Source organism: Anomaloglossus baeobatrachus, chromosome 1 (assembly GCF_048569485.1).
Source record: "Anomaloglossus baeobatrachus isolate aAnoBae1 chromosome 1, aAnoBae1.hap1, whole genome shotgun sequence".
Classification (NCBI taxonomy): domain Eukaryota; kingdom Metazoa; phylum Chordata; class Amphibia; order Anura; family Aromobatidae; genus Anomaloglossus; species Anomaloglossus baeobatrachus.
The window spans coordinates 354,388,914-354,533,092 of NC_134353.1; the positions used below are offsets into that span (position 1 = coordinate 354,388,914).

At 45.5% G+C, this 144,179-nt stretch overlaps 2 protein-coding genes across 3 annotated transcripts in view; one reads left to right on the plus strand and one right to left on the minus strand.

The window, feature by feature from the left end:
- Positions 1-45,404: 45,404 nt before the first annotated feature.
- Positions 45,405-108,100, plus strand: PAQR3 (progestin and adipoQ receptor family member 3). Of its 2 annotated transcripts, none has more exons than XM_075352425.1 (8): positions 45,405-45,498; positions 62,655-62,863; positions 73,931-74,093; positions 90,613-90,768; positions 96,871-97,068; positions 97,163-97,253; positions 101,688-101,831; positions 106,823-108,100. In XM_075352425.1, the coding sequence occupies exons 2-7, from the start codon at positions 62,679-62,681 to the stop codon at positions 101,828-101,830; spliced, it is 936 nt and encodes a 311-aa protein (XP_075208540.1). In that variant the 5' UTR covers positions 45,405-45,498; positions 62,655-62,678; the 3' UTR covers position 101,831; positions 106,823-108,100. The 2 variants fall into 2 exon arrangements, with proteins under 2 accessions (XP_075208540.1, XP_075208541.1); XM_075352426.1 differs by having other exon boundaries at positions 96,934-97,068.
- A 29,793-nt stretch (positions 108,101-137,893) lies between these two features.
- BMP2K (BMP2 inducible kinase) overlaps positions 137,894-144,179 on the minus strand; it is a 276,469-nt gene continuing 270,183 nt past the window's right edge. Inside the window, 1 exon segment of the mRNA XM_075352427.1 lies at positions 137,894-142,939. Within this exon segment, the coding sequence (XP_075208542.1) occupies positions 141,549-142,939 (1,391 nt within the window). The 3' untranslated portion in view covers positions 137,894-141,548.

Here is a 144,179-nt window from a genome sequence, read left to right on the forward strand (position 1 = left end):
TCACAAAATACTAATAAAATACATATAAGTTTGTGGGTGTAAAGTGAAAAATGTGAAAAGGTTTATGGAGTAAGAAATCATTTTCAAGGCACTGTATATTTTGTACAGATAAAATAACAAATCCAGCTCACCATAATCTTTAAATCTTTATCCAGGATACTCGGAGCACGGAGTAGTCTTTACTGAGATGTAAAAATCCAGAGGTAGGAAAATTTGATCAAGCTTCAGAAGTAAAATTTCCTTTGTTGTAGATACATTTTAAAAGTCCAGGAAGGATAACACATGTAAAATCAATTATTGTCCATGGTACTCTCATATTTTGTACAGACATGAATGTTTAACCCCTTAAGGACGAAGCCAATTTTGTACTTAATGCCCAGGCCATTTTTTGCAATTCTGACCTGTGTCACAAGTTATAACTCTGGAACGCGTCAGCGGATCTCAGTGATTCTGAGGGTTTTTTTGGTGACATATTGTAGTTCAGGATAGTTATAAATTTCGAACGATATTTTTTGCATTTATTTGTGGAAAAGTTGAAATTGTTTGAAAATTTGTGGAAATTTGAGGAAAAGTTTGCCATTTTCAAACATTTAATTTTTATGCCCTTAAACCAGAGAGTTATGTCACATAAAATAGTTAATAAGTTACATTTCCCACATGTCTATTTTATAGCAGCACAATTTTTGAAACAAAATTTTTTAGGGGTTAGGAAGTTAGAAGGGTTCAAAGTTCATCAGCAATTTCCCATTCTTTCAACAAAATTTACAAAACTATTTTTTTAGGGTCCACATCACATTTCAAGTGACTTTGAGAGGCCTAGGTGACAGAAAATACCCAAAAGTAACCCCATTCTAAAAATTGTACCCTCCAGGTGCCTCACAGGATTTAAAGCAATGTGGAATGAAAAAAAAAAATAAAATTCATTTTACCTAAAAATGTTGCTCTAGCACCAATTTATTCACTTTTAGAAGAAGTAAAACAACAAAATGGAACCCAAAATTTGTTCCCCAGTTTCTCCTGAGTGCACTGATACCCCACATGTGGTCAAAAACCTCTGTTTGGATAAATGGGAGGGCTCGGAACAGAAGGAGCAATATTTGAATTTCGGAACACAAATTTGGCTGAAATAGATTGCGAGCACCATGTTCCATTGCAGGGCACCTAAGGTACCTAAACAGCAGAAGCCTCCCACAAGTGACCCCATTTTGGAAACTAGACACCTCAAGGATTTTATCTATGGGTATAGTGAGCATTTTGACTTCACAGATACTTTTCAGAATTTGATACCATTAAGCCGTCAAATTGAAAATTTTCATTTTTTCACAGAAATGTTGCTTCAGCACCAAATGTCTCACTTTTACAAGAGGTAACGCTAAAAAGTGGACCCTCCAGTTTGTTATCTATTTTCTTATGAGCGCGGTGATACAACACAAGTAGTCAGAAACCTCTGTTTGTACAAATGGGCGGGCTTGGAAAGGAAGGAGCAATATTTGAATTTTTTTAAAGCAAATTTGGCTAAAAAAGATTGCACCATGTTGAATTTATAGGGCCCCTAAGGTACCTAGACAGCAGAAACCCCCTACAATTGACTCCATTTTGGAAACTAGACCCCTCAAAGAATTTATTTAGATGTTTGCGGAGCACCCTGAACCCCTGGGTGCTTCACAGAATTTTATAACATTGAGCCGGGAAAATAAAAAAAATAATTTTTACCACAAAATTGTTGCTTCAACCACGTAGCTTTTTTTCACAAGGGTATCAGGAAAACATGCACCATAAAATGTATTGGGCAATCTCTTCTGAGTTTGTTGATACCTCTTATGTGCTGGAAATCAATTGTTTGGGTGCACAACAGGGCTCGGAAGGGAAGGAGCGCCATTTGACTGCAAAATTGACTGGAATCATTAGCGAACACCATGTCACATTTGGAGAGCTCCTGAAGTGCCTAAACAGTGGAGCTCCCCCACAAAGGACCCCATTCTGGAAACTAGACCTTTCAAATATTTTATCCAGTGGTATAGTGAGCATTTTGAACCCACAGGTACGTCTCAGAATTTGATAACCTTAGGTCTTCATATTGAAAATTTTCATTTTCTTCACAAAAATGTTGCTTTAACACCAAATTTCACAATTTTTCAAGAGGAAACACCAAAAAGTGGACCCCACAGTTTGTTATCCAAATTTATATTAGCACAAGGATACCCCATATTTGGTCAGAAACCTCTGTTTGGATAAATGGGAGGGCTTGGAATGGAAGGATCACCATTTGAATTTTGGAAAAGCTGAAATAGATTGCGGGTGCCATGTCACATTTGCAGGGCCCCTAGGGTACCTATACAATAGAAACCCCCCCAAAAGTGACCCAATTTGGAAACTAAACCTCTCAAGGATTTTATTCAGGAGTATAGTGAGCCCTTTGAACCTCCAGGGGCATCACAAAAATGTTGCTCTAGCAGCACATTTTCAACTTTTAGGCAATGTGCTCACAATCCAGTGACACTGAGTCTGTGGAGATGTGAGTGTTGTCCACATGAGAATGCAGCTGCCCATGACCACGATCCAGGTTTGGGCCGCTGCTGACTTTAGCTCTATTCTCCCTGCGGAGAACACTCATCTCCGTAGCATAAATTGACATTCTGCAGCGCTGGATGTCAGTTTATGCTGCAGAGAAAATAAGCACAGTGGGCAGGAGATTTCTAAAAATCCTTCCACTGAGTTTCTACTGTACAACACAGCGTTTTGTATGCAGTGGAAACACAGTGTCCAAAACGCTTGAAACCCTAATCGTGGGCACGCAGCCTAAAAAGCTAGGAAGGATGGATGGATAGATAGATAGACAGATGTCAAACACATACAGTATATAATGTCCCACCCCCCTACATATTCTAAGCTATGGTCTGGTATTCTCAGGGTCAAAGATTGATAGTTATTGGCCCTTCCCAGCCTAAAAATAGCAGGCCGCAGCCGCCTCAGATGTGGCGCATCTATTAGATGCACCATTCCTAGCGCTTCGCCCCGGCTCCTCCTGTTGCCCTGGCGTGGTGGCAAACGGGGTAATAAATGGGGTTGATACTAGCTGTAAGGTCACCTGACATCAAGCCCAGCAGTTTGTGATGTCCTGGCGTCTATCAGATACTGACATCACCAACCCAGTCAGTAATAAAATAAAAAAATAGACGACAAACACATTTTTATTTGAATGGTGTTTCTTGCAGCAAAAAAATCAGAGAAAGACCATTTCTTTCCTTTGTAGGTGACTCGCTTTATGTAGTTTTAATAAAGAAGCCTGGAAATTTTGTTTAAATAATTTCCCGTGACTACCTCAAACATTGTTGAGTGAGCTATGATCTCTACACAGTTTAGATTCTTTACGTTACAAGCTCTCTCCACTCTTGTTCCACTATAATCATAAATAGGCTAAAAAGCATATAATACACATGGGTCATTCAGTGGTCGCCTACCAGATTTAAAAATGGCAACCAGAGACAAGAAGCTTAATGCAAAACACTCCATTTACTATACTGTATTTATGGGGTTGCTTTAGATTTCTTCCTTTAACTCCTGTATACTAGCTGCCCACCGATATTGCAAGTTGGCAGGAATCATCAGAAAGTCAGGTGAGGACCCTAAAAGCAGTCAAGGTACGAAATTAGAATATAGAATAGTCAAGTAATAGTTCATGGTCTTGGAGCAAGAAAAAAAAAGCTGTAATCAAGGGGTATGAACCAGGCAAGTAAAACTATATCTGTCATCCCACAATAGTAAGGCTAGTTTCACACATCCGGCATTTCGCTGGTTTGCCGGATCCGGCACACTCCAGTACAGTGTTAATACTGTACAATGGCATTGCGGCAACCTTTGGTAACATACTCCGAATACATGACAGCATGTGCCCGGAGGTTGCCGCAATGCCATTGTACTGTATTACACTGTACTGGAGTGTGCCAGATCCAGCAATCCGGTGAAATGCCAGATGTGTGAAACTAGCCTAAGCTGGGAGTTTTAGTAGGGTGTGGTGCAGTCCTGTTAGCCAAGAAAAGGCGCTGATTATTCCAGCTGGACAGCACACACACCCATACTGCCAGACTGTACGGCACTACAGGTTTCAGCCATCTTAAGCCCCCTTTACACGCTGCAATATATTTTACAATGTGTCGGCGGGGTCACATCGTAAGGGACGCACATCCGGCATTGTAAGTTACATTGCAGTGTGTGACAGGTACGTGCGATTGCGATTGAACGTTAAAACGTTCATCGCACGCACATCGTTCATTTCTCTAGAATTGAACGTCAGATTGTTCAACATTCCCGGGGTAGCACACATCGCAGTGTGTGACACCCCGGGAACGATGAACAGATCTTACCTGCGTCCTGCGGCTACCGGCCCACAATGCGGAAGGAAGGAGGTGGGCAGGATGTTTACGTCCCACTCAGCTCCGCCCCTCTGCTTCTATTGGCCGGCTGCCGCGTGACGTCGGTGTGACGCCGAACGTCCCTCCCACTCCAGGAAGTGGACGTTCGCCGCCCACATCGAGGTCGTATGGAAGGTAAGTATGTGTGACGGGGGTTAATCATTTGTTTGGCACATTCAACAAATTGAACGTTCTGCACATACGATGGGGGCGTTGCAAATCGCATACGATATCGTATGCGAAATTGCAACGTGTAAAGCAGGCTTTAGTCTCATTGGCTGGAAACTCCCTGTGCCATCCAAAGCTTCTGGTCCCAACATCTCCCCCATCCCAAGTGCCACTAGCACAATAAATATGACAGCACCTAGTCACAGGCATAAATAGTGAAAAGTTCACCGAATCTCTGTTTAGAGATCAAAAAATGACAAACATTTTTAACTATCTATATACATTTATTATGTATGAATATTTTTAAAGTGGTTTTATAGAATTGAGACATGTTGGGTAAGGAATGTCTGATGAGAAATGCTTTGTCACCACCAACCACTGGAACCCCCAGTAATCACAAGAATGGAGGGGTGGTCGAGCTTGCGCAATGCTGCTTCAATAGTCTATGGGACTGCTAATAATAGCAAGGGCAATTGACCTTCTGATCATCAATGACAGGTCCCAACATTGAGGCCCATAACAATTAGACACATGAGATATCCTGTAAATTGGAAATAAGGGTTGATTCTATTAAAACCTCCTTAATAAATTCATTTTTCATTGCACAAAAAAGAAAAAAATATACATTTTGGGTTGCCTGAAATAAAATTTAAAGAAAATAATAATCCAGATTTTTTTTTTTTATTTAAAGTAAATTCTTTTTTTAATGCAGAAACGCTTAAGATCCCTTTTCCAAGGAACGTTCATTTACATAAACAGACAATCCAAGATAAAAATTTCCATTAGACAGAGGTGAAATGGATCAATTTTCTCTGCCAAGACAAATCTTAAATCTTGAGCAGATATGGTCATTATTGCAGTAGCCCCATTTCGGAAATAATGTATTAAAAAATCAGCAGATAGCAGCCATTTCCAGATTTCCAATTATCTTTAAGAAAAGCTTATTCTGTGGACAATAAAGCACATTATTGCACAATATGATACAGTCCATAAAGATCACAATGTTTTATGAAAGGTTAAAGAAAGCTCAGCACATTTAGGAGAATGTCATAACCCACAAAGTCTTTGAAGACTTAGCTGTGTGCATAGTCTGCCAGAAAAAACAATCTGCTTTACGGAAGGTAATATTCATGTTAATTGATTCCGTTTTTATTTTAGAAGAAGTTGATGAATGTAAAATAAAACTGTAAATATACCATAAAACATGGCACACTGATCAAACAGTAATGTGAAACGATAAAAGCACCTCGCCGAGAACCTCCAAACTATATCCCTTTACGAGACTGTTCCAGTTTATCTGAGAGTATAAATGGTCCAGAAAAATATTCAAGATGTTGATATACAGACTGATATTTAATATACAGGAAGGGTAGTTCCAGTGGATAAATATTTCCCAGTGTCATTCACTATTAAATGGAGCATTTATAGGTGGTGTTTGTAAAGGGTTTACAAAACAAAACTAATGCAACGGTAGGACCATTTATCTTTTCCATCGTCATCAGACATTGGCTTACAATTATGACCAGTGCACATAACAACATTGCCTATTTGTATTACGTTGGTCATAAGCTAAGGGAGCAGAAAAATTTGCCTACATCCATTGAATTGCCTGTGGGTAACTTAAGAAAGGTAGAATTAGAAAAAAAAGCTTGTTTCTTCCAAAAACACCATGGGCCCAGTTCATGAAGACTGAGAGAGCGCACACTCATGCTATGCCAGTCCTGATAGATACTTGTCCACTACTAAGACAACCCCTTCTGATTCCACTTGTTTCCACCAGGTAAAATAAAATACCCTGTACTCACTTCCCATTCACAAGCAAGGACCCGTAGAAGCGCATTTGCGTGGAACAGCCGTCGTCCTTTTGGGTTCTAGTGCCTGCCCCGGAACTCCATGACTTTTATGCACCATTTACAATAAAGTCTAGATGTTATTTTACGGTGGGTGCGGCTTTTTTCCTCTCTTCACCTTTGGATCTGCCTGTTCACACCAGCGAGCACCGCTGAAACCCCAGCAACAGTCAAGAGTTTGCATTTATTCCCCAGTCATCTGCAGCATCAGACCAGGTAATCAAGTGGTGCTTGCCCGCATCTATTCTTTTGTTGTTCACTTCCCATTCACACACCTCTTGAAGGGGTTGTCTACTACTAAGAGAACCCCTTCTGATTCCACTTGTTTCCCCCAGGTAAAATTAAAGACTCTGCACTTACCTCTCATTCTGTCACTAACTGCAGTTCGGGCTCACATGACATTATGACATCACACGAGCCCCATGTCCAATCACTTCAGGCTTTATTCTCCCCGCCTTCAAATCAAATAACTTAATCAACCGGAAGTAACACTGCAGCAGCCACTCCCTTCCTGTTTATTGCTCATTTGCTCTTAAGGTGGAGAGAGAGAAGCTGGTGGTGATTTAACAAGAAGCTCCCATGATGTCACACGACCTCCACGTCCAATCACTACCGGCTTCTCTCTCCTCGTTTTTGAATCAAATAAGTTACTCAACCGGAAGTGACGCTGCAACTGCCACTCACTTCCTGTTTATTACCCATTTCCTGCTAAGGTGGGGAGAGTGAAGCCGGCAATGATTGAATGCGGGGCTCTCATAATGTCACGTAAGCCTCGAACCGAGGTTACTGACAGTGATGTAATGGTGCCAGAACGGGAGCTGAGCACAGGGTCTTTTATTTTAACTGGGGCAAACAAGTGGAATCAGAAGGAATTGTCCTAATAGTGGACAACCCCTTTAATGAATTCAGCTCATCTTCAAAGTGGTGTGCACCTCTGTGTGCCCCACAAGAAATGCTACTCCAGTCAGGGATAGGAGTAGCATTTCTGGCAGAGAAAAGACCATCACTTTTCAATTAATTTGATGGGCTGGCTCCTCCACAGCCATTCCCATTTTGGAGTATGTGTTTCAAACTTATGTAAAAATGCAAAAAGGCTCAAAATATTTGTGAAACTTTAAAATTGCATAAAAATGTGGTGATTTTTTTTAAAAACTTGTACTTCACTTTTCTGGCATAAGTGCTTTGATGAATTGGCCTCCATATTTATCTATCTGATTTTTTATTTTTTTTTAGCTCACAGTAATTGTATTCTTACATGGTTGTGCTACTAAAAACCAGCCTTGAAACAAAGAACCCTATTCCATACTTTTAATGGGGGGAAAAAAGTGATCCTTATAAAATTAGTCAAAGGTTTTATTGATTTTAAGTTTAAACTTTAAACTTAGAGAATGGTTCCAAGTAATTGCCAAGAAGCTGATTTCCTGCTGACTTGTTGATTGATGATTGATAGTAGTTATGTGGTTTATCCAGACACTGCATGGTCATCATCAATTAACAATCAGTGTTCGTAGGTATTTTGAAAACTGTAAGGACTTGCACATCCATTTTTACCCCCCCATACATCGTAGACGCTAACTTGGACCGCACCATGAAACTTTGAAGTTAATGTTCCGCCAGTCTCAACAGCAAACCAGAACGTCATATGTCAAATATGTTTCTAGATCTAATAACTTGTAGTAAGAGTTTTTCTTCTCTTTTTGAAGTATAGTTTTAATAGATGCAGTTTTATTCTCTGTATACCAAGTCATCTAATGATTTAGATTGTTGTCTTGTAAAAAAAAAAAAAAGAAAGAAAAACTCACAGCTGGGTTGCTACATGGCTTAAGGCAAAAGCCAATTTGAAAAAAAAATCCTGTGCTTTGGGAGGTGAATGTTTATTAAAATGTTGCAGCTATTAAAAATATATGAATCATCATTGGCCATTCTATGTGATCCGGTACCAACACCTTTCAGGCATCTAGCATGTGACAATAGCTAAAACATAGCAATTATGACTGTCAACTCTGCTGCTCAGCTTCGCGATAAATCAAAAAGTTGTAGTTTACTTTCAGATCAGAGAAGTTCTCATTTATTTAGGATGAGTCTTTCTTAACTGCACCCTGAAGTATGTATAAGTCATATATTATCATGGATATTATGCAATAAACAGGACAGTTTTTTAATATTTTGTATCTTCATTACATGTCCTGCAAAACAGTTGGAGGCTCGATCCTGAAGACCCCCACTGATAGCTCGAAAAAATGTTCTCAACAGGCAAAAGCTCCGAATGCCTGCATGAAACCCTGCTCACCGAGCAATATATAGGCTCAATAAATGGTCTATAAACTAAGAAACTACGGCAACACTTTTTGTTCATCTTGTATTCCATTGAACTGAAGAGTTCAAAAAGTTGTATGTAGCCCAAAATGGCATCAATGAAAAAAAATGGTCAGTTGAATAAAAAATAAATATCCATCCAACTATTAATTTTTTAATCCACGTTTTCGTATTTAGTACTAGAAAACATGAATAATATAGTAGTAATTCCATGCTGGTGTCATTAAAAATTTCCCAAACAAAAAAAAACTATATAGTCTATGATATTATTAAAAAAACAACATTTATCTCTGAACATCAATACTTCCTGGCCCTGAAAGTGTGCCATCTCATCCTAGGAAACCTTTCACAAAGTATATACCGGATTTTTTTGGTTTATAAGACGCTCCGGATTATAAGATGCACCAAAAATTTAGATGGAAAAAAAGGTAAAAAAAAATGAGGACCATCCTAAAAATCCGGTGGTCTCTAACCGGGGGGTAGATGGCAGCAATGGTGGAGCGGGGTCACAGGAGGCAGGGACGGTGCTGGAGCAGGTCAATGCTGCAGATGGTGCGGGCAGTGTGGCCAGTGGCTTTCCCAGATGCTGTGAGGTAGACAACTTCCAGAAACTGTCGGTCTTGCGGGCTTCAAAGAAATGGCGCCCCGAGTCGGTGAGTGCGCAGATTCAGCTATCGGCTCAATGACCAGCCAAAATCTTATCTTCGCATGCGCCACTTCTGAGCACCATTGTCCTTAAGTTTGCTGCTTGGAGATCAATGGACTGGAGGCGGTGCATGCGCAGATGAGATCTTAAGTCAAGAGCTCCATCTGCGCACATGCCACCTCTGGGTGCCATTATTTGTGCCCGCACCATTGACACTTTCAGGACGCCCCTGCTTCACTGCTCACATCACAGCAGCCCACAGCACAGCAGCATAGCGCCCCGCAGGCACCAACACAGTGTCCTTCAGGCCCCAGCACAGCAACCCACAAGCCCCAGTACAGTGTCCTGCAGGCCCCAGCACAGCACCCCGCATGCCCCAGCACAGCGCACCTGTAATGCCTGGCTGGATCCACAGACTCAGATGGGCTGTAATGGGGAGGCTAGAGGGAAGCCACTCACCAAGCAGGACCCCCCAGAACCTGAAACCCTTTAACCCCTCTACAGGGATTTGGAATTACACAGGAAACTAGAGATCACTACCTGTGGAAGGCTGCAGTCCGATGAGAGTAGTAGTCAGGCAGGGTCAAACCAGGAATTGCGGAACAGGGACAGAATCGGCAGGCAATGATGTAGTCAGCAAACGTAGCAGAGGTCAAATCCGGATCAGGCAGCGAGGTACAGAAACAGTAGGCAGGAGGGTAGTCAGAAAACGCGCAGAAGTCAACACACAGGAATCACCAAACAGAATAGGCCGTAACAGGAGCCAGGAAAATCAGAACTATCTCTGGCAGTGGTCATGTGACAGGAGGGGGAATAAGAAGGGTGTGGTGTCTTCCCATTGGCTGCAGCTGAACGCTGGCAACTTCAGCTGGAAGACACATGCCACCCACAGTCAGCCAGCGGTACTGCAGATCCCAAGCTAACCCAGCCCAGTGGATGATCGGAGCCTGCGCCCACCGCTGGCATCGACTCCTCTCCCATCACCAGTACCATCCACGGCAGGAACACGGCGTCGCCTGGCGATCGGAGCAGAAGTCGCTGGAGCAGACTCCGGCGGTGATGTAACAGCACCACAGGCCCCAGCACAGTGCCTGCCTTCTGCGACCCCTCTCTACCACCTCCCAGTAACGTGCATTCAGATTAAAAGACGCACCCCTCATTTTTCTCCCAAATATTTGTGAGGAAAAGTGCGTCTTATAATCTGAAAAATATGGTATACTCTATATCTATCTATGTATATATGTATAAATATACAGTGGGTACTGTATTCAGACCCCTTTAAATTTTTCACTCAGTTTCATTGCAGCCATTTGTTAAATTCAAAAAGTTCATTTTTTCTCATTAATGTACACTCTGCACCCCATCTTGACAGAAAAAAAACAGAAATGTAGACATTTCTGCAAATGTATTAAACAAGAAAAACTGAAATATCAAATGGTCATAAGTATTCAGACCCTTTCCTCAGTATTGAGTAGAAGCACCCTTTTGAGCTAGTACAGCCATGAGACTTCTTGGGAATGATGAAAAAATTCTTTCACACCTGTATTTGGGGGATCCTCTGCCATTCTTCCTTGCAGATCCTCTCCAGTTCCATCAGGTTGGATGATGAACATTGGTGGACAGCCATTTTCAGGTCTCTCCAGAGATGCTCATTTGGGTTTAGGTCAGGGCTCTGGCTGGGTCAGTCAAGAATGGTCACAGAGTTGTTCTGAAGCCACTCCTTTTTTATTTTAGCTGTGTGCTTAGGGTCATTGTCTTGTTGGAAGGTGAACCTTCAGCAAAGTCTGAGGTCCAGAGCAATCTGGAAGAGGTTTTCTTCCAGGATATCTCTGTGCTTGGCTACATTCATCTTTCCTTCAATTGCAACCAGTCCTCTTGTCCTTGCAGCTGAAAAACACCCTCATAACATGATGCTGCCACCACCATGTTTCACTGTTGGGATTGTATTGGGCAGGTGATGAGCAGTGCCTGGTTTTCTCCACACATACTGCTTAGAATTATCACCGAAAAGTTCTATCTTCATCTCATCAGACCAGTCAATTGTATTTCTCATAGACTGGCAGTCCTTCATGTGTTTTTTGCAAACTCTATGCAGCGTTTCATATGTCTTCCATTGAGGAGAGGCTTCCGTCGGGCTACTCTGCCATAAAGACCCGGCTGGTGGAGGGCTGCAGTGATAGTTGACTTTGTGGAACTTTCTCCCATCTCCATACTGCATCTCTGGATCTCAGCCACAGTGATCTTGGGGTTCTTCTTTACTTCTCTCACCAAGGCTCTTCTCCCACAATTTCTCAGTTTGGCTGGATGGCCAGGTCTAGGAAGAGTTCTGGTGGTCTCAAACTTCTTCCATTTGAGGATAATGGATGTCACTGTGCTCTTAAGAACCTTGAGTACTGCAGAAATTATTTTGTAACCTTGGCCAGGTCTGTGCCTTGCCACAATTCTGTCTCTGAGCTCCTTAGGTGGTTCCTTTGACTTCATAATTCTCATTTGGGTCTGACATGCAATGTGAGCTCTGAGGTCTTATATAGACAGGTGTGTGCCTTCCAAATCAAGTCCTATCAGTTTAATTAAATACAGCTAGGCTCCAATGAAGGAGTAGGACCATCTTAAGGAGGACAACAAGGAAATGGAAAGCATGTGACTTAAATATGAGTGTCTGAGCAAGGGTCTGAATACTTATGACCATTTGATATTTCAGTTTTTCTTGTTTAATAAATTTGCAACACTTTCTACATTTCTGGGTTTTTTTTTCTGGCAAGATGGGGTGCAGAGTATACATTAATGAGAAAAAAAATGAACTTTTTTGAATTTACCAAATGGGTACATTAAAGGGGTCTGAATCCTTTCCGTACCCACTGTATATATTATCGGGTTGGCTGCTGAATAAAATAACAATATTTAGATGTGTTTAAAATATTTTACGATTAGAGATGGGAGAATCAATTCACATGACTCCAGTCCATCGGTCAGGTCAGTAGCCATTGGAAGATATGTGAGATCCTTACCGTTCCTCATTCCTGACTCTTTAGGGTTCTTGTCCTGTTACAGAATAACTTTGGAGCCAAGCAGGCATCTCCCTGTGTATTGCAGACACAAAGAAATAGACAAAAATTGGGGCGAGTAGATGCATTGGCAAGCCAAAGAAACTTGTGCATCAGATGAAAGAGACGTCATACTTATGTCTTACTTTTCTTCAAAATCAGATTATGCTAAGCAGTGCCATCAACACAGACCTGACAGTAATCAGTGGGACCCAGCTATAACCAGCTACTGTTTGGAGAAGTCTGGCCAGATGGGGTCTTCTTAGAAAAATTGTAGCCAAAAACAATATCTTTCATGCAAAAACAAGGTGAAGAGACTCAGTTATACACAAAAACAAGAATTGGGGTGCAGAAGAATGGCAGCAGATGCTCTGGACTGATAAGTCCACATGATTTTGTAATGGTTGAATCACTACTAAAATTTAAGAGATGCCTGGATGCCTTTCTTGAAAAATATAATATTACTAGATTCTGTGTTGGGCACGTTGATCCAGGGAACAAGTCTGATTGTTGTATATGGAATTGGGAGGGAGTCTTTCCCCTAATATGGAGCTTACAGTCTGTCACATGGGGTTTTTTGCCTTCTTCCGGATCAACATGTTAGGTTATAGGTTGAACTTGGTAGACCTGTGTTTACCTTCAACCTTAAACATTATGACACTATGAAGCTGCTGCAGATCCATGTGTGTACACTTGGTCCGGGCAATAGAAGAAAGGGGAAAAAAAATGGCTTTCTTCAGCACTGCTGTTGAAGACTTCAGGATGAAAGAGTGCAGGAAACATCAATAGATCAATTGCGATTTATTCTACGCATTTCAAAGCTATCTAGGATCTTGAGGAAGAAGTTTCGAAACACATAGACTAAATCATAGTTAATCAACTGATATTTCCTGTACTCTTCTACAATAAGGCAATGTTTTACTAGGGTAGAATCTATCTCCTACACGACTCATTTGAATATGGCGATATCATGTTTCCATGTATTGGGCAGTCTTGAGCACTGGGGTCCTGGGTTCAAATCCCACAAAAGACAACATCTGCTAGGAGTTTGTATGTTCTCCCCGTGTTTGTGTAGGTTTCCTCACAAAGACTTACAGATGAGGAGTTTAGATTGTGAGCCCCAATTGGGACAGTGTTTCTTATGTAGGTAGAGTGCTGCAGAATATGTTGGCACTACATGGCTTATTATTATGTATTTCTTGCTTACAATCTATGAGGAAACATTGCATGATACTTAACAGAATAGGACAATGTTTTAGCTGTTATGGAATATGAACAGTGATTAAGTATATCAATAGAACAAAAAAAACGTATAAAATAGAATTTGCTGGCTAAAATAGTAATATTAAAGGGAACTAATCATGTGCATAATTCCTGTAGGGTTAATCTGCAGGTAAATACGGTAACAGTATGCTGTCCCTGCTAGCCCTTGCTGCTGTCTTTATGTGTGCTCCCTTGCTGGCTCTAAAGAGTAGTGACACACCGGCAGAGGAGCGCTTTCTTGCCGGCAAGTCTCTGACAGGGCACTTTCTCTACGGTTTTAAAGAGAAGTGATAAGCCGACATACAATGCATGTGTCTGTACTGACAAGCAGCAATTAGTATGGCAGAGACTAGCCCAGCCCCTGAAAGGGTAGTCCCTGATAACTATCCGCAGCCCCGGCCCCTGAGAATGTTGTCTTATTTGAGTATCCCAAGTGCATGCTGGATATTCAAAGGAAACGTCATCAGACTTGAAAAAAATGCCCAGAAGGAAGTTAGAGTAGAAAGAAGTGGATATAAAAATTGTAATTATTATTTTTTGTCCATTAAATAGATAAAGGATCATTCTAAATTGAATTGCGGACAACCCCTTTAAGTACACAGCAAAAGCTGAGTGCTGATAAAGAAGACGACATGCTACACATATGTGACAAGATTTAATTCTCATGCCATAACCACGCTTAGGGCCTCCTTTGAACTGATGTATACTGTAGTACAATGTTATACAGTGATTTTCTTTATATGGATCTCACATAAAACGTACGTTTTCATGGATGATGCTTAAGAGTGTGCATTGATACCATAAGACACGTCATTCCCATGAGAACGCAGCCATTTGATATTTAGTACAATAGTCTAAGGTACATATTCCAGAAATGTAAGGGAACCCCTATAATAGCGAAACAGCAGTAAGAGGCAGTTTTCCTACATTATTTTGGCCACAGTCTTTTCTACCATTCCAAGACTGATAATCATTTTTGATAAACTTTCTCAATCCTTTTTTTAAGAAGATGAAAAGTTTTGACCTGTACATAAAGCGTAATAATTAGTGAATTATCAGCATTTATACAATTATGTATATGTTGATGATTTCTTTATCCTCATTACCAGTAAAAATGGACAGAAGCCTTAACATTAAATCACTCAGAAAAGTAGTTTAACACTGCCACCTAGAGGAATCACCTTGTTTAGGCAATGAGAATCTGATTTCAGAGGTAAGCCACCCAAAGCACGATTAAAATGAAGGTGAAGACATTTTCATGTTTTGCTGTAGTTATTTTGTCCACACATGACACAACCTAAGAATATGCCAGGACCATAGTCATACACCTGATCTGCTGTGTTTTTGGTGCCAGCTGTCCATATCAGAAATTAAGTAAACAGGCAAAAGGGTAGAAAGTATCATAGTTTTAGGATACGTAACCACAATAAGTATTAACACCATTTTGGATGCAGTATGTTTTCACAGCATTCAAAACGCTGTGTAGTACAGTACAAGTAAAGAGGATAGGATTAAAAGAAATCCCGTGCCCACTGTCCTTCTTTTTAACTCTGCAAAAACTAACTTTCAGCGCAGGTTTCAAAGCCGCAGCATGTTAATTTATGGTTGCGTAGAGTGGACGCTGTGACAGTAATTCTGATCGTATGCATGGACAGTGTGTTCTCCCACACAGGACGATAGCGTCTCTGGAAGAGCAATTACTCTGCAGCCAGAAAGCGAGGACGCCTGATTGTGGGGCATACCCTTGAGGTTTAAAGACATAAGTTCATCAAGTTTAACCTATAACTAGTGATGAGCAAGCAGTACCATGCTTGTGTGCTCGATATGTGGTGCCCCTGAGGCTTCAGTCGCCACAGAGTACTGCACCCCATTTAAGATGTAGTGCTTAACCCGGATCCAGAGGAGGTCAGTACGGTTTCACCACTTACACAACTCAAACACACAACCAGGTTGCCCTCCCCAATGGGGACCGGGCTACAGTAGGGTCTTAAGGCAGTCTCCAAACATAGGAGACAGCCACTCACTAGCGACAGGGACCTGTGGGAAGAGCAGCCACCAGGGGGTGTCAGGAGCCAACACAGCAGTTAGGGAGTTCTCCAGCAGGAGAGGAAAGGAGCGGATGTGTCTTACCAGTGCTCTGGTGGGACAGGGGAGTTCATGAGGTTGCCAAGGGGAGAGCTTCATTGCTCCCTCAGAACCGGCGCCACACGGGGTGCAGGACCCTAGGGAAGATCATTCTCCAAGTTAGTTTTCCAGAATCTACCAGGATGGGGAGATTGCAAGCTTCCCTGGACACACAGAGCCCAAAAGCACAGTGCCAGATAGGATCTAGGGCCTTGGACACAGCCAGGTCCCATTGCGGAGCTGCGGCACCTGAAAATAGGGACAAGAATTCTACTAGAGACGGACTGGGGTCCCTAAGTAGCTTTAAGCCACGGGGATCCAACACACAAGGTGCTAGGAGGAAGGGGCCCACCGAGCATCACACAGGACTGACCTCCAAAGGAATACGGGTTCAATGGGGCCATCACAGTGGGTGACAGGTACTACACAGGCGAGCGGCGCAAAGAGTGAGTAAAGACACCTGGAACCGCAGCATCTGACTCGGACTCTTATTACTGGCACCGCCGCCCCCGTGCCTCAGCGCCAAAAGCCATCGCCAGCAGTACTCCCCTCATAATCATCCCCGGGGCCCGCTCCACCTGTGGGGAGCGATACCATCTTTGCTGCTATTACCATCACCCCAGAGGACAGCGACAGCAGCAGTGGCTAATCCATGGCCACATACCACAGGTGGCATCACAACAATATTTCTATTACAACCCCCATCATCCTCCCTCCTTATTGACATACATCTCAAGGCACGAAGCCAGGCAGGCCACCGTGACATCCCAGATCAACACTCCGGCTAGGTGACGAGTAACTCAGGTACAAGACCCCGTGCCTGAATCCTCCTGCCCCCTGGGTGCTACAGATACTGAAAACGAGCAGGTAGGACTCTCGACTCATGTACTAAGTATGATGGATGTCAAAGGGGAAACTGAGCATTTTTGCAGAACATCTTCCAAAAAATGCTCTAGTTTCTCATTGATTTTCATTATACTCGGTACATGAGTCCAGCCCAGCCAAGCTGCTTGTGTCAAGTGCCATGCACCCAAAAAAGGTAGAGCTCTATCATCAGTACTTATAGCCTAAAATGTTGATTCAGAACAAAAACCCCATGAGACAGATGCTAATTGTCCCATATTAAAGGGAACCTGTCATCAGAAATTTAGCTTGAAACCTAAACGTTTCTCCCTCTGCAGCTCCTGGGCTGCATTCTAGCAATGTTCCTGTTGTTTATGTGCCCGGGGGCGAGCTCTCTGGTGGCCGTTAGTCTGCCTCCTGTCGCTTTAGGCCGTCCCCCATCGCTCCATTCCATCCTTCAGGATGCCGCCCACTGCGCCCGAGGTGCCGAGCACGCGAGGACCGCTGGTCACGTGTGACACAGGCACGAGATTATGGGTGGCGCTGTGATTGCATCGCAAGTGCCCGCCCATCATCTCGTGCCCGCCCTTTCCCCTCTGCCTCCAACGTTCTGCGCAAGCGCTGGCCAGATGACTCGACGTCACCTCTCGTAACCGGTGGTGTCCTGCTCCGCTCCTCCCATCTATTTCCTGCTGCAGGGTAAGATGGGAAAGAGGTAACGTCGGGTCATCTGGCCAGCGCTTGCGCAGAACGCTGGAGGCAGAGGGGAAAGGGCGGGCACGAGATGATGGGCGGTCACTTGCGATGCAATCACAGCGCCACCCATAATCTCGTGCCTGCGTCACACGTGACCAGCGGTCCTCGCGTGCGCGGCACCTCGGGCGCAGTGGGCGGCATCCTGAAGTATGGAATGGAGCGATGGGGGATGGCCTAAAGCGACAGGAGGCAGACTAACGGCCACCAGAGAGCTCGCCCCCGTGTACCATTATCAAGATTTCAATACAAAAGGTACCACTTTATAAAGTCTTTATTTTGGTCAGAAAGGGGGCACATAAACAACAGGAACATTGCTAGAATGCAGCCCAGGAGCTGAGGAGGGGGAAACGTTTAGGTTTCAAGCTAAATTTCTGATGACAGGTTCCCTTTAAGGGGAAAATTAATTCCTGACTCCACATATGTCGATAAGACTAGTTTCCTGGATCAAGGTCCCATCTTATAAATATAGTATTTATAAAATACCTAATGCCTAAAACATTTGAATATTCCACATTACAACAGAATTTTAAGGTGCAGGTAATATAGGCTTGTTTTTTGCTGGAGAAGTTATTATTATTATTATTTATTATTATAGCGCCATCAATTCCATGGCGCTTTACATGTGATGTTGTACTTATTAATGACAACATTCATTTTATCATGTGATGGAAAGCAGGAAAGAAACTCCAAGTGCGTTGAAATGGCAAAAAAGTGCAAGTGCACAGTTTTTTAGTTTTTTATTTAGTATGTTCACTATATGGTAAAACTGACCTGAGAATATGATTCTCCGCGTCAGTACAAGTACCCAGATACCAAACATATTGCCACAGGTGTGTCACATGTAACAGAAAGTCCTTTGGTGTCTGGCTATAGAAGGTCACAGCATTTGGCTGCACAAACTGCTCCCTAACTTCTATTCTAGATGCTTGGTTTTTATCCAGTTCCCTTTAGGACCCTGGGGTGTTGTTCAACCTGTGAGCTGCTGTTCATCAGTACTTTCCTTGTCTATATATACCTTCCTATTACTCGGTGCTGGACATATTTGATAAATGTTTATCAAGTCCTCAGTGCAAGCAGGCAGCTTGCATGCATCAGTAGAATCTTGGTGGTTGTTGCAGCTTTTCTCCCTGAGACAACTAGAGATAAGTTGTTTGTGGTTTTTCCATGTTTGTTATCCCTGTGTAAGAACAAAAAGGACCTAGCGTCACCTTCACAGGTGCTCAGGAAAAAATTATTTGTAGAGTTAAAGTAGCCCTGGCACACCGTTTATTTCCCAATTGTAATAACGAAGGAAATGAAAGTCTCTTTTGTATTTTTATTGAAGAAGATGATACAGATGCAGAAAGTCCGCCTTAGACAACGTTTCGGCCTTTATTTCGGCCTTCATCTGGTCGGACAGACTGACTGGACAAGTGATGATTCCCTGAAGGGCGAAGAAAAATTACAGTACTGGTAAGGATGGTAAGTAATGAGAATACGTGAATCGTCTATTTGTGGATAGACTTGTAAAATTATAGGATAATCGCGGAGTCCCGTCAATATTTCAGTTTATACTTATGGACATACTCTGTGATGCAGAAGAATACTTCGCTCTATGCGAGCGTCTGACCAATATGTGTGGCCGGATGTGTACACAATCTTTAGACAGGGCTGCTGTGTTGCAGATGGCTATCCAAGGAGATATTAGTATCAAAGAACTTGGTTTTAGTTCTTAGTTCATTTCTACGTAGTAGAGACGAAAGGTAGTGGTGCCACAAGTTACATATTGCATGAGATCCGGGGTACTATGTCTAAGACAGTGTGTGTGAAGACCGCTTGCGTGCCCTGTGCGTCCGGTGAGGTGGGCTTATCCCTGTGTGTCCTTTAGTGCCTAGTGGGGTTGATGAAGAGCTCCTGCCATCTACTCCTTATCTAGGGCCTAGATCAGGGTCAGCCGGGGGTCGACGTATAGGTGCGGAACCTATCTAGGTTGGTGAGAGAATCCAGGGCCCAGCGGTAGGATTGGTCAGGCGTCACCATCTCCCCCTTCCCTAGACATAGGTGTCAGTTTATGCTGATGACACAAAACTATGTAGAATAATAAAAACTGAGCTTGATAGTATAATATTACAAAACAATCTAAATAAAATATCTGCATAGACAAACACATGGCAGATGTTGATAAATGTAAAATAATGTACATAAGATGGAGTAGTCATATTGCTGCATATACACTAAAATGGAAATATACTTGTGATTACAGAACAGGAGAAGGACTTTGATACTCTGGTTACAAGATGAGCAGCAGTGCTTAATGTCAGGCAACAGCTACAAAAGCTGGCAGCCTGTGGACAGGACTGATGGCTGAGTGTGAGTGTGCTGGCTTCCTTTTCTACATTTTTTTTGCAGGTGGTTAGCCTCCACCAAGCAGTGCACCCTATCTTGGTCGTTCTATCTGTCTGATTTTGGCAAGTGGTAACTGTTCACACTCAGCCATCAATCCTGTCCACAGGCTATTTAATTCAAACAGCACTTGCCTGGGCCTGTCCCGCCCACAGCCATGACTCAGTCATGGGATAGAAAAGCATCAGGTAAGTGCTGTTTCTAACAGATAAAGAGTTCTGCTTTTAAATGTGTGAGGCCGCCTGGCACCCTTTAAATAAAATAAAATAAATATTTCAGAGTAGGACTGCCCCATAGAGATTTGCCGTGACGTGGCTCAAAAGATTACAATTTTTTGCCAAAAATCTCCATTTATTAATAAGTACAGTTTAGAAATTGTGCTGGCTTCCTTTTCTAGATTCCCTTTAATACCTGTAACAGCCACAATGAGAAATGGGTAATGCCATTCAGGCTCAGTAGTCTTCCAAGAATTTGTCAACAATGTCTTCTGAGATCTGCTCTACTGATGTGTGGTGGTGTACCTGGACAACAGATTGAAAATGGATATGAATAAGTTGTCGGCAGTTCTGAAGTGGCCTCGTCCTGACAGAGTGAAGGCGATTCAGCGGTTTCTTGGCTTCGCTAATTATAACAGCCAATTCATCTGTGTCGCCCCAAGGCCCCATTACCTTCAGGTTGTCTCAGGGTCTTCAGGGACTGCACATCCTGGATCCTTCTGGTCATAGGTAGGTTGACTTCTATGCGATTCGTGACGCCACTCTTGGTATTGCGGTCAGGGCGACCGCCACTGCAGATTAGGGGAAGCCTGGGGCTGATGTTGGATGCAGCTAGATGTAGTGGCCTCCCGAGAGTGAGGCTGGCCCAGGGCCCAGTGTGGGAGTGTAGTACCACAGGTCGCAGAAAAACTCACACGCACAGCAAGAATGTCTTTCAGGGTTTTTACTCACTTCAGGTGGCAGTGGTGAGTTAACCCGGGCGATGCTTCGGTAGACAGGGAAGAACCAAGTATCCCTTTGGCTGTTATAGGGGTGACTGCTGACTTGCCTTCCTAGCCCCTCTTGTTTTGGGGTGACACTGACCTAATGTTCTGCTGGGATCACCCAGGGAAGTCACCTTCGCCGTTCTCCCCTTTTGGGCCCGTTTGCGGGCAGCGTGGACCAGGTGATTCTTGCTGCTTGCCGTCAGTCACCTATGGGCCCCTCGTTGCTGCTGTAGCTGCGGATTCTGTGTGTGGTTGGTGGAGAGCATGCAGTGCATTCACCGACAGGTGTAGCAGGCCAACTGAATGGGCCCCTGCTCTGGGTACCTGTACCCCGTGCGGGCAGGGTCTACTGGCAGTCCCCGTACTCAGCAACCTCCTTGCACTCCAGCCTCAGGTGGTTTTCGGGCGGCACTACCAGGTAGCCCTTTCTCCCCTGCCAGCGGCCACGAATGGTGCAGTGTCTGAAACGGCCCTGCTTTAAAAAAGGAGAAAAGACATTGCATATAACGCACAGCCCATAATACAGTGTGAAAACAACCTTTATTAGCAGTGCACTAAATACAGTTTAAAAACAATTAAAACATATAATGTAGACAAGATCCTGTACCCACAAGTTTATAATAATCATAATAATAATTCAACAATTATAACAATACACCCCCGCCACAAGGGGAGAATAGATAGCAGCCTGATAAGACACCTGTAGAGGCAAAAAGTCCAGGGAAAACACATGCAAGGAATGCATAAACAATAATGAATACCTGGAGGTAAATAACCAAGTGCCAAACCGGTTAATGGTTCTTATATGAGACTAAACAAGGCCGTAGCACCCCAGATCACGCAGTGTGGATCCCTATATATTCCTAAGGGCATCATAGCCCCACTGAACAAGGACACACCATCCACTAGGTCCCTGGCAATCCAGGAAAGTAGCCAATTCCCAGGTGAGGAAGGAGGGCTCACCTGATTCAAGCAAGGGGAATCGGTAGTGAAACAGCCTGTGCAAGCCCCAGGGAGGCAGCAAGGAGTATGGAGGGAAAGGGGGATGGTACACTGCAAGGTCCGATGGAAAGCGTATCCACAATGTGGCAGGGGAACACACCAGGGGTACAAGGATCACCCCACGCGTATCGCCGCCGCTGCGGCTTCGTCAGGGAAAGTGAAGTGCACTGCAGCACAGGTGTATATATAAGAAGAAAAGTGAGGGTTACTCACGATCAGCTGTGTTTGTTGCCAGCGCGCGGTCCGGACCATGTGTGTGAGAGAGGACGCAGGCATGTACGCAGGCGCAGTGTGTCAAAACTGGAAGTGGGAGTCATAGCAACATCCAAAACATCAAAGACGCAGGCACCAGAGCAAGTACGGGAGGGCGGAGAGCTCAAAATAATCAAGCATTACAGGGGCGATGTCAGAGCACAGAGCCACCTGCACAAACGGCGATATAAACATATAAATGTATAAACATATAAGTAGTGGCAGTGATTGGAGCCAGAAGATAACAGGACTCCAGCTGTAATTAGAAGCAACTGAAAAAATAGTGAAGCATTGCAGGGGCGATATCAGAGCAACCTGCACAAGCAGCGATATAAACCTATAAACATATAAGTAGTGGCAGTGATTAAAGCTAGAAGATAACAAAACTCCAGCTGTAATTAGAGACAACTGCAAAGCTTGTGTAAGAAATGGAGGGTAAGGAAAGAAGGGCAAAGCAATAAAAAAGCCCAACATAAAGAAAAAATGAAGTACAAAGCACAGAAATATAATGCATGAATTTTAATATTACATATTTGATGCGAACATGGAATATCAAGGGCCACCTGTTCACATCTCTGAAATGTATAGCCCCATATATACCATAAAGTGCATACAGGCTAAACACTGGCGTGGGGGGGGGAGGGCGGAGGTGGGGGGTTGGGGGGAGACGTAGGGGAAGGCGGGGGTGAACAATGGAAAATCACATGTGTATAACAACCGCATGTCATGTATATAAATAATTATGTATATACATAAACATGCCCACCATTGCGGGGACCCAACTGAATAAGGGCCCATAGAGAACGATGATTGTAGGCTAGCATATATATATACATGTGTGGGGGGGGGGAGAAGGGAGGGAGGGGGAGGGGGTGGGGTGGAAGGAGGCATGATACCAGAGCCCATGGGGGGGTATCATGTGTATGGCCATAGGGGACCACATAAAGCTATCCCAAAGCTCTGTCAGAGCCGAGGGGTCACAGTGACTGAAGAACATATATGGAAAAATAGCCCAAGACCGGAAACTCAGCCATTTGGAGCCGTATTGAATATCATGTGCTGATGACAATAATACGCTCATAGAGGATATCCCAGAGACTGAGGGATGCTCGAAGAACAATCCCTACAATCACAAATGGGTAAATAATCCTAGAAGCATCCTGGAGGCACAGAATTCCAACAAGAGTAGATCCAGCAGGTTAGAAACAAAAAAAAAAAAAAAGGGACGAACCATATATTTGGTCAAAGCATAATCCTGAAGTCAATTGGAACCAAGGAGTTACTATAGATCGGAAGCATACATACATAAAAAGAGGCTCAAAGTCAAGGATCCTAACCTGTTGAAAAGGTGTTACATATCCTAATACAATGTAACCATAATAGAAGCTCAGGAACGTCCCAAGCATCAAAAGATGTTAAAGTACAAAGCTTAGAGGACCCACAATGGACCAATTAATCAAGAGAACATGTATCATAATAGAGAAGTATATAAAAATCCATCTATGCAGTCCAATGGCCTACACCGAGGCAGCACAACTCAAGTTGGACCTAACGGAGGTCATCTCAGAGTCCAGAAAAAGCACATGACTACGAATGAAGCGGGTCAAGAGTCCAGAGAAATAAGTATGTAAAAACAGGCGACGATCGAAAGAAATATGGCGCCAAAAGTGTCCAGCAATAATAGAGTCCACTCGTCCAAAATTATCCGAAGAAATGGTCCAGCAGAAACCACCGTCATCCGAGGAATCCGGTGAACAGGAGCTCCTCATTAAGGCCGGAGGGTGAAACACTATTCAAGTTGAAAATCCATTTGGACTCCTGCTGCAAAAGCCATTTGGAACAAGTACCACCTCTGCCATGACCAACGAATTTCTGTAAGCCCACAACACGTGTATTGGTTGTCTGTCCACGATGATGCCTCAAATAGTGGGTGGCGACAGGGGTGATGGGTTTTCCCTTTTTGAGGTCTGCGGAAGCAAGGTTAACAGTTGAGAAGTGCTTTTGGACTCTTTTACGAAGTTCCTGTGTTGTTTGTCCCACATACACAAGATCACAGGGACATATCAAACAATAAACCACATTTTTAGTTTTGCAGTTTATGTAATTAAAAAGAGAGTAGTTCTTAGCATCCTGCGGATTGGTAAAATAGTTGGCTACAGGGTGCATATAGCTGCAAACGTTACACTCGCCGCAGGGAAATGAACCCCTCAAGAGTGTACCTCTGTTAAGCCTAGTTGTGGGCCTTACAAAGTGGCTCCTAGTAATAAGGTCCCTCAAATTAGGGGCCCGTCGTGCTGTGATTTGCGGAGTTGGGTTAACTATATCCATAGTTTGCAAATCCAAGGTTAACGTTGACCAGCGGTTCTGCAGTATGTCCCTGATCCTTCCCCACTGATCATTAAAAGTGGTAATAAATCTCACCTTACTATCAGTCCGTTTGGGAGTTGGTACAATCAGAGAAGCTTGTGATTCAGATCGCGCTCTCTGGTAGGCCCTCGACAGAACCCTCCCAGGATAACCACGGGCTCGGAACCTGTTGGTAAGTAATTTAGCCTGTTGCTGGAAATCATGGTCATCCGAACAATTTCGCCTAATCCGGAGAAACTGACCTGTAGGTACTCCATTCTTTATATGTTGTGGATGAAAGCTCTGATATTCCAAAAGGCTGTTGGTAGCCGTATGTTTCCGGAATAATGTCGTCGTCAGATGGTCCCCCTGAATAGAAACGGAAAGATCCAAGAAGGGCAGAGCAGTGGATGAGATGTTATGGGTCAAGAAGATATTAAGAGAATTCCTATTGAGAGATGCAATAAACTCATCACATTCATCTTTAGTTCCTGCCCATATGAAAAAGACGTCATCAATGTAGCGATACCAATGACGAACCCTATCTTTGAAGATGATTAAGGGGAAAACCTGGGTGGCCTCCCACCAACCTAAAAATAGATTGGCGAAGGCCGGCGCACAACGTGCACCCATGGCGACGCCTGAAATCTGCTTATAAAATTTCCTGTCAAACAGGAAATAATTATGCCGGAGCAAAAAATCCAAAAGGTCTATAAGGAAGGAATCGTGCATCCGATCAGACCTTCCCTGCTTGTCCAAAAAGTACTCAACAGCATGCATACCGTCCTCGTGCCTGATATTGGAGTACAAAGACTCCACATCGCAGGAAACCAAAAGTGCCCGCGATGGGAGCTTGACACTTCTGCAAATATGGATAAAATTTGAAGTATCCTGCACAAAGGAGGGTAATCTGGTGACCCTAGGCTGCAAGAAAGGGCCCTGCTCACTGCTCTGTCCTCCAGACGCGACTCCTCCACTTCCTTCTCCTTTGGCTGCCTCTGCACAACTCCCCTGTTCCCAGTGACACCACCCACCACTAGCTGGGAGGCGAGGGCCACGCCCCCTCCCTGAGTCTGCTCAGGGGTCCCCTCTAGCTGTGTGTGTGCTCCTGGTTACTAGTGTTCCATGTGTCCACACCCTATTCAGCCTCTGGGATTACCTGTGTTGTACTGACCCAGCATGGGTGCAGTACTCAGTGGTGCCTGACCAGGTCAGGGGCGCCACACATCCATCAATTTTCGTTCCGGATTCACACTATCATGACCCTGACTTGCAAGCGGGCGAATGATGGGGAGAATGATGGGCTAAGATGTGGACTTCTGAAGTGGAAAGTGCGTTTATTGCCCTCAATCAGGTCTTCTCGTCAGCTCCGGAAATGCATAAACTGGAGATTAACATACAGTTCTTCCTGGAAGTGTATGCTTCGCTCTTTGGGGTCAGGGTTGTCCTCATAGAGAAGTCTGCTTTCAGTAAGATAATAACCTGCGGTATCTTTTCTGGGGCCTTCTCTGCTCCTTAGCGCAACTACTCAATTGGCAACTGAGAACTGTTGGCGATCAAGATGTCTCTGGAGGAGTGGTGATACCTACTGAAAGGGGTGGCGCATCCAGTTGTCATCTACATGGACAACAAAAACTTGGCCTACCTTAGAGACCAGGCAATAGCTCCAAAATTGATATATCTGTGCCACTGCGCTGTGTGATGAAACTGCACATTTTAGTATTGTCTTTTACTGTGGCCAGCCAAAGGCACACCTATGCAATAATCATGCAGTCTAATGAGCATCTTGATATGCAAGAAATATGAGGTGGATGGATTTTCCAGCAAATGAGAGATGCTGACTAACACAGATTTAGACACATTTTTTGACAATATTTGAAAGAAAATATCCTTTTGGGTACACAGAAAAAGTCTAAAGGCCGCTTTACACGCTGCAACATCGCTAGCGATGTTGCTAGCGATCGCACCCGCCCCCGTCGTGCTTGCGTCACAGGCAAATTGCTTGGCGAACAATATCGCTAGTACGCGTCACACACACATACCTTCCTAACGACGTCGTGTGGCGTCACAGTGACGTTACACAGCAGGCCACCAAAAAAGCGGAGAGGCGGAGAGCAGCCGCATTAACGTCACTCCCACCTAGTTGCCGGAGGACGAAGGAACGCTGTTGTTCGTCATTCCTGTGGTGTCACAAGTAGCGATGTGTGCTGCCTCAGGAACGACGAACAACCTGTGTCCCAAATGATAAACGATATTTGGGAAAGGAACAACGCGTCAACAATCAACGATTTTTGCCGTTCTTCAGATTGTTAGCGGTCGCTCGTAGGTGTCACACACAACAACGTCGCTAACGACGCAGGATGTGCGTCACGAATTCCGTAACCCCAGCGATATCTTGTTAGCAATGTCGTTGCGTGTAACGGGGCCTTTAGATCTTTGAGTTTAGTTCATGAAAAATGGAAGCAAAACTGAAAGTGTTGCATTTATATTTTTGTTCAGTATAGGTAGACACAACTGCTGGTAGTTCTGCAGCAGGGGGACCTGTCAGGTTCCCTATAACCAGTTTTTTACCCATGTGCATATAGTTTCATTAGCCTCTGCTTCTGAAGCTTCAGTATTTGGTACAGTATCAAGTGCCTTTGCAAAGTCCAGATATATCACATCAGCCTCATGACCAACATCCAGATTTGTACTTCGCTCCACATAGAAAACCAGCACGATGGTTAGAAATGATTTATCTTTCACTAATCCATACTGGTTGTCACTTATAATAAAATATAAGTAGAGGAGGGAGGTTGCACAAGCCAAATATATATTGTAAGGGTGCTGCATCAGAATAACATTTAAAAGCCAAGAAAAGGAGAAGAAAGCAATACAATATTGATGTATACACCTGTGTATAATCTAAGAAAAAAATGTAATCAAAGCAAAAAAATCTATACTCCAAAACAAAAATCAAAAAAATGTTCCACAACACTGACATTCCAGCATATATATCCATGCCCAAAATACACAGGAAAAAATTTAAAGAAAATCCCATACACAGATATGGGTGACAATATACAGTAGTGTGAAAAACTACAGTCATATGAAAAAGTTTGGGCACCCCTATTAATGTTAACCTTTTTTCTTTATAACAATTTGGGTTTTTGCAACAGCTATTTCAGTTTCATATATCTAATAACTGATGGACGCAGTAATATTTCTGGATTGAAATGAGGTTTATTGTACTAACAGAAAATGTGCAATCTGCATTTAAACTAAATTTGACCGGTGCAAAAGTATGGGCACCTCAACATAAAAGTGACATTAATATTTTGTAGATCCTCCTTTTGCAAAAATAACAGCCTCTAGTCGCTTCCTGTAGCTTTTAATGAGTTCCTGGACCCTGGATGAAGGTATATTTGACCATTCCTGTTTACAAAACAATTCCAGTTCAGTTAAGTTTGATGGTCGCCGAGCATGGACAGCATGCTTCAAATCATCCCACAGATTTTCAATGATATTCAGGTCTGGGGACTGGGATGGCCATTCCAGAACATTGTAATTGTTCCTCTGCATGAATGTCTGAGTAGATTTGGAGCAGTGTTTTGGATCATTGTCTTGCTGAAATATCCATCCCCTGCGTAACTTCAACTTCGTCACTGATTCTTGCACATTATTGTCAAGAATCTGCTGATACTGAGTTGAATCCATGCGACCCTCAACTTTAACAAGATTCCCGGTGCCGGCATTGGCCACACAGCCCCAAAGCATGATGGAACCTCCACCAAATTTTACTGTCAGTAGGAAGTGCTTTTCTTGGAATGCCGTGTTTTTTTGCCTCCATGCATAACACCTTTTTGTATGACCAAACAACTCAATCTTTGTTTCATCAGTCCACAGGACCTTCTTCCAAAATGTAACTGGCTTGTCCAAATGTGCTTTTGCATACCTCAGGTGACTCTGTTTGTGGCGTGCTTGCAGAAACGGCTTCTTTCGCATCACTCTCCCATACAGCTTCTCCTTGTGCAACGTGCGCTTTATTGTTGACCGATGCACATTGACACCATCTGCAGCAAGATGATGCTGCAGGTCTTTGGAGGTGGTCTGTGGATTGTCCTTGACTGTTCTCACCATTCTTGTTCTCTGCCTTTCTGATATTTTTATTAGCCTGCCACTTCTGGGCTTAAAAAGAACTGTACCTGTGTTCTTCCATTTCCTTACTATGTTCCTCACAGTGGAAATTGACAGTTTAAATCTCTGAGACAACTTTTTGTATCCTTCCCCTGAACAACTATGTTGAATGATCTTTGTTTTCAGATCATTTGAGAGTTGTTTTGAGGAGCCCATGATGCCACTCTTCATAGGAGATTCAAATAGGAGAACAACTTGCAAGTGGCCACCTTAAATACCTTTTCTCATGATTGAATACACCTGCCTATGAAGTTCAAAGCTCAATGAGGTTACAAAACCAATTTAGTGCTTTAGTAAGTCAGTAAAAAGTAGTTAGGAGTGTTCAAATCAAGAAATTGATATGGGTGCCCATACTTTTGCACCAGTCAAATTTTGTTTAAATGCGGATTGCACATTTTCTGTTAGTACAATAAACTTCATTTCAATCCAGAAATATTACTCAGTCCATCAGTTATTAGATATATTAAACTGAAACAGGTGTTGCAAAAACCAAAATCGTTATAAAGAAAAAAGATTAACATTAATAGGGGTGCCCAAACTTTTTCATATGACTGTATTTACTCTCTTCCTGATTTCTTATTCTTTTGCATGTTTGTCACACTTAAATGTTTCAGATCACCAAACAAATGTAAATACTAGACAAAGATAACACAAGGAAACACAAAATGCAGTTTACAAATGAATTTCTGTATTATTAAAGGGAAAAAGAAATCCAAACCTACAGGGCACTGTGTTAAAAAGTGATTGTCCCTCCCCAAACCATACACTAACTGTGGTTTATCAATATCACATCTTTGGGAAGCTGAGTTCAAATTCCATACCCAAATCCAGAACTGATTACTGCCACATCTGTTCTGAATCAAAATATCACTTAAATGGGACCTGTCTGACAAAGTGAATTAGACCAAAAGATCTCCAAATGCTAGACATCATGCCATGATCCAAAGAAATTCAGGAACAAATGAGAAACAAAGTAATTGATATCTATCAGTCCTGATAAAATTTATAAAGCTATTTCTAAAGCTTTGGGACTGCAGTGAACCACAGTGAGAGCCATTATTCACAAATGGCGAAAATATGAAACAGTGCTGAAGCTTCACACATGAGTGGCCGGCTGACCAAACTTACCCCAAGAGAACAGTGATGGCTCATCAAAGAGGTCACAAAAGACTCCAAAACAACATCCAAAGAACTGCAGGCCTCACTTGCCTCAGTTAAGGTCAGTGTTGATGACTACACCATAAGAAAGAGACTGGGCAAAACTGGCCTGCATGGAAGAATTCCAAGACAAAAACCACTGCAGAGCAATAAGAACACAAAGGCTCATCTCAGTTTTGCCAGAAAATATCTTGATGATCTCCAAGACTATTGGGAGAATACTCTGTGGTCTGACAAGACAAAAGTTGAGCTTTTTGGAACCCATTACATTTAGGGTAGAAATAACACAGTATTTCAGAAAAGACAGTATTTCAGAAAAGGAACATCATACGAACAGTAAAATATAGTCTGGGGCTGCTTTGCTGCTTCAGTACTTGGAAGCAGGATCGGACAGGGCCACCGGGATGCCAGGGGATCCCCCGGTAGGCCCGGGTCCTTAGTGGCCCAAACCGTGCTTCATATAGGGCCACAAACTGGTAACCGTGGGCTGGGCTAAGGCATGGGGCCCCTGGCAGCTGTGCCGCTTGTTTCTATGTTAGCCGGGCTGCACTGCACCTTCCATTGTTCGTTTGCCATGTTTGCTAACTGTGACGTCAGGTAGAGCGCCTGCACTTCTGCTTCCTGCCAGAGAGGATCATCAATGGAGCCTGCGGGCCGGACTGGAGACAGACCAGGGGAAGGTATGAACTCCTCTAATATTTGTGTGTATATATCTGTTTATATGACTTTATTTTGTATAAATGAGTATAATCTGTGTACATGTGTGTGTATGAATGTCTGTACATTAGAGCATCTGCTTGTCTGTGTTTTTATGCTTGTATGTGCATGCATATGCCTGTGTGTCTATGTATTAGTGCTTGTCTGTGTGTGGGCCTGACTGGATTCTGTGTGCATGTATGTGTCTACGTGTGTGTGCATGCTTGTGCCTGTATGTCTGTGCTTGTGTTTATTCTTGTGCATGTCTGTATGTCTATATATGTGTGTCTGTGTGCGTGCAGGTGCCTGGTTGCATTGTTCTGCATGTCTGCATGTGTCCGTGTGTCTGCCTGTCTGTGTTTTTATATACAGTATGTATGCATGTCTGCATTCATGTGCATGTCTGTATGAACATGTGTATGTGTCTGTCTACATGAACCTTTCTGCATATGTGTACGTTTTTCTGTGTGTCCAGTTCATGTCTATGTCTACGTGTGCAGTATGTCTGTGTGTGTCAGTATGTCTGTGTGTGTCAGCATGTCTGTGTGTGTACATTTGTCTTTGTGTCTATGTATGTAAGCGTGCATGTGCGTATGTGCACAATTCTGTGTCTAAATATGTGTGCCTGTCTTCATGTCTGTGTGCATGTCTTCATGTTCATGTCTGTGTGTTTATGTATGTATGTGTGTCCTTATATGCATGTGTGTGCATTTCTGTGTGCATTTTTCTGCATATGTCTGTATCTGCATGCATTTATCTGCATTTGTTGCATTTGTCTGCATATGTCTGTGTGCCTGTCTACATGCATTTGTCTGAGTGTCTGCGTATGTCTGTGTGTCTATGTATGTAAGTGTGTGATTGCGTGTGTGTGCATGTACGTGTGTCTACATACATGTGTATGTCAGTGCATCTGCGTATGTGTGCATGTGTCAGTGTGTGTGCATGTCTGTGTGTGTGCATATATGACATCTTTTTACATGACTGCTATGCGCCACGCTCGGACGTCTGTGCATGGCCTTGGATGGGTGAGGTGGACATTTGACCGCACCGGATATGAAACCACAAGAGGACACCGTGGAAGCGCAGGAAGGTGGGAACAATCTTTTTGTTCCTCCCTCTGTGAATGGACAGGGTAGTGGATAAAGGAGCCCAGTATGGGGCAATTTAGGGGCCTGGGACGGTTGAACATAGGGTCCCAAGATGGTGGAACATAAGGGTCTGGGGCAGGAAACATTATTAAATAAAGGGGGCCATGAAGGGAGACATTATTACAGTAAATAAAGGGGACCAGGATGAGAGACATTATTAAATAAAGGTGGCCAGGATGGTGGAGATAATTGCTATATGGGGCTAAAACGAGGAACATTAATTATTGGTTTATGGTGGCTAATGGTGGACATAATTACTGTAGTGGCAAATTAGGGACATTATTACTGCTGTTATATAATTTAATTATGAGGATACTGTCTACTATGCAGGAACAAAGATGTGACATAGTGTAGAAACTGGGGAAAACATGTGGAATGTGCTATGGAAGTAATCAGCTATAGGTGACTGTGTTATTTCTGCAGAGTCGAGTCATGGCAGGAAGAAGTGATGGCGGTGAGCACCAGAGTAACAGGAAAAGCAAAGATGAATAATTTCAAGAGATGTCACTGCTAAGTCAGTATATTACATGTACACACACACACACACACACTATACACTGTATACCGAGCTCCTGTGTATAATGTCACTGGTGATCACTGTATTGCCTATACACTATATACAGAGCTCCTCTGTATAATGTCACTGGTTATCACTGTATTACCTGTACAATGGCACTATATACAAAGCTCCTGTGTATAATGGCACTGATGGTAATATTAGTGTTATTAGTATTGTGGTTTTTATTCATGATTATTATTGTAGTATTTGGTTACTACGTGGTGATGGGGTGTTGTTATTTGACCCTTGTATGTGGTTTTATTTGATCACCATGTGGTGGTAATATGTGATCTGGTCACAGTAAGGGGGTATTTCTCTGTTGTATGTGATATTATTTGGTCACTGTGATCTGATCACAGTGTGGCAGTATTTCTCCCTTGTATGTGGTTGTATTTGGTTACTGTGTAGTGGTAATATGTTGTCTGGTCACGGTGTAGCGGCATTTCTCCCTTGCATGTGGTTGGTTGCATTTGGTCACTGTGTGGTGGTAATATGTGGTCGGGTCATAGTGACTCTTCTTTTGCAAACTGCTCCGGGTCTCTCATATTTGAAGAGTGCTTTCTCCCAACAGCATCTTTAAGATCTTTCCACAAGTGTTCAATGGGATTTAGATCTGGAATCATTGGCCACTTCAGAACTCTCCAGTGCTTTGTTTACATCCATTTCTGGGTGCTCTTGAAGTATGTATGGGGCCATTGTCTTGCTAGAAGACCCATCATCTTGGATGCAAACCCAGCTTTCTGACACTTGCCACTACATTGCGACCCAAAATCCTTTCATAATCTTCAGATTTTTTTGATACCTTGTGCACAGTCAAGGCAACCAATGCCAGAGGCAGCATAACAACCTGAAAACATAATTGAACCTCCACCATATAGGTACTGTGTTCTTTTCCTTGTAGGTTTCATTCCAGTTTAATGATGTGCTTTACCATAAATCTCTAGCTTGGTCTCATCTGTTTACAAGATGCTTTCCCAGATGGATTTTGGATTACTGACATACATTTTAGAAAACTGCAGTCTAGCTATTTTATGTCACTATGTCAGCAGTGGGGTCCTCCTAGGTCTCCTGCCATAGCGTTTCATTTCATTCAAATGTTGATGGATAGTTTGTGCTGATATTGATCATCTCTGAGCCTGCAGGACAGCTGGAATTTCTTTGGAACTTGATTTGGGTTGCTTATCCACCATCTGGACTATCCTGCGTTGCAACCTTTAATCAATTTTTCCCTGCTGTCCATGTCCAAGGAGTTTAGCTACAGTGCCATGGGTTGCATGGCTTGTAAACATCTTGTTTAAGTTGCATACCGTGGACAAAAGAACATCCAAGATTTCTGGAGATGGACTTGTATCCTTGAGATTGTTGATATTTTTCACCAATTTTGGTTCTCAAGTCCTCAGACAATTCTTCCCTCCTCTATTTTCTGTGATTAGTGTGGCTCACACAAACACACAGTGCAGGAGTCAACTTCTCCCTTTTTTTATCTGGTTTCAGGTGTGATTTTCATATTGCTCACACCTGTTACTTTCCACAGGTGAGTTTGAACGATCATAACATGCTTGAAACAAAGTTGTTACCCTCAATTTTGGAAAAGTGCCAACAATTCTGTATGGCCCATTTTTGAAGTTTTGTGTGAAGTTATGTCTAATTTTCATTTCTTTCAGTTTTTTTGTGTTCTTCCAATACACACAAATTAGATAAAAATGTGTAGAACAAAATGTGTAATTGTGTAGATGGTTATGGTACTTTAATTGCTCTGTTTTTTTATACAGTGAAAATACGTAGTGTCAAAAACTCGCCAAAAACTTGTGAACGTAACCTAATTTTATTTAGTAAATTCACCAATCTGCGTTTGCCCACTGTTTTCTAAAATAAAAAGGGCAGCCCCATAAAGGTGATAGGTATTCTTATGTACTGGTAGGATTTGTAAACGGATGAATAAAGCATGCTTTTAGCTATAAGGGCAGTACATTTTGAAGAATCCTGATTAGCTGGATTAGTAGGAATAGTGATGATGAACTAGGCAGAAGGCCAATGATGGACAGGTTTTACTACAGTGATTGCACATTAATTTCAAGGGCAGAGTGTAGGTGGCAGATTTATTGAAGGAGAATTCTCTTTTTTATTTCATAAATGATCATTTGATGAACAATCATTAAACATACATCCACATTATGATATGCCATTAACTTTTTACAAGTCTGAGACTGTGAAAGAAGAAAGGTGGAAGTATCCGGTAAAAGTGACAATATCAAAAATGCACTCAGAGGTCGAAATATAACAGTACGAGACAACTGGGAACCACGCAATAAATCCTGCTTCACATACAGGGCAATTCCACTTTTAATTTGCAGACACATTACGAGATCTTTCAGAGCTGAAAAATATTTTTAATGGAAAGAGAAATTGATCTATGGCCAAATGTGAGTTGGAAAAGCATTGTTAGAAAACTATACAAGGTAAGACGATATCCATTTTTATTCATCGAGGTTTTTGAGAGTTCAGTGTTGTAGTAAATGAAGAACCATGTAAGACACTCCAAGAAAAATATATTAGGGGTATGTTCCCAAGATGGGACAGCGTAGCGAGTGTTTGACACAATTTTTAAAAAATCACAGTAAAATTGCTACATTTTTGCTGATATTTTTTAAAATTGCAGCAAAAAAACTCAAGAATGTATCATGTTAACATAGCCATAAACATCACAATAAAAAGCCCCAAGTCAATTAAACTTCAGGGATATCAATCTATCCAGTCAGGAAGTGTAAGCGAATGTGAATCAACTTTACCTACTTTGGAGCAAATGTAAGTTAAAGCGAAACAAAAGGGAAAAGCAAAACAGCCTCCAAAAGAAGGGAATGGTTTTGCCAACATTGGCTACAACTATTCTCCCCCTTATCCTACATCTTTTCCATTTTGCTAGTGTCCTTGTCAATGTTGGTAGCATGACAGCCATTCAAGATGCACAGGTAGTCCAGCTCGTCCAGGATGGCTTGATTGGCAATCGCCAGAGAACACTAGAATCTGTAGTTCTACCTTTAAGGCCCCCTTCACACGTCCGTGATACACGTGCGTGTTTGGTCCGTTTCCGTATATACCGGAGACACGGCCAAACGTGCACCAATGTTAATCTATGATTGTGGTCACACGTGCGTTATTTCATTATGTCCGTGTGTGCGTGTCCGTGATCCGTATGTGTTTGCGTTTTGCATGGATGCATGTCCGTTATCTGCACGGAGCACGCACACGTGGACACAATGAAAGTCTATGGGTATGTGCACACACGTTAGTAAACACGTATGCATCTACCTATAGTCCATGTCCGTTTGGTGTTTTTATTTCTAGTGATGTCGGCTATTCTTTCTATTTTTGTGTATGTCGGTCAATCTCCCTGAGTCCGTCGGTCGGTCTCTCTGTCGGTCTCTCTGTCTGTCTGTCCCTCTCTCACAGTCTGTCGGTCAGTTTCCCCCTCTCTCTCATACTTACCGTTCCCCGATCTCCGGCGCAGCGCTGCACGGCACTCACAATGCTGCGGCGGCTTTTACTATTTTGAAAAAGCCGGCCGCTCATTAAACAATCTCCTATTCCCTGCTTTCCACGCCCACCGGCGCCTATGATTGGTTGCAGTGAGACACGCCCCCACACTGAGTGACAGGTGCCTCACTGCACCCAATCACAGCAGCCGGTGGGCGTGTCTATACTGTGCAGTAAAATGAATAAATAAATTAAAAAAAAACGGCGTGCGGTCCCCCCCAATTTCAATACCAGCCAGATAAAGCCATACGGCTGAAAGCTGGTATTCTCAGGATGGGGAGCTCCACGTTATGGGGAGCCCCCCAGCCTAACAATATCAGTCAGCAGCCGCCCAGAATTGTCGCATACATTATATGCGACAGTTCTGGGGCTGTACCCGGCTCTTCCCGATTTGCCCTGGTGCTTTGGCAAATCGGGGTAATAAGGAGTTATTGGCAGCCCATAGCTGCCAATAAGTCCTAGATTAATCATGTCAGGCGTCTATGAGACACCCTCCATGATTAATCTGTAAATTACAGTAAATAAACACACACCCAGAAAAAATCCTTTATTAGAAATAAAAAAGACACACATATACCCTGGTTCAACAATTTAATCAGCCCGAAAAAGCCCTACATGTCCGGCGTCATCCAGGATGGTCCAGCGTCGCATCCAGCTCTGCTGCATGAAGGTGACAGGAGCAGCAGAAGACACCGCCGCTCCGGTCACCTCCACGCAGCTAATGAAGATAGCCGTGCGATCAGCTGAGCTGTCACTGAGGTTACCCGCTGTCACTGGATCCAGTGACAGCGGGTAACCTCAGTGACACCTCAGCTGATCGCGCTACTCACCTCATTAGCTGCGTGGAAGTGACCGGAGTGGCGGTGTATTCTGCAGCTCCTGTCACGTCCATGCAGCAGAGCTGGATGCGACGCTGGACCATCCTGGATGACGCCGGACATGGAGGGCTTTTTCGGGCTGATTAAATTGTTGAACCAGGGTATATGTGTGTGTTTTTTATTTCTAATAAAGGATTTTTTCTGGGTGTGTGTGTGTTTATTTACTGTAATTTACAGATTAATCATGGAGGGTGTCTCATAGACGCCTGACATGATTAATCTAGGACTTATTGGCAGCTATGGGCTGCCAATAACTCCTTATTACCCCGATTTGCCAAAGCACCAGGGCAAATCGGGAAGAGCCGGGTACAGCCCCAGAACTGTCGCATATAATGTATGCGACAATTCTGGGCGGCTGCTGACTGATATTGTTAGGCTGGGGGGCTCCCCATAACGTGGAGCTCCCCATCCTGAGAATACCAGCCTTCAGCCGTATGGCTTTATCTGGCTGGTATTGAAATTGGGGGGGACCGCACGCCGTTTTTTTTTAATTATTTATTTATTTATTTTACTGCACAGTATAGACACACCCACCGGCTGCTGTGATTGGGTGCAGCGAGGCACCTGTCACTCAGTGTGGGGGCGTGTCTCACTGCAACCAATCATAGGCGCCGGTGGGCGGGGAAAGCAGGGAATAGGAGATTGTTTAATGAGCGGCCGGCTTTTTCAAAATAGTAAAAGCCGCCGCAGCAGTGAGAAAGCCGTGCAGCGCCGCGCCGGGGATCGAGGAACGGTAAGTATGAGAGAGGGGGGGAAACTTTAGTCACTCGGGGGATTAGCGGTCACCGGTGAATCCTTCACAGGTGACCGCTAATCAGTACTCGACACAGACAGAGCCGCGGTATGAGGATGAAGTCGGGTGAAGTTCACCCGAGTTCATTCTCATCGCGCAACTCTGTCTGCTGTCAGCCGACATTTATAAACGACATTGTGCATCACACACACGGACATTACACACGGACATTACACGTACACATACACGTTAATTCCACACGCACACACGGACGTTCTGCACACAAACACGGCTAGCATACGCAATTCACACAGGTGCCACACGGACCATAAAAACGGACACAAAAACGGGACACGGACCCGAAAAACGGCCCGTAACACACGTGCGTGTTTTTCACGGACGTGTGAAGGGGGCCTAAGGTGGTGTCACACATAGCAACAACGCTGCTGTGTGTGACATCCAGCAATGACCTGGCCCCTGCTGTGAGGTCGCTGGTCGTTGCTGAATGTCCTGCTTCATTTTTTGGACGTTGCTCTCCCGCTGTGAAGCACACATCGCTGTGTGTGACAGCGAGAGAGCGATGAACTGAAGCGAGCAGGGAGCCGGCTTCTGGCAGCCTGCGGTAAGCTATAACCACGGTAAACATCGGGTAACCAAGGGAAGCCCTTTCCTTGGTTACCCGATATTTACCTTAGTTACTAGCATCCGCTGCTCTCACGTTGCCAGTGCCGGCTCCCTGCATACGTAGCTGGAGTACACATCAGGTAATTAACCCATTGTGTACTCTGGCTAGGAGTGCAGGGATCCAGCGCTAAGCGGTGTGCTCTCACGCTGTCAGTGCCGGCTCCCTGCTCCCTGCACACGTAGTTGGAGTACACATCGGGTAATTAACCCGATGTGTACACTGGCTAGGAGTGCAGGGAACAGGGAGCCGGCACTGGCAGCGTGAGAGCGGCAGACGCTAGTAACTAAGGTAAATATCGGGTAACCAAGAGAAGTGATTTCCTTGGTTACCTGATATTTACCTTAGTTACGCTTCCACGCGTCGCTGCTGGGGGCTGGTCACTGGTCGCTGGTGAGATCTGCCTGTTTGACAGCTCACCAGCGACCATGTAACGACGCAGCAGCGATCCTGATAAGGTCAGATCGCTGGTCGTGATCGCTGCTGCGTCGCTATGTGTGACTCCACCCTTTGCCAATCTCTTCCAAAATGAGGACAGGTTCTGGTGAGGGACATGATAGAGTCTAGTGGTGCCACAGTGAATGTTATGCTGCCTGCAGCATCATCCAGCATGACCAGTTTGGTGGATAGTTAGTAATGGTCTGGGAAATCATAGTCTAATCTACATCCACGTGATAGCCAATGGAATCTTGACTGCCGATACCAGGATTGAAACCTCAGTGTTATTGCCAGACTTTCTGATAGTGCAGCGGGCTTTGAGTTCTTTCTGGTGAAGAACAATGTAAAGTTACGAAACTGAAAAAAGTTTCTTAAAAAGTTTCTACCCTTTCTCTGGTGCAGTGTGTCTATAAGTACTTTAGTTAGCAGAGTGCTTTGCTCAAATATTGCAAATTGGACTGAGCTTCAGCTGAGATTTGAAAGCTCTCTCTACTTTTCCCTGCCCCATTCTCTCATTGGTATTGGATAACAGACTAGTTAAGTTTGTAAAATGTAAACGTAATTAGCTTTGTGGGCTCTTCCATATTATAAACGCGTCATGGAGCCGCTGATGGTGGCAATGAATATCATGCTCCCCGCCATAGCGCACTGAATCTCGCTGTCAGAGATTGACAGTGGGATTTAACTAACAGGCGTGGGTGTTAGCTGCACATATCAGCTGATCAGATCAGCCGCACATGTGTGGGGAAACATGAGCGTGAGCCCGCATTAAAGGGACAGACACGGCCTTGGACATACCGGTACATTCAAAGTCGTGAAATGGTTAATATCAGCACTAGTGATGAGTGGGCCAGTAAAGTCGACAAGTGCTCTTCACTGAAGTCGAGCAGGTCAGACGCTTAGACGGGCTCAACTCAAGTAAAGAGTATAATGGAGGTTAATGATTGGGCTTTTTGGATCTCTGCCCACATATAACCAGCCATAAAGAGAGTATTTCCAGGAGAGGGTGGGCTGGGGTTTGTTTGGTTTAAAAACAGCACCCAAAAACTTTTTTTTTTTTTTTTTTTTTTTATCTCCAGTGACAGCAATTCAGAGATGGCAAGCGGCTCACACTGGTGTGTGGTCTCCCATCATTCACTGAAGGGGGCTGGCTCTTTGTGTCGGATTGTTCACAAATGACACATCCGATCACCACCAACACTGGGCTGAGCACCAAGCGTTCTCTATCGAGTATCGAGCACACTCACAAATCATTAATCAGCAGCATTCACTGGGATTGACAAACGTCTTAATGCCATGGTCTCATGAAGGAGTATTTCACTAATGATATGGTAGGAAACTTGGTGACTTTTGCTATAAATTAAAGTGTAGATTTTTAATTTCGCATTGCAGTGGATGAAATATGAGCCCAGATCTGCAGCAAAATTCTACGACAGATAGCACTTGTTGCAATGCTAAAAATAATTCCTTATCAATTTTTCTTGTGTCATCTGTTTGTAGATGTTTTTTCTTATTCTTCTGTAAAAGCTGAAGCATGTAAAGTCTGAACACTTTTTTTTAGTTCCATTGAGTCTTAACAATGCATCATTTCAAAATGGATGTGTAGCGCCCCTGAAGCCATCAGGGTGCTACAAAGTTCTGCATCCCCACCAGGATGCAGGGCCTATCCCTTAGGGACCCAGAACCCCAGTGCCGGAACAACCAAAAACCCAGGTAATCCCAATTTTCCCCAACAATCCCCCATATAAAGGTGCTTACCTAGGGTGCGACCATAAATGGCCACCTAGAGGTGGAGCCACTCCAGTCCACTAGTTGGCCAGGTGGGAGGGGCAGACTGTGGAGAGAAGTCAGTAGTCAGAACAGTAGTGACTGCAGAGGTGTAAAGAAGGAAGTAAAGCGACTCCCTGACTCGGTTTAACGGTGACCTGGTACCCAGGGGAGGTGGTTGCCGGTGGAGTACAGTGGAGTACTCCCGGAATTACGCACCGACAGGGTACAGGAACCTAGGACAGGAAAGAGCTTCAAGCCGACCTGTTAACACCTGCACAGCAAAGGGGACCATCAAGGACCTTGCTTACCCTAAAGAATCCGAAGACTCAGTAGCAAAGGGAGAGCCGGGGACAGGACCAGAGACTCCAACCCCACAGGGTTCACGCTCCCGTAAGGCAGACATAGGTGGACAAACCACAAATCAGGGACCCCCAGTGTTCCATACCACGGGGACCCCTTTACCAGAGACAGGTGCAGGGGAAGGAGGTACCAGAGAACCAGACTGAAGGGGACCTGGAGGCGAAACCAGCTTGCCTTGGGCAACCAGTTAACACCTTAAGACTAGAACTACTGAGGTAGTCATTTTGACTACTTTGCACCATGTATTTCTATATAGGTGTCACGAGTCCAGTAGTTCTAGTGTTAAGAACAGTGAGTAAACCACATCCACAGCACCATACACCCGCTGGGGCAATACCCTACTTGCAGAGGGACTACCATACTAGCTGCCATACCATCAGCCCCAGGAGAGACACTGCAGCGGTGGTTCCCTACACTTAGCCACAACACCGCAAGTGACGTCATGAGTAACTTATTCAAAAATAACCTGTAAATAATCCCCATTACAAATAAAGGCCCAGCGCATGGAACCAGGTGACAGCCACCATCGTGACATTACCAATAGAGACTCTGCCCGGAACAGATTACCCCATATCCCTGGGAGCTACAGAAGAAATTTGGATAAAATGATGAAGTACAAAGAATCTATTCCATGTTTTATCCATTTTATATGGATCCAAATAGACCTTAATGGTCAAGTCTGATCTGTAAACATATGAGAATAGGATATACTCAGGCTTACAGACCGGAGAAATGGATTTGGTTTTAAAATAAACTTATTTATTGATCAAAGAAGCTCTAGAAATTCGAGAAAATAAATTTGTACAATGGATGTGTGACTGCAGTCTAGTCATGTGCACACAATGCGTTTTCTTTTGGCGCAGATTTGTCACAAATCTGCATGCCTATCCTTATGCCAAAGTCAATGAGAATTCTAAAGTGTTTTGCACATGTTGCTTATTTTTTCATTGCAGATTTGTTGCAGAAAATAATCTGCAGCATGTCAATGTGCAATGTACACAAAAAGCTACTAATCAGAGGTGTGGGCAGGGTTAACTTTCTTAGTTCCACTACAGCTACAGCAGAAAAAATATTATTGCATTCAGTAAACTAGGTGGCACCATTGGAATAAGGGTCTCTGTTCCTACATCATGCGGCTGTCAGATTACATAGCAAAAACCTGCTGACAGATTCCCTTTAATTCTTTCTAGAATTCTTTAAGTGATTTTTTAATGCAAAATCCACCTGAGAAAGACGTCGGGTGTACTTAGCCTTAGGACATTTTCACAATTCCGTTAAACACAGATCATGGTCTTATTACAATACCGGGCCCAATCACCAGGTCTCCTGACTGGGTGAGCTGCCTCATATATGCATATAAAGAAGTTTGCACTGGTCTGGAGGCCTGGATATAGCCAGTATGCTCAGCCAGATGTGTTACAAACAAATTAAAAGACTTTCATGCCAAAGCTTTCAATTACTAAAAATTTTAAATGTTTTTCACATCAAAACGGACATTTTCCTACCTGCCCAGTAGCCACGTCATGGCAATCTCATTTTACTGGGTCCTACTCTATCTAGCTGCCTCTCTCTGGGTTTTAAAACCTAGATACAGGGGTTGGACAAAAAATGGAAACACCTGGAAACATCAACAAAAGTTAGTTTAATATGGTGTAGGTCCACCTTTTGTGGCGATTACAGCCTCAATTCTCCGAGGTATGGATTCATGCAAGGTGTGAATTGTTTCCAAAGGAATTTTAGCCCATTCTGCAATTAAAACACCCTCCAGTTCTTTGACCAACGATGGTGGTGGTGTTGAGGAAAGCCATAAGATGAAATACTTAATTAACCTCTGGACATAGAGCTTAAGAGTTCACCCTAACAGCGGAAATCGATGTCTAACTTGAATCTCTAAAATCGACCATAAATGCTCAATAATGTTGAGGTCTGGGGATTGTGGGGGCCAGATGAGATTCTCAACTTCATTAGAATGTTCCTCGTGCCATGCTTTAACGATTCTAGCTGTATGAATTGGTGCATTATCATCCTGAAAGGTGGCGTTCCCCTCTGGGAACAGTGCTTGAACCATGGGATGCACTTGGTCATCCAAAATGCCTAAATAATCTCGGCTGTTAATTCTTCCATGAAGGGATATCATTGGCTCGGCGGATCTCCACAAAATAGCACCCCATATCATCACAGAACCTCCGCCATGTTTTACGGTTGGGAGAAGGCAGGCTGGAAGGAATGTTTCTTTCGGCTGTCTCCAAACGTACTCTCGGCCGGAGGTCAGAAAAAGGGTAAATGATGATTCGTCTGAGAATATCACGTTTTCACTGCTCGAGGGACCAATTCTGGAGGTTTCTACACCACTCTAAACGCTTGGACACATTTGTCATTTTCTAATTGCTGCTCTTCCGTGGAATCCAGATTTGTGCAGCTCCCGATGAACAGTTTTCGTGGAAACTGGGTTCTGTAGGTGTTCATTGAGCTCAGCAGTAGTTTTCGGAGCCGTGGCCTTGCAATGCTCTCCCACAATTCGCTTTAGTGTCTGACGGTCTCTCAGTCAACTTCAACTTTCGACTGGTCCTGTGCTTTGCTGCAGACGTTTTTCCTTCTCTTTCAAACACAGTCATTACTTTGGAGACAGTACCTCTTGACACTCCAAGCATTCGGGCACTTTCTGTTACACTAGCGCCTGCCATACGAGCACCAACAATTTGTCCCCTTTGAAAATCTGAGAGGTCTGCCATTGGTATCAGGTTCTCATCAATGTTCTTACAATTCTGCAAAAGAAACCGTTAATTTACATACACATATCACAAATAATCAACTACAAAACATTAACATATGTCACGGTTTGCATGTTTATAACATGTTCGAAGATTATGATGCCAAAACGTTAGGTGTTTCCATTATTTTGTCCAACCCCTGTATATGGGGTAAAGAGCTATTAACACTAGAACTACTGGACTCGTGACACCTATATAGAAATACAAAATGACTACCTCAGTAGTTCTAGTGTTAAAGGATAAAAACAGTTTTGCCCATATATGTAGGTTTTAAAACCCACAGAGGCAGCTAGATAGTGTAGAACCCAGTACATTGAGACTGCCATGACGTGGCTACTGGGCAGGTATGAAAATGGCCATTTTGATATGCAAAACATCTAAAATAAATTTTTAACATTTTTTTAGTAGGTGAAGCCAGATGTGTGCAGCGACCTTACCAGTTACATATACAAGGAAGGAGGCAATGTTTAAGATTTGGAATTTGGCCCAAGAATAATGGCCCCGATTCACCATTACATTTCTTCTGTTTTCCGGAGTAATTTGCTCCTTTTTGGTGTCTATAGTATTCGCACCTTATTCTCTTTATGTTTTGTGCCACTTTTAAAATCTTTTGTTTTTTTTCTTTTTAAGTCTATTTTTCATTTTTATCGACAACATTCTTACCCAGATGTTTTAGACACATTCGTGAAATACGACTTTAACTAAATTTTGTATTTTTTAGCGGATTTCACTGTAATCCCTACCTAAGGTGAAGTTTCACTCGGGTTTTTTAATATGGTGCATTTTGATATAACCAATGACTTTAAAAAAAAAAAAATGTAAAAAAAATCCATTAATAATCAAAAATTAAAAGGCTGGTACATCAAATACCCCAATTCATCAAGATCGGAGTTTTTCACAAAATACTGGTCTTAATAAAATGCCTGTCTTAAAAGGACCCTGACAGTTAATACATGCTACCGGATCCACAGTCCAACATGCCTTAATAGCCGCCGGGGGCCTAGTCACACAGGAGACTTGATGGACAGGCGGGTACCCAGCGGCTTCTCCCTACCTGCTGCCCTGGAGTGACAGGCCTCCCTATACATGACTGCAGACAAAGGTCACTCCTGAACAGCGGGCAAAGCCGCCAGAACATGTCCAGCTAAGATCATACAGCCCGTGCCTGATACACGGCGCCCGTGGACTGGGCAGTACATATCAGCTGCCAGGTTCCCTTTAATGCGAGGCGAGCAACAACAAGATGCGCCAAATTTGATATAGGAAGCATGCTACTTAAAGAATTCAGAGCATCTTGGCCAGAAAAGTTTCTCCAGTCTAGGATTGGGTGAACATTTCTGGCATAAGACTCATTTCTTGCCTTGAAGAATGTGATGGCTGGAAATACCCAGGCCACGTCCACACCACGCCACGTCTGCCCAATGTCGCATCCGCCCCATGCCACATCTGCCCAACGCTGTGGCCGCCCCACACCACGTCAGCCCCACTCTGCGTCTGCCCAACGCCGCATCCGCCCCACGCCACGTCTGTCCCACTCTGCGTCTGCCCAACGCCATGTCTGCCCCACTCTACATAAGATCCGCCCCACGCCAGGTCACGTCCACCACATGCCACATCCGCCCCACGCCACGTCTGCCCCATGCCAGGTCACATCCACCCCATGCCATGTCTGCTCCACGCCTCCACCCCACATCCGCCCCACGCCACGTGCACCCAAGCTACAGCCATTTTGTCACAGCTGCTCGAGTTGGCATCAAAACGCCTAAAGGCGATCAGTTTTAGTGACTTTATGATAGCTTTCGGGGGAAATATTTTTGGTTTTGAAGAACTTGAGAGGTAAAAACGCCAGCAAATACCATAACACAAAAAAGAAGAGAAATTGCAGACAGTGAATAGTGCCCCAAAGGTTTCCCCCATGTTGTTATGTGTTGCGTCAGCCTTGGGGTCCGCACTCCAGTCACAGCAGAGTGCAGCCTCCATTCCTCCCCTGGCCGGCAGTAGCAGCAGCCGCCACTTTCCTCCTCTGGAGCTGCTCCGCTTCCCCCATATCGTTGCAGTGCCGCTTTAACAGCTGGAGAAAACAGCGTGGCGTGATGACGTCACGGCTGCAGCTGACTGTAGTGTCCACGTACGAGGCAACCGGGAGCAAGAGGCTGCAACGGGTCTATGAGGGGAAAGCACGGAGCAGAGGCGCGGGAGAGACGTGAGGGTGAGTGGGAGCGGACTGCACCGGAGCTGCCGGTTACTCCCTGGCATGGCTGCCGCTGCAGAGCCCGCACAGCTCCATTGTCTGCCGCGGTCCTCACATGTCGCTCGCCTTGAACTTTGCTCCTGGCTACCTGTGTATAACTGTTATTGCTGTCCTGTGCTCAGACTCTGTCAGCACGTTATAGAGGAGGCGGCTAGTGGTCTCCGGTACAGTCTGGGCTAGATAAACCACAAGGGGCCTCCATTCTGGAAGCTGTCCCCTGTCTGTGAAGTGGGGGATGACTCCACCATGTATGTCTGTGAGGTGGGGGATGACTCCACCATGTATGTCTGTGAGGTGGGGGATGACTCCACCATGTATGTCTGTGAGGTGGGGGATGACTCCACCATGTATGTCTGTGAGGTGGGGGATGACTCCACCATGTATGTCTGTGAGGTGGGGGATGACTCCACCATGTATGTCTGTGAGGTGGGGGATGACTCCACCATGTATGTCTGTGAGGTGGGGGATGACTCCACGATCTGGAAGTTGTCCCCTGTCTGTGAGGTGGGGGATGACTCCACGATCTGGAAGTTGTCCCCTGTCTATGAGGTGGGGGATGACTCCACGATGTTTGTCTGTGAGGTGGGGGATGACTCCACCATGTATGTCTGTGAGGTGGGGGATGACTCCACCATGTATGTCTGTGAGGTGGGGGATGACTCCACCATGTATGTCTGTGAGGTGGGGGATGACTCCACCATGTATGTCTGTGAGGTGGGGGATGACTCCACCATGTATGTCTGTGAGGTGGGGGATGACTCCACCATGTATGTCTGTGAGGTGGGGGATGACTCCACGATCTATGTCTGTGAGGTGGGGGATGACTCCACGATCTATGTCTGTGAGGTGGGAGATGACTCCACGATCTATGTCTGTGAGGTGGGAGATGACTCCACGATCTATGTCTGTGAGGTGGGGGATGACTCCACGATCTATGTCTGTGAGGTGGGGGATGACTCCACGATCTATGTCTGTGAGGTGGGGGATGACTCCACGATCTGGAAGCTGTCCCCTGTCTGTGAGGTGGGGGATGACTCCACGATCTGGAAGCTGTCCCCTGTCTGTGAGGTGGGGGATGACTCCACGATCTGGAAGCTGTCCCCTGTCTGTGAGGTGGGGGATGACTCCCACGATCTGGAAGCTGTCCCCTGTCTGTGAGGTGGGGGATGACTCCAATGATCAGGAAGATGTCCCCTGTCTGTGAGGTGGGGGATGACTCCACGATGTATGTCTGTGAGGTGGGGGATGACTCCACGATCTGGAAGTTGTCTCCTGTCTATGAGATGGGGGATGACTCCACGATCTGGAAGTTGTCTCCTGTTTGAGATGGGGGATGACTCCACGATCTGGAAGTTGTCTCCTGTCTATGAGGTGGGGATGACTCCAATGATCAGGAAGATGTCCCCTGTCTGTGAGGTGGGGGATGACTCCCACGATCAGGAAGTTGTCCCCTGTCTGTGAGGTGGGGGATGACTCCACGATGTATGTCTGTGAGGTGGGGGATGACTCCACGATCTGGAAGTTGTCTCCTGTCTATGAGGCGGGGGATGACTCCCACGATCAGGACGTTGTCCCCTGTCTGTGAGGCGGGGGATGACTCCACGATCTGGAAGTTGTCCCCTGTCTGTGAGGCGGTGGATGACTCCACGATCTGGAAGTTGTCCCCTGTCTGTGAGGCGGGGATGACTCCATGATCTGGAAGTTGTCCCCTGTCTGTGAGGTGGGGGATGACTCCCATGATCAGGAAGATGTCCCATGTCTGTGAGGTGGGGGATGACTCCCACGATCTGGAAGCTGTCCCCTGTCTGTGAGGTGGGGGATGACTCCACGATCTATGTCTGTGAGGTGGGGGATGACTCCACGATCTATGTCTGTGAGGTGGGGGATGACTCCACGATCTATGTCTGTGAGGTGGGGGATGACTCCACGATCTATGTCTGTGAGGTGGGGGATGACTCCACGATCTATGTCTGTGAGGTGGGGGATGACTCCATGATCTATGTCTGTGAGGTGGGGGATGACTCCACGATCTGGAAGTTGTCTCCTGTCTATGAGGCGGTGGATGACTCCCACAATCAGGAAGTTGTCCCCTGTCTGTGAGGTGGGGGATGACTCCCACGATCTGGAAGCTGTCTCCTGTCTGTGATGTGGGGGATAACTCCATGATCAGGAAGTTGTCCACTGTCTGTGAGGTGGGGGATGACTCCCACGATCTGGAAGCTGTCCCATGTCTGTGAGGTGGGGGATGACTCCCACGATCTGAAAGCTGTCCCATGTCTGTGAGGTGGGGGATGACTCCCACGATCTGGAAGCTGTCCCCTGTCTGTGAGGTGGGGGATGGCTCCCACGATCTGGAAGATGTCTCCTGTCTGTGAGGTGGGGGATGACTCCCACGATCTGGAAGTTGTCCCCTGTCTGTGAGGTGGGGGATGACTCCACGATCTGGAAGTTGTCCCCTGTCTATGAGGTGGGGGATGACTCCACGATGTTTGTCTGTGAGGTGGGGGATGACTCCACCATGTATGTCTGTGAGGTGGGGGATGACTCCACCATGTATGTCTGTGAGGTGGGGGATGACTCCACCATGTATGTCTGTGAGGTGGGGGATGACTCCACCATGTATGTCTGTGAGGTGGGGGATGACTCCACCATGTATGTCTGTGAGGTGGGGGATGACTCCACCATGTATGTCTGTGAGGTGGGGGATGACTCCACCATGTATGTCTGTGAGGTGGGGGATGACTCCACCATGTATGTCTGTGAGGTGGGGGATGACTCCACCATGTATGTCTGTGAGGTGGGGGATGACTCCACCATGTATGTCTGTGAGGTGGGGGATGACTCCACGATCTGGAAGTTGTCCCCTGTCTGTGAGGTGGGGGATGACTCCACGATCTGGAAGTTGTCCCCTGTCTATGAGGTGGGGGATGACTCCACGATGTTTGTCTGTGAGGTGGGGGATGACTCCACCATGTATGTCTGTGAGGTGGGGGATGACTCCACCATGTATGTCTGTGAGGTGGGGGATGACTCCACCATGTATGTCTGTGAGGTGGGGGATGACTCCACCATGTATGTCTGTGAGGTGGGGGATGACTCCACCATGTATGTCTGTGAGGTGGGGGATGACTCCACCATGTATGTCTGTGAGGTGGGGGATGACTCCACCATGTATGTCTGTGAGGTGGGGGATGACTCCACGATCTGGAAGTTGTCCCCTGTCTGTGAGGTGGGGGATGACTCCACGATCTGGAAGTTGTCCCCTGTCTATGAGGTGGGGGATGACTCCACGATGTTTGTCTGTGAGGTGGGGGATGACTCCACCATGTATGTCTGTGAGGTGGGGGATGACTCCACCATGTATGTCTGTGAGGTGGGGGATGACTCCACCATGTATGTCTGTGAGGTGGGGGATGACTCCACCATGTATGTCTGTGAGGTGGGGGATGACTCCACGATCTGGAAGTTGTCCCCTGTCTGTGAGGTGGGGGATGACTCCACGATCTGGAAGTTGTCCCCTGTCTATGAGGTGGGGGATAACTCCACGATGTTTGTCTGTGAGGTGGGGGATGACTCCACCATGTATGTCTGTGAGGTGGGGGATGACTCCACGATCTATGTCTGTGAGGTGGGGGATGACTCCATGATCTATGTCTGTGAGGTGGGGGATGACTCCACGATCTGGAAGTTGTCTCCTGTCTATGAGGCGGTGGATGACTCCCACAATCAGGAAGTTGTCCCCTGTCTGTGAGGTGGGGGATGACTCCCACGATCTGGAAGCTGTCTCCTGTCTGTGATGTGGGGGATAACTCCATGATCAGGAAGTTGTCCACTGTCTGTGAGGTGGGGGATGACTCCCACGATCTGGAAGCTGTCCCATGTCTGTGAGGTGGGGGATGACTCCCACGATCTGAAAGCTGTCCCATGTCTGTGAGGTGGGGGATGACTCCCACGATCTGGAAGCTGTCCCCTGTCTGTGAGGTGGGGGATGGCTCCCACGATCTGGAAGATGTCTCCTGTCTGTGAGGTGGGGGATGACTCCCACGATCTGGAAGTTGTCCCCTGTCTGTGAGGTGGGGGATGACTCCACGATCTGGAAGTTGTCCCCTGTCTATGAGGTGGGGGATGACTCCACGATGTTTGTCTGTGAGGTGGGGGATGACTCCACCATGTATGTCTGTGAGGTGGGGGATGACTCCACCATGTATGTCTGTGAGGTGGGGGATGACTCCACCATGTATGTCTGTGAGGTGGGGGATGACTCCACCATGTATGTCTGTGAGGTGGGGGATGACTCCACCATGTATGTCTGTGAGGTGGGGGATGACTCCACCATGTATGTCTGTGAGGTGGGGGATGACTCCACCATGTATGTCTGTGAGGTGGGGGATGACTCCACCATGTATGTCTGTGAGGTGGGGGATGACTCCACCATGTATGTCTGTGAGGTGGGGGATGACTCCACCATGTATGTCTGTGAGGTGGGGGATGACTCCACGATCTGGAAGTTGTCCCCTGTCTGTGAGGTGGGGGATGACTCCACGATCTGGAAGTTGTCCCCTGTCTATGAGGTGGGGGATGACTCCACGATGTTTGTCTGTGAGGTGGGGGATGACTCCACCATGTATGTCTGTGAGGTGGGGGATGACTCCACCATGTATGTCTGTGAGGTGGGGGATGACTCCACCATGTATGTCTGTGAGGTGGGGGATGACTCCACCATGTATGTCTGTGAGGTGGGGGATGACTCCACCATGTATGTCTGTGAGGTGGGGGATGACTCCACCATGTATGTCTGTGAGGTGGGGGATGACTCCACCATGTATGTCTGTGAGGTGGGGGATGACTCCACCATGTATGTCTGTGAGGTGGGGGATGACTCCACCATGTATGTCTGTGAGGTGGGGGATGACTCCACCATGTATGTCTGTGAGGTGGGGGATGACTCCACGATCTGGAAGTTGTCCCCTGTCTGTGAGGTGGGGGATGACTCCACGATCTGGAAGTTGTCCCCTGTCTATGAGGTGGGGGATGACTCCACGATGTTTGTCTGTGAGGTGGGGGATGACTCCACCATGTATGTCTGTGAGGTGGGGGATGACTCCACCATGTATGTCTGTGAGGTGGGGGATGACTCCACCATGTATGTCTGTGAGGTGGGGGATGACTCCACCATGTATGTCTGTGAGGTGGGGGATGACTCCACGATCTGGAAGTTGTCCCCTGTCTGTGAGGTGGGGGATGACTCCACGATCTGGAAGTTGTCCCCTGTCTATGAGGTGGGGGATGACTCCACGATGTTTGTCTGTGAGGTGGGGGATGACTCCACCATGTATGTCTGTGAGGTGGGGGATGACTCCACGATCTGGAAGTTGTCTCCTGTCTATGAGGTGGGGGATGACTCCACGATCTATGTCTGTGAGGTGGGGGATGACTCCACGATCTATGTCTGTGAGGTGGGAGATGACTCCACGATCTATGTCTGTGAGGTGGGAGATGACTCCACGATCTATGTCTGTGAGGTGGGGGATGACTCCACGATCTATGTCTGTGAGGTGGGGGATGACTCCACGATCTATGTCTGTGAGGTGGGGGATGACTCCACGATCTGGAAGCTGTCCCCTGTCTGTGAGGTGGGGGATGACTCCACGATCTGGAAGCTGTCCCCTGTCTGTGAGGTGGGGGATGACTCCACGATCTGGAAGCTGTCCCCTGTCTGTGAGGTGGGGGATGACTCCCACGATCTGGAAGCTGTCCCCTGTCTGTGAGGTGGGGGATGACTCCAATGATCAGGAAGATGTCCCCTGTCTGTGAGGTGGGGGATGACTCCACGATGTATGTCTGTGAGGTGGGGGATGACTCCACGATCTGGAAGTTGTCTCCTGTCTATGAGATGGGGGATGACTCCACGATCTGGAAGTTGTCTCTTGTTTGAGATGGGGGATGACTCCACGATCTGGAAGTTGTCTCCTGTCTATGAGGTGGGGATGACTCCAATGATCAGGAAGATGTCCCCTGTCTGTGAGGTGGGGGATGACTCCCACGATCAGGAAGTTGTCCCCTGTCTGTGAGGTGGGGGATGACTCCACGATGTATGTCTGTGAGGTGGGGGATGACTCCACGATCTGGAAGTTGTCTCCTGTCTATGAGGCGGGGGATGACTCCCACGATCAGGACGTTGTCCCCTGTCTGTGAGGCGGGGGATGACTCCACGATCTGGAAGTTGTCCCCTGTCTGTGAGGCGGTGGATGACTCCACGATCTGGAAGTTGTCCCCTGTCTGTGAGGCGGGGATGACTCCATGATCTGGAAGTTGTCCCCTGTCTGTGAGGTGGGGGATGACTCCCATGATCAGGAAGATGTCCCATGTCTGTGAGGTGGGGGATGACTCCCACGATCTGGAAGCTGTCCCCTGTCTGTGAGGTGGGGGATGACTCCACGATCTATGTCTGTGAGGTGGGGGATGACTCCACGATCTATGTCTGTGAGGTGGGGGATGACTCCACGATCTATGTCTGTGAGGTGGGGGATGACTCCACGATCTATGTCTGTGAGGTGGGGGATGACTCCACGATCTATGTCTGTGAGGTGGGGGATGACTCCATGATCTATGTCTGTGAGGTGGGGGATGACTCCACGATCTGGAAGTTGTCTCCTGTCTATGAGGCGGTGGATGACTCCCACAATCAGGAAGTTGTCCCCTGTCTGTGAGGTGGGGGATGACTCCCACGATCTGGAAGCTGTCTCCTGTCTGTGATGTGGGGGATAACTCCATGATCAGGAAGTTGTCCACTGTCTGTGAGGTGGGGGATGACTCCCACGATCTGGAAGCTGTCCCATGTCTGTGAGGTGGGGGATGACTCCCACGATCTGAAAGCTGTCCCATGTCTGTGAGGTGGGGGATGACTCCCACGATCTGGAAGCTGTCCCCTGTCTGTGAGGTGGGGGATGGCTCCCACGATCTGGAAGATGTCTCCTGTCTGTGAGGTGGGGGATGACTCCCACGATCTGGAAGTTGTCCCCTGTCTGTGAGGTGGGGGATGACTCCACGATCTGGAAGTTGTCCCCTGTCTATGAGGTGGGGGATGACTCCACGATGTTTGTCTGTGAGGTGGGGGATGACTCCACCATGTATGTCTGTGAGGTGGGGGATGACTCCACCATGTATGTCTGTGAGGTGGGGGATGACTCCACCATGTATGTCTGTGAGGTGGGGGATGACTCCACCATGTATGTCTGTGAGGTGGGGGATGACTCCACCATGTATGTCTGTGAGGTGGGGGATGACTCCACCATGTATGTCTGTGAGGTGGGGGATGACTCCACCATGTATGTCTGTGAGGTGGGGGATGACTCCACCATGTATGTCTGTGAGGTGGGGGATGACTCCACCATGTATGTCTGTGAGGTGGGGGATGACTCCACGATCTGGAAGTTGTCCCCTGTCTGTGAGGTGGGGGATGACTCCACGATCTGGAAGTTGTCCCCTGTCTATGAGGTGGGGGATGACTCCACGATGTTTGTCTGTGAGGTGGGGGATGACTCCACCATGTATGTCTGTGAGGTGGGGGATGACTCCACCATGTATGTCTGTGAGGTGGGGGATGACTCCACCATGTATGTCTGTGAGGTGGGGGATGACTCCACCATGTATGTCTGTGAGGTGGGGGATGACTCCACGATCTGGAAGTTGTCCCCTGTCTGTGAGGTGGGGGATGACTCCACGATCTGGAAGTTGTCCCCTGTCTATGAGGTGGGGGATGACTCCACGATGTTTGTCTGTGAGGTGGGGGATGACTCCACCATGTATGTCTGTGAGGTGGGGGATGACTCCACGATCTGGAAGTTGTCTCCTGTCTATGAGGTGGGGGATGACTCCACGATCTATGTCTGTGAGGTGGGGGATGACTCCACGATCTATGTCTGTGAGGTGGGAGATGACTCCACGATCTATGTCTGTGAGGTGGGAGATGACTCCACGATCTATGTCTGTGAGGTGGGGGATGACTCCACGATCTATGTCTGTGAGGTGGGGGATGACTCCACGATCTATGTCTGTGAGGTGGGGGATGACTCCACGATCTATGTCTGTGAGGTGGGGGATGACTCCACGATCTGGAAGCTGTCCCCTGTCTGTGAGGTGGGGGATGACTCCACGATCTGGAAGCTGTCCCCTGTCTGTGAGGTGGGGGATGACTCCACGATCTGGAAGCTGTCCCCTGTCTGTGAGGTGGGGGATGACTCCCACGATCTGGAAGCTGTCCCCTGTCTGTGAGGTGGGGGATGACTCCAATGATCAGGAAGATGTCCCCTGTCTGTGAGGTGGGGGATGACTCCACGATGTATGTCTGTGAGGTGGGGGATGACTCCACGATCTGGAAGTTGTCTCCTGTCTATGAGATGGGGGATGACTCCACGATCTGGAAGTTGTCTCCTGTTTGAGATGGGGGATGACTCCACGATCTGGAAGTTGTCTCCTGTCTATGAGGTGGGGATGACTCCAATGATCAGGAAGATGTCCCCTGTCTGTGAGGTGGGGGATGACTCCCACGATCAGGAAGTTGTCCCCTGTCTGTGAGGTGGGGGATGACTCCACGATGTATGTCTGTGAGGTGGGGGATGACTCCACGATCTGGAAGTTGTCTCCTGTCTATGAGGCGGGGGATGACTCCCACGATCAGGACGTTGTCCCCTGTCTGTGAGGCGGGGGATGACTCCACGATCTGGAAGTTGTCCCCTGTCTGTGAGGCGGTGGATGACTCCACGATCTGGAAGTTGTCCCCTGTCTGTGAGGCGGGGATGACTCCATGATCTGGAAGTTGTCCCCTGTCTGTGAGGTGGGGGATGACTCCCATGATCAGGAAGATGTCCCATGTCTGTGAGGTGGGGGATGACTCGCACGATCTGGAAGCTGTCCCCTGTCTGTGAGGTGGGGGATGACTCCACGATCTATGTCTGTGAGGTGGGGGATGACTCCACGATCTATGTCTGTGAGGTGGGGGATGACTCCACGATCTATGTCTGTGAGGTGGGGGATGACTCCACGATCTATGTCTGTGAGGTGGGGGATGACTCCATGATCTATGTCTGTGAGGTGGGGGATGACTCCACGATCTGGAAGTTGTCTCCTGTCTATGAGGCGGTGGATGACTCCCACAATCAGGAAGTTGTCCCCTGTCTGTGAGGTGGGGGATGACTCCCACGATCTGGAAGCTGTCTCCTGTCTGTGATGTGGGGGATAACTCCATGATCAGGAAGTTGTCCACTGTCTGTGAGGTGGGGGATGACTCCCACGATCTGGAAGCTGTCCCATGTCTGTGAGGTGGGGGATGACTCCCACGATCTGAAAGCTGTCCCATGTCTGTGAGGTGGGGGATGACTCCCACGATCTGGAAGCTGTCCCCTGTCTGTGAGGTGGGGGATGGCTCCCACGATCTGGAAGATGTCTCCTGTCTGTGAGGTGGGGGATGACTCCCACGATCTGGAAGTTGTCCCCTGTCTGTGAGGTGGGGGATGACTCCACGATGTATGTCTGTGAGGTGGGGGATGACTCCACGATGTATGTCTGTGAGGTGGGGGATGACTCCACGATCTGGAAGTTGTCCCCTGTCTGTGAGGTGGGGGATGACTCCACGATCTATGTCTGTGAGGAGGGGGATGACTCCACAATCTGGAAGTTGTCTCCTGTCTATGAGGCGGGGGATGACTCCCACGATCAGGACGTTGTCCCCTGTCTGTGAGGCGGGGGATGACTCCACGATCTGGAAGTTGTCCCCTGTCTGTGAGGCGGGGGATGACTCCCACGATCTGGAAGTTGTCCCCTGTCTGTGAGGTGGGGGATGACTCCACGATCTGGAAGATGTCCCTTGTCTGTGAGGTGGGGGAATATTTCCACAATCAGGATGTTGTCCCCTGTCTATGAGGCGGGGGATGACTCCCACGATCTGGAAGTTGTCCCCTGTCTGTGAGGTGGGGGATGACTCCCACGATCTGGAAGCTGTCCCATGTCTGTGAGGTGGGGGATGACTCCCACGATCTGGAAGCTGTCCCATGTCTGTGAGGTGGGGGATGACTCCCACGATCTGGAAGCTGTCCCATGTCTGTGAGGTGGGGGATGACTCCCACGATCTGGAAGCTGTCCCATGTCTGTGAGGTGGGGGATGACTTCACGATGTGGAAGCTGTCCCATGTCTGTGAGGTGGGGGATGACTCCCACGATCTGGAAGCTGTCCCCTGTCTGTGAGGTGGGGGATGACTCCCACGATCTGGAAGTTCTTCCCTGTCTGTGAGGTGGGGGATGACTCCACGATCTTGAAGTTCTTCCTTGTCTATGAGGTGGGGGATGACTCCACGATCTGGAAGTGTTCTCCTGTCTATGAGGTGGGGTATGACTCCAATGATCAAGAAGATGTCCCCTGTCTGTTAGGTGGGGGATGACTCCCACGATCTGGAAGTTGTCCCCTGTCTGTGAGGTGGGGGATGACTCCCACGATCTGGAAGCTGTCCCATGTCTGTGAGGTGGGGGATGACTCCCACGATCTGGAAGCTGTCCCATGTCTGTGAGGTGGGGGATGACTTCACGATCTGGAAGCTGTCCCCTGTCTGTGAGGTGGGGGATGACTCCCACGATCTGGAAGTTCTTCCCTGTCTGTGAGGTGGGGGATGACTCCACGATCTATGTCTGTGAGGTGGGGGATGACTCCACGATCTATGTCTGTGAGGTGGGGGATGACTCCACGATCTATGTCTGTGAGGTGGGGGATGACTCCACGATCTATGTCTGTGAGGTGGGGGATGACTCCACGATCTATGTCTGTGAGGTGGGGGATGACTCCACGATCTATGTCTGTGAGGTGGGGGATGACTCCACGATCTATGTCTGTGAGGTGGGGGATGACTCCATGATCTATGTCTGTGAGGTGGGGGATGACTCCACGATCTGGAAGTTGTCTCCTGTCTGTGAGGTGGGGGATGACTCCACGATCTGGAAGCTGTCCCCTGTCTGTGAGGTGGGGGATGGCTCCCACGATCTGGAAGATGTCTCCTGTCTGTGAGGTGGTTGATGACTCCACGATGTATGTCTGTGAGGTGGGGGATGACTCCACGATGTATGTCTGTGAGGTGGGGGATGACTCCACGATCTGGAAGTTGTCCCCTGTCTGTGAGGTGGGGGATGACTCCACGATCTATGTCTGTGAGGAGGGGGATGACTCCACGATCTGGAAGTTGTCTCCTGTCTATGAGGCGGGGGATGACTCCCACGATCAGGACGTTGTCCCCTGTCTGTGAGGCGGGGGATGACTCCACGATCTGGAAGTTGTCCCCTGTCTGTGAGGCGGGGGATGACTCCCAGGATCTGGAAGTTGTCCCCTGTCTGTGAGGTGGGGGATGACTCACACGATCTGGAAGTTGTCCCCTGTCTGTGAGGTGGGGGATGACTCCCACGATCTGGAAGCTGTCCCATGTCTGTGAGGTGGGGGATGACTCCACGATCTGGAAGATGTCCCTTGTCTGTGAGGTGGGGGAATATTTCTACAATCAGGACGTTGTCCCCTGTCTATGAGGCGGGGGATGACTCCCACGATCTGGAAGTTGTCCCCTGTCTGTGAGGTGGGGGATGACTCCCACGATCTGGAAGTTGTCCCCTGTCTGTGAGGTGGGGGATGACTCCCACGATCTGGAAGCTGTCCCATGTCTGTGAGGTGGGGGATGACTCCCACGATCTGGAAGCTGTCCCATGTCTGTGAGGTGGGGGATGACTCCCACGATCTGGAAGCTGTCCCCTGTTTGTGAGGTGGGGGATGACTTCACGATGTGGAAGCTGTCCCATGTCTGTGAGGTGGGGGATGACTCCCACGATCTGGAAGCTGTCCCCTGTCTGTGAGGTGGGGGATGACTCCCACGATCTGGAAGTTCTTCCATGTCTGTGAGGTGGGGGATGACTCCACGATCTGGAAGTTGTCTCCTGTCTATGAGGTGGGGGATGACTCCACGATCTGGAAGTTGTCTCCTGTCTATGAGGTGGGGGATGACTCCACGATCTGGAAGTTGTCTCCTGTCTATGAGGTGGGGGATGACTCCACGATCTGGAAGTTGTCCCCTGTCTGTGAGGTGGGGGATGACTCCATGATCAGGAAGTTGTCCACTGTCTGTGAGGTGGGGGATGACTCCCACGATCAGGAAGCTGTCCCCTGTCTGTGAAGTGGGGGATGATTCCACGATGTATATCTCTGAGGTGGAGGATGACTCCACGATCTATGTCTGTGAGGTGGAGGATGACTCCATGATCTATGTCTTTGAGGTGGAGGATGACTCCACGATCTATGTCTTTGAGGTGGGGGATGACTCCACGATCTGGAAGCTGTCCCCTGTCTGTGAGGTGGGGGATGACTCCACGATCTGGAAGCTGTCCCCTGTCTATGAGGCGGGGGATGACTCCACAATCTGGAAGTTGCCTCCTGTCTATGAGGCGGGGGATGACTCCCACGATCAGGACGTTGTCCCCTGTCTGTGAGGCGGGGGATGACTCCACGATCTGGAAGTTGTCCCCTGTCTGTGAGGCGGGGGATGACTCCATGATCAGGAAGTTGTCCCCTGTCTGTGAGGCGGGGGATGACTCCATGATCAGGAAGTTGTCCACTGTCTGTGAGGTGTGGGATGACTCCCACGATCAGGAAGATGTCCCATGTCTGTGAGGTGGGGGATGACTCCCACGATCTGGAAGCTGTCCCCTGTCTGTGAAGTGGGGGATGACTCCACGATGTATGTCTGTGAGGTGGGGGATGACTCCACGATCTATGTCTGTGAGGTGGAGGATGACTCCACGATCTATGTCTGTGAGGTGGGGGATGACTCCACGATCTATGTCTGTGAGGTGGGGGATGACTCCACGATCTATGTCTGTGAGGTGGGGGATGACTCCACGATCTATGTCTGTGAGGTGGGGGATGACTCCACGATCTATGTCTGTGAGGTGGGGGATGACGCCACGATCTATGTCTGTGAGGTGGGGGATGACTCCACGATCTATGTCTGTGAGGTGGGGGATGACTCCACGATCTATGTCTGTGAGGTGGGGGATGACTCCATGATCTATGTCTGTGAGGTGGGGGATGACTCCACGATCTATGTCTGTGAGGTGGAGGATGACTCCACGATCTGGAAGTTGTCTCCTGTCTATGAGGCGGGGGATGACTCCCACAATCAGGAAGTTGTCCCCTGTCTGTGAGGTGGGGGATGACTCCCACGATCTGGAAGTTGTCTCCTGTCTGTGAGGTGGGGGATGACTCCACGATGTATGTCTGTGAGGTGGGGGATGACTCCACGATGTATGTCTGTGAGGTGGGGGATGACTCCACGATGTATGTCTGTGAGGTGGGGGATGACTCCACGATGTATGTCTGTGAGGTGGGGGATGACTCCACGATGTATGTCTGTGAGGTGGGGGATGACTCCACGATCTGGAAGTTGTCTCCTGTCTATGAGGTGGGGGATGACTCCAATGATCAGGAAGATGTCCCCTGTCTGTGAGGTGGGGGATGACTCCCACGATCAGGAAGATGTCTCCTGTCTATGAGGTGGGGGATGACTCCCACGATCTGGAAGTTGTCCCCTGTCTGTGAGGTGGGGGATGATTCCACGATCTGGAAGTTGTCCCCTGTCTGTGAGGTGGGGGATGAGTCCCACGATCTGGAAGCTGTCCCCTGTCTGTGAGGTGGGGGATGGCTCACTCGATCTTGAAGTTGTCCCCTGTCTGTGAGGTGGGGGATGACTCCCACGATCTGGAAGCTGTCCCCTGTCTTAGAGGTGGGGGATGACTCCCACGATCTGGAAGCTGTCCCCTGTCTGAGAGGTGGGGGATGACTCCCTTGATCTGGAAGTTGTCCCCTGTCTGTGAGGTGGGGGATGACTCCCACGATCTGGAAGCTGTCCCCTGCCTGAGAGGTGGGGGATGACTCCCACGATCTGGAAGTTGTCCCCTGTCTGTGAGGTGGGGGATGACTCCCACGATCTGGAAGCTGTCCCCTGTCTGTGAGGTGGGGGATGACTCCACGATCTGGAAGATGTCTCCTGTCTGTGAGGTGGGGGATGACTCCCTTGATCTGGAAGTTGTCCCCTGTCTGTGAGGTGGGGGATGACTCCCACGATCTGGAAGATGTCTCCTGTCTGTGAGGTGGGGGATGGCTCCCACGATCTGGAAGCTGTCCCCTGCCTGAGAGGTGGGGGATGACTCCCTTGATCTGGAAGCTGTCCCCTGTCTGTGAGGTGGGGGATGACTCCCACGATCTGGAAGCTGTCCCCTGTCTATGAGGTGGGGGATGACTCCCACGATCTGGAAGCTGTCCCCTGTCTGTGAGGTGGGGGATGACTCCACGATCTGGAAGCTGTCCCCTGTCTGTGAGGTGGGGGATGACTCCACGATCTGGAAGCTGTCCCCTGTCTGTCTAGGAGCACTCATTTCCCACTAATCCTTTAGTGTGTACAGGCTGCTGATGATTATTGAGAAGGCTCGTTTGTCGGGTGAAATGATATTTTAGTTCACACAAACAGGACTCGCTCTGCTGAAATCAGTGGCAGCCTATGGTCAGTGTGCATTGATAACAGCGGTCTCCCTGCGTACACAATCTGCTGATCGGCGGTCTTTTAGTGCGGCATCAGACCCTTACTCAGATGCAGCCGTCCACATTTAGCCCATCTTGGCTATTATATTCAGCTGGCCATTCATGTTCAGTAATAATGAGAGAAGGCTGAACATTTTGTCATGAAGGATAAGGGACAAAAATGTCAAACACGGATGACTTCTTAGGCTACATGCGCACGCTGCTTTTTTTGCTGCTTTTTTGCTGCTTTTTTGGCTGCAGTTTTGTCAGCAGAACTTTCTGACATTTGACTTCCCAGCAAAGTCTATGAGAAGTCAGATTTGTCATGCGCACACTGCAGTTTATTTGTCAGCGGTTTTTTTGTCAAAAGTTTGTGACAAAAAAAATGCAGCATGTTCATTCTTTCCTGCGTTTTTGTCAACATTTGTCACCCATTGAAATCAATGAGGGCATCAAAAACGCAGGAAAAAATGCATGTTATCAAAAGTGGTGCATTTTACCTGCCTTTTACCTGCGTTTTTGCTAGCAAAAACGCAGGTGATTTGTCAGGAAGTGAGGTCAAGCAAGTGGTCCCGTCCCGTCCTCCATGTGTTCCCCGAAGTACCACTGTCCCCAGCGTGCACGCACAGGGGAGATGATGTGGAGGACGGGACTATCAGCAGCGGCGGCAGCGAGAGGGAAAAATCAATGTTTTCAGCTGCCAACGTCCATCCCCCTCTCGCTGCCGCCGCTGATAGTCCCGTCCTCCACGTGTTCCCAGCGTGTACGCACAGGGGAGATGATGGACCCCTCTCACCGCCGCCGCCGCTGAAAGTCCCGGGCTCCACGCTCCTGCCGGCTCCACGCTCCTGCCGGCTCCACGCTCCTGCCGGCTCCACGCTCCTGCCGGCTCCACGCTCCTGCCGGCTCCACGCTCCTGCCGGCTCCACGCTCCTGCCGGCTCCACGCTCCTGCCGGCTCCACGCTCCTGCCGGCTCCACGCTCCTGCCGGCTCCACGCTCCTGCCGGCTCCACGCTCCTGCCGGCTCCACGCTCCTGCCGGCTCCACGCTCCTGCCGGCTCCACGCTCCTGCCGGCTCCACGCTGTAGCGCGATCAGCTGAGCTGTCACTGAGGTTACTCGCGGCCACCGCTGGATTCAGCGGTGGCCGCGGGTAACCTCGGTGACAGCTCAGGCTGATCGCGCGGATGTCTCCATTAGCTGCATGGAGGTGACCGGAGCGGCGGTGTCTGCTGCTTCTCCGGTCACCTGCATGCAGCACAGCTGGATGCGACGCTGGAGCATGCTGGATTACGCCGGACATGGAGGGTTTGTCGGGGTTAATAAATTGGTAATGAGGGAATGTGTTTGTGTTTTTTATTTCTAATAAATGATTTTGTGTGTGTTTATTTACTGTAATTTACAGATTAATCATGGAGGGTGTCACATAGACGCCTGACATGATTAATCTAGGACTTATTGGCAGCTATGGGCTGCCAATAACTCCTTATTACCCCGATTTGCCAACGCACCAGGGCAAATCGGGAAGAGCCGGGTACAGTCCCAGAACTGTCGCATATAATGTATGCGGCAATTCTGGGCGGCTGCTGACTGATATTGTTAGGCTGGGGGGCTCCCCATAACGTGGAGCTCCCCATCCTGAGAATACCAGCCTTCAGCCGTATGGCTTTATCTGGCTGGCATTAAAATTGGGGGGGACCGCACGCCAGTTTTTTTTAATTATTTATTTATTTCTAATTTTTTTTTTTTTCAATTCAACAAGCTTTATGGGCTTGTTTGAACTGAAAAATACATGAAACAATTGTTGACAAAACTGCAGCCAAAAAAGCAGCAAAAAAGCACCAAAAAAGCACCTACATTTCTTGTGACATTTCCAGGCTCTCTCTGACAAGGTGCAGTTTTGGCTGCAGTTTTGGCTGCAGTTTTGGCTGCATTTTGTGAACACGAAAAAGAAGCAGCGTGCGCATGTAGCCTAACCAGACGAAGGTTGCCCGATCATCCGCCGTTTACAGTTCACCCAGGGATTTGTTCATCATGGTTAAATTGTCCATTTTCATCCACTTTAGACTAATGGGTATGGGACATATAGGGGTTTTACCCATGAGAGAACCCAAATCTTCTATCCCCCAGGTCCTAGTATGATTGCTAGGACCCCACGATCCTAGCAATAGTGTCCTAAAGTCCTCTGTGTGTATGGAGCGGTGGTGTGCATGGTGGATCACATTCACTTCAGTGGGACTGACAGAACAGCTAACTGTCGATGCCGTGGAAGCGATAGTCACACGTGTTCCATACTATCATTCACACGAGGGGCTTTGGGACCCCCATTCTTATGAACATTGGGGTGCAAGATCTTGATAATTTATAAGAGCTCTTTCAGTCTTTATTGTGTGGACCCCGGTTCCATACTGTCAGTCATTTACGGTACTTATACCAACTCATGGTCACAAACTATCAGAACAGAAGGGTGTGTGTTGTTTCTGCTGATCTGTGTGTCTTATCTTCTATTTCCTAGGATTGGGGTACAACCTCTCCCATCATGCACCATAAACTACTTAAGAGTGCCCATTACATAGAGTTGGGCAGTTACCAGTACTGGCCAGTCCTGCTCCCCAGAGGAATCCGACTTTACACCTACGAACAGATCCCGCTCTTCCTTAAAGACAATCCATACATTACCGATGGCTACAGAGCATATCTTCCATCCCGCTTGTGTCTCAAGAGGTCAGATAAGTATTTTCTGCTTTGTAATTCAGCGGCTTATTGATATCGTTAGTCTTAACAAATGATGAATTTAAAGTGGTGAAACACTGCAATGTGGAATCTCGCCAAAATATGACAAAGGAATATGTCGTCAGGATTGTGCTACCTAATCTGAGAGCAGCGTGATATAGAAGTAGAAATTCCAGTGCTATTTCTCTTGCTGGGCTGCTTGCTGTAGTTTTGATAAAATCACTGTTTTATCAGCAGTAGATTGTCACTAGAGGCATAGTAAACCTGCTGCTAAATAGTCCTATGTATTCAGGAGCTCTGAAGCCACCAGAGACTGGCTCTGTTCACAGAAAGCTGTCAATCAGTGGTGTGGGCGTTTATACAGAAAACTGGTAGATCTACAGTGGATTAAACAGATTTTATCAAAAGTGCAGCAAGCCGCCTAGTAAGAAATAATCACTGGAATCAGGTTCTCTGTTCCTATATCATGCTGCTCTAAGATGATGGGGTTATTCTAAAAAATCAAGTTATCCGCTATCTACTGGATAAGGGATAACTTTACCTTGCTGATCCCTGGGGGTCCGACTGCTGGGACACCCAGCCCTCCTGAGATGACAGCTATACAACCCCTGAGAATAGGGCACTGCGGTCCCCTCCTGAATGGAGGGGAGGTGTGCATAAGCGATCTCAGCTCCATTCAACAATTTTGGGACTGCTATGTATAACGTTCTGCTTTTCATCAGTCTTAGAGACTATGAATATGGTGGAGACTGACCAGTCATGATGGGGTTCGGGATGGCTGTGGGTGCCAGCTGTCAAGTCCCCACCCCCAAAAGAGATACAGACATTTGGCTTTTATAGGCTCTTTGTTTTTTCCTGCACATTTATCTTTGATGTGCTCATGAATCAGCCGTAGGCCGCTTTCAGCCGTCCGTGTTTCAGGTACATGTGACATCCGTTTTTAAGACGGATGCCACACATACCCATGTTGTTCAATGCTGTTACTCATACGGTCGTGTTTTTGCGCGGACTGTGTGACCTCTCATGACCCCTCACGCAGTCATGTCCGTTTTTTTTCTCCGGCAGCACGGGTGTCACACGGATCGCACACTGATGTGATCCGTGTGACACTTACCGGAGAAAACACAGGTCTTTGTAATAAAAAGATTTTCTATATTTACCTGTATCTAGCCCTGTTTTCTTTGGCTCTGCTGCCTCCTGCTTCTGACCGCCGCTCATTACACTCACTGAATATTCACTGCACTGAAGAGCTGGAAGCCGGAGCATTCAGCAAGGTGTGTGGGTGGTGGTGGGAGTGGGTGTGGTGAGGACCAGTAAGCAGGAGCATCACGGAGACAGTGTCTGGGACAGGATCGCCGGTGACAGATAAGTATTCAGCAAGCAAGCAGTGTGTGTTCAGTAACGTCCAGGAGGTCATTGGATTTCCCAATGAACTCTGATGAACCCATGAAATCACCGTCCTGACACCCACTGTAGCCAGGGTGTCATCAGGATGTCATCAGAGTTCATTGGGAAATCCAATGACCTCCTGGACGTCACTGCACACACACTGCTAGCTGTATACTCGCCTGTCCCGGCAATGCACCAACTTCAGCTCCTGAGTGCGGTGAATAATCAATGATTATAATGAGCAGCGGTCAGGAGCGGGAGGCAGCAGAGCCAAAGAAAACAGCGATGGATACAGGTGAATATAGAACATCTTTTTATTACAAAGACCCGTGTTTTCTCCGGTAGGACCGGTACGTGTCACACTGATGTCACACGTATGCAAACACAGATGGTGACATCTGTGCGTGTGACTTATACCTGATTAAACACGGACGTCTGAACCCGGCCTTATGGATATTCAGAAACCCAGAGATAGTGTTACAAACAGGCCACTATAGTGGGTTCACTAATGGAGCCGGCAATAGACAATGAATCACCAAGGCTGTACAAGGCAAGCAGCTAAAGAACTTTTGTTGTGAAATCATAAATCTAAAAATTATTATTAGCCCCCACATGCATTTAGGTAAGAAAAAATGTCCCCAAAAGTGCACAACCTCTTAAATCTGCTGTCCTGATCAAAATCCCCCCATCAGTTTAGTGGATCCTGAGGTTTTTGTGTTTGTTTCACATGCGGATTCATGATCATTTTCACACTTTAGCACTATGCATTTTAATATTTTAGGATTATAAAGCCGGGTTTTTAACATAACTACACAATTATCCAATGAGCTGTTTAACTCAACAGTGCACATTTTTTTGTTTCAAGGCCACTCTGCCCTTCTGAACCAATCCTAAGGACCGCAATTATATTCAAAAGGATACTTACTAAAATACATCATCAGAACCATGATAAGAATATTGAAATAGTGGGGAAAATAAATATTTGATACATTGCCGAGTTTTGCAAGTTTTCCCACCTACAATTTTAAATTTATTTTGGCAAAATAGCTTTCTTCGGCGCTCCATTGGGAGACCCAGACGATTGGGTGTATAGCACTGCCCTCCGGAGGCCACACAAAGCAACTACACTAAAAAGTGTAAGGCCCCTCCCCTTCTGGCTATACACCCCCAGTGGGATCACTGGCTCACCAGTTTTCTGCTTTGTGCGAAGGAGGTCAGACATCCACGCATAGCTCCACTATTTAGTCAGCAGTAGCTGCTGACTCTATCGGATGGAAGAAAAGAGAGCCCATATAGGGCCCCCAGCATGCTCCCTTCTCACCCCACTTGCGGTTTGTAAGGTTGAGGTACCCATTGCGGGTACGGAGGCTGGAGCCCACATGCTGCTTTTCCTTCCCCATCCCCCTGAGGGGCTCTGTGGAAGTGGGATCTTACCGGCCCCCGAACCCTGAGGCCGAGCTCCATCCACAGACCCAGAGACCCTGCTGGAGGAGCTGAGTACACTCAGGGACAAGGCCCTGCAACGTTCAGGTACTCTGTGTCCCCGCACAGACAGGCCACGCACACTCCAGGCTTGCTGGGTGTGCTAGTGCGCCGGGGGCACTAGCGCTGCGCGCTCGGGTTAGAGTCACTGCAGCTTAGCTGAGTGATTTTTTGTCTTGGGAACTACCGCGCCGGCCGCTCCGGGAGCGGCGGCGCCGCTGGGACTTGTAGTGCGCCGGGGACTCGCGCTGCCCGCGCTTTTACGGCGGCAGCGCTCATAAATCTAGTCCCCGGCTTTTGCGGCCTAGTTACGGTTCGTTCCCGCCCCCACCCTGTCACTCAGGGAAAGGGAGAGACGCTGTGCAATAGGCAGCGCCGAGGGCTGGAGCCTTATTTACATGCTCCAGCCCTCTCACTGGGCACAGTGGGGACGCAAGTTTCCCGCTCTTGGTCTCAACACGCCCAGGGCCCGCCCCTCTCCACAGGACGCCGGCAGCCATTCCTGCATGCAGTCTGGCTGGAGAACGGACACAGGCTCTGGGGGACTCAGACAAGGGACTCTGGCGACCACACACCCGCGTTTATGCGGGCGGTAAGCTGCACATAAGTGCTGGCCCCACTAGTGCCACAGTGTTATTTGGTGCATTTTTTCTCTGTACCATATATATTTATATTGCACTGTACAGTCGCTTCTTGGCTTATACCCTCATTGCTCTGAGGAGACAACAACATGTCATCCGCAAAACGCAAGGGTGCCAAGGCACAGGCGGTATGCACTGCTTGTGCCGCATGTGGGGCTAATCTACCGGCAGGTTCCAATGACCCCCATTGTGTGCAATGTTCAATCCCTGTGCCACTTCGTCAGCCAGAGTCTATGGTAGTAGTGGCCCAGGCAGAGACGCCTGTGAACCCTGCCCCGGTGACGGGGACAGAATTTGCAGTTTTTGCTGATAAGATGTCTGTGACTATGACAAAAATCCTGGAAACCTTGCAGTCCAGGCCAGTTTCTCAGACCATGGACACTGCTGTGTCTATGCTCCCCGGTCCCCCTCAGTTGGAACTAATCCGTACTTCAAGGGGGTCCCAGGCATCACAGGCTGAAGACTCTGACTCGGATGACAGTCCCAGGCAGCCTAAGCGGGCTCGCTGGGAAAGACCCTCGCCGTCATCACACTGGTCAGGGTCTCAGCGAGACGAGGCTCTGTATGAGGAGACAGAGGTGGGTGATCAGGAATCTACTCCTGACACCGCTCTCAATCTAGATACCCCTGATGGTGACGCTATGGTAAATGACCTTATAGCGGCCATCAATAGACTGTTGGATATTTCTCCTCCAGCCCCTTCTACAGAGGAGGCAGCTGCACAGCAGGAGAAGTTCCAGTTCCGGTATCCTAAGCGTAAATTGAGTACTTTTCTGGACCACTCTGACTTCAGAGAATCAGTCCAGAAACATCATGCTTATCCAGATAAGCGTTTCTCCAAACGTCTTAAGGATACACGTTATCCCTTTCCCCCTGACGTGGTCAAACGCTGGACCCAGTGTCCAAAGGTGGACCCCCCAATCTCCAGGCTTGCGGCTAGATCCTTAGTTGCAGTGGAAGATGGGGCTTCACTTAAAGATGCCAATGACAGACAGATGGACCTTTGGTTAAAGTCTGTCTATGAAGCTATCGGCGCGTCGTTTGCTCCAGCATTCGCGGCCGTGTGGGCACTCCAAGCTATTTCAGCTGGCCTGGCACAAGTGGACTCTATCATACGTCCAGCAGTGCCGCGAGTAGCGTCCCTAACCTCGCAAATGTCTGCGTTTGCGACTTACGCTATCAACGCTGTCCTGGACTCTACGAGCCGTACCTCAATGGCGTCTGCCAACTCTGTAGTTTTGCGCAGAGCCTTGTGGTTAAAGGAATGGAAAGCAGATTCTGCTTCCAAGAAATGTTTAACCAGCTTGCCACTATCTGGAGACAGACTGTTTGGTGAACAATTGGCTGAGATCATTAAACAGTCCAAGGGTAAGGACTCCTCCTTACCCCAGCCCAGATCGAGCAAACCTCAACAGAGGAAGTGGCAGTCGAGGTTTCGGTCCTTTCGAGGCTCCAGCAAGACCCAATTCTCCTCGTCCAAAGGGACTCAGAAGGAGCAAAGGAGCTCAGATTCCTGGCGGGCTCATTCACGCCCCAAGAAAACAACCGGAGGAACCGCTTCCAAGGCGGCTGCCTCATGACTTTCGGCCTCATCCCTCCGCATCCTCGGTCGGTGGCAGGCTCTCCCGCTTTTGCGACATTTGGCTGCCACAGGTCAAAGACCGGTGGGTAGCAGACATTTTGTCTCACGGGTACAGGATAGAATTCAGTTCTCATCCTCCGCCTCGGTTCTTCAGAACCTCCCCACATACCGACCGAGCAAATGCCCTTCTGCAGGCGGTGTGCTCACTAAGAGCAGAAGGAGTGGTGATCCCTGTTCCTCTGCAGGAACAAGGGCAAGGTTTTTACTCCAATCTCTTCGTGGTTCCAAAAAAGGACGGCTCGTTCCGTCCTGTTCTGGACCTAAAGCTGCTCAACAAGCATGTGAACGCCAGGCGGTTCCGGATGGAATCCCTCCGCTCTGTCATTGCCTCAATGTCTCAAGGAGATTTCCTTGCATCAATAGACATCAAAGATGCTTATCTCCACGTGCCGATTGCTACAGAGCACCAACGTTTTCTACGTTTCGTGATAGGAGACGACCATCTCCAGTTCGTAGCTCTGCCATTTAGTCTGGCGACAGCCCCACGGGTTTTCACCAAGGTCATGGCGGCAGTGGTAGCAGTCTTGCATTCTCAGGGACACTCGGTGATCCCTTACTTGGACGATCTACTTGTCAAAGCACCCTCTCAAGAGGCATGCCAACACAGCCTGAATGTTGCGCTGGAGACTCTCCAGACTTTCGGGTGGATCATCAACTTTTCAAAGTCAAACCTGGCACCGACTCAATCACTAACGTATCTTGGCATGGAGTTTCATACTCTCTCAGCGATAGTGAAGCTTCCGCTGGACAAGCAGCGGTCACTACAGACAGGGGTGCAGTCTCTCCTTCAGGGTCAGTCGCACCCCTTAAGGCGCCTCATGCACTTCCTAGGGAAGATGGTGGCAGCAATGGAGGCAGTCCCGTTCGCGCAGTTTCATCTGCGTCCACTTCAATGGGACATTCTCCGCCAATGGGACGGGAAGACAACTTCCCTAGACAGGAAAGTCTCCCTTTCTCAGACGGCCAAGGATTCTCTGCTATGGTGGCTTCTTCCCACCTCATTATCGCAGGGAAGATCATTCCTGCCCCCATCCTGGGCAGTGGTCACGACAGACGCGAGTCTGTCAGGGTGGGGAGCAGTTTTTCTCCACCACAGGGCTCAAGGGACGTGGACTCAGCAGGAATCCACCCTTCAGATCAATGTTCTGGAGATCAGGGCAGTGTATCTTGCCCTATTAGCCTTCCAGCAGTGGCTGGAAGGAAAACAGATCCGAATTCAGTCGGACAACTCCACAGCGGTGGCATACATCAACCACCAAGGAGGGACACGCAGTCGGCAAGCCTTCCAGGAAGTCAGGCGGATTCTGATGTGGGTAGAGGAAAGAGCATCCACCATATCAGCAGTTCACATCCCGGGCGTAGAAAACTGGGAAGCAGACTTCCTCAGTCGCCAGGGCATGGACGCAGGGGAATGGTCCCTTCACCCGGACGTGTTTCAGGAAATCTGCCGCCGCTGGGGTGTGCCGGACGTCGACCTAATGGCGTCTCGGCACAACAACAAGGTCCCGACCTTCATAGCGCGGTCTCGCGCTCAAAGAGCTCTGGCGGCAGACGCCTTAGTGCAAGATTGGTCGCAGTTCCGGCTCCCTTATGTGTTTCCACCTCTGGCACTCTTGCCCAGAGTGTTACGCAAGATCAGATCCGATTGCGGCCGCGTCATACTCGTCGCCCCAGACTGGCCGAGGAGGTCGTGGTACCCGGATCTGTGGCATCTCACGGTCGGCCAACCGTGGGCACTACCAGACCGTCCAGACTTACTGTCCCAAGGGCCGTTTTTCCATCGGAATTCTGCGGCCCTGAACCTGACTGTGTGGCCATTGAGTCCTGGATCCTAGCGTCTTCAGGATTATCCCAAGGGGTCGTGGCCACCATGAGACAGGCTAGGAAGTCCACTTCTGCTAAGATCTACCACAGAACGTGGAAGATTTTCTTATCCTGGTGCTCTGCACAAGGAGTATCTCCCTGGCCATTCGCGTTACCTGTCTTTCTTTCCTTCCTGCAATCTGGGTTGGAAAAGGGCTTGTCGCTCGGCTCCCTTAAAGGGCAAGTCTCGGCACTATCCGTGTTTTTTCAGAAGCGTCTAGCACGACTTTCTCAGGTGTGCACGTTCCTGCAGGGGGTTTGTCATATCGTACCTCCGTACAGGCGGCCGTTAGATCCGTGGGATCTAAACAAGGTCCTTGTTGCTCTCCAGAAGCCGCCCTTCGAGCCTCTGAGGGATGTGTCACTTTCTCGACTTTCACAGAAAGTGGCCTTTCTGGTAGCGGTCACGTCTCTTCGGAGAGTGTCCGAACTAGCAGCGCTGTCATCCAAGGCTCCTTTCCTGGTGTTCCACCAGGACAAGGTAGTGCTGCGCCCCATTCAGGAGTTTCTCCCTAAGGTGGTATCCTCTTTTCATCTTAATCAGGATATCTCCTTGCCTTCCTTTTATCCGCATGCAGTTCATCGGTATGAAAAGGATTTACATTTGTTGGATCTGGTGAGAGCACTCAGAATCTACATTTCCCGCACGGCGCCCCTGCGCCGCTCGGATGCACTCTTTGTCCTTGTCGCTGGTAAGCGCAAAGGGTCGCAGGCTTTCAAAGCCACCCTGGCTCGATGGATCAAAGAACCAATTCTTGAAGCCTACCGTTCTGCTGGGCTTCCGGTTCCATCAGGGCTGAAGGCCCATTCTACCAGAGCCGTGGGTGCGTCCTGGGCATTACGACACCAGGCTACGGCTCAACAGGTGTGCCAGGCAGCCACCTGGTCGAGTCTGCACACTTTCACCAAACATTATCAGGTGCATACCTATGCTTCGGCGGACGCCAGCCTAGGTAGAAGAGTCCTGCAGGCGGCAGTTGCCTCCCCGTAGGGGAGGGCTGTCTTTGCAGCTCTAACATGAGGTATTTCTTTACCCACCCAGGGACAGCTTTTGGACGTCCCAATCGTCTGGGTCTCCCAATGGAGCGCCGAAGAAGGGAATTTTGTTACTTACCGTAAATTCCTTTTCTTCTAGCTCCTATTGGGAGACCCAGCACCCGCCCTGTTGTCCTTCGGGATTTTTGGTTGTTTTTCGGGTACACATGTTGTACATGTTGAATGGTTTTCAGTTCTCCGACGTATCTTCGGAGTGAATTTGTTTAAACCAGTTATTGGCTTTCCTCCTTCTTGCTTTTGCACTAAAACTGGTGAGCCAGTGATCCCACTGGGGGTGTATAGCCAGAAGGGGAGGGGCCTTACACTTTTTAGTGTAATTGCTTTGTGTGGCCTCCGGAGGCAGTGCTATACACCCAATCGTCTGGGTCTCCCAATAGGAGCTAGAAGAAAAGGAATTTACGGTAAGTAACAAAATTCCCTTCTTTAGTGTGTAAAAGGAGCAAAGCCTAAAAAAACTATACAAATCTGGTCTCGTAACTGTACTAACCTGAAAAATTAATTGGTTTTCAGTTTTACCACATTGGTGAACCGTATATATATAAAAAAAAAAAACAAAAAAACAAAACACACAATAAATGAATTACTGGTTTTTGTTCATTCTGCATCTGAAAAATCTAAATAAAAAGTGATCAAAAAAGTTATATGCCTCATAATGGTACCAAAAAAAATCTCCAGCTCGTCGTTCAAAAATAAGCCCTCACACAGCCGACTCCAGCTTCCAGCTCCTTAGTGCAGTGAATAATCAATGAATATAAAGAGCGGGGGTCAGGAGCAGGAGGCAGCAGAGCTGAGAAAAACAGAGCTGGATACAGGTGAATATAGAAAATCATTTTATTTAAAAAACCCGTGTTTTCTCCGATACATGTCACACAGATCACATCTGTGCTGCCGAAGGAAAAACTGACATGTCTCCGTGTGTGCGTGCGGGGCCACGAGGGGTCACATGGTCTGTGTGAAAACACAGCCGTGTGAATAACTCCAGAGAATAATATGGGTAAAGGTCCAGTCACACTAAACAACTTACCAGCGATCCCAACAACGATAGGGATCGCTGGTAAGTTGCTAGGAGGTTGCTGGTGAGATGTCACACTGCGACGCTCCAGCGATCCCACCAGCAACCTGACCTGGCAGGGATCGCTGGAGCGTCGCTACACGAGTTGCTGGTGAGCTCACCAGCAACTAGTGACCAGCCCCCAGCGCCGCATGGAAGATGCTGCGCTTGGTAACTAAGGTAAATATCGGGTAACCAACCCGATATTTACCTTGGTTACCAGCGCACGCAGCTACACGTGCAGAGAGCAGGGAGCAGCGCACACTGAGCGCTGGCTCCCTGCTCTCCTAGTTACAGCTCACATCGGGTTAATTAACCCGATGTGTCCTGCAGCTACATGTGCACAGAGCAGGGAGCAGCGCACAATGCTTAGCGCTGGCTCCTTGCTCTCCTAGCTACAGCACACATCGGGTTAATTAACCCGATGTGTCCTGCAGCTACATGTGCACAGAGCAGGAGTCGGCACTGACAGTGATAGCGGCGGAGGCTGGTAACAAAGGTAAATATCGGGTAACCAAGGTAAGGGCTTCTTGGTTACCCGATGTTTACTGTGGTTACCAGCCTCCGCAGAAGCCGGCTCCCTGCACATTTAGTTTTTGCTCTGTCGCTGTCACACACAGCGGGAGAGCAACAAGTAAAAAATGGCCCAGGACATTCAGCAACAACCAACGACCTCACAGCAGGGGCCAGGTTGTTGCTGGATGTCACACACAGCAACATCGCTAGCAACATCGCTGCTACGTCACAAAAGTTGTTCGTTAGCAGCGATGTTGCTAGCGATGTTGCTTAGTGTGACGTGGCCTTATGTGTGGCATCCGTGTTAAAATCAAGTGTTACACATACCTGACACACAGACGTCTGAAAGCGGCCTGATGGTAATAAGGGGAGCACTAATCCAAAACTCTGATGCTACGCTGATGGTAATAACGGGAGCACTGATCCAACACACTGATGACACACGGATTGTAATAAGGGGATCACTTATCAAAAACCCTGATAATACACTAGTGGTAATAACGGGAGCACTGATCAAACACACTGATGATAAAAAATCGAGTGTCCTGTGGTTTTGCAAAGAAAAGTTGTGTGCCATTTAAAAAAAGAAACCCTGATTGTCAACAATGTACGGTAGTAAAAAAGTTATTAACTGGTGCAAAGGGATTATAACGCAAGGACATTTTACATGCAATCCCTTAACTTTATTTCTATCAATTTTGACAAATCATCCACATTGTGTAAATTGTATTTTTTATTATGGGAAGTTGTCATCGGGTTCTTAGTAATTTTTGATTTAGTAATTTTGATTATGCCCATACCTTTGCATTATAATTCCACGTTTACATGTTGGAGAAATCCAATGGCAAATTTCTGTGCAGTGGGCTTAGCCCTGCAGTTACAGATCTCCGGCCTCTCTCCCTGTGACCTGCTCTCTGGCCTGAGTGCAGTCATTTCTGGGAGCATCGCATGGCTAGATTGACAGTCCATCTTTCTCATGTCTTCAGGACCTTACTAATCATGCCCCACCCCAGGAATGACCACACTTGCACAGAGAAGAGTGACCTGTCACTCACTAACGGGAGGCGGGTGGGGAAGGAGGGAGAGAGGCTGGAGAGCTGTAAGAGTAGGCCACGCCCCCTGCACTTGCAGCTCATTTGCATAAACATTTACCTATGGATTTCTGAAAATGGAGAGAAATGCTTGTAAAACAAAGGTATTGATGTCATCAACATTACAGGGATTTTACATAGATGACGTTAGTTTGGGGTTTACCATCCTGCTGACGGGTTCCTTTTAAAACCTTTTTTATTAAACCTAACATAGTGGTGCTGCATTACAGAATTTCCCAAAATACAGCAAAAATGGAAAGGCTATCGGAATAGGGTAGTGTATTTCATAAATGTATCTAATAGACTGTAACTTTGATCTTTCTGCAGCCTCTTTATTTTATCCAACGAAACTGTGAACATTTGGAGCCATTTGTTGGGCTTTTTGCTCTTCTTCAGTCTGGGTGTTTATGACATGATGCTAGTTCTGCCATCAGCGAATGCTTCCAGGGAAGACTTTGTAATCTGTTCCATTTGCCTCTTCTGTTTCCAGGTAAGCACTTAAATGCTTTAATGTTTTTATTTTTACAGCGCTTCTACCCACAAAACCCCCCGCAGTTCCTCGATACTGCTGTCTCTGTACCTCTAGGGTGATGGATTTACTGATTTTTATGGCAGCAAAACAAAGATCAGCAGTTAATACGTAGCCTAGATGAAGAGCCATGGGTTTCGTAAAAAAATAGCAGCCATTGAAAACACAGTTGCAGAGGAAAACAGTCCTAAGTGGTTACCATTTAATGGGCACCCAGCAGTCACATGACCTGTTTTTGTAATTTCTAAAGGCCGCTTTACAAGCAACGACATCGCTAACGAGATGTCGTTGGGGTCACGGAATTCGAGACGCACATCCGGCCTCGTTAGCGACTTCGTTGCGTGTGAAACGCAGGAACGACCGTTAATGATCAAAATTACTCACCATATCGTTGATCTTTGACACGTCTTTCCTTTCCCGAATATCGTTCCTGTTGCAGGATGCAGGTTGTTCGTCGTTCCTGCAGCAGCACACATCGCTATGTGTGACACCGCAGGAACAAGGAAGATTACCGTACCTGCGGCGGCCGGCAATGAGGAAGGAAGAAGGTGGGCGGGATATTCCGCCCGCTCATCTCCGTCTCCTCCGCTTCTATTGGACGTCTGCCGTGTGACGTCGCTGTGACGCTGCACAAACCGCCCCCTTAGAAAGGAGGCGGATCGCCGGCCACAGCAACGTCGCAGGGAAGTCCGTGTGACGGGTGTAAGCGATGTTGTGCGCCACAGCCAGCGATTTGCCTGTTACGCACAACTGACGGGGGCAGGTACGCTCGCTAGCGATATCGATATCGCAGCGTGTAAAGTGGCCTTTAGTCAAGAAAACACAATTTTATTAGAGTTGCGCAAGTACTTAACTATTTGTACTCTCGATACTCCTAACGAGTACAGTCTACTACTCACGTATTCATTACGAATATCGTGCAATGCATGTCAATGGGGAAAAACTTGCAAAGTAACGAGGAACCCGAATGCCGTACTATTCATGCGGGTAGTGAATAGTGCGGAATTCAAGTTACTCGTTACATTGCGAGTTTTTCCCCATTGACTTGCATTGCACACGATATTCGGAATGAATACGCGAGTGTTAGACAGTACTCGTTATGAGGATAGCGACTACGAATAGTTAGGTACTCGCTCAACTCTAAATTTTGACCTCTACACAACACTTTTTGAGCTAGAGACACAGTTCTGTTTAATCTCAGTCTCATGTACTCTGTACAGGATTTACAGATAAGACATTTCTTCTTGGCTCCCTTAGACTCCATCCATCAGGTAAGGCCCCATACACTTTAGATATTGACTGAACGATTCAATTTCTCACAACCATCTAAAGTGGAAACGGGGCTCCCTACACATTTTGTTGGGGAACAAAAGGCACGGACCATTTGAATTTAATCAGCTAATCCTTTTTGTTTTGCTTGCCGTCAATCCACTGGCAGTAGCTTTCTCATTAGAACACCTTTGCTGGCAACACAGGAGTAGGTAGAGCGGTCAGCTGAATCAAAGTTGTCAGACAGCTAAGGTGTATTGCCAAATTTAGGCTACACCTCCAATAATTTATGGCTTTAACCCCTTACTGACATATGACGTACCGGTACAACATATCTTCCTGGGTACGTCCCACAAATTGACGTACAGATAAATCATGGCAATCGTGCGGGCACAGTAGCTGTACCTGCACGATCTCTACCTGAAGCTTGGCTTCAGTGGCAGCCGAACTCCACTGTCACTCCACTGTCACAGCCAGGATTGATGTCTGCACCTCCCCAGGATGTTTGACCCCTTAAATGCTGCAATCGATAGCGATTGAAGCATTTAGGAGGGGGGCTCCCTCACTTACCTGATTGACATCACTGCAACGTAATCGTGGGTTACCGAAGGTAGCCATTGCAACTGAAGGTCAAATAATAAGTCTGGGTCTGCTAGCTACAGTGACCAGTGTTAAGTGAGTACAAAACAGAAAGCAAAGGAAAGCTGGACACGCCCGAGAATGTGAGTCACCATACACCCATGGAGTGTTGCGATAGAAAGTCTGCCAGGTGGACTACAACACGAAAAGGGAAAAATCGGCACATCCTAAAGTAGAACATTTTATTGCTTTATTTCCACATCAGATTAAAAGTCCATCCAAAACATAGAAAAGAGGCTTACTATGTTTTGGATGGACTTTTAATCTGATGTGGAAATAAAGCAAGAACATTTTATACTTTTGGATGTGCCGATTTTTCCCTTTTCGTGTTGAGCGAATAGTTGACTGTTCGTACTCGCTATGCTGTTAGCGAATACTGTCCACTTTTCGCATATTTGTTATGAGTAGCGGGCACAATGTAAGTCAATGGGAAATACTCTCTAAATAGCGAATAACCCGAAAGCCGTACTATTCGATACTCGCACGAAAAGTACGGCTTTCGGGTTACTCTCGAGTATGAATAGTCAACTACAGTGGAACCTTGGTTTACGAGTAACTTGGTGTGCAAGCATTTCGCTATACGAGCAAAGCTTGCTGTAAGTTTGTAACTCTGTTAATGAGCAAGCTTTGCTGTACGAGCAAATACTCACCGCACACCAGTAGCGTAGCTACCAGGGGGGCAAGGGGGCGGTTGCCCGGGGCCCCGTGCTCAGAGGGGCCCACCTGCAGCTTCTGCTACTCTTAACTCTGCAGTAGAGATGTACGGTAGTAAATCCGGCATTTGCTGGAGTGGGTGGGGTGATGCGAGGGCAGATCAGGCTGCAGTGAGAGAGCAGGAGAAAATGAAAGGAAAGCGCTGACTGGTGAAGCCTTTCACAGCAGCCCCCTGCTGACTGCTGATTCACCTATCAAATGCAGAGTGCTCTCACTCAGGAATCTGTCAGGAGCATGAAGGCAGCGCTGAGGAGGAGGAAGCTCTGCGCTTCCAGGCAGCAGCTGTGCATCAGTGATATATGCTGCTGCCAGACAGAAGAGTGAGGACGGCAGCTCTGTACAGACACTGCAGGCTGTGCTGCTGGTGAGTGGAGACTCAGGACAGCTCTTCTCTGGGGAGGGGATTGTTTCCTGTGAGGACTAGAGAAGTTCTGTCCTGTTCTCTATTTCATATCTGATAGAATCCCCCTCCATGTGCAGTGCAAAGGGCTTCAGGGTTCTGAAAGTCAGGAATAGTGTGACCTCAACCTGTGTCTAGACCTGATGGTGGGGGAGGGGGGAGTGCAGGGATGTGCAGGTCCCTGACACTGCCCTGCCACACTGCCCTGCCTCTCTGCCTTGTCACTCTGCCCCACAACTGTATACTGACACCTGCTGTAAGCTGCTCCTGTCCTGACACTGTACTGAACTGTAACCATAGGACAATGTCACCAGTCATAGTGACCCCATGACAATGAAGGTTTTTTCACTTTCAGTTAATCTTCCTCCAAGAGTGCACTTCAGTGTAAAAAAAAAATACAAACGGTGCTGTCCTCACCCTCCCTAGGTCTAGTGGCCAGTCTCTGCCGCTGGTGTCTGGTATTGACCATTTCGCTTACATCACGATGACAGTGCAGCAGCCAATCAGTGAGCTCTGCAGCTGTGCCAGTGTAAACCAACTGCCCCCCTCAGAGCTGCTGAGCTCACTGATTGGCTGCTGCACTGTCATCATGATGTCAGCGAAATGGTCAATACCAGACTCAATTGTTTCCCAGTCTGCGCCTCACATGTAAAATATCCCTTGCAGGTTTATGTGTGTGTTATTAGACCTCATCATGTGGATGGTGGTCTGTATGTGGCATGGGGGGCACTACAGCAGGGCATGCGATGATTGTGCAGCGCAATAAGTGGGGACAGCATTAGACGTTACACAGATCCTCACTGTACAGACCCAGCTCTTGTGCTCGCTGATGTCTCTCTGGGGCCTCATTCTGATGTCTGTTTTTCTCATACAAGTTTTATCCGTGTTTCTCACAGATAGAGCCCGTACCTATGAGAGTCTATGGGGATGAGCACAGGTAGAGCCCGTACCTATGAGAGTCTATGGGGATGAGCACAGGTAGAGCCCGTACCTATGAGAGTCTATGGGGATGAGCACAGGTAGAGCCCGTACCTATGAGAGTCTATGGGGATGAGCACAGGTAGAGCCCGTACCTATGAGAGTCTATGGGGATGAGCACAGGTAGAGCCCGTACCTATGAGAGTCTATGGGGATGAGCACAGGTAGAGCCCGTACCTATGAGAGTCTATGGGGATGAGCACAGGTAGAGCCCGTACCTATGAGAGTCTATGGGGATGAGCACAGGTAGAGCCCGTACCTATGAGAGTCTATGGGGATGAGCACAGGTAGAGCCCGTACCTATGAGAGTCTATGGGGATGAGCACAGGTAGAGCCCGTACCTATGAGAGTCTATGGGGATGAGCACAGGTAGAGCCCGTACCTATGAGAGGCTATGTTCAAAGCAAGAAGGCCTGCGGAGACACCATCACATGTTTCTCAACGCTGGCAGGTAACTAGCCAGGTCTTTCACCGGGAAGGAACAACCACGGGAAGGGCAGTCTCCAGTCAAGGAGACCACCTATGCCAAACATGGTATCCATCCACAGACAGCCGTTTCGGGGTATTTGCCCCTCATCAGTGTGGAGTAGGAATCTGGCTAGTGGGACATTGCCTAGTAAAAGACTATGTGAGCAAGGATGGTTGACCTTAGGGAGACTGATGAGGGGCAAATTCCCCGAAACGGCTGTCTGTGGATGGATACCATGTTTGGCATAGGTGGTCTCCTTGACTGGAGACTGCCCTTCCCGTGGTTGTTCCTTCCCGGTGAAAGACCTGGCTAGTTTCCTGCCAGCGTTGAGAAACATGTGATGGTGTCTCCGCAGGCCTTCTTGCTTTGAATATTTCCCAGGGGGCATTGCTCTAGAATCACTGCGTTGAGAAACACGTGATGGTGTCTCCGCAGTGGTGGATGTTGATCTCCCTAAGGTCAACCATCCTTGCTCACATATGAGAGGCTATGGGGATGAGCACAGGTAGAGCCCGTACCTATGAGAGGCTATGGGGATGAGCACAGGTAGAGCCCGTACCTATGAGAGGCTATGGGGATGAGCACAGGTAGAGCCCGTACCTATGAGAGGCTATGGGGATGAGCACAGGTAGAGCCCGTACCTATGAGAGGCTATGGGGATGAGCACAGGTAGAGCCCGTACCTATGAGAGGCTATGGGGATGAGCACAGGTAGAGCCCGTACCTATGAGAGGCTATGGGGATGAGCACAGGTAGAGCCCGTACCTATGAGAGGCTATGGGGATGAGCACAGGTAGAGCCCGTACCTATGAGAGGCTATGGGGATGAGCACAGGTAGAGCCCGTACCTATGAGAGGCTATGGGGATGAGCACAGGTAGAGCCCGTACCTATGACAGTCTATGGGGATGAGCACAGGTAGAGCCCGTACCTATGACAGGCTATGGGGATGAGCACAGGTAGAGCCCGTACCTATGAGAGGCTATGGGGATGAGCACAGGTAGAGCCCGTACCTTTGAGAGTCTATGGGGATGAGCACAGGTAGAACCCGTACCTATGACAGGCTATGGGGATGAGCACAGGTAGAGCCCGTACCTTTGAGAGTCTATGGGGATGAGCACAGGTAGAGCCCGTACCTATGAGAGGCTATGGGGATGAGCACAGGTAGAGCCCGTACCTATGAGAGTCTATGGGGATGAGCACAGGTAGAGCCCGTACCTATGAGAGTCTATGGGGATGAGCACAGGTAGAGCCCGTACCTATGACAGGCTATGGGGATGAGCACAGGTAGAGCCCGTACCTATGAGAGGCTATGGGGATGAGCACAGGTAGAGCCCGTACCTATGAGAGTCTATGGGGATGAGCACAGGTAGAGCCCGTACCTATGAGAGTCTATGGGGATGAGCACAGGTAGAGCCCGTACCTATGACAGGCTATGGGGATGAGCACAGGTAGAGCCCGTACCTTTTGAGAGTCTATGGGGATGAGCACAGGTAGAGCCCGTACCTATGACAGGCTATGGGGATGAGCACAGGTAGAGCCCGTACCTTTGAGAGTCTATGGGGATGAGCACAGGTCTGTGTATTTGTGAAGACTTAGTGATTCACACAAAATCACAGAGGTTTGTCATGAGGCCGGGTTCACACCGATGTATTTTCGGCTGAGTGCTGTATGTGATAAAGCAGACCTCGCACTGACAGCGCATGGAGCCATGTTATTCAGTGGGGTCCTGCAGATGAGCAATTATTTTTTCACTGACCAAATTTGCGTGTAAAAAGAAAAATCCCACCATGCACTTGTTTCTTCTGTGTGTGAGGTCAGACTCGCCCATTGAAGTCTAAGGCCGGGTTCAGGAGCGTAGAGCATGTGATGCGATGTCCTGATGACACTCTGCTCCGGCTCTGCTGGATGCTGCCATTATTTTCCTCAGTCTGCTCAGAGCGGAGGTAAAACTCGTAGATCAGACCTGTAACATTCACTTACATTTGGCCGAGTACAACGCGAGATTTTCTCATTGCTTTCATCCGATTTACACTCTAATGTAAGTGAGCCATAAGGCTGTGTAGAAAAAGGGGATCCCATACAGAACATCCATATGGCATGCATTCACTGCAACTCTTTATAATGGGCTTGGAAATTATATCAGTGTTGGCTTTTGTTTGGCTTCTGCTGAGGGTCCACTATACCCATAATTAGGGTGCGACCCGATAGTTTTAATCAAGGTTACTGGTTAGGGGCCCACTCAGATTTTCTGCCTCCCCCCCTGAGCTGAACCCCTAGCTACGCCTCTGTATGTAACATAATTCTATACAATAAAGTCACAACCAGACATAGAGAAGGTCAATATTATTTATTTTTCTGAATATTTTGTCTCAATTCCCTATCAGAATATCTTTGGAGTGTGTGAGGAAACCCATGCAGACACGGGGAGAATATACAAACTCCTTGCAGATGGTGTCCTTGGTGGGATTTGAACCCTTGACCCCAGCGCTGCAAGACTGTAGTGCTAACCACTGAGCCACCGTGCTGCCCGTATGTGGAATATGTGAGAACATAGTCTGGAGCTGCAGCTGATCCCAAGATCTCTTAACATGATGGAATCTGGCTCCATGGAGCCGATGAGGAATCTGTGGATCATGATGGAAATGACCTGTAACTTCTGTAGATTTCTGGAAAGAGAAGACGACAAGATATTACATCACATCAACAGATTCCTAAAGTAAATACAAAGGAGCTGAAGACTGGTAGAAAAGAAAGCAAATTCTAATATCTACGTACATGAAGCGCAGGTCGCTCTGATCCAATTCCTCAATGGTTTATAGACTTAAACCTTCTGTCTGTAAAAAGGAAAAAAAAAAATGAATCTTATATTACATGTAATATACATATCATGGGGTGGAGAGAGAAGAGGAAATGAGGGGGTACTTCCCATTCGCTATTTTAGGATATCCACGTTCATAGTCGTTCATGCTTGGTGAGAAGTGACCAAAGAGACCAGAACAACAGGAGGATGAAGATTTTTTTCCAGCCTTCAATATAATGCAGATTTCTGTGAAGAGAAAATGACAAATCATTATATCCAGTGGCGTAACTAAAGTTCGATGGGCCCCACTGTAAGATTTGGACCTGACCTCCACCACCCCCCCGCCTTTCCCATTCTCTGCTTTACCGCTTTCTCTCAGCACCTGGCTTTTCCATTCAAAGATGTCATTGTGGTGCGTTTCTGAAGCAGTGGTTGCGGCACAGGGGGCAGTGAGGGCTGGAGCGCAGCCAGTCAGAAATGCAAACCGGATGGAAGTAGTGGTTGCACGGGACGACTGTGAGCTGCTCTTTGATCTGATAGTCCTCTATACATATGGGACATCTCTCACCCTCTTCTTGTGAGGTTACATTCCTTGTTGGGAGTCTCGCAATTTCCCGAGCTCTCCTGCTAACCCTACCACGCCTTCACCTCGCCACAGGTACATTTTGTACAGGTGGCTCCACCTGTGGCGGTGGTGGTGCGATCACAGGCTCTGCCTGTGGTTGAATAGGTGTGTGGATGGATGGTGACGGCCCCGCAGGTCATGGGCTTAGAGGAGAGTGGCTTCTATCTCTACTCCTGCCACTGCTGCCCTCTTCTGTTGAGCTGGAGGGCCTGGCAGAGGCTGGGCTTACAGGCGAGGGGCTTTTTGTTCTGTACTCCTGCCACTGCTGCCCTCTGCTGTTGAGCTGTGGAGGGCTCGGCAGGGGCTGGTCTAGGAAAGCGGTTTCTTTCCCTGCCTTCTTCTTGTCCCCTATGATGTGTAGGATCGCTGGCACTTCTCCCTCTCCTCTCAGTGGCAGCATTTCTGTCTGACATCCACTGGTAGGTCTTCTCTGATGTCTTTCTTGAGACCTCAACCTATGGACAGTTATGGCCTGACCTATAAAGAAATGATTTATCATGATTATTTCCAATTTTGTTCAACACTTTTGGCCTATAGGGATCGGCCCATCTGTTGCTGTGGTGTTTAGTGAGAGAACTCTAGAAAAAATAGCCTTATTTTGGACTTTAGTTTACCTGCAGTGTCTGTCCTAAAATGTAGCACATCATACAACATGATATCTCCTCCCAGGAATGCCCTATAGCAGAGGTCTCAAACATGCGGCTGCAGACTGCATGCGGCCCCTCAGGCTGCTACGTGCTGCCCGCAGGCACGTGGACCCAGTAACGATCGCAGCCGCTGCAGCATTTCAGATGAACGTTCTTCTGGAGCTGTGAAGTCGAGCTCTCTCTGCACAACTCAATGGCAGCCACCGGCCAATCAGAGGCAAGCAACTGACCCATTTGACTTCAGTTGCTTGACTCTTATTGGCCAGCGGCTGCTATTGGAATAATTGTGCAGAAAGAACTTGACTCAATTTTTGTGTCCAGCCAGGTACAACTAGGCAGCTGGGGATTGGAATCCGCAGGGTGGCCCAAGCTTTCTGTACCCCCCCTCCCCCCGCTGCGAATTGCAGTCCGCAGCCGCCCCATAAAATGACGCTTTCATAGAAGCACCATCTTCTGGCGCTGTATAGAACTCTTCCAGCGGCCCTTGTGATGGTTGGCACGCTGGGTAATAAGAGGTTAATAGCAGCTTTGTTTTACCAGCTGGTATAAAGCTTAAGATTCTTAATGTCAGGCCAATATGACCCGGCCATTAAGAATCTCCAATAGATGGTTAAAAAAAAGACACCACACAGAGAAAAAATACTTTATTAGAAATAAATACACAGACACATTAGGGACTCCATCTTTATTACTCCCTCTCACCCCTCCAAGATCCTGGTCTTCTGGAGAGAGAGAGAGAGAGGCTGGTTTCAGATGTCCGTATGCTGCCTCCCGCTCCTGACCGCCACTCATTTTACTCACTGAATATTCACTGCACTGAAGAGCTGGAAGCAGGAGCAGCGCTGGGGGCTTCAGTGCCGGGGACTGCATTGCTGGGTGAGTATCCAGCAGTGTGTCTGTGTGTTCAGTCTATATGTAGCGCCCAGGGAAGGGGGTACTTGGTCCTGGGCGGTAACAAATGGGAATGTCACTCTGGTGAACGTTGCCCGGTCCTGTGCCCTAGGCCCCTTTTTGTAAGGTGGGTATATTTACAAGGGGAGAATAGTGTTAATGTCATGTGACGCCACCTGCTGGTTGCGGTTAAGGATAAAGAACCGCCGCTGCTAAATGTGGGGACTCCCAGAGCTGGTAGTAATTGCAGCAATGGTATTAGGCCCTCCGCAGGTAGGGCCGTGCCTGGGAGATGATGAGGGATAATAACTGAGACCACACCAGGTTGTCTTTAACAGGCTCTACTCACTTGGACCCAGGAGTTGCTGGTTCAGGTCCCTTGGAGTATCCGTGCCAATGTAGTGACCCAGGTTGCTCTGTCCCCGGCACTCTCGGTTGGTTGGGTCCCCGTAGCATGGATCGTTTGGGGCCCGACTGTCCCTTTTTGGGGTACATCCTCCTTCTCCGTATGGCGGGCAGTGTGGACCCTGCAGGGAGGTAAGTGTCCGAACCCCGATCCTAGTTTACTGCTGATGGCCCCGGATTATTTGGTTCTGTAAAGTTTGTGAAGGTGTCCTCACTGGGCAGGTATTTATCAAGCCGTGTAGAACTGGCGCCTGAGCTAGGACCCTGTGCCCCATGCGTGCTCCGGTCCCAGAGGTATCTCTGGTACCCGACCTGGCGACCTCTCTGCTGTGCACCCGGGTCACCGCTGCACAAACCCAGCTCAGGCACGTCCGCACACCTCTCCTGTGTGCTACACTTCTTCTACTCCTACTGACTGACTGCTGACCCCTCCCACCAGCCTGGCTAATCCCAGGGACTCGTTCCTTTCCATGGCGACCATCCCCTTACGTGGTTAACCCTCTATGCCCGGTGTGGAGTGGAGAACTTATGATTTGAATTGTGCTTTGGTGGTATCGGCACTAATACTCCAGGTCCCAGGGGGTAGGTCCTGCATCCCCAAGAGGATGCAGTTCCCTGTAGTGCCCTGAGGGTCTCAGGGGTGCTACATATACATGCATGTGCGCTATTTGTGTATGTATGTGCGCTATGTGTGTATGTATGTGTGAGTGTATCCATGTGTGTCTGGTATGTGTGTATACATGTGCTCACGTGTGTGTGTGCACGCAGTGAGGGACCTGGAAGCCGGAGCATCGTGGGGACAGCATCGGGGACTCAGAGTTCCCAATGAACTCTGATGAACTTGTGAAGTCACCCTCCTGACACTCGCTCTAGCGCGGATGTCGCGGGGGTATCATCAGAGTTCATTGGGAACTCCGAAGACCTCCTGGATGTCACTGCACACATACTGCTTGCTGTATACTCACCGGTCCCTGCGATGCTCCTTCTACCAACTCTTCAGTGGAGTGAATAATCAATGAATATAATAAGCGGCGGTCAGGAGCAGGAGGCAGCAGAACTGAAGACAGCATCGCTGGATACATGTGACTATAGAACATCTTTTTATTTTACAGACGTGTTTTCTCCCGTACTGTCACACGTATAACCATAACCATGCGTGTGGCTTGTACCTGATAAAACACAGACGTCTGAAACCGACCAGAGAGCGATTTCTATACTGAGCATGCCAGGCTGTTTTCTGGGCATGCTCAGTACAGAAAACAGGATCCTGTCTATCAAGATCCGACGCCCATTGAAATACATTGCAGGCACCGCCGCAATCTAACGGATCCATTGACATGCAGTATTTTGCCCAAGGACAAAAATGCTGCAAGTAGCATTTTTGAAAAAAGGTAAAATATCACAAAGCAACGAATCCAGTGTGTGCCGCACGCAACCGCATCTTGCCGCGATTCCATTACAAATACATTAAAATGACAACGCATTTGTAATGGATCTGGCTTTGCGGCAAAAAAAAACATTTGTGCCACAGTTAAAAAAAAAACAAAAAAAAAAAAACGCAAGTGTGAAAGCATCCTTAGTGAAAGGCTTAATATCTGCATCCCTGCTACATTATTGCAGTGAAGGAGGTAATGCCAACACCCCTGGTGTCTTAGTAAAGTGTACGTATCCCTCTTGATCTAGGAAACTGGATGAGGTGAATGTGAGCATAGTACTGCACTCATTGTACTGAGTCTGGCAACTTAACCTCCCTACTTAAAAAAGTTGGGGAAGTTGAATGATTGACTAAAAGGATTTCCTCCATTTATAAACTTCTTTCACGTGGTTTGGAGCACTTTGAGGGGTGCAGTTTTTAGAATGGTGTCACTTTTGGCTATTTTATGCCTTTCAAAGCCACTTAAAATGTGATGTGGTCCATAAAAAATTGGTTTTGTAAATTTTGCTTGAAAAATGAGGATTTTAGAAGGGTTAAAAGTTTATCAGCAATTTCTAACAAAAATAAAAATATATGTTTTTAAAAATGATGCTGAGGTAAAGTAGACATGTGGGAAATGTTTAACTATTTTGTCTGTCATAACACTCTGTTTTAAGGGCATAAAAATTAAAAGTTTGAAAATGGAAAAATCTGCAATAGTTTTACAAATTTTAAAAAAATGTTGCAAACAAAATAAAAAAAATACAGTGTTCGAGCTCGGGTGCTGTACGTATGCTAATCACTACTTTTTGCATCGATGTGCTCGGCACTGTGTGAGCCCGTTGCAGTCTCTCACTGAGGGTAAAAACAAGGTTTTCTGTCCTCCCTCCCCCAGAAATGTTCAGTATGGCTCGCTGGATGTGTCCTGAAATCTGAATTGCCAGATCATTGACTAACTTACAATGGGGTTTGGGCTCAGGGATCAAGTTCAGGTCAAGTCCAGATGCCGAACTGAACTTTTATCTAAAGTCTGACTGAACCTGGCAAACATGAACTTCCACAAGTCCAAACATCTCTTCACCTGAGTAAAAAAAACACAGCAGATGGATGACAAGTGAGAAAAAAAAATCATCCCACTTCTGTCCAAACGGAAACCTGCCTTCTGCCATCCAACCTTTCTCCTGGGCATTTGCAGTCACTCTACTGCTATTGACCACCTACCTACTCAGGAATCTGGTGACGGCTCTTCTTTCTGCCACGTCCAGTAAAGGTACCGTCACACTAAGCGACGCTCCAGCGATCCCACCAGCAACCTGACCTGGCAGGGATCGCTGGAGCGTCGCTACACGGGTTGCTGGTGAGCTGTCACACAGGCAGATCTCACCAGCAACCAGTGACCAGCCCCCAGCCAGCAGCGACGCGTGGAAGCGATGCTGCGCTTGGTAACTAAGGTAAATATCAGGTAACCAACCCGATATTTACCTTGGTTACCAGCGCATACCGCTTAACGCTGGCTCCCTGCACTCCTAGCCAGAGTACACATTGGGTTAATTACCCGATATTTAGTCTGGCTATGTGTGCAGGGAGCCGGCACTGACAGCGTGAGAGCGGCGGACGCTGGTAACGAAGGTAAATATCGGGTAACCAAGGACAGGGCTTCTTGGTTACCCGATATTTATATTAGTTACCAGCGTCCACAGAAGCCGGCTCCCTGCTCACTGCACATTCAGTTGTTGCTCTGTCGCTGTCACACACAGCGATGTGTGCTTCACAGCGGGACAGCAACAACTAAAAAATGGTCCAGGACATTCAGCAACAACCAACGACCTCACAGCAGGGGCCAGGTTGTTGCTGGATGTCACACACAACAACATCGCTAGCAAGTTGTGCCTCAGCAGCGATGTTGCTAGCGATGTTGCTAGCGATGTTGCTTAGTGTGACGGTACCTTTAGTGATGTCAGTGTTCCACCAACTTTGAACGTGCAAACTTTACTTCCAGCTACACACGTCAAAATTGTTTGCACCCCTCGTTTAATGAAAGAAAAACCCATAATGGTCGCAGAAATAACTTCAATCTGACAAAAGTAGTAGTAAATAAAAAATCTATGAAAATGAACAAATAAAAGTCAGACATTGCTTTTCAACCATGCTTCCACAAATAAAACTCATGAAATAGGCCTGGACAGAAATGATGGTTCCTCCTTAACTTAATATTTTGTTGCAGAACCTTTTGAGGCAATCACTGTTAAATGATTCCTGTAACTGTCAATGAGACTTCTGCACCTCTCGACAGGTATTTTGGCCACTCCTCAAGAGCAAACTGCTCCAGTTGTCTCGTGTCATGTTTTAGATCTTTCCAAAGATGCTCAATAGGATTTGGGTCAGGGCTCATAGAAGGTCACTTCAGAATAGTCCAATGTTTTCCTCTTAGCCATTCTTGGGTGTTTTTAGCTGTGTGTTTTGGGTCATTATCCTGTTGCAAGACCCATGACCTGTGACTGAGACCAAGTTTCTGACACTTGGGCAGCACATTTTCTCTACAATCCCTTGCTAGTCTTGAGATTTCATTGTACCCTGCACAGATTCAAGAGACCCTGTGCCAGATACAGCAAAGCATCCCAAGAACATAACAGAGCCTCCTCCATGTTTCACAGTAGGGACAGTGTTCTTTTCTTGATATGCTTCATTTTTCCATCTGTGAACATAGAACTGATGTGCCCTTCCAAAAATTTCCATTTTTGTCTCATCTGTCAATAGGACATTCTCCCAGAAGCTTTGCGGCTTGTCAACATGTAGTTTGGCAGATTTCAGTCTGGCTTTTTTTTTTTTTTTTTTTTTTTTTTTCCTTTCAACAATGATGTCCTCCTTGGTCATTTCCCATGAAGCCCACTTTGGCTCAAACAACGACGGATGGTGCGATATGACACTGATGTTCCTTGAGCTTGAAGTTCACCTTTAATCTCTTTAGAAGTGTTTCTGGGCTCTTTTGTTACCATTCAGATTACCCGTCTCTTTGATTTGTTGTCAATTTTCCTTCTGCGGCCACGTCCAGGGAGGTTGACTACAGTGCCATGGATCTTAAATTTCTGAATAATATGTGCAACTGTAGTCAGAGGAACATCAAGCTGCTTGAAGATGGTCTTACAACCTTTACCTTTTAACATGCTTGTCTATAATTTTCTTTCTAATCTCCTGAGACAACTCTTTCCCTCGCTTCCTCTGGTCCATGTTGAGTGTGGTACACCCCATGTTACCAAACAGCACAGTGAGTATCTGTAGCCCTATATTACAGACCCACTGACTGATTACAAGATTGCAGACACCTGTGATGCTAATTAGTGGACACACCTTGGTTTAACATGTCCCTTTTGTCACATTATTTTCAGGGGTACCATCATTTCTGTCCAGACCTATTTTGTGATTTTTATTTTAAAAAAAAAAAAATCTGTGAAAGCATGGTTGAAAAGCAAGGTCTGACTTTCACTTTTTTTTTTCTATAGATTTTTTTTATTTATTATTACTTTTATCAGATTCAGGTTATTTCTGTGACCATTGTGGGCTTTTCTTTCATTAAACGAGGGGTACCAACAATTTTGACCACGTGTGTATATTTCTAGGAACATTCAATGCCTTTGTATAGTTTTGCATCCCTTCACCAGTGCATGGTCATTATTGGGTTAACATAGATCTTTGTCGGTTGGGAATGTTGTTAGAAAATGACCAATAGTTTGAAGGTTTTTGTGTTTAAATGTATTTTTCTTTTAATGTTTGGTATTGTGGTTTTCTATTGTGTGTTGTTTTTTTTTTTTTCCTCTTCTACAACCTCAATCTTTTTTTTTTGGGGTGTACAAAGCCACTATGGTTGCATCTCGATTCTATCTTTTTGTATTGAAGTGACAAATAAGCCTGTGCAAAAGTCACTGCATCAGGAAAATGTTCTGGTGTGAAATCGCCTGTGTTTAGGTTGTTACCTACCACTAAGGAATCTGCTCTAAACTGCTCCTGAAATAGGCTGAGTTCACATGTCCAGTAATCATCCGTTAGAATGGATCCTGCAGAGATCCACTGGCATAAAAGCTGCGCAGAAACATTTTTTTTTTTTTCTTCTTCTTGTCCATTTTGAAAAAAATAATTTTTGCAGTATTTAACATGGGAGTCTATGTTCACACATCAGTTTTTTGGCATCAGGCACAATCTGGCGTGTGCCTGATTCATCGGATCCGGCGCAGAATAAGCAAACACGGATGGGCCTGATCCCCTTTTTTTTTTTTCTTATGGATCCGGTGTACCTGATCCGTCAAAAAAACGGATCTGGCGCATCCGTGTTTTTGCATCAGTTTCGACCGTTGTTTTTGGGTTTTTTTGCTGTATCCGTTTTTTCCAATAAATTGGAGCATGCTCAGTTTAAAAAAACGGATCCGGGGGCCGCATCTGTTTTTTGCGCATCGCGCCGATACGGCGCAATACGTTTTTTTTCAGAGACAAAGTTCAATGAGACGTTCCATCCGGCCACTGCATTGAGTAATTATGCCGGATCCGTCAAAAGCCGGATACAACACAAGGCCATCAGGCACAATCCAGCGCTAATACAAATCAATGGGGATAAAACGGATCCGGTGCCGGATCCGTTTTATCCGTTTTTTTCCGGATAGCTGATCACTATTTATCTTCAATTTGAAACTGGTCCAGTAAGAAAAAAGTGGATCCTTTACAAATGAAAGAATAACCAGATAGCTAAATAGCGATCCTGTTCTCCATAAACTCCAATGTTACAAAACAAATCCTGTAAAAATCCATTTTTTTCAAAACTGACAACTTTTTTGCTAACGGGTTGCTGTGGTATCGGTGATTACTGGACATGTCAACTTGGCCTAAGGGCACATTCAGACTTTGGTATAAATCGGTCCGAGATCGCACAGGCTGGTCAGTGGGTACCAACCCGAGCATGACAGCTTTAAAGAAATGATGTAATTAAAAGGGAAATTGTTACATTGTTACTACAAAAAGTTTTCATTTCAGAATATGACGGTAAACAGAAAAAAAAAATGTAATTTAATTAGCCATAGCAGAATATTTCCTTAGCTGAATTTGTGTCATTACTACACAGCAGTGCCCTCCCTTATGTTGTATGACTGCAATATATTCAGCCCAGATTTTCCCTGATTTCATAGTTTGTATGTCTAATAAATCATTGGCTGTGTGCATTAAAGGTACATCTTTATTCTGTAGGTGTGCATGTTATGCTCGGTGGGATATCACCTCTTTTGTTGTCACCGCTCGGAGAAAACCAGCCGGCGATGGATGGCACTGGATTACGCTGGCATTTCTATCGGCATCTTGGGTTGCTATGTCTCTGGGGTGTTCTATGCTTTCTACTGTAACAATGTAAGTAATCATTCATTCTCAGTTTTCAGACTTGATCAGTGAAGGAAACCATTCATTTCCTGGCTCAAATCAATGAAGCCATCACATTGGTTCCCAGTGCCTGAGGCAAGGTTTTATTTTGTATTCTCCAGACCTTGAGTCTTATTTATCTTGCTAATGAGCACTGTTGGGAGCTGAAGTCCACATAATTTTCATGAGTGAATTTCCATATTAAAAATAATGAGTGAAGGGACATCTGAACTCATGCCTTCTGTGTGTCCTGTTTGAACACGCTTTGCCAACTGCATCTGTAGCGGGAGAGCTTACACAGCAGTACTTCAAAAAGAGGCTTTTATGGCAGCACGACAAATGCCAGCGGAGTCATTTGGGGTTCATTAACTATATTCTGTAATTGGGGAATTGAGTGGGTCAGTGGATTGTGAACGGATTAGATATGGGATGTGGCATGACTTACATAATCCTTACTCTTTCGTCCTCTTAAAGTTAGTATTCTGGGCAAAACCATTTATGTACTATGCTAAAGAGAGTACAAGAGTGTGCAGCTTTCACGTGGCATAGTACATCATGTAGTTCTCCTGGATCTTGCTGTGCCATATACCATATCAACCATATTACATTGCCTGTTATTCCTTTCTTCCATCATTGTTACAAAGAAGGCATACTTTACAGTTTATCTTTTCATTGGAGCCTAGTACTACATGTTCAGGTGCAACGAGTCGAGTGACAGAGACTTGAGAGCCTCTCCTAATATTTGTATGCTGACTCATATGCTTATCTTTCAAATTTTTGTTAAAGTTTCAAGAGCTCTTACTCAAACTATGAATATTTCAGAAATGGCAGATTCTGTTTTAGAATCTGTAAACAATGGCCCTCTGCTGCCACCAATCGTCAGGACAATACGGCCAGTTATTAGGGAAGTCACAGTGAGCTTATATATTATACACCTCTGATTCCAGCACATGGAACTATATGTATGTATGTATATGTATATACACATATATATATATATATATATGTATATGTATATATATATATATATATATATATATATATAATATAATATTAGCTGTAGTACCCGGCCGTTGCCCGGGATAGTAACTGTCTCTCTCCCAGTCTGTGTGTCACGGTCTGTTTGTCTCTGTCTGTGTCTTTCTTTGTCCATCTGTTTCTGTCTCTCTGTCTGTATTTGTATCAGTCTATTTGTCTCCATCTCTGTGTCTGTTTGTCTGTCTCTATATGTGTGTCTCTCTCTTTGCCCGGGCTGTCTCTTTGCCCGGGCTGTCTCTTTGCCCGGGCTGTCTCTTTGCCCGGGCTGTCTCTTTGCCCGGGCTGTCTCTTTGCCCGGGCTGTCTCTTTGCCCGGGCTGTCTCTTTGCCCGGGCTGTCTCTTTGCCCGGGCTGTCTCTTTGCCCGGGCTGTCTCTTTGCCCGGGCTGTCTGTCTCTTTCTGTCTCTCTCTATCGGTCTCCTCACTGACATCTTATTACCTCACACATAAGCCTCTAATACTAACAGTTTATTTTGTTCTTATAGCAACCACTGACAGTTGCAATTAATAGCCTGCAGCTTGTATTCAGTACGTATGTATGTATGTGTGTGTGTATATATATATATATATATATATATATATATATATATATATATATATATATATATATATATATATAGATTATATATATATATATATATATATATATATATATATATATATATAGATAGATAGATAGATAGATAGATAGATAGATAGATAGATAGATAGATAGATAGATAGATAGATAGATAGATAGATAGATAGATAGAGTATATATTTATTTATAATATCTATCATTAGTGTCAAAGCCGAGCTTCACATTACTCCAAGAGAAGCTACTAGCTGCTACCACCAGTCGCCTCTGCAAGCCAATTGAACACCCGTTACAGGTAGCGTATGGTTTCAGGGATGTGATTTATAGAGCAAGAGGAACAAGGCTATTATATTTCATATAGCTAATTCAAAAGGTAGGCAGTGTTTATAAAAAATATACAACAGATGTTACAGAGGGGGCAAAATAACACCGTATATATAATTACATAATAAGGATTACAAAAGAAAAGTACTAAACCAGTATCACGTAGATGACTCAAAGATTAATCGAGGGAAGAACTCCTTTTTTTAATATATTGAACAACCTTACTCTGCAGTGTATCTTCTTGCATTGAACAAGGCATCGACTCCGACTTCTGTATTTATTAAAGAACAGTCACTTCCACATACCTCCCCTTGATGCCTTAGATGGGGTTGGTCATGGGATGTGGCTCTGGTCTCTAGAAAATTTGAGAACCCCAATTTGCAGGATATCTCACCCCCATAGGTCCTAGGCAGAAGATATACTGGGCATGTTTCCTATTACTATTTTATCTTTATGTAGAGATGAAACCTGGCATGGATAGCATCATCTATCTGACCGCTATTAATTTGGGGGTTGATGTTAAGGGTGCACAGTTATGTAATAACATACAGGTTATTCTACTTGGAATCAAGATGTGGAAAATGTGTCTCCAATAACTAGGATTTATGCTTTCCTCAAAAACCAAACTATATATAACTTGTCTCTATTTAATGTCTAAATGACAAACTGGAGTACACCCCTAGGGTGAAAAAGGCCAAATTGTGCCCAAAGTGTTAATATTTTTTGTGGCCACCATGATGATCAAGTACTGCCTTAACTTTCTTTGCCTTGGCGTTCACCAGAGCTTCACAATTTGCCACTTGAATCTATTTCCACACCTTTATGATGAGATGATGGAGCTGGTGGATGTTAGAGATCTTGCGCTCCTCCATCTTCCGTTTCAGGATGCTCCACAGATGCTCAGTAGGGCTAGGTCTGGAGACATGCTTGGCCAGTCCAGCACCTTTACCCTCAGTTTCTTTAGCAAGGCACTGGTCATCTTGGAGGTGTGTTGGAAGTCGTTTTTACTTTGGAATACTGCCCTATGTCCATAGGTTTTTTTTTTTAATTGTTTTTTTTTAAGGGATGGGATCATGCTCTGCTTCAGTACCACAATATATGTCTTCATACTTGGGCACTATGTTGGCATTCATGGTTACCTCATTATTGAACTGTAGCTTTCCACAGCCGGTGTGTGGCATATAGTCTGAGCACTGACAAGTTAACCTCCCTCATCCCCCCTGTAACCTCTGCAGCAATTTTGGCAGGACACTTACGATTTTGAAAAAGCATCCTCTGGATATGGTACTGAGCACATGCACACAACACCTTTGGTCGACAATGGTGAGGCCTGTTCTGAGTGGAACCTGTCTTGCTAAACTGCTGTATGGTCTTGGCCACCATGTGGTAGCTCCGTTTCAGGGTGCTGACAATCTTCTTATAGCCTAGGCCATCTTTATGTAGAGCAATAATTCTTGATTTCAGATCCTCAGAGAATTCTTTGCCATGAGATGCCATGTTGAATATTTCCAGTGACCAGTATGAGAGAGTGTGTGAGCGATAACACCAAATTTACCACACCTGCTCCGCATTCACTCCTGAGACCTTGTAACACTGAGTCACATGACACTGGGAGGAAAAATGTCTGAGCACAGTTTTGCCATTTTTACTCAGGGGTGTAATAATAATAATAATAGTTTTATTCATTTATATAGCGCTATTAATTCCACAGCGCTTTACATACATTGGCAACACTGTCCCCATTGGGGCTCACAATCTTGAGTCCCTATCTGTATGTCTTTGGAGTGTGGTAGGAAACCGGAGAACCCGGAGGAAACCCACGCAAACATGGGGAGAACATACAAACTCCTTGCAGATGGTGTCCTTGGTGGGATTTGAACCCAGGACCCAGTGCTGCAAGACTGCAGCGCTAACCACTGAGCCAACGTGCCGCCCATGTACTCACTTTTGTTGCCAACAGTTTAGATATTAATGGCTGTATACTGAGTTATTTAGAGGACACACCAAATTTACACTGTTATACAAGCTGTACACTGACTAATTTACATTGTATCAAAGTGTCATATCTTCAGTGTTGTCCCATGAAAAATATAATAAAATATTTACAAAAATGCGAGGGGTGTACTTACTTTTGTGATGTACCGTAGATGAGAGGTGGGTGATGAAGAGTAACGGCTACATGTAAACAGCCAATCTTCCCTGGCACTGCTGATATCAGAACTATTCCACCACTTGTGAGCACGTTCCTTTGGGGCATATTGGCTGTCACCTGGAGCCATTACTCTTCAGATGCAGTCATGGTCATATTTCATCCTTTAAAAAGAACCTGACACTAAGTCAAAAGTGGTCATTGTTTGCTCTTATTTTATTTCTGCTGCTCTCCTGACTATTCCGTTTTTTGTTTCTTTAAATCTGCCGTACTTTTATTAGAGGTATGTGCCTTTTTATTAATTGCTAATGTTTATGGACTTTACCAGAAGGGCATTGCTCACAGGATAATAATGCAGAGAAGCCTAAAAAACACCCCCCCCCTCCCCGAGAATCCTGTTAGAAACACTCCCTTGTAAAAAACACAAAAATTGGTGGCAAATAAAAAGGTGTATATATCTCCGGAACCGTATGATGGATTTCAAACAAAAACTAAAAATGGATCACTCGGGAATGTCTGGAATAAAATAGAATTGGCTCTGCTACATGGCTAAATCTAAAAATTCTGATTGTGTCAGAACGGTTGCACCCAGTAATCTAAGTGATACTGTTGGATTCAGGATCTCTCTACCTACATCATGCTTCTCTCAGATGAGGTAGCAAAAACCAGCTGATCACCCGGCGGCCGGCTACTAGGAGCGAGCAGCTGATCACCCGGCGGCCGGCTACTGGGAGCGAGCAGCTGATCACCCGGCGGCCGGCTACTAGGAGCGAGCAGCTGATCGGCCGGCTACTGGGAGCGATCAGCTGATCACCCGGCGGCCGGCTACTGGGAGCGAGCAGCTGATCGGCCGGCTACTGGGAGCGATCAGCTGATCACCCGGCGGCCGGCTACTGGGAGCGAGCAGCTGATCGGCCGGCTACTGGGAGCGAGCAGCTGATCGGCCGGCGGCCGGCTACTGGGAGCGAGCAGCTGATCACCCGGCGGCCGGCTACTGGGAGCGAGCAGCTGATCACCCGGCGGCCGGCTACTGGGAGCGAGCAGCTGATCGGCCGGCTACTGGGAGCGAGCAGCTGATCACCCGGCGGCCGGCTACTGGGAGCGAGCAGCTGATCGGCCGGCTACTAGGAGCGATCAGCTGATCACCCGGCGGCCGGCTACTGGGAGCGAGCAGCTGATCACCCGGCGGCCGGCTACTGGGAGCGAGCAGCTGATCGGCCGGCTACTGGGAGCGATCAGCTGATCACCCGGCGGCCGGCTACTGGGAGCGAGCAGCTGATCACCCATTTACATTACTGTAAAAAAAAAACTGATTCCGTTGTTTTGCATCATCCGTTGTGCCATTATATGCAACACATCAGTTGCATCCGTCACACAACGCAATGCAACGGATACCGTTCAACGCAAGTGTGAAACTAGCCTTAGCTGATAATCGGTGGGGGCAGCTATACAGAGCTCAGCATTCAGAGAACCAGATCTGCAACAGCTAAAACAATGATTGTATCAAAATGATATCAAGTGACACATCGCTGGAATCGGGCTCTCTGTTCTCCTGATATAGCTATGTCTCTTACCTCATGTGTAGGGCATTGCAGCTTAGGTATCCATGGTCACGTCCACTAATATAGTGACAGGTAGTTGCTTATGGGCCGTAACCTTAGATATTTAAGCTGTAATGCCCTGCACATGAGGGAAGAGACATGACTACATCAGGAGAATTATACTACATTTCTAATTGGAGGATTTTGTTATTATTAATAATAATAATAATAATAATAATATAATATAATAATATTCTTACTACATATTGGGATAGGATCTTGAGATTAAAATATGCCTTTAGCATCCATTGATTGATGTTAGGTGTGAAATGACAGGTGTGATCCCAGCACAGTGTTTAGGTAAATGTGGCCTAATCTGTTGATCTTATTTTGTAGGAGACAAGTTCTCTAAGATGCTATTTGTTTTTTGATGTTTATTGCTTGTTTTCTTTGCCTCTGTTGCAGTACTGGCGTCAGGTATATTTAATCACGGTGCTGGCTATGATCTTGGCTGTGTTCTTTGCGCAGATTCACCCTAGCTACCTCACACAACAGTGGCACAGACTGCGCTCTATTATATTTTGTTCTGTGTCTGGTTATGGCGTTATTCCTACTGTCCACTGGATTTGGCTTAATGGAGGTATTGGGGCGTCTATCGTCCAGGTGGGTATTTATTAACAAGTGGATCTTGTACATCAGTGACATTATGAATGCTATTGTATGTTTCTATTTACTGTCTGCCTTTCTTCTTTTCTAGGAATTTGCCCCTCGTGTTATTGTCATGTATCTGATTTCTGCTTCCGCTTTTCTGTTTTATATTTCTAAGGTTCCTGAGAGATATTTTCCAGGTAATATCGCAAATCATTTTAGTCCTTGCAGCTTTTATAGCCATCTAATGTTTTTGTTTATCCCAAATGCCCACAAAATTGAAATCTGGTTATGGGTCTTAGCATCAACTTAAAGTGTGAGATTATTTGGCTTTGACTAGTCGTATAATACAAGGGACACGCATCTGTTAGTATATCTTATGTATGTGTAGTGATTGGTAGTCTTTTGTTACCCATGATCATGCAGGTCTTTTGTTACCCATGATCATGGAGGTAGGTTCATTTAGGACCCGATACGTGTCTGTGACTTGCATACCCTTTATAGACAACAGTATTTGAACACCTACACATTAAACTTACAGAATCTTTTCTCATATTATATAGCCACTGGTACTAATATAGTCAGTCAGTTCCCCATTTTGTAGCTATAATAGCGTCAACTCTACTGGGAAGCCTTTCTACACGCTTTGTAGTGTGTCTGGAAAGTAATTAATAATTTCTTAGGTCAGATACAGATTTTGGATAAGAAGGCCTTATATCCAGTTTCCAAAGGTGTTCTATCAGGTTTCGCTCAGGGCTTTGTGTAGTTATGAAGGTTCTTTCATACCAAACTCTCCCAACCATTCCTTTATGGACCTTGTTTGGTGCCCTGGAGTACAGTCATCCTGGAACAGAAAAGGGTAACTTGGTGACCTAGGCTAACCCCTGTAAAACAATCCTATAGCATTATGAATCCTCCACCAAACTTTACAATTGGCAGAATGTTGTAAGCCTTGTAGCGTTATCCTATCTTTAGCTAAACTCAGACTTGTTCATCAGATCGCCAGATAGAGTAGAGTGGTATGTCACTCCACTTAATACATTACTAGAGAGGAGTGAACCTTCCAAGGTTCGATTCGGTCCGTGTTCGCCGAGTTAACCTGTGTTCGACGAACGTATCTGAACCCTATTGAATTCAATGGGAGGCAAAAACAAAGGCATAGACAAAATTTTAAGGGGCCTAAAGCTGCCAAAACAGCTCAAATCGTTTTTCATGTGGAGCCACACTGTTGTGGCACAGCCATTAACTTCCTAGATTATTAACATAAGAAATATTGAGGTGGATGAGTATAGTAGTGTAGTATAGGCCTGGTGGACTGGGAGCCCTCATAACTCATGCAACAGCTCAAACTGCTTTTCTGGTAAGATACACTCAGGTGGCACCTATATTCGCTTCATAGACTATTATTGCGAGACATATTTAAGGGGTAGTAAGAGAGGTTGATGAGTGAAAAGTAGCTGCATGCTTGCCAGTCTTTGAGCCCTACTGCTACAGGCAACACAAAATAAGGAGATGCAACTATGAGTCCTCATCCCCATTTCGCAAAATTAGGGGCAGACACCAGGAAAGTGGCATCAATTGTCCCAGGCTAAAAATATAATATAATATGGCTCAGCAGTCCAGCATAGGACATGCACAAGACAGTGTCTAGGCCAGCATTTACAGCTTTCAAATTAACAACCACAATAATTGAATAAAATAGATTTACTTTATTAACACAATTCATAGATTAAAAGGTTTAAAATTGATGATAGAAAAGAGGAGGCTAACACACAATACTGACAAAATGATGTTAATTAGGTAAATGCAAAGGTGCAATATAAATAGTAAATCACTAGATGGCACTATAAATAGAGATATGGAGAGAGTGCAAGCCAAAAAACATCACCATGGGTATAATATGTATATGGCACATATAATAGACACTAGTCAAATAGGGCACAATGTTGCTATCAGGAGTCTATATTAAGGTGCATGAGAAACACATGGTGATAACTGTCAGCAAACATCCCCCCACATCCATATCCCAATAGATCTCGGAATTAAAGCCGAGGCCCCCTGACGAAGGATCTCCGAAACACGTGTTGGGTCGGCTGGCTTCCACACTCTCACTCATTGATGGCTACAGGTATAATCTTTTTACCCCTTTGGGCTCCTAATACTTTGACTTTTGATCATGGCATTTGCCATTAATGGAGCTTTAATTCCGAGATCTATTGGGATATGGATGTGGGGGGATGTTTGCTGACAGTTATCACCATGTGTTTCTCATGCACCTTAATATAGACTCCTGATAGCAACATTGTGCCCTATTTGACTAGTGTCTATTATATGTGCCATATACATATTATACCCATGGTGATGTTTTTTGGCTTGCACTCTCTCCATATCTCTATTTATAGTGCCATCTAGTGATTTACTATTTATATTGCACCTTTGCATTTACCTAATTAACATCATTTTGTCAGTATTGTGTGTTAGCCTCCTCTTTTCTATCATCAATTTTAAACCTTTTAATCTATGAATTGTGTTAATAAAGTAAATCTATTTTATTCAATTATTGTGGTTGTTGGCTATTCTTTTTTGGTTCTCATTTATATATAAATAGCCTTTCCAGTTATAGGCTGGAGTGTATGTACTTTATTGGTGATAGTCATATGTACACACCAATGTGCTCCTATTGGTCTTAATCGGTGTAGCTTTCAAATTAAGTTAACATTAAGAGGTGGATGAATGACAAGGGTAGGCCTGGTGCTCTGAGATCCCTATAGACAACACACAACTTGGAGACCCAACTTAGAGTCTACACATTTCAAAAAATTAGGAAAGACTGGTGTCTAAACTCTAAAGAGTTTGTCTGTGCTCCAGCCAAAAATTGCCATTTCAACATATAAATAGTCATTGCTACTTCTGTGGCCCTGCCACAAATTGCCATCTCAGTAAATGGTTATTAATTTAGTGACAGGTGACCGATGGGCGTGGGCCTAGGGTTGTGAAACAGCTGGTTAAAAGAAGGGAAGGGTACATCAAACATGAGTGGGGAATACTGAGGTCATGGTTCAAAAGGGGAAGAGGCGTGGTTTTTGAAGTTGTACGTGGGGTAGGTGCTAATGATACAGAGGCTCTACTGAACAAACAATGACTCGTCCTATCCAAAGACAATCCACAACTTCTGTTACTGGACGGGCTACTCGACTCCCTTTCTTTGGCAGCTGCACAGCGGTAATACTTGGAAAACAACTGTTTGGGCGCATGGCAGGGCTCGTAAAGGATATAGCGCTATTTGACTTTTTGAACACAAAATTGTCTGGAATTGTTAGTGGACGCCATGTCATGTTTGCAGAGCTCCTGATGTGCCTAAACAGTGGAGCTCCAACACAAATGACCCCATTTTGGAAACTAGACCCGTGAAGGAATTTATCTAGACGGCTAGTGAGCACCTTGAACCCCCAAGTGTTTTACAAAATCTTATAACGTTGTGCTTTGAAAACAAAAAAATAACAAAAAAATAAATTTGTAACCACTACAATGTTGCTTAAACCCTAATTTCTTTTTTCAAATTCACAAGGGTAACAGGAGCTAGTGGACCTGACAATTTGTTGTGCAATTTCTCCTGAGTATGCCACTACCCCATATGTGGTCAAAAACTACTTTTGAAGCAATGGACAAAGTGAAGAAAAGAAGGAACGCCTTATTTGAGTTCAGATTTAGTTGAAATGGTTTGCAGATGCCATGTCACAGTGACATAGCCCCTGAGGTGCCATAACAGCAGAAACCCCCCACAAGTGACCCCCATTTTACAAACTGTATCCCTCTATGAATTAATCCAGGTGTGCAGTGAGCATATTGACACCACAAGTGTGTCACTAAATTTTATACTATTGGGTGGCGAACAAAAAATAATAATTTTGACAAGGGGAATAGGTACAACGTGCCCCAAAATGTGTTACACAACTTCTGAACGTGGCAATACCTCATATGTGACTGCACAGTACTGTTTGTGTGCACCACAGGGCTCGGAAGGGAATAAGAGCCATTTGATTTTTGGAGCACAGATTTTCCTAGAACAGTTTGCGGACTCCAAAGCCCATAAGTGCCAGAACAGAAGAAACACCCCTTAAGTGACCAAATTTTGGAACTTGCACCCCTCTGGTAATTCATCTATGGGTGTAGTGACAGTCTAGTCTCTGGAAAACACCTGTGGTGTCAAACACAGTAAATGTTGTGGAATTAAAAATTGCAAATAAGCCCTTGTTATGCTCAGTACATTGTAGTGCCCGTACATTGTGCCCAGTTCATGCTTCTGGAAACATGCACCCTGTAAATTAAGCGGGCTCTCCTCACTACAACAATGTCAAACATGTGGACGCTAACTTTGTTTAAGCACATTGTGGGGCTCAGAATGGAGGGGGACATTTAGATTTTGGAGCTCAAATTTTGCTGAATTATTTTTTGTTTGTTTTGAGGGAGCAAGCCATAATCAGTAACATGGAAGCCCCCTAAATGTCAGTTAACATCGGGATGTTGTGCTATGAATTTATCACCCTTGTATTTTGTGTGTTGTGTGGTGTCTATTATTTTGTATTAAATTGTAATGCTGCTGGTGACCACTTGTATTTTTTGTCTTTTTACAGGACAGCTAAACTACCTTGGTTCCAGTCATCAGCTATGGCATATTCTTGCAGTGGTAATGTTGTATTGGTGGCACCAGTCTACAGTCTACATCATGCAGTACAGACATAGCCAACCATGTCCTTCTCATGTGGACCATTTGTAAGGTAATGGAGGTCACTAGAATTAAAGAGATTTTCCAACACTGAAAAATATATATTGTATTTTTCGTTTTATAAGACGCACCCCAAATTCAGAGGAAAAAAAAAATAATATAAATATGTGGGGTCTGTTTTATAATCCGGTGGTGTATTACCGCTGTGATTGGGGTTGCAGGCTCTATTCTGTCCTGGCTCTGCTCCATGCTGGCTCTGTTGTGCCCCGTGCTGGCTCTGCCTTGCCCCGTGCGGGCACTGCTCTGCCCCATGCTGGTTTTGCCTTGCCCCGTGCTGGCTCTGCCTCATACTGGTTCTGCCTTGCCCCGTGCGGGCACTGCTCTGCCCCATGCTGGTTCTGCCTTGCCCCGTGCTGGCTCTGCCTCATACTGGTTCTGCCTTGCCCCGTGCGGGCACTGCTCTGCCCCGTGCTGGCTCTGCCTCGCCCCGTGCTGGCTCTGCCTCGCCCCGTGCTGGCTCTGCCTCGCCCCGTGCTGGCTCTGCCTCGCCCCGTGCTGGCTCTGCTCTGCCCCGTGCTGGCTCTGCTCTGCCCCGTGCTGGCTCTGCTCTGCCCCGTGCTGGCTCTGCTCTGCCCCGTGCTGGCTCTGCTCTGCCCCGTGCTGGCTCTGCTCTGCCCCGTGCTGGCTCTGCCTCGCCCCGTGCTGGCTCTGCCTCGCCCCGTGCTGGCTCTGCCTCGCCCCGTGCTGGCTCTGCCTCGCCCCGTGCTGGCTCTGCCTCGCCCCGTGCTGGCTCTGCCTCGCCCCGTGCTGGCTCTGCCTCGCCCCGTGCTGGCTCTGCCTCGCCCCGTGCTGGCTCTGCCTCGCCCCGTGCTGGCTCTGCCTCGCCCCGTGCTGGCTCTGCCTCGCCCCGTGCTGGCTCTGCCTCGCCCCGTGCTGGCTCTGCCTCGCCCCGTGCTGGCTCTGCCTCGCCCCGTGCTGGCTCTGCCTCGCCCCGTGCTGGCTCTGCCTCGCCCCGTGCTGGCTCTGCCTCGCCCCGTGCTGGCTCTGCCTCGCCCCGTGCTGGCTCTGCCTCGCCCCGTGCTGGCTCTGCCTCGCCCCGTGCTGGCTCTGCCTCGCCCCGTGCTGGCTCTGCCTCATGCTGGTTCTGCCCTGCCCCGTGCTGGTTCTGCCTTGCCCCGTGCTGGCTCTGCTCTGCCCCATGCTGGTTCTGCTTTCTGCAGCCTGTGCTCCGTTCTGGCTCCTTTCTGTGAGGGGGTGGCGAGGCAAGGGTTATTCCGAAGATGTGCTTCAAACAAATGGGGCCTGGAGGTAGCGTGTGCGCAAATGGAGCTTTTGAGCCTTTTGAGCCAAGAGCTCCATCTGTCCACGCACGGACTCTAGGCGCCATTATTTGAAGTCCTTACCACTGACATCGTCAGAATGGCTTGTACCTCGCCAGCAGCCGCCAACCACAGCAGCTGCGTCGGCCACCGCACAGAGCCCCTGCCTCCTGTGACCCAATCACCACCCGGTAAGCTACATTAGGATTTTAAGATGCACCCCTCATTTTCCTCACAAATTTTTGGGAGGAAAAGTGCGCCTTATAATCCGAAATACGGTAATTTTTTTTTTTTTTTTTCTGGCATGGATTGTGTGAAAGCACTAAACAGAGGCTTGGTTGCCTTTTAGCACCCCGCTGATAGAGCTCAGGCACTTCCAGAGTTCTACACCTACTATACTAATGTTGTCTGCTCTATTTGAAAGTTAGCAGGTCCATTGCAGCCTTAAATTGGCTGCAGCGATCATTTAACTGAAAGATTGTAATCACAGGAGGCAGCAGTCCTCAGTCCTGTGGACTTTCAGAGTAGACATCTTTACTGGAGCCAGTGTTGCTCTCTGCAGCAGCCTGCACTGTACCCTTGATTGTGATGGAAGATATGTCTGTTTATTGTTAAACAATTATCCATGGCTAAAAACAATTTATTTTAATGTTGGATCACCTGTTTAACCCAATAACAGGCTGAGAATAATGGCATATTAAAATATACTCTTCTTTGGTTGCCCTTTTCAAACCTGGATAGCTGCATTGAGGAGGAGTGTGTATAGAGGGGTTCAGTTGTGTCGGGCCAGGATATACAATTGAGAAAATTTGAGAAATGCTGTATAGAAGGGTGGCAAATGTTATTTAACAGAGGACTTAACCCACTATTGCCAACCTGAAATGCAAAAATGGTTAGAGAACTATGACTATGTCTTTAGGTCGGTCCCCATTATTGACTCAGCATTGGCTTCAGATAGGCACATAAACATTAATGACTTATAAGGAACTTAAAGGGAACCTGTCAGGTCAAAAAAGCGTTCTGACCTACAAGCAGGAACCTGTGTGAGCTAGTAACCCTTTCCTACCTATCTCTGTGTTGGTATATTGTGTATTATGAAAGTAATAAAATATTTTTTAGTACTTACATATTTCCTATGTAAATGAGCAGGTCTCTAGCCTCATGGGCGTCACAAACGCCCTGTGGGCGTGATACCATGGATTTACATGAGCGTTTGCTCCTTCAGAATCTGACACGTGCGCGCTTACCATTCTCGCCTTCTCATTCTGGTGTTTACTTGCCGGGTTCAGACGCGTGCTGTGCATGACCGGAACCGCAGGAGTCTTCTGAGCATGCGCAGTGCGCGTCTGAAGCTGACAAACACCAGGATGAGAAGGCGGCGAGAATGGCAAGCGCGCACCTGCGGGATCTCCAGGAGCTGATGGTGACGTCGCTCATGTAAATCCATGGTATCGTGTCCACAGGGGCGTGAAACCATGGAAAGCATGTGTCGCGGGCGGGGAGGAGGGTGTCAGCACACTACGCTCACCCCCTTCTGCTCGGGTCCGGCGGCCGCTGCTCAGTGGTGGCTCGAGCTGTAGGCCGGATCCCGGGGGTTTCTCGAGCGGCACTCCTCGCCCGTGAGTGAAAGGGGGTTTGTTGGGTGTGGGGATGATTATTGTCCGTGACGCCACCCACGGTTGTGGTGATTTCACCACCGCTGCTCAATACGGGTATCCCGGGGATGGTGATGCGGAGCAACCAGGTGTTGTGTTGCCCCTCCGTGGGCAGGGGTTGGTGATCCCGGGGCCCGGTGAAGGTTTGTGAGGTGCGGGGCCTGGTGGGTGCAGGGACGCGGGGGCAGCGTTGTGCCTTGCGACACTGTGGTACTCACTCAGCCTGAGACGTGGACACAGTTTTACGGTAAACCAAACGGCTGGTAGGACGGTCCCACAGACGGCTGCACCTGCACTCCCGGTAGGTGACGGTGATGTCCCTCTTCCTTGCACCTATGGTTGACTTGTGGTAGCGGTGGATTCCCTCCGGTTACCCGCTCCCCGGCTTCAATCTGGGCCGGAGGAGCCCTACACTTTGCCCGCAGGCGCTGGCCCTGAGAAACTGGTGCCGTGGCGGTGGCGGTGTTTCTCCGATTCGGGTTGGGCTGTTGCCTTCAATCGGGACTTGGTTGTTGGGGGATCTACGTCCCCTTCACTGACGGATTCGGCAAATTTGGCGACTCCTAGCCTTGCCGGGGTCCGAGAGGCCCCTGCCCTGGTGCTGACTGTCCTTCGGAACACTGCTCCAGACCACCGGGCACACAGCCAACGGGGTCCTTCCAGGAACTTCCAAACGGTCCCCCTCCAGACAGTCACCGCCGTCGCTGACCTTGCTGATCTGGCCCTACACAAAGCTGGACCCTTCAGGCTTTCTTTCTTTACTGTCACTTCACTTGCTTTCCTCCTCTTTCACTTTTCTACTCTCACTACTTGTTTACTCCTCCACTTAGCTCCTCACTCCTGCTCCTCCCCGAGCTGACTGCCTGGTTTCTCCCGCCTCCAGAGCTGTGACCTCCTTGGTGGGCGGAGCCAACCGCCTGGCCCACCCCCTGGTGTGAATCATCAGCCTCTGGAGGAAGGCAACAAGGATTTGTAGTTTAGCTGTGATGTGCCTACCTGGGGTGTGGGGTGTGGTGGTGTTGTGACCTGTGACCCCTGGCTTGCCCAGGGCGTCACACATGCAAACACACACAGGGCGATGTGACGCCCATGAGGCTAGAGACCTGATCATTTACATAGGGATATGTAAGTAATAAAACATATTTTATTACTTTCATATTACACAATATTACAACACAGGGATGGGTAGGAAGGGGTTGCTAGCTCACACAGGCTGCTGCTTGTAGGTTAGAACGCTTTTTTGACCTGGCAGGTTCCCTTTAAGTATTCAGTAACCTATAGTAGTGAGCAGAATAGGATATTGGAGATTATCCAGCTCTACTTGTCATTTTATTACTTAGAGAACAACCACCAGGATTTTGCTATGTAAAGTAAAGGCAGTGGCATACTGGCACTAAGATGCTGAATCCAGGCATACTTTTGTTGAAAGATCAGATGCTTGGATGAATAAATATCTTTAATCAAAGTTACAGAAATGCACTGCACTTTGATTGACATGTGCATCAGCTCGGGCTTTTGTGGGTCAGGTCCTCGCTATACACTACTCCTCCTGCGTCCTCTATGGCTTGCCCCCCTATTCTGTAAGTTTTGTGCTGTGCCACCATTGGCGCAGTAATAATTTCTTCATTAAAATGGCGCTGGAGTACATTCTTGCATGTGCCACAATCTCCAGCGCCATTATATTGAAGGCACTGTGGAAAACACTCAGCGGCATCGGTGCGTGCAGTCTTTAATTTTTTTTTCTTTTCCATCTGCGCACACGCCCCTGCTGCTCATAGTCTTCTCCACAGTGTCTTCAATAAAATGGCACCGGAGATTGCGGTGAGTTCTGCAACTTTGATTAAAGACATCTTAACCAAGCATCGGATCGTTCAACAAAAAGGTATGCCTGGATTCAGCATCCGAGTACCAGAATGGCACTGCCTTTACCTCATATAGCAAAATCCTGGTGGTTGGTTCTCTTTAAGAGTAGAAATGTGTCCCAATTAAATAACTTACATAGGGCTAAAATAGACTGGATTTTTCATTTCACGAATAGTCTTCAATGAAATCTAATTTGTTTTCCCCAGGATCTTCCGGTTTCTTTTTGAGAACATGAGACAGAAGTCCTGGATGCCAGTACTTTTTTATTTTTTGTCTTAAGAAACCCATGAGGTATCCATCCATCTGAAGGTTTATTGCTGGAAAGTCGGCTGGCGTTCTAAGGCTTCGCCCCATGCCTCTTAAGGCTGGTGGGAATGAAGACACTGGATGGTACCGCAGTGATGCATCAGTCTTCACTGGATGTTTGGAAAGGACACTTCTTACTCTGAGTTAGTCACATTATGGCTTTGAGAAGGTGGTATTCTGAAACATTCCATATCTGTGCCTAAAGGAATGTTGTTTTGTCTCCGTCTATTGGACAATGTACACAGGTCTGTATATATGTGCCAAATCTGCCATGTGAAGAGTATTCTCATTCATGCCATGTCATACTGAATTCAGTAACGCAAAAATATCAACGTTCCATCACTACGCAAAGGTAGAAAAATCATACGCTTCTATACGAGTGATCGAACTGGAAATGTCTAACAATTTAAGCTTTTATTTATTAATATTGTTTGTGTCCTTATTTATTAACTTAATTTAAACTAAATCAAATGACGTATTAAAAAAAATGGATTTCAATAAAGGTTTTTTATTTATTTTATTTTTTTTGATCCCTAGATTTTTTTTCTCTCTATTGAAGCAGAAAATGTACTAGAATGTAGTTGCCACATTGAGAGAAAAATACAAGTGGAAAAGGCAAAGCAGCGGCCATATGTTTTCCCTCAAATGTACAGTTTTATAATACTCGTTTTTTGTAACTTAATGAGAATATGTACAGTGCTGCTGCCTTTCTTAGTGCTGTGTAAGCATCCGAAAATAAATCTGTGTATTATAACAAGGCAAAATGTTTCCAAAACCATTGCCATGTATAATTTTACATATTCTAGTGGCCACAGTACACATGACTGTTTTGCAAAGAGCAAACATTTTCAGGCAATTGATGTTTTGCTCTAGTAGGTCCTAACTTGCAGATGATCCTTGATTGGGGGTTTCAGTTCCACAGGACACAACCACATTCAAAATATGGCCAACACAGATCAGATGATGGCAGTCCTGGTGATCAGATGATGGCAGTCCTGGTGATCAGATGATGGCAGTCCTGGTGATCAGATGATGGCAGTCCTGGTGATCAGATGATGGCAGTCCTGGTGATCAGATGATGGCAGTCCTGGTGATCAGATGATGGCAGTCCTGGTGATCAGATGATGGCAGTCCTGGTGATCAGATGATGGCAGTCCTGGTGATCAGATGATGGCAGTCCTGGTGATCAGATGATGGCAGTCCTGGTGATCAGATGATGCCCATCCTGGTGATCAGATGATGCCCATCCTGGTGATCAGATGATGCCCATCCTGGTGATCAGATGATGCCCATCCTGGTGATCAGATGATGCCCATCCTGGTGATCAGATGATGCCCACCCTGCTGATCAGATGATGCCAGTCCTGGTGATCAGATGATGCCAGTCCTGGTGATCAGATGATGCCAGTCCTGGTGATCAGATGATGCCAGTCCTGGTGATCAGGTGATGCCAGTCCTGGTGATCAGGTGATGCCAGTCCTGGTGATCAGGTGATGCCAGTCCTTGTGATCAGATGATGCCCACCCTGGTGATCAGATGATGCCAGTCCTGGTGATCAGGTGATGCCCACCCTGGTGATCAGATGATGCCAGTCCTGGTGATCAGGTGATGCCAGTCCTGGTGATCAGATGATGCCAGTCCTTGGGATCAGATGATGCCAGTCCTGGTGATCAGATGATGCCAGTCCTGGTGATCAGGTGATGCCAGTCCTGGTGATCAGGTGATGCCAGTCCTGGTGATCAATGATGCCAGTCCTTGTGATCAGATGATGCCCACCCTGGTGATCAGATGATGCCAGTCCTTGTGATCAGATGATGCCAGTCCTTGTGATCAGATGATGCCCACCCTGGTGAACAACTAAAATTTTCAAACAAAGATTTAGGCAGCCATAAAATGTAATTTAATACACATAACTGGGACAGCATGGGTGCTTTCAAGAGCCAGAGACGTCCCATAGGCCGGTGTCACACTTGCGAGTTTCTCGGTGCATCACCCGGCATGGACTCACACTCTGCTGACAGGAGCTTCTCAGCTGCATAGACATACATGCAACCGACCTGCTTCTGTGAGGAGAGTGTGAGTCTGTGGCGGGTGATGCACCACGAGACTCTCGCGAGATCCACACGAGGCACTTGCAAGTGTGACACCGGCCTTATAGTTGTTCCCCACTCTATCTAACATAGGGACACACCCCAAAGAATTCTAAATATTTTAGGACATATTGAGGATTTTATGTTATCAGAATACCTTTGTACTCAGCAGAAACTGTGATCTTTAGAAATTATGCATTTTATTTTTACCTATGTATATATCCAATTGAAAATTAGTCTTGAGATATATTAGAGGCCTCCTCAGAGAGCACCAAGATGTCATGCCTAACTTCTGAATACCAATAGTTTAGCAAGTACGGTCTTATAGTAATTGGCAAATTTTCTATTGAGTTTCTTTTTATACATGTTGAACCAAAGGTTTAATTTTCCTACTTGGAAACCTCTAATTATTCTATAGTATCTTGAAAGGTTATTCACAACAAGGCAAGTAATCTCCTATCCACAGAATAGGTTATAACGTGCTGAACATCGGGCATTCACCATTCAATTCAGAGAATGCGAAAACCCAGTGGCATGCTCCGTTTTCTCCAGCAGTCCTATAGACCATCAGGTAAGTGGCGATGTGCATGCACTGCCACCACTTCATTCTTCCAAGGCATTTCAGCCGCTCTTTCTCAGGATCAGTTGTGGACAAGCGTTATGGGACCCACCAGTCAGCAAGTAGGTAGGGATGTGTGTCCAGACTCATTACTATGGATCTCATGGCAGCCGATTTGTGTGTACATTCACTTAAACCCGTTCAGCCTCGGGCGATTTTTCGTTTTCGATGTTTGTTTCCTCCCGTTCTTCCAAGAGCCATAGCTTTTTTTTTAATTTTTCCTTCAATACAGTTATATGAGGGCTTGATTTTTCTTTTTTTTGGGATGAGTTGTACATTTAAACAACACCATTCATTCTTCCATATATTGTACTGGAGAATAGGAAAAAAAATCCAAGTGTGGTGAAATTGCAAAAAAAAAAAAAATTGCAATTGCACAATTGTTTTGAGGATTTTTATTTAGTGTTCACTATTTTTAAAAACTGACCTGGCATAATTCTCCAGGTCAGTACGAGTCCGTAGATACCAAACATGTATAGTTTTACATTTATTTAGGTGTTAAAATAAAAAAATTCTGAGGTTTGTAAAAAAAAAAAAAAAAAAAAAAGACAAAAACAAAATTGCGCTTTTGTCGCCAATTTACAAGACCCGTAGCATTTTTATGGTGCTCAGTGACAGCTTATTTTTAATTACACCATTTTTCGGTAGCTGCGACGTGTTGATCGCTTGTTATTGCATTTTGATGCTATGTTGCGACACCAAAAAAATGTAATTTTGGTGTTTTTAATTTTTTTTCATTATGTCGTGTATAAATCAGATTTTTTTTATATTGGTGATACCAAATATTTGGGTTTGTTTTTTTTTTTTTTTAGTTTTTTGGGGGGGGGTTTATTTATTTTTTTTTTCCCATATATCTTCAATCTTACATTTTTCAATGATTTTACTTGTCCTCATTGGGAGCTTTATGGCTGCACACTCAATCGCTTCTCCTGAGGAGAACTGCTGTGTTCCTGTGAGTGATAGTGCTCTGCCGGCTTTCAAAGGAAACGCGTCATGCCACGTCAGATCAGCAGACATGTCCGGGGAATAAAGCGGGCTCGTCACGCTAGCTCGCGTTAAAGGGATAGACACGACCAAGGATGTACAGGTGCGTCCTTGGTCGTGAAGGGATTAAAGGAGATTTGCTGAAGGTTTTTGCTTTGTAATCTTAACTGTAGCATGAAGTGGTGACAGAGACTCTGATTCCAGTAATATATCACTTAGTTTATTGGGTGCAGCAGTTATGATAGAATCACAGTTTTCTCTGCTGCAGACTTAGCAGAGCTTGGTTGTTGAGCTGTATATAACCCTGCCCACACAACTAATAGGCAGCTTTCTGTGTACAGTGTATAGCGACAGAGAGATTGTAATCAGTTCTGGGGGCGTGGTTGGAGTAGGATACATGAGGGCAATTAAACGCCTGCTGATAAAACACTGATTGTAGTGAAATCGCACAACACAGCCTGTAAGTGACTGATTCCTTTTAAATAGCAATGATGCACTGCTATGTTGTGAGGATTAGAGGTTCTCATACTGTAAAATTATGTTCACAAAAGTATAATTTAATTCTCTCATTGCTATGTTAAACACCAGGTACATGAATGAGCATTCCTAGAAACCACGTTTCCCAATAATCAGGCTGGGTGAAACAGGCTGCCACCCAATGAATGAGGATGACATGATCTTCTGAGTGCCCTAATTCTCAGTAGTGAAGGACCTGCACTGCCAAGAGCTTTGGTAGCGTATGCGTACTGAATGATCTGTTACAATGCTCGTCTGCCTATACAGTGTCCACCCATATCCTGTCCACCGCCATTAACTTGAGAACAGCGGCAGCTATAGGCATAGAAGTGGTGTCTAGGTATAGTAAAGTAGCTATGCAATGAAACCACCTATAGCGCCACCTGGTGGAAAACAACAGCATTTTTATTTAGAAAACGGAACGAGATAGAAAAAAAAAAGTGAATTACAAAGTTGTAGGGCATCATCAATTCAATACAAATCAACACCTTGCATACAGAAATGCTATGATTAGAATGTGTAAAACTCACAAGGCTGCTGACGTGAAGTGATACCTCATGGAGACCTTCCTACAAGTCATTGGGTATGGTGGCTGTGTGGAGTGGCCTCCACGCTCACGTGACCTGACCCCATTGGACTTCTTTCTGTGAGGGCACATCAAACAGCAGGTGTATGCGACCTCTCCACCAACATTGCAGGACCTATGATGACGTATCACAGAAGCTTGTGCAAACATGTCACCTACCATATTGCACAACGTGCAGCAGGATACAGTATGCTGTCCAGAGTCCAGATGTGCATTGCAGCTGACGGGGGCCACTTTCAGCATCAAAGTTAAATGAGCGCCATATGCGTGATGAGCATTCAATGTTTTGGGGGGTCATGGGTTTCATATCGTAGCATTTCTTCATGCAAGGTGTCGATTCGTATTGAATTGATGATGCCCTACAACTTTGTAATTCACTTTTTTTCTCTATCTCGTTCCGTTTTCGCGATAAAAATGCTAACTCCGTTGTTTTCCACCAGGTGGCGCTATGGACAGGATATGGGTGGACACACTGTATACAGGCGATTGGACAACTAAACATGTTGCCAGTGAGCGGACATTTAATGCTGCACATCACGCAGTATAAATACATCTTTAATTTAAAAGGTGTGCATGGTCAAAGAAACGTGGCAGGCAATATGGTGAACAGGTGGCCACTCTGGAGAATAGTGAAGGAAATATGGCTTAGCAACAGTGACAGGGATTCATTTAGTTTAAGTACCTAAATTAAGGAATTATGTCACCTCAAATCAGTAATAGTTGAATGCTACTATATAATATAGTATATAATGTAATGCATATAATGCAAAATGTATAAGGCAAAGGACAATGTGAATGTTTGCTTTTAACTCATGTTTACATGTGGAGATATGTAAAGATAAGTGTCTGTTTATATGTACACGCATAGTGTCTGAAAAGTATTCACCCCTTTAGATTTTTTTTAGTGTTATTATGTATCAATATATGTGTAATTATATTATCAGAAAAGGGGTTGTCCAGTACATGGAAGATGATGACGTTTCCTTATCGAATTGAGGGTTTGGGTTTGATCTGACACCCATCGCCCTCACTGATCAGCTATGTAGATATACATCGTGTACAGCCAGAGCACTACAGTTCCAAATACCTTGCAGAGGTCAGTCCCTGGAACAGCAGCAGGGCGAAACCTAAGGCTGGTTTCAGACGTCCGTGTTTTAGGTACGTGTGACATCCGTTTTTAACATGGATGTCACACGTACCCATGTTACCCTATTCTGCACTCTCACACGGCCGTGTTTTCACACGGACCGTGTGGCCCCACTATTTCACACGGAGACGTGCCCGTTTTTTCTCCAGCAGCACGGATGTCACACGAACCGCACACTGATGTGATCCGTGTGACATCAGTGTGACACGTACCGGAGAAAACACGGGTTTTTAAATAAAAAGATTTTCTATAGTTACCTGTATCCAGCGATTCTGTCTTCGGCTCTGCTGCCTCCCGCTCCTGACCCCCGCTCATTATTTTCATTGATGATTCACCGCAGTGAGCAGCTGAGAGCAGGGGCATCGCGGTGACAGCGCAGGAGACAGCACCGCCGAGGACATCGCTAGTGACAGGTGAGTATCCTGCCAGCAGTGTGTGTTCAGGGACGTCCAGGAGGTCATCGGATTTCCCAATGAACTGTGATGACCTCCTGATGACACCCCTTCGACAACTGCGTTATAGCGAGTGTCACGATGGTGACTTCCAGGGGTTCATGAGAGTTCATTGGGAACCCTGATAAGTCCCTGGATGTCACTGCACAAACTGCTGTATACTCACCTGTCACCGGCGATGTCCCCGGTGATGTCCCCGGCGGTGCTGTCCTCGGCTGTGCTGTACCCAGCCTGTCCCTGCAATGTTCCGGCTTCCAGATTCTCAGGTAGTGAATAATCAATGAAAATAATGAGCGGGGATCAGGAGCTGGACGCAGCAGAGCCGGAGACAGCGTCGCTGGATACAGGTAAATATAGAACATCTTTTCATTACAGAGACACGTGTTTTACCCGGTACGTGTCACACGTATGACCATAACCATGCGTGTGACTGGTACCTGATTAAACACGGACGTCTGAAACCAGCCTAACAGAGTGCATGTCTGATCCACGGACGGCATCAAGTGAATGGGAGCAGAACTGCAGTACCTGAGACAGCATAGTCATCTGCCATATGAGCTGGAAATAGCAGATCGGTGGATTGTTCATATGGCCAATATCCGATCTGGTATTGATGACGTATCCTTTTAGAATAGCTGACCTCTGTGGAGGAGTTATGGTAGAATCTGAGATTGTCGCTAATAACCCTATACCCGCCTAGCTGTACACACATAAATGCACTAGTAACCTGTCTGGCTATTTATTAATTTCTGCCTGATTGTTTGGCTGATGGTTCTGCTATATTTTATACATAGCTGGCCTTTGATTGTGGGGAATTGCTAATTCCCACCAGTGCCTTGTGTTTGCTCCTGGCTCCATGCTGTGTGCACAGAGCATGCTTAGTGAATGCGCTGAAAACAAACTGCATGGTACAACTGGATTACAGTATTCGCATTATTATCTAACATGAATGCACAAAATGGGGTATTCAGAGATTAAAGCTGTTATTGGTGCAAATCGAAGTAACAGCTGCAGTCGCATGCATTTTCTCGGCCTTGTAAGCTCGAGAGGCTGTAAGAAGTCATGGTTCGCCTCATTAGACTGCTTCAGGTTTTTTTTCTATCCATCCCAATAGGCACGGTGTCATAACCTTGAACATATGTAACTTCTTTTTAAATAAGTGACGTTTTTCAAACCAATTTACTGTGCTATAATAATATTGGGCCTGATTCGTCATTTGGGGGGGATTCTTTAAGCCACATTGTCTTGCTCTAGTCGTTTGGTGCAAAAAATGTTTTTATTTTTTTTAGTGCAAAAAGTTGTACGATTTAAAAAAAAAAATGATGCAAAAATTGTGCCAAAATAACTGGTGTGGATAAAATCACTCCTGAAGGGGGGGATGGCTTTGTAAAGTTACAAATGAGGAATCAGGTTGAAATGTATGGAAAACCTACCACTTGCCCTCAATATTGCACATTTAAAAAAAGGCAAACATATAAAGTAGACTTTCAAACCAGGCACAAACTAAAAGAAGACTTATGTGCAAATGAGAAAACAGCCAAACACCAATGACTAAACATCAAGCCAATGCAATAATGACTCGGCCCCATAGTTTTTTGGGTTTTTTTTCTTTCCTTGCATGGCTGTATTTTCAATTTTTGTATCTTATCAATACACATTTCTTGCTACAGAAGAGAGGATAGTTTTTTTTTTTTTTTTCTTTTCTCCATTCATCTGCAGGGATAGGTTTGTTGCCAAAGATGGGACCTATGTTCAGACTATAGACTTAAAATATGGCATTAATAACAAGGCCTATTAATTCTGTCTAAGGCCCTGTTCACATGCTGCGGTTTTGCTGCATGAATTGCTGCAGAAAATGTTCATAACCTTTCTGCAGTCCTTCCCCAGCAAAACTTATGGTAAATTTAAAAAAATGCTGTGCGCACACTGCGTTTTTTTCCCCCTACATGTTTTGCTGCAGGATTTCTGCAGCAAAAAGAATGTGCATGTCACTTCTTTCCCGCAGGTACCTGCGGTTTTTGCCATAGAAATGGTAAGAAACCACAGGGAACAACCTGCCGAAAATTCACGGCAAATCAAGGGTAAAACCGCATGTGATTTTCGCGTGCGCTTTTGCTGCGTTTTTTTTTTTTTACTGCAGGTGCGGTAATCTTTCAGAGTGCGGAATTTTCTAAAAATTCCACTTACTAGTGTGCACAGGGCCTTAAGGCCCAGTCACACACAACGACTTACCAGCGATCCCGAATACGATGCGACCTGATAGGGATCGCAGGTAAGTCGCTGGGAGGTCGCTGGTGAGATGTCACACAGTCAGACCTTACCAGCGATGCAGGAACAATACAGGTCGCAGTAGTGACCTGTATATCGATCTCAGCAGTCACTGTGACCCTGTCACACAGTGTCAAACACAGCGATGTGTCCTGCCCAGCAGGACATCGCCTCTGAAGAAAATGGCCTGGATCATTCTGCAACAACTAGAGATCTCACAGCAGGGGCCTGATGGCTGGTAGATGTCACACATAACGAGATCGCTAACGGGATCGCTACTGCGTCACAGAAACCGTGACTCAGCAGCGTTCTCGTTATGTGTGACGGTACCTTTAGTGAGATTTCTTATCATACCCCTTACACGTTGATTGACCCCTTACTGGACATTCAGCATCTGTGATTGCTGCTCCTCAGGCGTGCCCAGGGGATGTCCATCAAAGTGAAATGGGTGTAATAACAGCTATGCCATTGCCTCTCTGGATATGCGTTTTATGAATCGCGCACACTGCTTTTTTTATTTTCTGCCAGAATATCAAATGGAGTATTTTAACATTGGCATGTTAGTAATGCTTTTTACAAGCGCCACAACAGCATGCTCGGTTTCTGCACTAAAAATTCCATGGCAAGTTTCCTGTAATGAAAACCATTGTGCTCTAATAAAAGGTGAACAATTCAAATGGGAATGAATACTTTTTGTTGGCATTGTGTATGTATATGTACAGTATGTGTATATAATTATTATTTTTTTTCCTGTTTAAGCTATTTGCTAATTTATTCATCATTGTAGAAGGCACTTCCATTTGTTTTAATATTTTATAAATTGTAATTTCAATGTATTTATAAAGTTGTGTTTACTGTGCAATAAAATGTATTTATGGAAATTACTGATTTTCATTGAAGTATAACTGTTATGAACACTCTAATACAACTAAAATATATTGATGTACAACAATAAATTGTGCATTTATATCTAATAACATACATACTTGAGGAGCCTATACAAAATTGATGACTCTAGAAGTCTGAACATTTTTATTGTATCACAAAAAATAGACATTTTCTTAAATGTGGCAATGCCACTATGTGACTTGCTGGCTAACGTGGGCTAGGGTTTTCTATGCTGTCCCTCACCCTAGGCGGCCCTATGCTATACCTAATCTCAGGGATATTCCTAATGGTGGAGATGCTAGAGTCCTGCTCCTGACCGTCTGATTTCTCCTCTCCTACCAGGGAAGAACTGGGCAGGCGTTTGATGTTTAAAAACAGATGAAGACAGACTGATAATGGAAAACCAACACACACACACACACACACACACACACACACACACACACACACACACACACACACACACACACACACACACACACACACACACACACACTCACTCTAAGAGATTCAGAAATGAAAATACAAGCGACAACTGGGGTAAGCTCCACAATCACATAAAGCATCAAAAACTACAAGCACAAGAAAGTCTGGGGCACCAGACCAACTAATACAAGCTATAGCTGGCATAGGAGGAAGGACCTAGCCAGTGTATATATGTGTATATGTATATATATATATATATATACACTGGCTAGGTCCTTCCTATATATATATATATATATATATATATATATATATATATATATATATATATATATATATATATATATATATATATATATATATATATATATATATATATATATATATATATATATATATATATACGATATATATATATATACGGTATATATATATATATACGGTATATATATATATATACGGTATATATATATATATACGGTATATATATATATATATACGGTATATATATATATATACGGTATATATATATATATATACGGTATATATATATATATATACGGTATATATATATATATACGGTATATATATATATATACGGTATATATATATATATACGGTATATATATATATATACGGTATATATATATATATATATACGGTATATATATATATATATATATATACGGTATATATATATATATATATATATATATATATATAAGCAGATGTACTAGTCTCCCTCACAACAAGTGATCAAAAAGCGCAGACAAGCAGAGATTAACTATTGCTAGCCTGCCTATGCATCAGCACAGAGCAGATCAACGCCTGAGTCTCCCTGCATTGCTCTCAGACACCAGAGAATCTCTCAGGAGTGTCAGAATCATCAATATGAGCTGGACATGACATGCCATGACAGTTGCCGAAGTTAGAGAGAATCTCTGTGTGACAGGAAAGCAGTGTAGACACACAGAATAAATCTGTGGTGGCATAGTCTGCCCTGAGACCCCCCCCCACCAGTGTACTGGAAGTGGCTCCTGGCTGAACAAATATAGGAGGTTATCATATGGGAAACTACATATGCACCAGTCGACTGCTGTAAATATTTCTTTTTAGAGCACTATCGATTCAGTGGTGCTGTACATGAGAATGGGATTACATACAGAATACAGATGTAAGAGTGAACAAACGAACAATGACAGATTGGTAAAGAACGGGACGGGTCGTGCCCTTGGGGGTTCACATTTTACAGGGTAAGGCTACGTGCGCACGTTGCGTTTTTTGTGACCACAAAGATGCAGCGTTTTTGGCTGCAAAAAATGTACAAAAATGCACCTGCAGGAAAAAACCTTTTTGCTGCGTTTTTCCAATAAATTGCATGGGTGGAAAAATGCAGAAAGGAATTGACATGTTGCTTTTTTCCACCTCAAAAACACAGCTAAAAAAAAAAGCACTGTGCATACAGCAAAAATGAAAACTCATAGACTTTGCTGGGGAAGCAAAGTCATGCAGTTTTCTGACCAAAAATGCACCCGAAAAACGCTGCGAAAACGCACTGTGCGCACATAGCCTTATAAGGAAGGAAACAGTAGTTGGGGGTTTGCAGCAGCTTCGGTGAGGGTTAAGTGGGTTATTGCACGCTGCAAGCTTTATTGAAGAGATGCATTTTCAGGTTCCAAATTCAAGTTCTGAATATGGTGGATAATTGGATTTGTTGGTACACAGAATTTCAGAGGATGAGGATACTCGAGAGAAGTCTTGGAGGCGATTAGGTGAAGAACATACAAGGGTGGCAGAGACATGAAGGTCATGGCAGAACCAGAGATTAGTTCCAAGCCAGTACAACACCGAATATTTATACTCTTTCAAGAGTAAACAGATAATTTGGGTTGAAATCAAACTCGCCAACAGTACAAATCTCATACACTATAGTACGTATGCCAAGTTTTGGAGTTGTTCTTGCTGTATCTCATTAGAACCAACAGTGAAAGAATTGACATGTCTGTGTAGCATGGCACTGGATTGACACTAGTGGCATCTTTGAATTTTTATTCGGATAGTTATAGAAACTGGAGATTCTACTTCCCACTCAATTCTATTAAAATTGACCATTAAAGGGAATTTGTTACTAGGTTTTTGTCATCTAATCTGTTATATAGTCCTTTATATTCATGTGCTCTAAATAAACCCCACCACAGATTTGCAGCTTTCTGACAATACAGTGTATAATCAGTGGTGTGAACGGGGTTATACAGTGCCCAGAATGCAGAGAACTGATAGATCTGCAGCAGATGTGATTTCTCATCGCTTCCTTGAGTGATACAGGAACCATGGGCTTATATGCTGCCACCTGGAGGCTACCACTAAAGCTGGCTTTACACGCTACGATATTTCTAGCAATTGCTAGCGATATCGTACGCAAAAGCACCCGCCCCCGTCGTGCATGCGATATCGTGTGATCGCTGCCGCAGCGAACATTATCGCTACGGCAGCGTCACACGCACTTACCTGGTCGGCATCGTCGCTGTGACTGCCGAACAATCCCTCCCTCAAGGGGGAGGTGCGTTCGGCGTCACTGCGACGTCACTAAACGGCCGGCCAATCAAAGCGGAGGGGTGGACATGAGCGGGACGAACATCCCGCCCACCTCCTTCCTTCCTCATTGCGGGCGGGACGCAGGTAAGGTGAGGTTCCTCGCTCCTGCGGTGTCGCACACAGTGATGTTTGCTGCCGCAGGAACGAGGAACAACATCTTTAAACAACCATTAACAATTTTTGGTTTTAGGACGACCTCTCCATAGTGAACGATTTTCACCACTTTGGAGGACATTTAAGGTCGCTGGTAAGTGTTTCACGCTGCGATACCGTTAATGACGCCGGATGTGCGTCACTAACGACCTGACCCCGACGATAAAACATTAACGATATCGTAGCGTGTAAAGCCCCCTTAAGAATCTATCAGAAAAAAAGCTGACTCCTCCCCAATAGACTACACTTGGGTAGCCAACACCAAGCAATTCAATTTAGCTTAGCGTTATTCAGAAGCAGACATGGGTCTGAATAGCACCCGTATCTTAGCTTTGGTTAGCTTTCCTTTTATTGTTTTTCAGAAGATGGAAGATGTGACCCATATTTTCTTAGTATATGTAAATGAGTGGAATTATGCATGTTTCATTCCATGGAGCAATTGAGAGTACAGCTTGTACTGTTCAGCCTGTATCCTCTTATTGGTATGCAGGACCCTATATGTTGACACAGTCAATGATCAGGTACTGGGGCAGTTGGTCCTTTTGCCCTTTGACTCTTGCCTACCTCCCCTTCATAGCGTGGTGAAATTGCACCGAGCTGAAGATGGAGCCTGGACATCCCGACACCTAGTCACAGAATCAAGCTTCTTCAGGACAGTAAAGTATGTCTCTTGTTGCGATCCTATCTTGTGGTCGTTTCGGCGTTGCAGAGTTTTTGTGGCATCCTAACAAGGTACTGGTAAGACACTTGTGGGTGCTCTCTCTCTGGGCTACACACCTCTCTGCATTTTACTGCTTCCACTGTCTGTCCGCTTTACAATTCTCCCCTGGGTCTGCCTCTTGATTGAGAAGGGGGGGAATACTTGGTAGCATGGCCGAACGGTTAAAGGCTTCAGTCTCTTTAGAAAACCTACGCCATCCTATGCTTTGGTTTTGCGCCAGTTTCCAGGATCTCATTGGCCCTGTCTCTCCCAGCCTTTAGTCGAGCTTCCAGCTGCTGTAGCTTCACCAAATTCCTGCAGGCCAAGCCCATCCGCCAATTTCCCGCCAGTCAGTCGCCGCCCAGCGTATCCGCGAGGCTGCGTTCTGGGGCATGTATTTCTAGGCCTTGCTGATATAGTAGGCTTGGGCAATTGGATCACTTGCGTTTGGGAGTTTTGGTACACCCTGTGTTTTGTAGGTCAGCTATCAATGCTATGCTCAACATCTATATGGTGACTATGGGATGCTTAGACACCCTAGGCATGATCGCGACTTAGGCTGCAATAGTGCCTGTGGCTATCTTCAGTTCGGCCTTGCGACTTTTCCACTCAGTCTCATCTCTCAGCTGTACCTTACCTTTACATATCTGCCCCGCCACTGGCCTCCTGCAGCTATGCAGCGTCATCGTCCACGAACAGGTAGGCTGTTGGTCGGCCGGGCAACCAACTCTTGTATTGCTCCAGCAACTCTGTTGCTCCTAGCAGGTATACATCTAGTAAAGATTGTGTTCACTAGCATGCCCTGGTTAGTCACTGTTTACACTGGTTACTCACTAGTTACAGGTCTCACTGGTCTCTTTGTTGACACCCACTCAGGAGCCGCCCATGTTGAGAGCTAACCCACTCCTAAGTGTGCCGTAGCTCTGTCTCAGTCAAGGGCTTAGTTTGCAATGGTATCATTGTCTTTGGGCATGGTACTGAAGCATCTAACTACTGAATCAGACCAACCAATTTAAGCTGTATAGCCGAGCGAGGCCATTAGAGAACCCAGTACCCAAGATGCTTCTCCGACTATCTCCTTGAGTGAGTCAGACCTATCAGCTGAGACCTGTCAACCATGTGAATCTGGCAGGGGATGCTGTGACAGATGTTATTCTGACCACCTTGTAGAGTCAGGCCCTCCAGATGACACCTCACAGTTGGGCTAATCTCTCATAATCCCATAAAGCCCAGATGCGACACTGACCACCTTCTAAGGTGAGTCAGACCTTATAGATGAGACGTCTGTCAGGTGTATTACACAAGTGAATCTTTAACCCGTGTGCTTTGAGCACCTCTTACCACTGGAAATAATAAAGCACTCTGCCCTCTATTCTGGGTAAGTCAACCCCCCCTAGGGGTACTCTATGTTGTGCGGGTGACTGTGTCCTCTTGTAGGTCCCCTTCACATATGCACACAAAAAATGCACGTGGCACATTGTTTTCTCCATCCGAATGTGTCATCCGTATGTACATGTGTGACATCCCTGTGACATGTACTGGGAAAAATAGTGCATGACACTAAAATTAATGTTTTTATGTGCAAGGCCTTTACTGCAGCTGATATCAATTGTTACTACACAAAAGTTCCAAAAACCCATCATTAATTAAATATCTTGTGACTCATATTCTAAATTTTCAAACAGGAGACATCTGAGTCGATATAAAAAAATATTCTTTTTATTAACAATTCTACATACAAAAGTTTAAAAATGTCATGGCTATCATCAAAACATTATAGTCCCAGTCCACAATCACCGTCTAGTCTGGTCCGAAACAATGGATTAGTTTGTTTATTTATACACACATATTGCCAAAAATACCTCACTTTTATTTTTATTGGCCACATACCATTAAAGTTTGTTTCTTATTTTTTAATGGATAATTTAGTATATTGCTGCACGGGTGTATCTAGTCCTCAGATGTTAATATATCTTATTTGCATATATAATACATTAATTTACATCACCATTAATGTCTATCTCCATAAAGCAAAGTTAAATATAGTACGCTCTAGTTTTAAGAGCTACAATCTTATGGTACATCACCATGCAGCATATAGCAACAAATATCCAAGTTTGTATTAAATAAATCAGATTTTACAATTGCCTCACAGTTATATATCCTTTTACATTGGATCTCACAGCTGGCATTGTATAGGCACTACACAGTACGTGGTATACCATAGATTACCCTCTGTTTTATGATGTTTGTATTTGTGAATAGTACAACAGTATAGAGTACAGCAGTGAGAGGCAGTAAAAAAAATCAATATTTACACATTGTTGTAAACGGACCACACAGACGGCTCCCCGACACGTGTTTCGCGCTCGCTTTCTCAAGGGGCATGGTTAAAGGTTCCTAATTCCGTGCTATAAATAGTGGTGTCAATCTACGTCATGCGCTCGCACTGAGCAATCAACAGTCACCCTCTGTGCGTGATTGTTGGCATTAGCGCCGATCAATCCTCCCACCTGCTTCCATTGGCAGAATGTATCCCTGTGACCAGTGTCAAAAACAGTATCCGCGCGCATGCGCAGAGATTCCACCCATCCAGACTGGGCTAGATCTCCGCGCATGAGCACAGTGTAGTCCCGTCCGTGCTCCTGCCAACCATGAAAGTCAGGGTACGTACAGAGACAGCAGGTGCCTTGCTAGCCTCTCCACATGACCCGGCACATGATCCAGCAACAGAAAATCAGACAAAGACATAGTAAAACAATCATTAGGTGAGTACACAGTGTCAATTAGGGCGGCGGTATACCATTAACCCCTTGGGATGAAAATAGTGCAGCGCATGACAGAGGGGGATCCAAATTCACAACTTGGGACGCCGGCTAGGGACTCGGGTGCGTGAGCATGTCCGGCATATTGTGGCGGGGAAGATGGCAACTGATATTTCTCAGTTGAAAACCGTCCCTTGCCACTTTAGACTGAGGCATGCCTCGGACCCGAGATCCTTTATGGTGCGGGGGATTGATCATATATCCATGGGCAACCGTGGTGGCGACATTATGAAAGCCCTAGCACAAAGGGAATGTAAATGAAATTGTGTATTAGGAACTATAACACCACAGGGTTTAAATGAGTCCCTAGGATATGCTTCATATCTTTAACCTGTAATTTGGCAATGTGTGTGGAGTAACCACCCCCCCCTTATTTTAAAATTGTTTTAATAGTTGTGGTTATTTATATTAAAGCATGTCTTTTTTTATATTCCTTAATATAGTAAGGTCCTTTTCCAACGTGATGCACCCTGGGGGATTGCGGAAAGAATCAATTTCCAGGCACCCTTCTGTTGAAGGGGATATAACCTTCTGAACAGAGAAAAATCTACATCGGAACTAAAACTCAGAATAAAAATGAGAAAATAAAAGACAAAAAGAATAACAGAGATCGATCCAATAAAGTCTGTATAGATATTGTTAACAAATAGGAATAACGTTTGGAACTCCATTCTAAGTCCGAACTGGGTGCAAAAACCTAAAAAAACATCACTATGGGGAGATAAGGTATGCACACCAGTGACTATGTAAGGGGAATACATGGAATAGCAGAAACTGCTGTGTGAATACTGACATGAAAAATTCAATAGCTATATGTAAGGATGAAATGTGAAAAATGGAATCTGCATTACTGCCATGAATATATGAATCAAGAGAAATTTAGCTACTGAATTGATCAATGCAATAGAGCCCCAACACTACGCCAAAGTATTTCTCTACGTTGGGGTCCCCAGCTTGTGTGTGTCCTCTCATGCAGTTAAAAAACCTACCGTGTATGGGAAGCTGAGACCCAGGCTATTTATGCGTATGATATGGATTGGCAATAGGTGTGGTTGGGGAGGGTTCACAAACGAAAAAATACTAACAAATAGGAATAACGTTTGGAACACCATTCTATTTGTTAGTATTTTTTCGTTTGTAGAACAATCATTAGGTGAGTAAACAGTGTCAATTAGGGCGGCGGTATACCATTAACCCCTTGGGAGGAAAACAGTGCAGCGCATGACAGAGGGGGACCCAAATTCACAACTTAGGACGCCATTCACATGATTATCAGCCCTAAGGGATACAGAGTTCCCACAAATACATAATGTCTGTATATTCAATAATTTATTAAACATTATTTACATTAGCACCAGGTACAAACTTATTATCACCTATTAGCAGTATTATTTTTATCCAATCTATATAGCTAATCACAATCAAATGACAATATTATATAGACATACTACTTAATCTACAATATTATCAAATACAGTGCCTACAAGTAGTCTTCAACCCCCTGCAGATTTAGCAGGTTTGATAAGATGCAAATAAGTTAGAGTCTGCAAACTTCAAACAAGAGCAGGATTTATTAACAGATGCATAAATCTTACAAACCAACAAGTTATGTTACTCAGTTAAATTTTAATACATTTTCAACATAAAAGTGTGGGTCAATTATTATTCAACCCCTAGGTTTAATATTTTGTGGAATAACCCTTGTTTGCAATTACAGCTAATAATCATCTTTTATAAGATCTGATCAGGCCGGCACAGGTCTCTGGAGTTATCTTGGCCCACTCCTCCATGCAGATCTTCTCCAAGTTATCTAGGTTCTTTGGGTGTCTCATGTGGACTTTAATCTTGAGCTCCTTCCACAAGTTTTCAATTGGGTTAAGGTCAGGAAACTGACTAGGCCACTGCAACACCTTGATTTTTTCCCTCTTGAACCAGGCCTTGGTTTTCTTGGCTGTGTGCTTTGGGTCGTTGTCTTGTTGGAAGATGAAATGACGACCCATCTTAAGATCCTTGATGGAGGAGCAGAGGTTCTTGGCCAAAATCTCCAGGTAGGCCGTGCTATCCATCTTCCCATGGATGCGGACCAGATGGCCAGGCCCCTTGGCTGAGAAACAGCCCCACAGTATGATGCTGCAACCACCATGCTTGACTGTAGGGATGGTATTCTTGGGGTCGTATGCAGTGCCATCCAGTCTCCAAACGTCACGTGTGTGGTTGGCACCAAAGATCTCGATCTTGGTCTCATCAGACCAGAGAACCTTGAACCAGTCTGTCTCTGAGTCCTCAAATGTCACAATGCCAAGTTAATTCCGAATGTGTAAACCTGCTAAATCTGCAGGGGGTTGAATACTACTTGTAGGCACTGTAAACCTATGTCAAAAAGTATGTCAACAATATCTATACAAGGGGAATACATGAAAAGCAGAAACTGCTGTGTGAATACTGACTTGAAAAATCCAATAGCTACAGTGCCTACAAGTAGTATTCAACCCCCTGCAGATTTAGCAGGTTTACACATTCGGAATTAACTTGGCATTGTGACATTTGGACTGTAGATCAGCCTGGAAGTGTGAAATGCACTGCAGCAAAAAAGAATGTTATTTATTTTTTTATTTTTTTTTTAAATTGTGAAAAGTTTATTCAGAGGGTCATTTATTATTCAACCCCTCAAACCACCAGAATTCTGTTTGGTTCCCCTAAAGTATTAAGAAGTATTTCAGGCACAAAGAACAATGAGCTTCACATGTTTGGATTAATTATCTCTTTTTCCAGCCTTTTCTGACTAATTAAGACCCTCCCCAAACTTGTGAACAGCACTCATACTTGGTCAACATGGGAAAGACAAAGGAGCATTCCAAGGCCATCAGAGACAAGATCGTGGAGGGTCACAAGGCTGGCAAGGGGTACAAAACCCTTTCTAAGGAGTTGGGCCTACCTGTCTCCACTGTTGGGAGCATCATCCGGAAGTGGAAGGCTTATGGAACTACTGTTAGCCTTCCACGGCCTGGACAGCCTTTGAAAGTTTCCACCCGTGCCGAGGCCAGGCTTGTCCGAAGAGTCAAGGCTAACCCCCTTCATTAGCTGCGTGGAGGTGACAGGAGCGGCTGTGTCTTCTGCAGCTCCAGTCACCTCCATGCAGCAGAGCTGGAAGCGACGCTGGAGGTCCGTGGATTACGCCAGACATGGAGGGCTTTTTGGGGCTTATGAAATTGGTGATGATGAGGGAATTTGTTAGTGTTTTTTTATTCCTAATAGATGATTTTTTTCGGGTGTGCGTGTTTATTTACTGTAAGTTACAGATTAATCATGGAAGGTATCTCGGGGAGACGCCTGACATGATTAATCTAGGACTTATTGGTAGCTATGGGCTGCCAATAACTCCTTATTACCCCGATTTGCCGACGCACCAGGGAAAATCGGGAAGAGCCGGGTACAGTCCCAGAACTGTCGCATCTAATGTATGCGGCAATTCTGGGCGTCTGCTGACTGATATCGTTAGGCTGGGGGGCTCCCCATAACGTGGGGCTCCCCATCCTGAGAATACCAGCCTTCAGCCGTATGGCTTTATCTGGCTGGTTTGAAAATTGGGGGGGACCGCATGCCGTTTTTTTTAATTTATTTATTTAACTACACAGTATAGACACGCCCACCAGCTGCTGTGATTGGGTGCAGTGAGACAGCTGTCACTCAGCGTGGGGGGCGTGTCTGACTGTAACCAATCACAGGCGTCAGTGGGAGGGGAAAGCAGGGAATACGAGATTGATTAATGAGCGGCCGGCATATTCAATTGTTGCCGCGTATTCTCTGCACAGCTGTTCCTCGCCGCGGTGGTGATCGGGGAGCGGTATGAGCCGGGGGAAGAGAAAAAACGAGCGCCAATGTAAGTATGACTGAGAACAGCAGACAAAAAGGTAAGTATACTGAATTTAATTTAAAAAAAACAAAAAAAAAAATAAGATCGCTAGTGTAAAAACGCACACGCATGAAATGTGCTGAACACGGAGATACTCCGTGTGCGGTCCGTGCAGGCACGGACCCATAGACTAAAGTGGGTCTGTGCCTGCGTGCTGCCGGCCAAAAATGGACATGTCGTCCTAGTAGAAAAGCGCACACACGTACTTATCACACGGACACACGTTCCGTGTGATTTTACGTGTGTGTGCCATCTACCATTAAATAACATGGGTCTCCGTGTGTACGTGTCTCCGGTACGTGCAAATATGTACCGCACACGTACAAATTAAACGGATGTGTGTTGCGGGTCTGATGGATTTCTTTTTTTTTTTTTTTTGATGGTCTGAATCACTTCCGTTGAGAGCTCCTTTGACCGCATGTTGTGGGTTCACAGCAACAGCCTCCAAATGCAAACTGCAACATCTGGAATCGGCTCCAGATGTTTTACCCGCTTACTTGATGGATTAATGAGGCCATAGGCCATGCAGCCCAATTTAGAGATTTTGAGATAAATGTCCAATTACTTTTGATCCTTTGAAAAAGAAGTAGTTACATATTAAAGAGCTGTAATTCCAAAACCCTTACTCCAATTAAGATGTGAATACCCTCAAATTAAAGCCGAGTTTGCACTTAAAGCCCATATTAATTATATAATTGTATCTTGAATATGTTTTGGTAAACAGCTAAAATGCCAAAACTTGTGTCACTGTCCAAATATTTCTGGACCTAACTATGTCTCCATGTAGATAACACAGACACATGTGGTTTACAAGGACAATTCTACATGCAGGGATCACTGTCTCACTCAGCTAGACTTTTGCAGTGGGGATGTTGGATGGTCACACTCGTAAAGGCTTCTTCAGCCAGTCCGAGTCCTTTGTTCATGGTATCTTAGACCAATGATCAGTCAGGTTACCTTTTATCCCCTTGACAGTCTGACCTTCTTGCCAGTGGACTTCACTTTTTTAGGGCGTTCCTTAGTTTTCTTTCCTTGGGGATGTGTCATCGCTGGGTAGGGCACCTTTGAGGCAGTTAGTTCAGTAATCTAGCTAATCCCTTTCGCCTACAGTCATTGAGTTAAAGCCCCCGTCACACATAGCGATATCGCTGAAACGTCACAGGATTTGTGACGTATCAGCGACCTCGCCAGCGACGTTGCTGTGTGTGACACGTAGCAGCGAGCGGGCCCCTGCTGCGAGGTCGCTGATCGTTTTCAGGACCTTTTTTTGCTTGTTGGTCTCCTGCTGTGCAGCACGCATCAGTGTGTTTGACTGCAGGAGACCAATGAGCACTGACTCGTGTAAGCAGCGTACACTGGTAACCAGTGTAAATATCGGGTAACTAAGCAAAGCGCTTTCCTTGGTTACCCAATATTTACCCTGGTTACCAGCGTACGCCGCTTACAGGCGTCCAGCGCTAGCTCCCTGCACACGTAGCCAGGGTAAATATCAGGTAACTAAGTAAAGCGCTTTGCTTAGTAACCCGATGTGTACCCTAGCTACGTATACAGGGAGCCCGCGCTGGCCGCCTGTAAGCGGTGTACGCTGGTAACCAGGGTAAATATTGGGTAACCAAGCAAAGCACTTTGCTTAGTTACCCGATATTTACCCTGGTTATCAAGCGCAGCATTGTTACATAAGTCTCTAGTGGCTGGTCGCTTGGCGCTGGTGAGATCTGCCTGATTGACAGCTCACCAGCGACCATTAGCGACGCACCAACGATCCCTGCCAGGTTGTATCGCTGGTGGGATCGTTGGTGCGTCGCTACGTGTGACGGGACCCTAAGTAAAAGAATACAAGTGCTTACATCCTATCACCTCCTGTGGGAATGCTGGCCAGGACAGACTATCGAGGCTTAAAGGGGTTTTCCCCTTAACAATGTTAATTTTAATTAATAGATCTTGGAATAATAAGTTCCACATTTGGATGTGTTTAAAAAAATGTTCCTGTGCTGACAATCTTATACATACAAGTGCGTCTTAATAAATTAGAATATCATCAAAAAGTTAATTTATTTCAGTAATTCAATAAAAAAAAAGGAAACCCATTATATAGAGTCATTACAAACAGAGTGATGTATTTCAAGTGTTTATTTCTGTTAATGTTGATGATTATGGCTTACAGCCAATGAAAACCCAAAAGTCATTATCTCAGAAAATTAGAATATAAGACCAACTGAAAAATTGATTTTTAACTCAGAAATGTTGACCTACTGAAAAGTCTGTACAGTAAATGCCTCAATACTTGGTCGGGGCTCCTTTTGCATGAATTATTGCATCAATGCGGCGTGGCATTGAGGCGATCAGCCTGTGGCACTGCTGAAGTGTGATGGAAGGCCAGGTTGCTTTGATAAAAGCCTTCAGCATCTCTGCATTGTTGTGTCTGGTGTCTCTCTTGCTCTTGACAATACGCCATAGATTCTCTAAGGGGTTTAGGTCAGGCGAGTTTACTGGCCAAACAAGCACAGTGATACGGTGTTTATTAAACCAGGTATTGATACTTTTGGCAGTGTGGACAGGTGCCAAGTACTGCTGGAAAATGAAATTTCCATGTCAAAAAAGCTTGTTGGCAGAGAGAAGTATGAAGTGTTCTAAAATTTCCTGGTAGACAGCTGCACTGACTTTGGTCTTGATAAAACACAGTGGATCTACACCAGCAGATGACATGGCTCCCCAAACCATCACTGATTGTGGAAACTACACACTAGACCTCAAGCAGCTTGGATTGTGACCTCTCCACTCTTCCTCCAGACTCTGGGACCTTGATTTCCAAATGAAATGCAAAATTTACTTTCATCTGAAAACAACTCTTTGAACCACTGAGCCACAGTCCAGTTCTTTTTCTCCTTGGCCCAGGTAAGACACTCCTGGCGTTGTCTATTGGTTATGAGTGGCTTGACACAAGGAATGCGAGAGTTGTAGCCCATGTCCTGGATATGGCTGTGTGTGATGGCTCTTGAAGCACTGACTCCAGCAGCAGTCCACTCATTGTGAATCTCCCCCAAAATTTTTGAATGGCCTTTTCTTAACCCCTTAAGCCCCCGGGAATTTTGCGTTTTTCCGTTTGTTTTTTTTTCCCTCTCTTTCTTCCGAAAGCTGTAACCTTTTTATTTTTCCTTCAATCTTGCCATATGAGGGCTTGTTTTTTGCGGGACGAGTTGTAGTTATAAATTAAATCATAAGTTTTACCATATAGTGTACTGGAAACAGCAAAAGAATTTAAAGTGTGGAAAAACTGCAAAAAAAGTGTGATCGCACAATAGTTTTTGGGATATTTTATTCACCATGTTCACTATATGGTAAAACTGATGTGTCACTGTGATGCCTGAGGTCGGTGCGAGTTTGTAGACACCAAACATGAATAAATATACTTGTATCTAAGGGGTTAAATAATTCACACGTTTGTCCAAAAAAGTGGCGCACGTTTTGTGCCATTTTCCGAAACCCGAAGCGTTCTCATTTTTCTGGCTCTATGGCTCAGTGCCAGCTTATTTTTTGTGTCTCAGGTTGACATTTTTAACTGTACGATTTTTGCGCAGATGCTACATTTTGATCGCCTGGTATTGCATTTTGCACAAAATTTGCAGCGACCAAACAATGTAATTTTGACATTTGGAATTTTTTTGCCGCTACGTCATTTACTGATCAAATTAATTGATTTTATATTTTGATAGATTGGGCAATGCATTTAATAGATCGGGCAACGCGGCGGTACCAAATATGTGTATTTTTTATTTTTTTAACCCTTAATTTTCAATGGGGCAAAAGGGGGGTGATTTGAACTTTTAGGTTTTTTGTTTTTTTTTTAAACTTTTTTTTATTTTCCTAGGTCCCTTAGTGGACTATATGGATCAGCTGTCTGATCGCTCTTCCATATCACAGCTACAGAGCATTGAGAGCAAGTGACTCATGTTAGCTACAGGCGTCATCACATGACCCTGTGCTACCATGGCAACCACCGGAAGTCACGTGATCACGTCACGTGACTTCCAATGGGGGCGGGGTAAGTCATCATAATGGCTGCACGCATATACATCTCGCTGACAGATTTTGGCAGCGAGATGTAAGGGGTTAATAGTTGCCGGTGGAAGCAATTCCACTCGCAATTAGCAGGCACACGTCAGCTGTTGAATTCAGATGATATGTGCGGGATCGCCACGGCAGGCTGCGGGGATTAACCTCACACGATCCATAATGTACCTAGTACGTCATGGGTCGCTAAGGGATTAACAATCCTTTCAAGGCTGCGATTATCCCGGTTGCTTGTAGCCCTTTTTCTACCACACTTATTCCTTCCTCTCAACTTTCCATTAATATGCTTGGATACAGCACTCTGTGAACAGACAGCTTCTTTAGCAATGACCTTTTGTGGCTTACCCTCCATGTGGAGTGTGTCATTAACTGCCTTCTGGACATCTGTCAAGTCAGCAGTCTTCCCCATGATTGTGTAGCCTACTGAACCAGACTAAGGGACCATTGTAAATGCTTAGGAAGCCTTTTTAGGTGTTTTGTGGTAATTATTCTAACTTTCTGAGATAATGACTATTGGGTTTTCATTGGTTTTAAGCCATAATCAACAACATTAACAGAAATAAACACTTGAAATAGATCACTGTTTGTATTGACTCTACATATGTGTTTTCACTTTGTATTGAATTACATTTGTAATTCATTGTATTGATTAATTACATTGTATTGAATGAACTTTTTGATGATATTCTACCTTATTGAGAAGCACTTGTATGTCTCTGCTATGTACTGTGTAATAAAACAAAACAATCACTGATCTCGGGGAGACCAGCCAGCGAAAACACTGCCGGCAGCCAGCGAGGGCGCTCAAGACAGTGAAATCCTAGGTACATTGCCCCCTGGGAAATATACAAATCAAAAAGGTCCGTGGAGCCTCTGTTAGGAGTCTCAACACAGAAACCAGCCAGATATCCCTCTGGGAAGGGCCCAGCCAAGGGGTGACTCTTTTTAGGAGACCACCATAACCACCATATTAAGTGTCCCTTTTAGTCAATATCCAATTTTTTGACAAGTTTAAAGATATGACAAGGGAAATACCAAGGCCAGGTATCCATCCACAGACAGCTGTTTCGGGGTATTGCCCCTTATCAGTGTGGAGTAGGATTCTGGCTGGGTGTACTGTGTAATGGATGTACTGTGTAATGGAAGAGTCTTACTGTACAGGGACATTGTCTGATCATACCACATCTCCTGGGCCAGGGAGGAAGTAATAAACTATACAGACAGGACAGCCTGGGATTGCAAATAATTATTTCTTTAGAGTAAGGCCCTATGCGCACAGTGCAGCCTTTGCTGCGTTTTTGGTGCAGTTTTGGGTCCAGTTTATTGCGCTAAATTGCATGTCTCTTCTTCTCCCAGAAAATTCTATGAGAATTCAGAAAGGCTGTGCACATGTTGCTTCTTTTTTTGCCTGCAGTTTTGGGTGTAGAAAAAGAAGCAGCATGCCACTTCTCTTTTGCATTTGTCCCCACGTTTTTCCATTGAATTTAATGAAAAAACGCATGGGGAAAAACGCACCGAAAAACGGGAAAAATGCATGCGTTTTTTTATGCGTTTTTCGGCCAGAGGGTGCGTTTTTTGCTGAAGAAATAAAAATGCAGTGTGTGCACATACCCTAAAACATTTTTTAAAAAACAGGAAGGGAAATCTTTACCTCACAAAGAATAATCTATGATTCCTCTGCTGTAATATCTGTATACTCTCTTTTTCATCCTCCACTGCCCATAAGATGTGGTATGTGCAAACCATGTTCATGCACGAACAGACACGGCCATTACACAGTACACAGTACATAGCAGGGACACATACATAAGATTACCTCAGCACAGAAAAACATTTTTTTAAATGCATTCAATTGTGGAAATTTGTATTATTCCAAGATATATTGAATATAATCAACTTTATTAACTTTGTAGAAAAAAACCTTTAAAGGGACTCTATCAACAGTCTCTTGGTGCATCATGGCAGGGCTAATCCCTACACTTTCCCACCTGCTTGTTTTCCCTCTATTGCCAATATTTGACCAGGAATAGGGAACACGGGCCTTATGTCCCATTTCTTCCATAACCTTTAGAAAGCCTCTTGTTCATATATCAAAAACAATTGTCAGCACTCCTATGGCGATAGCCTCCCTTTTCATATTTGCATGCCTATCTTTAGCCAGGGTTGACGTCAAAGGCCTAGGCTCCTGCCTTGGCTATCCTGAGCCAGTAGAAGTTGACTTGTAGGCCACAGATTAGGACTATCTACTTTTACAGGGTGAACTTGGGGGCCACTGTATTAGCCCCCCCCCCCCACCTCAAACTGGTCTTGGATGCTCTTCAATCTTTTCCTATTGTGCCAATCAGAAATATCACTTCATTTCTGGGTGGGAGAATTTTTCCTCTAGCAATCCATTTCAACAGGCAACGCTCCAAGGAGGGCTGTCACCTGTCACTCTCCTTCTCTGGGACAGAGCGGTGTGGTGTTTGGCTTCCTCCTTAGCATGTTCTCTGACTTTCATCTTAATGAGGAGTTTGCGCTCCTTCCTTTAGGTACTTCACCTCTCATTTTACTCAATCTGCTGTAGTTAGCTGTGCAGCTCTACCTATCTCTCACAGCTCTGTTTGGATATTTGGTTGCATTGTGGGTCATCCCAGTATTATCTGGCAGAGGTCATATTGCCTCTCGGGCTACCCTTCTTCTCTGGTTTTGATCTGCTACTTGTGGTACCTCTGTGAGGTAGAAAGCTCCTGGTTTTACACCTCCAGACATCTGTTCTTCTATTCCATAGGGCCACCACTTAGTCTTCTTTCCACATCTTTGTGGAGTTATTACGTTTGCGTTTAGAGAAGCAAGTATTAGCAGAAGGGTACTACAACCATCAGTTGCTCAAGTTGTAACTTAAGGTATTGGGATATCCCCCAATAAAGCGACCGAAAAAGAAATATTTTTGGTTTAATTTTTCTTAACCTTTTTTGTGAGACACCGCTTTTTTCTAAAATGTATTCTTAGTATCAGTCTCCAGGTGTCAGCATATAAACCCATGGTTCCTGTATGAGGGCTATGAAAAAGACATTTTACAGTGAGTACCGAAATCTTTGTTTCATCAAACTGCAGCATGCAGCCCAGTAAATGTTCGTGATGGAATCAGAGTATCTGCCCCTATATCATATTGATGTTAGATGGGATACTAAATACCTGGTGACAGATTCCCTTTTAAAGGTGGTGTCTCTCGAAGTACATTTTAATCACAAGTTCCACAAATGATGTTAAAAAGAAATGTCCCTGTGCTGAGATAATCTTATAAATATGCCCCTGCTATGTGCTATTGATTGGCTTTTTATGACCATTCAGGAACACTGTCTGAACATACCACAGCTCCTGGGCAGGCGCATATATTTTAACAGTACAGCCGGTGACAGGAGTGAGGCAGAGGAGTGCTACTCAGCCTCGCACCGACATACCGTAATCACCGGAGCCTAGACTGCGGAGAAGAAGAGGACGCGCAGGCACCGGTAAGCGTTCCAGCAGGAGCTGAAGATGACATGTAAAATAATTTTGGATGAGGGGGCAGTGATGGAGGAACAGTGGTATTACTTTACAAGTGACATTATGAGGCTGAGGCAGTGGGATGACATTATGCAGCAAATTGGGACATTATGGAGTAATCATGGACATTTTTAATCTAACTGGGACATTGAGGCAGTGGGGAACATTATGGGACAATGAGGGACAATGTGAGGCAATTAGGAAGGGGATTGTGAAAGGCGGTATAGTATAATGAGGAACTTGGGGAGGTTATTCATGCAGAATTGTAATATGGGGTTGATATTATAGAAAGGGGAAGTTTTAGAAGGACATTATGGAAAGAAGCACTTTGTGGGGCTATTTTGGAGAGTAGCAGTGTGAGGGGGTGATATTTTGTGACTGAATCAATCAACAACCCATTCTTATTCCACTTGTTTTCCCTAGCTTAAATAAAAGACCATGTATTCACCTCTGGTGCTGGCGCAGTTACAGCACTGTCAGTAATTGCGGTTCGTGTCTCACGTTACATTATGACATCACAGGAGCTCCACAACCAATCACCGCCAGCTTCTGTCTCCCTGCCTTTGGACCAAATGAACAATCATTTGGGGGAACATAGGGGCCCACGATGGGAGTCATTATTAAATAAAGGGGTCCAGGATGCGGGATATTATTAAATAAATGGGGCCAAAATGAGGAACATAAATTATTGGTTTATGGTGACAAGTGGGGACATTATTACTGATATAATATATTTTAATTTTGAGGATACTATCTTCCATGGGGGTCAAAAGTCTGACATAGTGTAGAAATTGGGGAAAAAGTATGGAATGTGCTGTGGGAGTGATCGGCTATAGGTGACTGTGTGTTATTTTCTGTAGAATCGAGTCATGGCAGGAAGAAGTGATAGTGGTCAGTGCCGGATGAAGAGGACAAGTGAATATGAATAACTTCAGCTAGAGGCGTCACTGGTAAGTCAGTGTACTACATGTACAGAGAGACAGACACACACAATATACAGCGCTCCTATGTATATCGTCATTGGTGATCACTGTATTACCTGTATATTATAACCTATATACAGAGCTCTTGTGTATAATATCACCAGTCATCACTGTATTACCTATACACTATATACAGATCTTCTGTCTATAAATTCCCCGGTGATCAATGTATTACCTGTACACTGACACTATATACAGAGCTCCTGTGTATAGTGGCACTGAAAGTAATATTAGTGTTTTTAGTATTGTGGTTTTTATTCATGATCATTATTCAATCACTATATGGTGGTAATATGTGGTCTGGTCACGGTGTGGCGTTATTTCTCTCTTGTATGTGGTAATATTGGTCTTGGTATAGTGGATTGTGTTGTGTATGGGGATCACTTTTTCTCTCTATCAATAAGGGGAAGATTATTTCCAGTAGAGAATACTTGAACATTTAACCCCTCCCTGTCCTGTGATTATTACACTGTAGCAAATATGCACTTATAGAGGTTGTCCGGTGAAAACAAGTAATCACCTCTTCTAAGACACTGTGCACACATTGAGAATTTGGTAAGGATTTTACATCAGTAATTGTAAGCCGAAATCAGGAGTGGTAAAATCAGATGAAAAAGTAGAATAGAAACACGGGCACCACTTATGCATTTTTCACCCACTCTTGGTTTTGGCTACAAATACTGATGTAACATACTGTCCAAATACTGAACGTGTGAACGAGGCTTAAGGATAAGTAATAATTTATTCATCAGTGGGGGTCCGATTGCTGGGACCCGCACTGATCAGCGAAATGTGCAACTTTTATCTCCATTAAAGTGGAGCTCATGTACGACACAATCACTGATCCATTCATTCCCTCAGTGGCTGCTGAGTGTTGCACTTGTTTTTATCTGGCTGCCCCAAAGAGAATCAATGGAGCTGCGGTCACACATCCGAGCTACCGTTGCATTTTTCACAAGGGATAAAAGTTTCACATTCTTACGAGCAGTGCGGTTTCCATTGGTTGGATTCCACCGATCAATAAGTTATCACCGACCTAACCTGTGGATCGGTGATAACTTGTTTTCACCAAAGAACCCTTTACTGCAAACTATGTGCAGATGTCTCCTGTATTTTACAGTTGATGCTACACTATAACTGGGAAAACAGCTAATAGGTATTTGCATTTAGCTATAGCGTGGGCCCCTAGAGACAATTCTCCCCTGTGGGCCCCAGACACCCCAGTCCAACACTGGACGCAGCCATTGCATAGTACATAGCCATAGTACATAGCATTGACACAGATATAAGATTTTCTCAGCACAAGAACATTTTTTTTTTTTTTTTTTAAACATGCGGAACTTATTATTATTCCAAGATCTATTGGTTACAGTGTACTTTGTTCGTGGGCGCCTAATAGTTAATAGTTAAGATTAACCTCCTACAAGGCTTCATACCCTCCACTGTCAGGTAGGGTGACCTAGGGTTATATAGGGTCAGTTTTCTTTGCGTTTTATTTGATTTGGCTTTTCCTTATTATTCTATATTGATCACCTATTGGGGATTCATTTTGATTGTTTCCCGTTTTGAATAGGCCTTACTTTTAATCAATATAGTTAAAAGATATTATTTTATATGGTGTTTTTCTTACTTTGTCTGTACTCCTGGTTACCCTGATACATTTGCTACGGCTTTGAACAACTGCTAACCGTAACGACAATGTCACTCACACTGTCCGAGTTTTTTTGTGCCATAGGCTGAATCTGTATTAAATAAAAGCGCACCATGCACTAGTGTTGGAGGAGACGCACCCATTCAAGTCTATGGGTGTACAAAACAAATTGGATTCTGCACAAAGCCACCGTATAGCGTCCAAGTTTTACAAACACATTACAATTCTTACACATACAGCAGGAAACTGTATTTAGTCTTCTAAATTATAATAACGGCTGATGTGTATAAAAATTGTCCAAGTTTTGTTTTTTTTTTAATTGATGAAATGGCTTAATTTTTTATTTTTTTTAAACTCATATTAACCTATTTTCCAAACAGCCTCAATGATTCCGACAAGTGATGTCTGTCATCCTAATTGTTTTGCATCTATTACCCCAACTTTTACAAGAAGGCAGGAGCTCGTATACATGGTGAGCACTTGTTATATTGATTCCTTTTAAATACAAGAATAAATATATTTTAAATCAATAACCCTTTCTACGAATATTATTGAGAATGAATACACGTGAATTTCAGTCATTGAAAACGAACATCTTTTCGGAACTGTTTTATTTATTTTTTTAAAAACTCAGTAAGGTACAATCTTCTGCATGTATTATACCTAGTTACATCCAAACAAACAGATATTGTACTACCGTAAATGCTGACCCTCAAAAATAAAAAAACTTCAGAGTTCCTTATTGCTATTTCCCTTTGCAAACATTACTTTTAGAAGAACTGAAACTGGACATATACTAGTCTGGAAATACTGCTTTTACTAGTTTCTGTGGAATTCATAAAAACAGGGTTTTCTCCAAAATGTTCACTTATGACTTCAATAGATATAAAACCCAGAACTACGGTGTCTGTCAGAATATAAAAATAAAAAAGAGCCTATACTCTAGGCGTAATAAAAAAAACGAAGCTAGTTATTCAGCCAAATGATGTGGACTATATAGTCTTGACCAGTATAAAAAAAAGTCATTTTTTGTGGTATATTCAATAAACCAATTAATGGTTAATTGTTGCATTGGAATTACTAGATGGCCAATGCAACCTACCAGAAATGGGGCACATTTACACATTCATATCATAATACACTGCTAATTATCGACATGGCATATACCTTATTTTGTAAGCATTTCACAATAAACTTTTAATATTTTATTTCATATTATGTCAGCAGCCATTGTTTTGTCCCATTAATTAGACTGTGCTGAATATCTTTCACTGGCCTTTATAGGCCCTGATTCATCAATGAATTTGGGGCATCTTTGAATTAACATTTGCCATCCCAAGGAATGAACTGCAGTTGACCGGAGAACGTGGTAAAAAATTATGTAGAAAATGTTTGGCATTCTCAGTTACACCCTGTCTCAGCTAAGCTCTGCCAACTTGTCAAAAACTTGATGGTGCTAGTCGAAAATTACCAAACTTTAACAACATTTCAAATTATGTTGCAACAGAATTCAATATGCAATAACCGTTTGATGAATCAGCCCAATGGAGTTGTTAATTCCGATATTGTCTATAGCAAGGGTCTTCAACTTGTGGCTTGGGAGCGACAGGTGGCTCATGGGTCTATGATGAGTGGCTTGCGGCAGTGTTCCAGCTTAGTGCATTAGCACCAGCAAATAGATATGAAGAGGTCTACAGATAGTGAATTGTTTGAGTAGCCCCACATAGAACATCAGACCTGGATGTGCTGGCCATGAGGATTGAGAGATAAATATAGTAAGCTGGATATAGGATGATACTGGCAGTTAGAGGGTTGCTTGAAGCTGGATGTGATAGTGTGGTGGACGTACTTGATCCAAGAATACTGAATGGGGGTGAGGTGGGAACACCTGCATGTAGGTATACTGCCTTGGTGTGATTGCTATGGGAAAGCTTTAACTGTCATTTCAGTTGTGTCTCTCGGAGCTAAATATGAGTCTCAAGGTAAGAAATATTGGGGACCACCAGTTTATGGGCAGGGCTGGAATTGTAGCTTGTGCTTATGGAATCCTTTTTCTAATTCAGAACTCCTTTGATGAAATTTACGCGTCAATGGCCCAAAAGTCAACTCAACATATAGAATATATCAGCATATTACACCATTCATAGGCTGGCTTTTCACATGCAACATTCATGGCAGTCTAGTTCGGTTCAGGAAACACAGCTGTTTGATATTCACTTTGCACTTGGACTTTCCTAATACATTTGTGTATATCAGCTTTCTTGGGTGGGAATAACATTTTCTTTTGGATATGTACAAACAAAATTTTTCAAAGAGTTTTTGAAGCAGATACTGAGCTGAAAGTGAGAGTAAACTCCAAATCCTCCTCCTAATCTCAAAACTCCTCAAAAACTTGGAATTTCGGCTCCAAAAAGACTTAATGTGCACCTAGCCTTGAACGATTTTGAGATTTTCTGGAAAATGTGGGAATATTTAGAGTGACTTTGGATAAGCGCTGTTCATGTTTCTGTACTACAGCAGATGAGAAATGAGGCAACAACTAATTTAGGAACTTTTGAGAAATCTGTTGAACAAGACTAACTTATTATAGAACTACTTGTAAGACAATATTATGCTATATAAGGATATATGCAAAGCATAGAAATAACAAATCCTAATTAAAAAAAAATGATTTGCAGGATCCATGTTGTATATAAGAAAATGTGGCGCCATTCGCATTGCACTCAGATGTGTGTCACATTTTTCAGGTATCAGAAGTAAACATAGTTATAGTGGTACCCTGAATATTGACTATAACACATTGTGGTTTCCACACATCTATACACATTACACTTAAACCAATGATTAAACAGAATCACTCCTCAATGGCTCTCCAGACAGTAACTTTTCATGACAATATATGTCACAAGTTGTAGTGGTATCAGGAGACCATACACAGTTCCTGTCTTTTAGTGAAAAACATACAAATGTAGCAAAATATTAATATAAAAACTTAACTGCCAATTTGGCAACATTCATGTTTTAAAGTCTCTATGTGATTACTTTAACAATTTAGGACATACAGCTGATTCCTGGAGTGTAGCACACACTGTCGTCCTCCATTGTGTGTAATTCTAAATTTTATGTACTTTGCACAGTAAATGGTTTAAGCAAAATTTTGTCAAAGGGGTTGTTCTCTTTCAAATATAATTCATCCTTTGTTGCATTTTGTTTTAAATGTAGCTGTACTCAACTCTCTTGGGTCCACCGGCAAGTGCCTGCCACTGCTCCCAATGTCTGGCATTAGATATAGTGACAGCATCAATTTGACAGTGCGGGAGAGGGGCACTCCACTGAGCTCACTGGCTGCCAAGCTGATGACGTTAACTTCAGCGCTGCAGCCAATGGCAGATACCAAGAGCAGTGGCAGAGATTCACTGGTGGACCTGAGGAAGGTGAGTACTCCGCTGTTAGTTGTTTTTTTTTTTTTCTTAGGACAAATTCAGAGACGGACCAATTATGTTTGCACTGGAACAGCCCCTTTAAATGTGCCATATTTAATCTCTGTATTTCAAATGAGTTTCCCCTCCAGAAAGAACAACTGCCATTGATCTCCTAAAGTAGTCATCTGGGATGCCAGAAACATACCAACATAGTATAAGAGCAGGTATATATTTGTAGCGCATCCTTTTTTTAATCTTGGACTCATTTCATGGATTTACATGTAAATGTCCCAAAAGGCAACTCAGTATACATAATGTATTATCATGTTATACCCTCCTTAGGCCAGCTTCACACATCCAACATTCATGATCCCACTGTGGACCATGTATGAGGCTGTTGAGCTCGGGTTAAAAGACACATGGTCATGTCTATACTAGGAACAAGAATGGTCGGCCTTCATAAGTTAAACAAAGAGACCACCATAAAACAATAGTGTAAAAAAACAAAAACTTGAAGAAACGTTTTAGAAGGGTCATACACCTTTGTGTGGTTCTACAGATGTGTATGCTATGCTAACGAATAAGAACTACTTCAGAAGTGCAAGTAACAAGTAGGAATGTGTTCTCTTACGAGACATATATTAAAGCTATTATACTTTCGCCATAGTATTTAAAATAAAAATATAAATATGTTTCCAGACATTATCTAGGTGTTAAAAATGTGCTAAAGATTAAGATAATGTTTTTGTGATATCGAAGACGTCTATAAAGTTCGGATTTAAAAAGGAATTTGTGAATAAAAATTGTATTTTACTGTTTTGAAGGAAAAGGAGCCGCACCAAATGGATCTAAATCTAATGGTTGGGATGGAGGCTGCTGGCTTTGTTGTTGTGTCACACTTTGTAACACTAGTTCAGTGAAAGGCACGGCACCAAAGTCATCCATTTTGGCATTATCTCCGCTGAGGTAGGCTCCAAGGAGTGAACTCTGCCTTGGCCTGCCAGCTGCTGCTGGGTGATGATCTCCACGATTATCTCCAAGCCCATGATGTTGAGGCGGCCTCATATCTTGAGGATGGAAAGGTTTGGCACCAAAAGGGTCCACCATGCTTTCATCTGTTTGTAAAATATTATTACGATCCTTAACATCATTAAGAGAAATGCTAATGTTTTCCTTTGAGTCAGATATAGTAAGAAACTCATTGCTGCTCTGTGAATCGCGTCTTCCTCCTTTTTTGTGACGGCGGACTTTTTCAGGAGTGCGGTAATTGGGCTTGGTTGTCTTTTTCGTACTTGATGGGGTGCCGTGGTGACGCTTTCCATTGCCATTGGCTGGCTCCTGTTTTGTGCGTCTCTGACGAGAAGAAATTTTTTGCAAATTGCGTTGTAGCTTTACTTTTTGCTGGGTCTCATTTCCAGCTATTTCTTCAAATGGCACCAAACCAAATATATCCTCTCTGCTGGATGTCTCTACTTCCTGCATTGGAAGTGGCTGAAATGGTGAGAAACCAAAGACATCCACATTACCTGAAGGAGGAGGTGTTAACTGACAATCTGGCATATCTAATTTTCGATTAAAGGGTGCTTTAGAAAATACATCAAATTCATCCTTCCCTTTTTCATACATCCTATTTGGTGGAGCTTCTTTTATGCTATGTTCTTCTTGAACTTTCTCTGTATTAAGACAAAAAAATGGTATAGCCCCAAATACATCCAGCTGTGGATTAGATGACTGCTTCACATCGTCCATCCTCTGTGCTTTAGTGGTATTTTCCCTAGGCTGACTCTCAGTGGAACATGCTTTTCTATTTAACTTCACATTGGTTTTCTTAGTTTTTGTGCGGTCATAATCTGAATCTGAACTGTGCTTTTCATCATCCTCTTCCTCTGAATCCATTAAAAGGGGCCTTTGTCCAATAATCTCTGGCTCTGTGTCATTGTCTTCATGGAAGATGCCTTGGTCTCCATGTAAAGCTTCTTCATCCTCAGGATCATCATCCTCGCTGCTCTTAGGGGAAGGAGGGTCTGACTCAAAATCACTTTCAGAGTCTACGCCCTCTCTTGATGCCCGTTGGGAAGACTTTACCAGGACATTTTGCTGCTGTTTTTGCTCTTTCAGAGATATATTTTGTTTTTCATTTTTGGTTGGTACTTTGGAATCTTCCAGACCTACGAGACTGTCTGATATTTTTCCAAGTGAACCTATAATGAAATTAAAATAATTTAGAAACTATGGCCAGCAACATAAATAAGCAGTTATGTTAGTAGTTTTTTAATGTAATTATCCAAGTAGACTGTAAACAAAAAGAATGACTACTTTTTTAAGGTGTTTTATAGCAGGTAAAAGGATTTTTTCATGAGTGTAATAATTTTTAGCAGCTGACTGGATAACCTTTGGGCCATTTTGTTAGGCATATTGTAGGTACTTAGGCCTCAATCAAACTTCGTTTTTTCACTGACATGTTGGGTTTTTCATCTATGGTGCTATTCACATGTCTCAAGGTAGATAATCCAGCATCCAATTCCGGTAAGTTTTCTAAAACATATATCCTTTATTCGCTGTGCATTAAAAAGTTCATTTCCCGTTCCTATAAAAACATATCTTCCCTATATATCGCAAAGATATGTTTTTATGGAAACGGGAAATTAACTTTTTAATGCACAACGAATAAAGGATATGTTTTAGGAAGATTACCGGAATTGGATGCTAGATAATCGACCTTGAGTATTTGCTATGACAGCCTGGCCCAGCTGTAAACCTGATCCGTGCACTATCTTGGTTCTTGTGGTTCCTCTCCAGATTGGGTGAGCTGGTTTTATATCCTTTTCATTATTGCTATTCACATGTCTGTCTTTTTAAGCCACCCTCCAAAATAATGAAGATATATTCATTTTTGATCAGTCATCGATCAAAACTATCCATACAAGTCTATGGGACTGTGAAAATCAAGAACAGTATACAGATGGCATCTGTGTGCAATCTGACTGCTCTCTTTTTTTCAACATTACAATAGGTAGAAGTTATGCTATTTTTTTTTCCCCCATACAAGAAAATCACTGGTGAAACACTGCAGGAAAGAACTTGACACACTGACCAAACACTGATGAAAATGTGATCTAAAATACTGATGAAAATCTAATCTAAAACACTGATAAAAATCGATTCATTTTTTTCACACAAAACACAAACTTGTTCCTCCCTCTGCCTCTAGCTCCTCCCTCCTGCCATAATCATAGAATCTAACTGGTAACAGCTGCCATCTCCTACGTCAGTAATGGGAAAGTCTTCACTGAATACAGATTTTATCTCAGAACTACAAGCAGATTTATCTGATAAGATATATCACAAAGTTTCTTATTTTCATTTGAGGAATATTATTAAACTGCATTAAAATGAAGAAAGTCTACCATGGGTTTGCTTTACACTATCATTTTGATTTTA

Bases quoted from the DNA above. Each gene is read 5' to 3' on its own strand.
- PAQR3 (XM_075352425.1), top strand. From the start codon at position 62,679: ATGCACCATAAACTACTTAAGAGTGCCCATTACATAGAGTTGGGCAGT. The intron at 74,094-90,612 runs GTAAGCACTTAA...TTTATTCTGTAG, and splicing joins TTTGCCTCTTCTGTTTCCAG to GTGTGCATGTTATGCTCGGT. The intron at 97,254-101,687 runs GTAATATCGCAA...GTCTTTTTACAG, and splicing joins TCCTGAGAGATATTTTCCAG to GACAGCTAAACTACCTTGGT.